Source organism: Mesocricetus auratus, unplaced genomic scaffold (assembly GCF_017639785.1).
Source record: "Mesocricetus auratus isolate SY011 unplaced genomic scaffold, BCM_Maur_2.0 Super-Scaffold_100011, whole genome shotgun sequence".
Lineage (NCBI taxonomy): Eukaryota > Metazoa > Chordata > Mammalia > Rodentia > Cricetidae > Mesocricetus > Mesocricetus auratus.
This window is the reverse complement of record NW_024429195.1, coordinates 42,196,907-42,341,085: the sequence shown is the minus strand read 5'-3', so window position 1 is coordinate 42,341,085 and position 144,179 is coordinate 42,196,907. Positions and strand designations below refer to the sequence as shown.

Genomic DNA, 144,179 nt, shown 5'->3' with positions numbered 1-144,179 from the left:
AAGGAACTCTACAAACCCAACAAGTAAAAAAGAAAGCATAAGACAAACATAATGAGAAGTTATTTCCATCAGAAGTTGAATCTACCCTAGAGGTAACAAAAGGGTTAACAAATAAATTGAACCTCTCTAAATTAATTTGTTATATTACCTTTTACTGAACTTTTCTTGTTTTCCATAGTTTTTATTTAACTTTTTATACATGTCACTTTCAGTTCCCTCTCTCGCCCCTCCTCCCCCAACTCCCAATCCTCCCAACTCCTCACCCCCACTCCATTCCTCCTCCACTCCCCAGGGAGGGCAAGAGCCTCCATGAGGGATTTCCAGAGTTCATCACATCATCCCGGGAATGGCCCAGGTTCTTCACCATGTGTCTAGCCTAAGAGAGCATCCCTCCACATGGCATGGACTCCCAGGGTCCCTATATATGCCAGGAATAAAAACCGCTCCACTCTCCAAGGTCCCACAGATTGCCCAAGGCCTCCTCTCTGTCACCCAGGTTCGCTGGGAGGATGTCTGGATCAGTCCCATGCTGGCCCCCAATATTCAGTCTGGGGTCCATGTGATGCCCCTTGTTTAGGTCAAATTCCCCTGTGGGCCTCGCCAGCCAGATCCCAATTCTATTGGTCATCACTATTCTTTGCAAGTGGGTTCCAGGAGTTCAATTCAGTTCAGAGCTGTGGGTGTCTGCCTCCGTCTCCATCAGCCACTGGATGAGAGTTCTAGGATGGCATATAAGGCAGTCATCATTCTCACCATCATGGGAGGGCATTTAAGGTAGACTTAATGCCAGTTGGTGTCATCCCTGTAGATCTGTGAAGATCTGACTAGTGCCGGATCTCTTCTCCCACTTATAATGGCTCCCTCTTTTCTGGTATCTCCCATCCTTTTCTCCTCTATTCTTACTGTGGCACAACCTTCCTGCTCTCCCGTGTTGTCTTCTCTCCTGTTCTCTCCCTCTCTTTCTCCCATCTCCTTCTGTCCACCCCTTCTCCCCCCTCCCAAATCTAATTAGGAGATCACATCCCATAACCCTTCTCTGGGATATCATGTATATCTCTCTTAGGGTCCTCCCTGCACTCCAGACTCTCTGGCGGTGGGACTGTGGGCTGGCAATGCCCTCCTCCATGTCTAAATTCCATATATGAGTGAGTACATACCATGTTTCTATTTTGTAACTGCCTTACCTCACTCAGGATGGTTTCTTCTAGTGCCATCCATTTGCCTGAAAATGTCAAGATTCCATTGTTATTTTCTGATGAAAATAACTTCTTGAGTTCTTTGTAAATTTTGGAGATTAGCCCTCTGTAAGATGAGGGGTTAGTGAATATATTTTCCCATTCTGTGGACTGCCTTTTTGTCTTGTTGACTGTGTCCTTTGCCTTACAGAAGCTTTTTAGTTTCAGGAGGTCCCATTTGTTAATTGTCAATCTCAGTGTCTGTGCCACTGATGTTATGTTCAGGAAGTGATCTCCTGTACCAACTCCTTGAAGAGTATCTCTCACTTTCTCTTCTAAAAGTTTCAGTGTGGCTGGATTTATGTTGAGGTCTTTGATCCATTTGGACTTAAATATGGATCTATCTTCAGTCTTCTGCATATCAGTACCCAGTTATGCCAGCACCATTTGTTGAAGATGCTTTCTTTTTTCCATTGTACAGTTTTAGCTTCTTTGTAAAAAAAATCAAGTGTTCATAGGTGTGTGTATTAAAATCATGGTTTTCAATTTGGTTCCATTGGTCTACCTGCCTATTTTTGTGCCAATACCAAGCTGTTTTCAGGACTATAGCTCTATAATAGAGCTTGAAGTCAGGTATGGTGATGCCTCCTGAAGTTCCTTAATTGTATAGTGTTGTTTGGGCTGTCCTGGGCCTTTTGTTTTTCCATATAAAGTTGATTAATGTTCTTTCCAGGTCCTTGAAAAATTGTGATGGAATTTTGATAGGGATTGCATTGAATCTGTAGATTGCTTTTGGCAAGATTGCCATTTTTATTATGTTGATCCTACAAATCCAAGATCATGGGAGATCATTCCATTTTCTGGTATCCTGTTTGATTTCTTTCTTTAAAGTCTCAAAGTTCTTGATATACAAGTCTTTCACTTCCTTGGTTAACATTATCCCCAGATATTTGATGCTGTTTATGGCTATTGTAAAGGGTGATGTTTCTCTGATTTCTTTCTCAGTCACTTCATTATCTGTATATAATAGGGCCACTGATTTTTTAAGTTTACCTTGTATCCTGCCACTTTGCTGAAGGTGTTTATCAGCTCTAGGAGTTCCCTTGCAGAGTTTTTTGGGTCACTTATATAAACTATTGTATCATCTGCAAACAGTGAAGGCTTGACTTCTTCTTTTCCTATTTGTATCCCCTTGATCTCCTTTTGTTGTCTTATTGCTGTAGGTAGAACTTCAAGTACAATATTGAAGAGATATGGAGAGAGTGGACAGCCTTGTCTTGTTCCTGATTTTAGAGGAATTGCATTGAGTTTCTCTCCCTTAAGTTTGATGTTAGCTCTTGGTTTACTGTACATTGCTTTTATCATATTCAGGTATGTTCCTGTTATCGCTGATCTGTCTAGGACCTTTATCATGAAGGGGTGCTGGATTTTGTCAAAGGATTTTTCAGCATCTAGTGAGATGATCATGTGGTTTTTCTTTCGCAGTTTGTTTATATAGTGGATTACATTGATAGATTTCCTAATGTTGAACCATCCCTGCATTCCTGGGATGAAGCCTATTTGATCATGGTGGATGATTTTTCTGATGTGTTCTTGAATCTGGTTTGCTAGTATTTTTTTGAGTATTTTTGCATCGATGTTCATGAGGGAAATTGGTCTATAGTTCTCTTTCTTAGTTGTGCCATTGTGTGGCTTGGGTATCAAGGTAATTGTAGCCTCGTAGAAAGAGTTTGGCAGTGAGCCTCCTGCTTCTATTGTGTGGAATACTTTGAGGAGTATTGGAATTAGCTCTTCTTTGAATTTCTGGTAGAATTCTGCACTGAAGCCATCTGGGCCTGGACTTTTTTTGTTTGGGAGACTTTTGATGACTACTTTTATTTCATTAAGGGTTATAGGTCTGTTTAGATTGTTTATCTGCCCTTGATTTAGTTTTGTCAAGTGATATCTATCCAGGAAATTGTCCATTTCCTTTAAATTTTCAAATTTTGTGGAGTACAGATTTTCAAAGTATGCCCTGATGATTCTGTGGATTTCCTCAGAGTCCGTTGTTATGTCCCCTTTTTCATTTCTGATTTTGTTAATTATCATGCTCTCTCTCTGTCTTTTGGTTAGTTTGGACAGAGGTTTGTCTATTTTGTTGATTTTCTCAAAGAACCAACTCTTTGTTTCATTGATTCTTCTCAATGTTTTCCTGGTTTCCACTTAATTGATTTCAGCCTTCAATTTGATCATTTCCTGATGTCTGCTCCTCCTGGGTAAGTTTGCTTCTTTTTGTTCTAGAACATTCAGCTGTGCTATTAATTCTGTATGACTGTTCTCCAGTTTCTTCATTTGGTCACTTAGTGCTATGAACTTTACTCTCAGCACTGCTTTCAAAGTGTCCCATAAGTTTGCGCATGTTGTGTCTTCATTCTCATTGAATTCCAGGATGTCTTTAATTTCCTTTTTTATTTCTTCCTTTGCCCAGGGATGGTGCAATTGCGCATTGTTCAATTTCCATGAGTTTGTAGGGTTTCTGCAATTTGTGTTATTGTTGAATTCTAATTTTAATGCATGGTGGTCTGATAAGATACAGGGGGTTATTCCAATTTTTTTGTATCTGTGGACGTTTGCTATGTTTCCTATTATGTGGTCAATTTTAGAGAAGATTCCATGTGGCGCTGAGAAGAAGGTATATCCCTTTTTGTTTGGGTGGAATGTTCTATAGATGTGTGTTAAACCCAGTTGGGTCTTAACTTCTATTAGTTGTTTTGTTTCTTTGTTAAGTTTCTGTCTGGAGGTCCTGTCTAGTGGTGATAGAGGAGTGTTGAAGTCTCCTACTATTAGTGTGTGAGATTTTATATGCAATTTGAGCTTTAGTAATGTTTCTTTCACAAATGTAGGGCATAGATGTTTAAAATTGAGACTTCATCGTGATGGACTTTTCCTTTAATGAATATGAAATGTCCTTCTTCATCTCTTTTGATTGATTTTAATTTGAAGTCTAGTTTATTAAATATTAGGTTTGTTACACCTGCTTGTTTCTTGGGTCCGTTTGATTAGAAAATCTTTTCTCAACCCTTTCCTCTGAGATACTGGTGTCTTTGATGTTGAGATGTGTTTCTTTTATGCAGCAGAAGGATGGGTTCTGTCTTTGTATCCATTCTGCTAGTCTGTGTCTTTTTATAGGAAAGTTGAGGCTGTTGACATTGAGGGATATCAATGACCATTGATTGATGATTCGTGTTTGTGCTTGATTTATTGGTAGTGAAGTTATTTTGTGTAGTTTCTCTTCCCTTTTTCTTTTGGTGTTTTGTAAAGTCTATTATATATTGCCTGTGTCTTTGTGAGTGCAGTTATCTTCCTTGGATCTAGGTTTTCCTTCTAGCACTTTCTCTAGAGCTGGGTTCATGGATACGTATTGTTTAAATCTGGCTTTGTCATGGAATATTTTATTTCTCCATCTTGGTAATTTAAAGCTTTGCTGGATATAGTTGTCTGGGCTGGCATCCTTGTTCCCTTAGCGTTTGTAGGACATCTGTCCAGGATCTTCTGGCTTTCATCGTTTCCATTGAGAAGGTAGGTGTAATTCAGATAGGTCTGCCTTTATATGTTACTTGGCCTTTTTCTTTAGCTGCTCTTAATATTTTCTCTTTATTCTGTAGGTTTGATGTTTTGATCATTATATGGCAAGGTGACTTCTTTTTCTGGTTCAGCTGATTTGGTGTTCTGTAAGATTCTTGTGTTTTCATAGGCATATCCTTCTTTAGTTTAGGGAAGTTTTCTTCTATGATTTTGTTGAGTATGTCTTCTGTACCTTTGAGCTGTATTTCTTTGCCTTCTTTATTCCTATTATTCTCAGGTTTGGCTTCTTCATGGTGTCCCATATTTCCTGGATATTTTGTGTTAGGGATTTGTATGTTTTGAGATTTTCTTTGATTGATGACTGTATATCCTCTAATGAGTCTTAAACACCTGAGATTCTCTCTTCTATCTCTTGTATTCTATTGGTGATACTTTCATCTGCAGTTCCTCATCGTTTACCCAGCTTTTCCATTTCCAGCATCCTCTCGTTCTGTGTTTTCTTTATTGTTTCTACTTCATCTTTCAATCCTTCAAATGGTTGAGTTGTTTCCTTCATTTGTTTGGTTGTTTTTTCTTGGTATTCTTTAGATTCTTTGAGAGATTTTTTTATTTCTACAATTTTCCCCCATTTCATGAATTTTTATGTTTGTTTTTTCCTCTTTTTCTTTAAGGGTTTCCTCATCAGCCTTTCTGGCCCCAAACTCCAGCGATCCCAGCTTCAGACCCCAAACTCCGGTGATCCCAGCATCAGCCCTTCCAGGCCCCAACCTTCTGCGACCCCAGCTTCAGCTTAAGCTGCAGTGTCAGCATCCTCAGCTTCAGCTTCAGGAAGGAAGAAGACCAGTGGAGACAGAAAGACCGTACCAGCACCCACTGGAAGAAGAGATGGGAAGAAGACAGAATAAGAGCTCACTCAGCAATCAAAAGACCAACATGACTCCACCAGAATCTAGGGAACCAATGCCAGCAAGACCTGAAAAGCACTACATAGATGAAGCAGAGGATACAGACCTTAAAAATCATTTTATGAAGATAATAGAGACCCTCAACGAAAATATTCTTCTAAGTACTGCTCCAAAGGCTTGTTTAACCTGCTTATTCTTCAGAGTATAAATAAATGGGTTCAACAAAGGAGCAACTGAAGTGTTGAGTACAGCTATTCCTTTGCTCAAAGCAACTCTTTCATTTGCTGATGGCTTTATGTAGATAAATATACAATCATATGAGAAGAACAAGTGGAAAAGGCATTTTCTTTTGCTGAGCTGAAGGGAATTTCACAATAGTCTTGATAATGTGAGCATAAGAAAGGACTACTACTACTAATGTGACAATGAGTGTCATGAGAGCAAGGATGAAGGCAGTTAGTTCTAGCATATGAGTGTCTGAGCAAGAAAGTTGTAGGACAGGAGAAACATCACAAAGGAAATGGTCAATGACATTTGAAGCAGAGAACCCAAGTCAAGGCCAATAATCAGTGGTGGGAAAATAACCAAGAATCCAGTTACCCAAGAACCCAGGCCAAGCTGATGACAAATTTTGCTGCTCATGATGGATGTGTAGTGCAATATAGCAGTCATAGGACATGGTAGCCAAGAGGAAACACTCTGTGGCTCCCAAGAATATGTAAAAGAACAATTGACATAAACAACAATTACAAGAAACTGTCTTTTCCTTGGTTAAAATGGTGATTAATAATCTGGGAATGTACATAGTCATGAATAAAGATTCCAATAAAGAGAAATTACAGAGGAAAAAATACATTGGTGTCTTGAGGTAGAGATCTAGCAGAGTGAGGGCAATGATAGTTAAGTTTCCTAGCATACTCAGCAAGTAATTTAGTAAAAGAGACAAAAAATTACAGTCTGTAACTAAGCATTATTTCTCAGTCCAAGAAGGATAAACTCTATTTGTCTTGTGGGATTCATTTCTCTCTATTTAGAAATAAAAATATAATATAAAATATAATATAATATGAAAATTTAAATTCACGTGAGTAGGTTTATATCCAATATACAATAAATTATAGATTCATATTCCTAATCATATCCCTTTCAAATTAAATAATTATTGATATCAGAGATATGATGTTTACTATATAACAACAATTCACCAGTAAGAGTTTATAGGTAATAGAGAATTCAACTCAGTATTGGAAATTAATCTGAGCAACTTGCAAGACATTAGTTTTTCTACTCTTTTAATTTAAACTTTGAGTTAATTTTTGCTAAATATGGATGATCTGTTAAATTAGTAAACAGTTTTGCATTGGGAATCAAAAGTAATTCACTAAATATCAGATTACATATTTTACTTAAGGGTAATGGTGCTAGTGTAATATCTAAATCTATAGTTTAATTAGTAAGTTTTAAATTTCTTGCTAAAGTGTAAGTCTTGTTAACTCTCATAGCTTTTATGTAAATTACAGACAACACTGTGGAGAAATATAACCAAGATATTTAAGTTTAAATGACAAAGTAAATGATAGTTCAATATAAAAAATGAAATTGCTGATTCAATAATCACAACCAAATTCAACCAAATGTACATACTGCTTTAGTCTCTGTGAGTTCATATGTGTATTAATCTTGCTGATTTTGAGAGCCTTTTTTTCTTGGTGTTAGCCTCCCCCTCTGATCTTCAGGGTTCCCCAAGGCCCAGGGAAAGGAATTTGATGGAGACATCCCATTTAGACCTGAGTGTTCTAACTGCTGTTATTCTCTAAATAATATCTGGCTCTGCTTGATGTTATTTCTTCCCATCTGCTGCAGGAGAAAGCATCTCTGGTAAGGGTTGAGCAAGACATTGATCTATGAGATTAACAGAATGTTATCGGGAATAATTTTATTCTTACATTCTTTTAGTATAAAAACAATATTTGACTGTACAAAATCCCTGGGCTATCTTGTCTCAGATATTTGGTCAAACAAAGTAGTGTTGCAAAGCCGACTTTAGGTAAAACCAGATGTTGGTTGGTGACACCACAGGGTTGTGCCACCACTGCAGTAGCATATTTTATGGACAGGTCGGTCACCATTGCAGATAAACTATTGTGGCTGAGTTGTTATGTTTTTCCTTTAGTAGCATTCAAAATAAACTTTCCTGTTCCAAAAATGCTAGCATGTAAGGATAAAGGCTTTATATAGTCAGCAGCTCAACTTCTCCATGTTCAATGAGTTATGTAGGTGTTGTCTTCAGCTGTGGAGTCTTGCCAGCGGTTTGTGGAGAGCAACCTTTAGTTTTTTCTACAGCCTGGGTTGCTGGGGGTTTCCCATGGGATCCAGTCCTGGTACTGGAAGCTCCCTTTGGTGACAAGAAATAGCGAACTGGGGCTTTGTCTCCCTCATTATTTGGTGATACTGTTTAGTTTGCCTTCATATATGAATATATTTTAGGAAACTTCTACTGTTTTAAATTTTCATGCTACCCTCAAAGGCCCTTAGCTTTAGCTCTGTCTCCTCTTATTCCCTCCCTTTCCCTCCTTTCCTCCCCACTCCACTTGGTACTTCTGTTTAACCCCTCCCAATCCATCTATAACTACCTATTTTATTTCCCTTTTCTAGTGAGAGCTATCTGTGTACCCCCTCACTCATTACTGAACCTCTGTGTTTCTATGGATTTTAGTCTGGTTATCTTTGACTGTATAGCTAATATCAACATACAAGCAAATGTGTACCATATTTGTCTTTCTCGGTTACCTGACACGGGATGATCTTTTTCTATTTCTATCCAATTTCCTGCAAATTCAGTTTTTAAAAAGTGGATTAATATTTCACTGTGTAAACATACCATATTTTCTTTATTCATTCTTCTGTGAGGGGAGTCTAGATTTGTTTCAACTTCTAACTACTATTTATAAAGCAAAAATGACCATGGTAGAGCAAGTTTCTCTGTAGAAGGGTAATGTATTCTTTGTCAATTTACCAAATCTTGATGCAGATCTAGTCACTTCCTAAGGATATGCCACAATGATTTTCATAGTGGCTGTTTACACTCCCACCAGCAATGGATGAGTGTTCCCTTTACCTCATACCCTTGCCAGCATGAACTGCCATTTATTTTATTGACCTTAAACATTCTGAAGAGTGTAAGATGTTTTGTTTTGCATTTCCTGATGGCTAAGGATATTGAACATTTCTTTTGGAACCCAGGCATTTGAGTCCTTGTTTTTGACAATTCTCTGGGTAGATCTGTACCCCATTTTTAAATTGGGTTGTTTTCATGATATGTAGTTTCTGTGGTCTTTATATGTTGTACATATCCTTCTATCATATATATATATATATATATATATATATATAGTGTGTAAATTCTTATTTCATTCTGTAGGTTGACATACAAATAAGCATGTCCTTACATGTACAGACACCTTTCAGTTTCATGAGATCCCATATATTAATTGTTGATTTTAGTGCCTGCTCTAGGGGTTTTCTGTGCAGAAAATCTTTTCCTGTGCCAATGAGTTCAAGGGTATTCCCCATTTTCTCTTCTGTTACATTCAGTGTATCTGGTTTTATTTTGAGGTCAATGAGTTATGTAGGTGTTGTCTTCAGCTGTGGAGTCTTGCCAGCAGTTTGTGGAGAGCAACCTTTAGTTTGTCTACAGCCTGGGTTGCTTGGGGTTTCCCATGGGATCCCATTGGACATTTCAATTAGATGTAATCCAGTCCTGGTACTGGAAGCTCCCTTTGGTGACAAGAAATAGCGAACTGGGGCTCTGTCTCCCTCATCATTTGGTGATACTGTTTAGTTTGCCTTCATATATGTATATATTTTAGGAAACTTCTACTGTTTTAAATTTTCATGCTACCCTCAAAAGGCCCTTAGCTTTAGCTCAGTCTCCTCTTATTCCCTCCCTTTCCCTCCTTTCCTCCCCACTCCACTTGGTACTTCTGTTTAACCCCTCCCAATCCATCTATAACTACCTATTTTATTTCCCTTTTCTAGTGAGAGCTATCTGTGTACCCCCTCACTCATTACTAAACCTCTGTGGTTCTACGGATTTAAGTCTGGTTATCTTTAACTTAAGAGCTCATGTACATACACAAGCAAATGTATACCATATTTGTCTTTCTGGGTTATCTGATTCAGAATGATTTTTTTTTACTTCTATCCATTTTCCTGCAAATTCAGTTTTTTTAACAGTTGATTAATATTCCACTGTGTAAAAACACTACATTTTCTTTATTCATTCTTCTGTGAGGGACATCTAAATTGATTTCAATTTATTGGTACTATTAGTAAACCAAGAATGACCATGGTAGAGCAACTTTCTCTGTAGGAGGGTAAAGTGTTCTTTGTGTATTTACCAAAGACTGGTATAGCTGAATCTTGAGGCAGATCTAATCTCAGCTTCCTGAGGAAATGCCACACTGATTTTCATAGTGACTGTACAAGATTGTACTCCAACCAGTAATGGATGAGTGTTCCCTTTACTCCATATCCTTGCCAGCATGAACTGCCATTTAGTTTATTTACCTCGAACATTCTGAAAAGTGTAAGATGTTTTTGTTTTGCACTTTCCTCATGGCTAAGAATGTTGAATGTTTCTTTTGGAACCTAGGCATTTGAGTCCTTGTTTTTGACAATTCTCTGGCTAGATCTGTGCCCCATTTTAAAAGTTGGGTTATTTGGTTTCATGATATATATTTTGGATATATCCTTCTATCAGATGTATAGTTTGTAAACTTTTTCCCATGCTTATCCTTATATGTACAGAAGCCTTTCAGTTTCGTGAGATCACACATATTATTTGCTGATTTTAGTGCCTCATCTAGAAAAGTTCTGTTCAGAATGTCTTTCCTGTGCCAACGAGATCAAACTATCCCCCATTTTCTCTTCTGTTACATTCAGTGTATCTGGTTCTATTTTGAAGTCTTTATTACATTTGGAGCTGAGCTTTGTGCAGGATGGTATCATAGAATTATTTGTATTTTTCTTCATGCAGACATCTAGTTTGTCCAACACAATTTGTTGAAGATGCTTTAATTTTTCCAGTGTGTATTTCTGGCTTCTTTATAAAAAGAAAACAGCTGTCTATGGGTATGTGGATTTATGCCTGCATCTTAATCATCATTTCATTGATGTATGTGTTTGTTTCTGTGCCAATACCAGCCTGCTTTTATTTATTTCTCTAGTTCTGTAGTACAACTTTAAATAGGGATGCTGATACCTACACAAGTTCTTTTATTATTCAGGATTGTTTTATCTATGCTGTTTTTTATGTTTCTATGACACACACACACACACACACACACACACACACACACACATATATATACACACACATATGTATTAAAACTTATGTTGCCTATTTGAATTAAAAAAGTACTGGGTCCAGTGTGATTGTTTGGGTAAGAGTATGAGATGCTGGCCCGACAATCTGCTGACTATGAGTGTGAGCAAGGGAACTAAAGGGAGACGCAGAAAACTGACTCTGATCATGTACATGGGTCACAGCATTTGTGCTCCTATACTTACACTCACTCATGTCAGGCACACACAGTAATAATAATAATAACAACAATTTTTTTGAATAACTAAAGGAGCAAACTACAAGATTACTAAGAAAGTAAATACAATTAAAACTAAGAGTTGTTTAAAATATATTTTCTAACTTCAATAAATTGGAAGCAAAGAACTTATTAATCATAATATAAAGTGTTCTCTAAGATTAAATAACTTTCCTTTTAAAACTACTTATCTTGCTGGGCGGTGGTGGCGCAAGCTTTGAATCCCAGCACTTGGGAGACTGAGGCAGGCGGATCTCTGCGAGTTCGAGGCTGGGCTGGACCGACAGCCTCCAAAACAATACAGAGAAACCTTGTCTCAGAAAACCAAAAAAATAAATAAATAAATAAATAAAATAAAACTACTTATCTCAGGTAATTAACTGATAGACAAAATCTATTACTTTTTGCAAATTTGGGTTGGCCTCTAGAATGTGCTGTTATGTATAAGAGGAAACAATTATAACAGTATAGCTCAGACGTCTGAACAAATATCTTAATAGAAATTTTTTTCTGGATTAATAGTGTAAAATTATTAGTTTCAGAAAATAACAAACACTTGAATGTTACATACAGGTTAAATGTATTGATCTTAAGTACAAGATAAAATACAATCACAATATTTAATGCTAAGCAATTCTTTAAATAATATTAAAAATAATTTTATTATTTAGATAATATAGTTTATTATAAGAACATCAATACATACATAATTAGTGAAAAATATCCAATAGTATTTCAGGTGAAGAATTCCAAAGGACTTTGTATAAATTGTATTTTTCCTAAATGTATGAAAATTTCATGTGCCTATGATATCCACAAATGTCTACAAAAATGATAACACTGAAAAATGAAATTCCTCACAGTGGAATTGAATCTATACTTTGATTATGTTACTAGTAGAAGTCCAGTCAACCTTAGAAATATTACATCTAAGAAAAAGATCAAATAAATCTTGTTTTATTGTCCTCATATTTGCATACTAAAAAGAAACTACTGTGGGTTTACTGACTATTTATCTAGTCATCAAGCTAAGAATAAGGTCTATATCATTTTTCTATACCAATTAAGACTTTGAATTGTATAATTACAAAATTATTTCCAAGTAAAATTGAACATAATATAGATAAGGGAAATTAAAATATAGTACTTTGACTTTTTGAAATTAAAATATTTAGTTATATTACTGACCATTAACATGTATTAAAGGAAACCAATTTTGCTACTTCACTTACCATTCAAGTAATATGATCAACAATACTTAAAGGCAAATATACTCATTAAAAGTAACATTTAATATATGGATAGGAAAATTAACATAAAAATTGTTATGGTTAATTAAAAGAAATTTTAAATCAAAGTGATATTTATCTGCAATCACATCTTTGAGATCATAGCTCATGCCTTATATAACAAAGATTTCTTTTAAAAGATTTTAAAAATACCAGAGAAATCACGAGATAATATATATATGTCCAACTAATTCAAACTCTCACAACTTCGTAAAAATTATAATAGCTGAATTATCTACTAGAAACTAATACCAGTCTCCAGTTATTTAAATAGTAGAAAGACCTCTCTAAAGGAAATCTTATGGGATGGTGTCCCCAGGGAAAAGAAAGAACAATTTTAGAATGAGCAAAGCAACTTAAAATAACTAATACTTTTGGTTGTGAACCTAGCCTTTAAAGGCAGAGCTATCCTTCCAGCCCTGAAAGACAGCTGACTGGATAAGGGGGAGCTCTTGAGTCCCAGACTGATGCCTGAGAGGCAAACAAGGGACTGATCCAGACTCCATGAATGTAGTGTCAGTGAGGAGGCTGCAGAAAGCACTGGGGCCTTGGGTAGTAAATCAGTGTTTACCATGGTTTATGAATGATCTTTGGGAGCCCATTCCAAATAAAGGGATGCTCTCTCAGCCTGGACACATGGGGAAGGGCCAAGTCCTGCCCTGGATGAAATGACAGACTTTAGAGATCCCCCCATGGAGGGACTCACCCTCCCGGGGTAATGATGTGGGGATTGAGTGGAGGACTGCAGGGCTGGTGTAGAGACAAGAGAGGAGGGGTGGGAGAGGGAGCTGGGATTGACATGTGAAGCATTCATGTTTCTAATTTAAATAAAAACATTGCCAAAAAATCATTAATACACTTCTCACATTTATCACTGAATTAAGCCAAGTTTTTAGAAGGAGGTTGTGACCTACTTGGGAGCTGAGTTGGACAGATGACAACGTCAATTCAGATTGTTTACATAGTGGAACCTTATCTTAAAAGTAAAAGCTCTAGAGGCAGGTGGATCTCTATGAGTTCGAGGCCAGGCTGGTCCAACAACCTCCAAAACAATACAGAGAAACCCTGTCTCGTAATTCCAAAAAAAAAAAGTAAAAGTTCTACCTCAGGTGCTGAGGCAGGAGGATTTCAAGACTAATAGGCAGACCTAGATTATATAGTGACTACTAGACAATCAAGGACTATCATAGCATTATTTTCCTTCAAAAGTTACATTTTTTACAAATGTCATGATACAAAGTATGATAATGTTGATTACATTAAAATAATCACCTTGAGTACTGGGTTTGGCACGGTGAGTAAAGTGCTTGTCATGTAAGCATCACAATGTGACTTTGGATCCCAAAACCCACACAAAGTCTGGGTACAATGAGTGTGTAACCTAGGGATGCTGTTAAAGGAAAAGGACAAAAATATCATCCAGAGCAATAGTGAGTTTTCTAGAAATATAAGCTACATCCATGATGAATCAATGGCTACCTAAGCACTGTTTGTATTTAGTATTATTCACAAATACTTTCAGGATAACTTAAAGAATATCTTATACCAAGCAAAGAGAATTAGGTTTCAGAATACAAACTATATATTGCACTTCATTTTTGTTGCACAATAAATAAATATAACCAACACAGTTCCTCTTAAAATTGTAAATTTAAGTGCAACTTCAAGTATAAAACAATAGGTGATTATTTTCCTTGGAATGTATTAAAATTTCTGAATCCTTTTGTCTATGCGCTGAACATCAAAAAGGAAGGATAAAACCTGGTGTATGAATCTCTTAATTTCTTTATGTAAAACTACACACTGAAGAGTAAAGTACAAACTCATATCGCTTTACTTTGTTGCTAATTGGTCACAAATGTGCAATAGTGTAATAACTTTTGCACCATATATTTCATAATTTGAAATGAAACCACTTTTTAAAATTGTTAACTGGAATTCAAAACTGAATTGGTTGCTTATTTTTTGATGGTTTTAAGGGATTCAACTCAGGCTTTCTGCATGCTGTGAAGGCATTCTAGTACCAAGTCATATTCCAACTCATAACCTGAATTCTAAAAGATTAAAGAGACATTGAAAATATATATAAAACTTCTACATATCTAACTAGTTTAAAAGATCTTTGTTGGAAAAAATAAAATAAATTAGCTAAAGATTTTCATTGAAAATATAGCATCAAATGATGCAAGGTAAATTGAAGAACAAAAAGCAAAATAAAATAATTCTCAAAATGTTGTAAATATGACCTGAATCTCTTCTTTGCTTCCTTCATATAATGAAACAGAATAGTCACTTCTTTGACAAAGATGCAATCCTGTGTATTGTATTGATGAATGCTCTTTTCACTTGCTGATTCCTCAAGGTGTAGATAAAAGGATTCAGAAGTGGAGCTGCTGAGGTATTGAGCACAGAAATTCCCTTGGAAATAGATACTCTCTGCTTAACTGATGGTTTAACATACATGAAGATGCAGCTGCCATATGAGAGGGATATCACAATCATGTGAGAGGAGCACGTAGAGAAAGCCTTCTTCCTCTGACTGGTTGATGGGATTTTTATAATCGTCAGGGCAATGTAGATATAGGATATTATCACCATTACCAATGTGAGTAAGAGTGTCACCAAAGCTGAGACAAAGCCCATCATCTCCAGGAGCTGTGTGTCTGTGCAGGAAAGTTGCAGGAGTGGAGTGGTGTCACAGTAGAAATGATCAATGATGTTGGAAGCACAGAAGTCAAGATTCAAGCCTAACACAAGTGGTGGGAAAATGACAAAAAAACCAGCAAGCCAACAACTGAGGACTAACTGCACACAGACTTTATTGTTCATGATGGTCATGTAGTGTAGGGGTTTGCAGATGGCCACATATCTGTCATAAGACATGGCTGCCAGCAGGTAAAATTCTGATGCTCCAAATAGGAAAGCAAAGAACACTTGAGTCAAACAATTGTCATAAGAAATGGTTTTGTCGTCAGTTGCCATAGTAACAAGCAATTTGGGGATGCAGGTAGTAGTGTAGGAAATCTCTAAGAAGGAGAAGTTCTGAAGGAAAAAATACATAGGGGTCTTCAGGTGAGCATCCACCAATGTGAGTGTGATGATGATCAGATTGCCAGTGATGCTGAGCAGATAGGTGAGAAGCAGGAAGATGAACATCACAACTTTCCACTGTGGGTCATCAGTCAAACCTGATAGGATGAAAACTGTCACCTTTGTATGGTTCTTCATTGTGATCCTCTGGCTGTTAGCTGGTCTAAGTGGATGAGAGGCATGGATGGAGGGAGGTAATCAGTACAGATTATACTAGTAATAAGTGGTGCTGAAGGACCATTGACATTGCAAAGGCGAGGTTTCAGACAGCAACACAGAATTCATCCATGATCTAAAGAGAGCTGTACCAGGGAAATAGTAGCTTATGGCTTCATGGTATCTGGACAAAAAACAAGGATATTAATTTATAATTCTACTTTTTAATAAATTATATAGTGGTGCTATTTGTTAATCTCTTATATGAATGCATAAGGGGAAATTAGAGAAACTGAAAATGCTTTCTTTCTTTTTTGCTTATATCTTAAAACTACAATGGTATTTCCTTTGTCTACTCAGTTAAAGAGGATTGCTCTAATAAAACCTCAAAAGTTTGCACACAAATCCAAAGTTACCTGAAGCATAGCAGTGTGCATTTTCATCTCCCCCTCCCTCTCTGTCCCCACTCCCATACACATATAAGCTTGGGAACAAGCACACAGGCACACACATGACATCTTCAGTATCTCAGTATAAAAGACTATCATCAATTACCTCGACTAATCAAGTTGAAGGATTTCAATCTCATCACTGCTTCCATGACTGTTTAAGTGAAGCCTAAGAATTGCTTTCAGTACAGTTTTGTTAATATTCCAATTGCTTTAATTTTGATGTTACCCTATATTCTGTGAACTTTCTATCCCAACACCAAGTCAGTGGGAACACTCTGGTAAAGCCAATGTTAATAACAAATTACAGTGGTTGTCTTCTGTGGTGGCATTATTGACAGTGCAACAAGGAAATAAATTAATAACGGTATAGAAAAACACCAAAAATGCAAACATAGAAATATGGTTTCAGAGTTGGTGGTATAAAGATATAATTTCTTGTAAATCTAGTGAGATAATGATATTTAGAGATGGATCATGAGTTTGAAAAAGAAAAAAAGTTATTGAATCTAAATTATTAAGTGAGAGGAACTTATTATTAGTTATTTTAAAAAAACAGACATTTATTTATTTTACATACCACCACAATTTCCCTTTCTTTCTCTCCTCCCAGTCTCTCTTCTCATGCCCTCTGCCTGCCACATTCACTCCTCTCCATTTCTGTTCAGGAAGGCAGATTTACCATGGATATCACAAAAGCATGGCATATCAGGTTGCAGTATTATGGTTTGGGCAAGACAAACCAGTGTGAGGAGTAGGGTCCCAAAGGCCAGTAAAAGAGTCAGAGATAGTCACTGTTCCCACTGTTATGAGTCCCCTAAGAGAATCAAGCCACACAACTGTAACGTATATGCAGAGGGCCAAGGTCAGTCCAATGAAGGCTCCCTGTTGGTCCATTCAGTCTCTGTGATCCCCTATGAGCTCAGGATAGTTGATTCTCTGAGTTTTTAAGATGTTCTTGACCCCTCTGGCTCTGACTATACTTTCTTCCCCTCTTCAGCATGGTTCCCCTAATAATGTCTAATGTCTATCTGTGAGTCTGTATCTGTTTCCATCAGTTGCTGGGTGGCACCTCTCTGATGACAATTGAGCGTGGCACAGTAGATGGCCAGTTCAGGCTACATATCTGCTATTATTAGAAGTCTTAGCTGGGCTCATTCTTGTTGTTTCTTGGGAGATTCCTTTACTGCAGGCTTTTACATGACCCCCAAATGCACCTTCCTTTCCATTAGTCTCTTTCAGTACTTCTCCCCTCAGTCCTCACCAGCTTGATAACTCAAGTTCCCAATCACACCCACCCTCAGTCCATTCACAAAATCTCTTCTCATTACCTTTCCAGGGAAATCCAAGTGTCTCCCCATGAGCCCTCCTTGTTACCTAGTCTTTATGGGTCTGTGAATTGTAGCATAGTTATCCTTTATTTTATAGCTAATATCTACTTAAGAGTGAGTACATACTATGTTTTCCTCCAAAGATTGAAAGCATCAATGACTGGAGATCTATTGGTCTGAAAAGCAAGATGTGAGTTTCAAAAGCACAATATCACATGAGTCCTTTAACACAAGCTTTAGGGAGCATGCTATTCCTTAAAATATATAAAATCCCCGGCTATCCTTCAGGTAAAAAGATGTAGAAAAGAGGACATGCTCAGTGTTACAGTCATTTGGAGCATGCATAAGCCTTTGAGTTTTTTTTAATCACAGGGAGAGAGTATGTACATACCTTCAGAAAGGTTGTTGATGGTATTACTATGCATATTTTGACAGAGTATTAAGTAACAAAATTGTAACTCAGGCCAGGGGAAGCAGATCAATGCCTTGCTCAGTCATCATCAGGTAAGTTTCTTTATGCAACAGATGGGAGTAAAGACAGAAATTCACAGAAAGAAATTATGCAGTGAGATATCTTGGAACACTCAGCCCTAAATGAGACATTTCATCAAATCCCTCCTGGCAGAGCTCACAGAACCTCAAGGAAGAGGAGACAGAGTGTAAGAGCCAGAGGCCATGGAGGACACCAGGAGAACAGGATCCTCTAAGCCAATATGAGCTAACTAACTTAAGCAGCTAGAAAAGGGCCTGCACGGATCTGCATATATATTAGGGCTTCCACTTTAGTGTTTTGACAGAATTCCTGAGTATTTGAACAAGTAGGTCTCTGTTTCTTGTGCCTTCTTTTCTTTCTGTTTGTCTTGCCCAATTCCAGCATGTTATGTTTTTTATATTTTATTTTATTATAAAAAATAAAAATTTACTCCTTCCCAAAAGAAACAAAATTGCTTGGTTTTCACCCAGCTAGCATGCTGAAGATAATAATTAAAAGTAATGATATATCAAAAGAAAATTCCTGGGGAACTTCATCATCAAATACATAAACAAATTAAATTTTCATGATTGTCATGGCAGTATCTGATGATATTTTCTTAAGGTACCAAAATGATCATTTACCATATCCAAAACATGCATTAATACTAATAATTTATTTTAATACTAATATACATACTAAAATACATATTCAAGGACAAACTAACCTATTTTCCAATAATATCAAGAGTTGTTTCAAACAAAATAAATCTAGATTTTATGATACATGTAAGGTTAGGAAAGAACACTCTAAGAAGGTGCAGCAGCCTTAACAGAAGCAACGTGAGGGTCTCACTCACAGCATCCTTTGCAATAAGGAGCAGAATCTGCTGTTGTTGCATACTATGGTGTTCACAAAAACAGGTGAAAGAAAATGTTATTTTGTAGGACATTCCTTTCACCTTCAGATAACTGCAAAGATATTGCTTACAAAGTTCCCATATTTACACAAAAACCTTGTTACAGCAATGATAAAAATGCATACAGCTAAGACACAAACATTAGAAATTATACTTTCAGATTCTACTTTTGTCAAGCGTCAACAATTACATACACCAAGAATTCCTCAACACAGTACAACAAAAGAAAGTTTACACTAGAAATTGGATCTACGAATGCAACTTCATTTAATTAAATTAGCAATCATAAGTGTCAAAATAATCTAAAAGTAAAAAGGTCTTCAGTTTTAAATTATCAGGTTATTACATGGTCTGTTTTCATCTTCTTTTCCTTTTGAGTAGAAATTTACAAAGCTGCCTAAAATTAGCTTAATGCTTAAAATATCAAATTACAATAGGCATAGCATTGTTATATTCAAATTTAGCCAATATCAATTAATTTCATCTATTTGAATCCAAAATCAGTTTGTCAAAATCTTGAAAATACCGACATTTACTTGAAACATAAGAACAGTACCTTGAAAGAATTTAGACACAGTTGCACTTGGACAAAGTGATCTAAGTGTTCATATTTCACTGTCCTATCGTAATGTTGATCTGAACACAGGCACTGTTCTGCATGCATCTGACTTTAACCCAGAATCTACAGTTTGTTTCTCTCACTGTGAAGATTCTCTTGTAAAGGATTTCATTACCTAATTTATTTCAGATTCACTAGTGCCTAGGGGCTGCTTATCTCATTGTAGTTACTTACTAATATATTACATCATTTCCTACTTATTACCTACATTGCTACAAAATGAATTAATCATAATATTTTGGGGTTTTTCCTGATGTTGTTGCCTGAATGAAAATGTCAAGAGAGGATTAAAATTCTCATGAGATTTGAGATCCACATCAACATTTCCCAAGGAAATACCATTTTTATGTTATCCAAATGTTTTCCCCCGACCACCAAAACAAAAAATGTGTTTAAAAAGATGTACCTTCAAATAGTACTATAAATTATGTATGTCTCTAGAGATCACAAACATTACTCTAATAAACATTCAGGCATTTAAAAAACAAAACAAAACAACCAAACCGAAAAAAATTATGAAACTTCAGTAAAATTGAACTCCCTTAAGTAGTTTTACTCAAGATAGAGTAGTTTACATTATTTAATTTACTTATTTTATAACCAGGCCACAATTTCTCCTTCCTTCTCTCCTCCCAGTTTCTCCCCTCACCCCTTTTCTTCTCCCCCTCATCCCTCCTCCTCAATTTCTGTTCAGGAAAGGGCAGGTCGCCCATGAGTATCAACAAAGCATGACATATCAAGTTGCAAAAAGACTAAGCACCTCCCCATTATTAAGGCTGGGCAAGGCAACCAAGTATGAAGAGTATGGTCCCAAAAGTCAGGAAAAGTGTCAGAAAGGCACTGCTCCCATCGTTAGGAGTCCCCTAAAAAGACCTAACCACATAACTGTAACACATAACCAGAGGGCATATAGGTCGGTGCCAAATAGGCTCCCTGGTGATCTATTCAGTTTCTGTGAGCCCCACTGTGAGCTCAGGTTAGTTGATTCTCTGACTTTTCTTAGGTGTTCTTGACTCCTCTGGCTCCTACTATACTTTCTATTGCTCTTCTCCAGAACTGCCAGAGCTCCACCTAGTGTTTAACTGTGGGGGTCTGCATCTGTTTCCATCAGTTGCTGGATGAAGTCCCTCTGATGACAATGAGGCTAGGCACCAATCTATAGGAACAGATCTATACAGTGACGTTACCCTCTCCAATCCTGTTTGATTCCATCCTAGGTCTCTGGGGCATCCAGCCTATGTTCCTGATGCTATGGGCGGTGTGAGGAATTGGCTTACTTTCCTGGCTTGGGATTTAGGCTAAACTAGTCATTGGTTGGCCACTCCCTCTTAGGCCACCCTTACCCAAGCACATTACATAGGCAGGACAGAGTATAGGTTGGAGGTTATGTTACTGCATTGGTGCCCCCAAGTAATTTATAAAACAATGTTTTGGGGGCTCGAGAAATGGCTCAGCGGTTGAGAGCACTGACTGTTCTTCCAGAGGTCCTGAGTTCAATTCCCAGCTACCGCATGGTGGCTCACAATCATCTGTAATGAGATCTTGCACCCTCTTCAAGCCTGAAGGGATATATGCAGGCAGAACACTGTACAAATACATAAATCGTCACAAAATAAAAAATAATGTTTTTGTTTTAGTTGGTGTATCTGAAGTCTGGAAGCACCGACCTAACTTTAGTGGTTGCATAACAAGAGTCTCATTCTTCTTCAACTGGTAACAGAGAGCAGTAGTAAAGGAGCTGAGGTAGATTGTGGGGGAGGGAGGAGATGGGATAAGTAATCATTGCTGTGAAAAAAGGATTAATTCACTACATTGATCGAAATCCATTTCTAGGTTTCACCTCCCAACGCTTTGCATTTAGGAACTAAGGTTTTGGTATAGTCACGTCAGAGCACAAGCTCAAGCACTAACAAACAGATCCTTTTTGTTCAGGTTTCGACCTGAAGGGAATGTTGTCCAGACTAATCTCAGTTTTCACTTAGATCAAGGAATACATTATACTCTGGAGGGTCATGATAGATTCCTACATTTGTAAAGATTTCTGTTGACCTCCTCTTTGGTTTTTCTCTTGACTACTACCAAGGAAGATGAGTTGAGGAACATCTCACAGCTGCAGTCATTGGTCTCTCTTGTGGTTCATATCTCTGAAAGGTGAGCGAGTTGGAGGTGATTGTGTAATAAAATCTATCATCCCGCAAATATTATGGAGAGCTGAACACATTATTCAGACAAATTTCCAGGTCCAAAACTGTGTAAAATCATCCACCACAATACTTACAGTGACAGACCGATTTTTTGGTGTGTGTATTAATTTCACTTTTCTGAAACTTCATGGGGATGGAACCCTGAGGTCTATCTTATTTTAATCCTCCCGTTTTTTATTAAAATTGCTTTTAAAATTCATCTACGCTTTTGTATTCTTTTTTACTTTGTTAGCAAACAAACCAACTTAATCATTGATATTTTAAATCTTAAAATAACATCTGATTTATTACATGAACAAAACATGACCATTATAATTATAAGTTATCAGTACATGTAAGTAAGAGGAGCATAAGGAGATGGGTTCACAGTTTTATTCATCTATCATCTGTCTTTAACCACCACCTCAAGCACACAAAAGAAACATTTCTCCCATGTAAACATGCATGTATGATTCATTAATAGCCACATTTAAAATCACATTTAATCACAATGAAAGATTAAATACTCGATGAATGTTTTATATTATTTCTTGATTTAAGCTTTGATTTTGCCAACCAATGATCTATATGACCTAGTTCAAATTGTTTACCTTTTTATTTCTTAATTTTTTTGTTTGCAAAAGGAAACAGCTACAGGATTTCTACTAAGTACTGTTGAATAATATAATTCATCTAAAATATAGCACTTTACAATAGATTTCACCATGTAGAGCTCATAATTCAAGAATTTTATAAGAATCCTTTGTGTGTGTGTGCGTGTGTGTGTGTGTTTGTGCATGTGCATGTGTGTGTACATGCATATACTATATGAGTGCAATTGCAGACACTGTGAACATGTTGGATGAATGCCAGAGTTCAGCTCTATGTGTCTTCTGTCACTCTCCACCTTATTTTGCTGATGACCCTAGTATTTGGATGGTAACCATGATTACCATTTCACTTATTACAGAACATATTTATTGAGTACATATTTTGACACTTAATGAACCAAATGTCTTCTAATTTGTGTTCAGATGTTTATATATATGTACTTTCAAACATTTGGTAAATAATGAGAAGTTTGATGTCTATATCATACAGAAAAATTCCATTTACTTCTGTAAAAAAATGCTAAACTATGGTCTGCAGTGACTTATGTACCCAATTTTTCAATCTTGTCTTCAATGCCTAAGATTCTTTCTTCCATCAGTTAGTGAGACTTAACTCTGAACGTTTTATTTGACTTCTTAAATTTTTCATTTACACTTTTAACTCATTTTGGGTTTCCTTTAGTGATTCTATTTCTGCTTTCATGTCTTGAGCTGTTTTCCTAATTTCATTCCATTATTTGTCTTTGTTTTCACAGATTTCACTAAGGGATTTATTCATATTTTCTTTAAGGTTCTCGAGTATATACATAATAGCTATTTTGAAGTCCATGTCTTTTGCTTCAGTGATGTTGCATTTCTCAGTAACTAGCACAGGAGGGTTCTTGAATTCTTTGGACATGTATCATCTTAGTAGTTAATGATTGTGTTTTTACATTGGTATAGGCATCTGGGTTTGTGATGATTGATATCTGGTCTCGTCTTTGTCGTATGGGTGTCTCCTTGGTTTTGTTGCCCTCTCTGGATCCTAGCAGAACATGGTGGCTGTAAATTGCCTGGTAGGGAAAACTTCTGATCCTGATAGGTGTGGCTACTGAGGGTCCTAGCTTGATTGTATATCTAGATATTAGGGTCTGACAAGAAGGAATGGGGATGGCTAGAAGGTGGGGTGTGAAATGTTCTACAGGAAGGAAGAAACCTGGGTCTGCCAGGAGGTTTGTAAGAGTCTCCAGGGTGTGGTACCAGAGAGGGAGAACAGGTCCATCTGGTAGTCTACTACATGGATGAGGATGAGATTACAGAATTTGCAAAGGAAGACAGAAAGGAGAATGAAGTTGATCTACCTGATTTTCATGTCAGTGTGGCTAATGAGTTTCCAGATAGAGGGTGCTTCTGGGTATTGGCTGAGTCCGCTGAGAAGTTCTGGCAAGTTCCCAGGTAATAGAGGAGGAAAAGGGATGGCAGGCACATATAAGTGACCTGATATAGGTTATGAGTGGGAATGGGAAATTTGAAATGGAGTAAAGGAAAGATCATGACAATTGCCTGCCTACCTAATTCTCAGGCCAGTGTGGCCATCAGGTTACCAGGCAAAGAGAGCCTTCATGTATTGTATCTAACACAGCATGATGAGGGGTAGGAGATTCTGTGGAGTCCCCAGGGAATGGAGGCAGTGAGGGCCTCTCCACAGCTATATTACTTTAACCTGCCCCACCTGGTCTAATTCCCAGTTTTTCTTGAGTATGTTTCGTAGTCCAGCAGAGAGATTCGTTTTGGGAGACCCACCATGAATATTGATGCATCTGAAGGTTCGTTAACTTGTTTGCAATTTGACTAGATGGTATAGACACAGAACATCAAGATGTCCCAGTATCAGTTTAATATAGTGAGGGTGAATTACTAGGTGGCCAAATCTGGCTCTGCCATAAGGTTCATGGAATCTTTCTGATATAAAGGTGTTATCAGAATTCACTGGGGTATGAGCCCAGACAAAATGGAGTTTCAAGGTTATCAGAGATGAAAACTAACTAACAATCTCTATAGACTAAGAGGTGCTAAGTATGACATGCAGTGTATCAGTAGATAACAAGTATACCTTGTGAGATAAGTTTTGAAATCTACACTTAGAAACTTATTTGGATATATTGTCAAAAGTAATGCTATTATGTTGGAGCCCACTTATTGTTCTTCATTTTAATGTACATGTTATTAGATAAGAGGATATCATATAAAGGTTCTGTAGTCCCTGAAATGAGGTAGCAGCATTTTTGTTTGTTTGTTTGTTTGTTGTTTGTTTTTAATAGACAATCTCCCTAGAGATCTAGACTGGGTGTCACCTTTTAAAGATTTTTGGAATTTTTAGATCTATTTTACTGAATGATAAAGGTCTTTCTTTCTGTGGAAGATGACAAAAAGCCTGTGTGGATCTTAAATCTAGATCTGTTCTAGTTTTAGAAAATTAAGTGCCATCAATGGCAATAGTTCTCCTAATTTAATATACTTTTTCTTACATCTCCCCAAAAGAACTCCAATGAACTATGGCCTAGTAAATCCACTTTCTAATAAGGTTATCTGAGATCTCTGAAATAACAAGATGGATATCAGATAGTTAAGCATCTAATTTATCAAAAACTGTCCTCTTGGCTCATCACTCCTCCCTCTCTGTCACTGGGTTCCACGAGTTCAGTTCAGTGTTTAGCTGTAGGTATCTGCCTCTGCTTCCAACAGTTACTGGATGAAGGTTCTAGGATGGCATATAAGGTAGTCATCAATCTCATTATCAGGGAGGGGCAATTAAGATAGTGTCTCCATAATTGCTTAGTTTGCCAGTTGGTGTCTTCCTTGTAGATCTCTGGAAATCCCACTAGTGTTAGCTCTCTCCTGAAAACTATAATGACTCCCCCAAGACCATGCTGGTGAAACCCACAGAGACAGCAGACCTGGCAAGGGGAAGCTCTTGGACCCCAGACTGATGGCTGAGAGCCCAACATGGGACTGATCCAGACCCCCCTGATTGTGATGTCAGTGAGGAGGCCTCAGCAATCTCTGGAGCTTTGGGTAGTAGATCAGTGTTTACCATGGCTTACGAATGAACTTTGGGGCCCATTCCATATGGAGGGAACCTCTCTCAGCCTGGACACATTGTGGGGGAGGCTAGGCCCTGCCCCAGATGAAGTGACAGACTCTGGAGATCCCCCATGGAGGGCCTCACCATCCCTGGGGAATGGTGTAGAGATTGTGTAGGGGTTGGGGAGCTGGTAGAGGGGCAAAGGAGGAGGTGTGGGAGAGGGAGCTGGGATCGACATGTGAAGCCAGCATGTTTTTAATTTAAATAAAAAATATGTTGAGAAGAAAAAACTGTCCTCAACCCTAATTAGTTCTGAGTAGAGCAAGTGATAGAATAGACAAAGAGAATTATTCACTGTGGTGGTCTCCAGCTATACATGAGTGTGCACATGTATATAAAGCATTACGATACAATGATTTTGCCTCAGTGTTTTATGATATACATAATTAGTTCATGATCATTTACTTAATAAGAATTAAGAGAAAAAGTGTTTGGGCAGGAGGGTAATGGGAAACTTTTGGATGTAAAAACAAAATGATAAATAAAAATAAACAAAAAAGAAAAATAATTGATTAAGACATTTGAATTTATGATTTTTATTTGATATCTAGAGATTTATCCAGACCAATATACCAATGCATAATAAATAAAATTTATGTCTTGTCTGACCACTACCTTCAACATTTATAATTATAAACCAATATAATAATTATCATGGAATTCACAGTTTAATTGTTTTAGGCAAATATCATCTAATTTATCTAAGAAGAGACCATATTGTCAATTGACATACTTGTACAGGTGAATTTTTTCATCAGAGTATCAATTATTCAGCATATTTTATGTGCTCACTATAGCACATTTTTTTCAGGCTTCACCATAAGTGAAGTTTCTTCTTGGATTGCTACATTCATCATTCAAATTACCAAACTCTCTCCATGCTCTGACAATCCCAATTTATGTTACATTTTATTATGTTCTAGCTGTATCTCTTATGATGTCCAAAATGAAAAATAACTTAACTTGTTCAGTCTAGCAAATTTCCATTGAATGAATAAACATTTAGGACATAAAGAGTTATGATGAGATAATTTATAGGTATACACAGAATGTAGGATTCTGGCCTAAAGAAGGCATTATCACCCCTCAGTTAGGTAGATGTGCTGAAATGAAAGACCAAGTAAGCGTCTAGAGAGAAAAATAAATGTAACATTACTTAAATGTTCAATAAGTGAAATGCCTCAGATCACAACCAATGCAATAAAGGGTTGGTGCCTACTTTAGCATTGATGTATCAACAGAAAGTTTTTTTAATGTCTAAACCTTGTCTCGTTGTTTTGTACTAATTCTATGAACTACATGTTTGAAAGCATCCTTCACCTGCTGGTTCCTTAGGGTATAAATGAAAGGGTTTAGCAAAGGGGCCACAGAAGTGTTGAGCACAGCTACACCTTTAGTTAAAGTCACCCTTTCCTCAGCTGATGTTTTAACATACATGAAGATACAACTCCCATAAGTGATGGAGACAACAACCATGTGTGAGGAGCAGGTGGAAAAGGCCTTTTTCCGTTGTTGAACTGAAGGGAACTTTAGGATGGTTTTGATGATGAGTGTGTAGGAGAGGATCACCAAGATCAAGGTGATGATGAGTGTCATCACAGCTAAGACAAAAATCATCAATTCTATCAAATGTGTGTCTGTGCAAGACAGCTGGAGAATAGGAGAAGCGTCACACAGGAAGTGATCCATTGTTCTAGAAGCACAGAAATCCAGTTTGAGTCCCAAGAGCATAGGGGGGGTAACAATTAAGAATGCAGTCACCCAGCAGCTGATGACCAGTAGGCGACACACTTTGCTGTTCATGATGATGGGGTAATGCAGTGGTCTGCAGATGGCTACATAGCGATCATAGGACATGGCAGCCAGGAGGTAGAACTCTGTGACTCCTAGTAGGAATACAAAGAATAATTGAGCTGCACAAGCATTGTAGGTAGTTGTTCTGTCTCCTGAGAGAATGCTGTTAAGGAACCTGGGGATGCACACTGTGGTGAATGACATTTCTAAGAAGGAGAAATTCCTGAGGAAGAAATACATTGGGGTCTTGAGGCGGGGATCCAGTAGAGTGAGGAGGATGATCACTAAGTTCCCCATCAGGCTCAAGATGTAATTGAAAAACAGAAACAGGAAAATCAGAATCTGTAGCTGAGGGTCATCTGTCAGTCCAAGCAAAATGTATTCTAACTCCACTGACTGATTCTTCATTTCTCATTTGTTCTTGAAATCTATAGAAAACATAAAGCTAATATCACATCTAGTAAAACATATTTCTTTCTTTTATGCCTTAAAATTTATTCTTCATTTATAGGTTTAGTCAGTGCACAAATATTTAACACATCATTATACAGTTCCTCATGTGTCTACCACAGCAGTATGCAAGAACTCAGATTCTTCTAATGTACAGAATTGAGCCAGCTCTACTTTTTTATTTAATGTTGGCATACAATTTTGTTTGAAACACAGTTCCTCAATTTCATCATCTGGGGTTGTCTTTCAGATACATTTTTTTCAAGGACACAGTCAGTATTTAACATTGCCTAGTCCTACCACACCTTGATACACCATGCTTTGTTGACACCCATGGGAGGCCCACGCCTTTATGAACAGAAACAGAGAAGGAGTGGATTGACTGTGGGGTAGGGGAATAATTGGGGCTAGGGAATTGGAAGGGAGGAGTAAGGGGAAACTACAGTCATGATTTAAAATAAATGAATAAATGTAATTAATAAAAAGGAAAGAAACATTGCTTAATTTCATTAGTATCTCATTATGTGGCACTTGAGAAAGAAAATGATTATATGAGATAATTATATTCATAGTAGCCCTAATAACTACCAATCCTTTCTTATAGGATATCATTCTATTTGTAATAAAATAAGACATTTCACAGACATAATAACTATAAGGGGGAAAATTTCAAAGAAGGTCATCAGGTTGGGGTAGTACACCAAAAACAATTGAAAAAGGTTCTTTTAAACTTAATTATAAGGCGACAAGCCTGTAAGTATTATCACAATTTCTTATCTTTATCTGCATAATTGGCAAACCCATAAAACCAGGTAATGAACATTATTCTGTGTGTTAGAGTTAAAATAAATAGGCAGCTCAAATAGGCTTGATGGGTGAAAAGGGCAAAAATACAAAAGTCGCAAAGTTGGATGTGTAGGGAAGAAGCTGATCTGGGAGGAATGGGGTGAATATAGTCAAATCTCAAAGAACTAATTAAAAATATCTCAAGTAAAATAAAGATAAATTATTTTTCTGATTAATTTTAGTGTAAAATAACCTCCAACCACCATTTGAGTTTTATATCTTACATATATGAGAGAAAATTAACTATCTGGATGAGTTTGCCTATATTATTCAAGGAGTAATGGATTGAAACACCTGTTTTCTATTTCTTGGTTGTAAGGATAGAAGCCAGGACTTTGCACTTGCTTAACAATTCCTGGCAGTGGAGCCTCAGTGCCAGCACATAATTTCTTCTGTGGTTGATGACCCCATGTCTCAGATACCTCTGAGGGAATCATTTATATTTCATGGCCTTTGAAGATGTCTAACCCCTCTCTTTGACGGCACTTCCCTGAAGTGCATTCTTATTATGGATCGCTTTAGTGTCTAGAAATAACTGATCTTGTAATGATCTAAAATACTTGTAGGGCCTAGTGACATGGTACAAAAATAGGAGCGGGAGTAAAGACACATATAGTGCCTTTAGGATGTGTTATGGGAAGGCAAAATTAAAATTAAAGGGAAATAAGCATCAAGAAAGTCCAACAGTAAATGTTTTTTTCCAAATGAGGAGAATTGATAGTAGAAATAATTAAAAGATCAAAACTATGGCTGTAAATAAAACAAAATAAAAATAATATGGTAAAACATAGAACATGCTTTCATTATGAATGCATATGTCTTTTCTCATTTCTTAAACTACATTGATATATTTTAAGTCAGCATGATCTAGAGCAGTGGTTCTCAACCTTAATACTACGACCCTTTAATACAGTTCCTCTTGTTTTGGTGACCTCCAAGCATAAAGCTATTTTTGTTGTTACTTCATAACTGTAATTGTGCTACAACTATGAACTGTAATGAAAATATTTGAGATTTCCACTAATCCCATGTGATCTAGAAGAAAAGATTATGCCATGACTTTCAAACTCATAATAGGTGGTGGGACTGCTGCTGAGGCAAAATTTGAATATACATACACCTTTAACAAAATAATGGTAGTGAATATCGGGTTACCATGAAATTAAATAAATAGAAGTGATTGTTGTTACTGGGAGCTATTATGCAAAAACTACTCTTATCCATATTCTGCATACAGTGCATGGAGCAGATAACTTTAAGTATAAAAAATATATGTCTAGGTTGTGTTTGAAAAAGATGGTAAAGTGAAAAGAGAATGTTTTCAGAAGACATGACTCTGAAATTTCGATTGCATCAAGGTTTTGTACAAGCTTTAAAAAAGAATTCTTACTAAAATCCAAGTTACACACCATTTCTTCTTCTAAGATTAAGTAAAACATCCAAGGAAAAAGTTTTCCTGGGTTACTTTTTTAAAGTAGTTAAATCAAAATTTAAATGGATTCTATGTAAGACTGGGCCTTCTACATTGGGACTATTAGCAGAAATATTTCAACTATTTCAATTTCTAATGCAAATAGTATTTTTAGAAGAAGGACACATGAAAATACAGAGAAGCAAAACAACCAGAGAAGTCTTTCCCAATGTTAGTGACAGGAATTTTTAGATCATAACAGAAGCATATGAAAGTAATTGAGGAGCAGGTGTATCTCTGACTCTTTCACATGCTTTTGAGAATTTTTTCCTTCTATTTGGTTGTCCTGTTCAGCCTTGATATGAGGGCTTCTGACTTTTCTTATTGTATCCTGCTTTGTCATATTTGGTTATTGTTTCTTGGAGTCCTGACCTTTTCTGAATAGAAATTGGGAGGAGCAGGTCTGGGGGAGAAGGTTATGAAGGGAAGCTGGAAGGAACAGAGGGAGGAAGGAGGGGAAAGTGTAGTCAGGATGAGAGAAGACTCTAGTTTCAATTTAAAAATTGCTGCAATATACCATAAAAAGGGAATAAAATTTAGATTATATTCTAGATGGATAAATCTGAGCAATCAAAAGACAATGATAGTTCAAATGTGTTTTCTTCAAAAACAATGTATTTATTTTCCTCATTTGTCCTTTCTAATAAGTCATAAAACTATTGGATGAAGAATACCCAGTTTAGAGGTACATGTAAATGGCTGAGACATTACAAAACATCCCCATTAATACAAGTCATCCCAAAGACAACACTCGTATAAATACACCACCAGTTGAGAATTTCATTACACCAAACCACTGATTTGTCCTGTCTCAAAAAAAATCACATTTACCATGAATCCTTTATGGTTAAAAAAGTTCCTACAGAACAAAATAACATGAGCTAATAAATGCAGTTGTGTTCTATTTGTTAGATGAAATATTAGAGAGTATTGAAATTTCAAAGTTTTTTTTCCATTTTACACCAGCATTATATTGACTACTAATGTTGCACAATTATCCACAAGTCAAATATAAATGGTAAAAACACTAACCCTGTTACTGTTCAGCAGCTTTCTTTATAACCTCTATGCACAAATATGAGCAGCCTTTCTGTACTTCAAAACAGGTCACCGTCCGTGTGAATACAAAGCACAGAGGATCCCTCCTCCACATGTGCCTCATTCTGCCCTAAATACAGGCTTGGATAAATGTTCTCTTAGAAATACTAATTTTTACTAATGTATCTCACATTTATATGGAAGTCTACCACATCGCTCTCTAATCTACAAGTCAATGCAGTTCAAGTGTTGCAAATGTTGCTGAATGTGATATAAAGTGTGATGTGAAAATTACTCATCTCATGAGACCATGGAGGATTTTTTTCCCTAATGTCAGCAGGAAAACCTCTAAAGATAAGAATTCTCAGGGTAACTGGGATTCATAAGCATATTTCCTAAGAGACTGTCGAATTGTATGATACAAAAGTACTTTTTACAAGAATAAGTCTCTAATCAAGCACGCATATGCACACATACACAGACGCATACAAACGGCTGTTAACTTTTTAAAGCGTTGCTTCCTGAGTATTGATAATAGATTGCTATAATATTTTAATATTATAACATATTTACATTTTAAATCATATACATAAAATTATGAAAATTGTGGTAATGGAAATAGATTTTATAATTAATGATATTGAGAAAATCAATCAGTTATTTGGAAATAAATATATTTTCTGTAGAAAACAAATTCTCATGATCATTCCAGAGATTCATCAAAAATGGAGAAAATTCACATCATTTATAACAGATAGAAAGTAAATCTACTGGCATAAGAGAAAATATTAAAATATGTGAGCAAATATACAAAAGGCTTATGATCAAACAAGAACAAGACATAATTGTAAACCTGAGGATGCCTGATAGGAACTTTCCTATATGTGAAATGATGATCAATCCATGCACAATTGATAAAAGACAAGTAACAATTTTCAAAGATGACAGAAATAGTTGTTTTTAAAACCATAAATGGTAAACCTTTGCTCTGTGTGTAAAATCTGTATATGAGTGACTACATGCCATGTTTGTCTTTTTGTGACTGGGTTACCTCACTCAGGATGGTTTCTTCTAGTTTCACCCATTTACCTGTAAATTTCAAGATTTCATATTTTTCTGCTGAGTAGTAATTCATTGTGTAATTGTACCATGTTTTCTCTATCCAATCTTCAGTTGAGGGGCATCTAGGTTGTTTCCAGGTTCTGGCTATTACAAATTATGCTGCGATGAACATAATTGAACATGTGTTCTTGTTGTATGAATGTGCATCCTTTGGGTATATTCCAAAGAGTGGAATTGCTGAATCTTTTGGTAGACTTATTCCCATTACCATGATTTTCATAATTCTATGTATAAAATCCTATTTGTTTTAGAATCTACTTTCATAATTTTTAATTGTGTCACAGTTGGTTTGGCTGTTAATGCACCTCTTACCAGTGTGTCTGTTGAAGGAATATGGCCTTTTGACATAATTACAACACCTCCTTTTACTTCTTTTACTTATTACTTTTCAAATAATACTTATCTAAAGTGTTTCCAAATGTGATGCAATCTCAAATAGGCACATTTCAGAAAGAAGCATACTTGCAGTCAAGCTTGCTTACCAAAAAGTTTGCATGTTTTTATTGAGTTTGAATGAAAGTTTTATTTACTGAGAATCTTTCATTAAGGAGATATACTGAAATTCAATAAATAACCTGCTTTTCTTCTATCAATTAATAAAAGCATATATCAAAGAGAAAATTGTATATCCAATTACTCATAAATCAAATACTAAGAAATTATATTAGAAAACACATGAAAGAAATGGATAGATTCTTTTAATTACATTTTGAGGTTGGAGGAATCAACAGCACTTACCTATGTCCAACCCAGAAGTCTTTAGAGGACTTCAAGACTGAGACATACAACCTCAGAATCCTGAGCAACATGTCTGTGTCCATGGAGATGTCTGTTAGTGACAGAATCATTTAATTTGTGGTAACTTGGCATTTTCATTAATTCTAGCAAAACTAGTTAGTGTTATTCTTTCCCTTCTGGTGCCTTTCAAACAGCTGAACATCTATTTCGCTGTCAGCATCTCTTTGAGTTGAACATCATCATGTGGATATTTGTCATAAATATGCTTTCATTAAAAAAGAGAACAGAATTTTATGAATCTAATATTTTTATCATAATCTTGTTACATACATGTGGGACGCTATGTGGAAGTGCCTGACTGCAAGGAAGAAGTGTTAGTGCTCCTTAAAACTACATATTAGGAATGTGAATTTCTGGGAAAAGGCATGTTGAGGTATATTCTACAAAAGGCTGATGAATGAGTTTCACATTATTGGTAATATGAATGTCTTCTGCTAGAGACATGAGTGATAAATCTATGTTATTATTTTTATTTTGATCTCTAGTAGGTTTCAATAGCATTTCTCACAGCATACATTATTTAAGATGCTCATACTTCATGTAATATCAGGAAAACACAGCATTAGTGGAACCAAATAAAGTAAATAAAATGTTATAATGATGGTATCCCTAAAAGAAAATTCTTTCCAATGAATAGTCATCATCAAGCATACAGTTACATGTTCAAGATTGACATTGCACTATGTGAAAGTTCCTCATGTCTTACGGATATTAGAATAAATAATTATAGCCTCCAGGATGTAAAATATTAAGAAGGTAAGCAAATAACTAAAAAACAGATTTGCAAGGACAAGAGATGTTTCTAGGGGAAACATATTATATGATAGATATTAGGCTCTAGGAAAGATATGACAAAATCTTTTTTGGAGAGGACTTTTCCCAAATAGAAGCAAAGTGAGGGGTCTCACTCAGAACTTCCTGAGGAACAGGAGCAGCGTTTGCTGTCAATACTGTGCAGGCTGAAGATGTCTGAAAACATGAGTGAAAGTAATTAACTGGTTGCTATTCCTGGTGGACATTCCTTACTCTACCAGATAGTCAAACAATGGCAGGAATTTGCTAAAAACAAACATAAATTTAACCCTTAAAATCACTCCTTATTCCAACTTCAGTGATTACATACATGAAATATCCTTCATAATATTAAAAATGTAAAGTTCACTTTATAAATTGAGTCTATGAATGAAATTTTAACTAGGTATATTAGCAATTGTGGGCTTTGGATTAATACTAAAAAAATATTTTCAGATCTAAGTTAACAAACCATGGTTTTCCGTCATCATTTTTCTCTGACTTAAAATTCAAAGTGTTGAATTAAAATGTAATGCCTGAAAAAGAATAGAACACAATGAGTTGCAACAGATCTTGTTATATTCAACCCTTTTCAATACTAATTGTTTTCATTTAACTGCCAGTGTGCCCAAAATTTGTTTTTTAACATAAACTTTTATCTGAAACACAAATATACTTGTGGATACATGAGCATAGAGGTATTACAAACGCTGATCAGAATTTCCACATCTAACTCTTCCACTGTGGCACTGATCTAGCCCAAGCAACTCCCTACCATCTGACTGACCCTGATTCTGGAGCACAATCTAATACATTCTGATATTTCCTGACTTATAAAGGCAACCATGTAAAAAATTAACAAAGGAAACTTTTGCTGGTTATTGGATTATAGTAGTTTATTTAGTTACGTATGTATTGAGTCATTTCCTGCTTATTACCTGCCACGCCTCCTGCGCAGCCTGTATCCAAGAATGTGGCGAGGTGGTCGAGGTTGATGACACAGAGACCAGTCGGTTGCCTTAAGAAAACTTTTATGCTCCCCAAATCGGCTTAGGAGAACTTCCCGAGAAAAACGCTTCCCTCAGGAAAAAGCTTCTGCCATCCATACACGCACAAATCTCCTACAGACCTCTCACACACCTCTCACACAGACCTCTCCTTCCTCCTGCCTGACCTCTCCTTCCTCCTGCCTGGTGGTTAAATCTCTGACACTGGAATCGGGAACAGCAGGGAGTAGCTAGCCATCGGGATAGATCAAAGTCAGGGTGATTCAGTGAGCAAGCCCTTATCAGGAGCTTATGGCATTGGATTGTTTTCAGTAAACATGTTTTCAGTAAACACTGTCTCACAGCTGCCTGCTCCCAGGCTGATGGAGGGGTGGGTTTCCGGCCAGGGTCTGTGATTCCCACAATTCCTCCTTTTTATTTATTTTTTAATGAGGCACTCCTGTCTTAGGTCAAATGGGGTGCCCCCCATCAAGTCTTTGAGGTACCCGGCTACCCCTGCCTTAGGTGGGGGGGGGGGACACTCTACCCCATAAGTTGTCCGTTGTTAGAGAAACCTCATTTTAGAATCATCTGTAATCAGGCTTTATGGCTATCAGGATTGCCATGGGCTAAGGCAAGTTTGAACTTAGTATGAAGCCAGAATGTCTACTGTCACTGTCACCATCAGCAAATCCTACCGGCGTGTGCCACCACAATTACCCACACTGTCACATAAGATGAATGACTCCTGATCTTTAGGAGTTTTCCTCATCTTGTAGCCTGAATGAAAATATCAAGAGATGATGAAAATTCTCAAGAGAATTTGAGATTCACAGCCACATTTCCCAAGGAAATACTACTTCTCGTGGTATCCAAATATTTTTCCTCACAAAATCCATACTTTTTATAGCAGCATTTTTAGATGTGTATCCCATGTTTAATTGTTTTTTCTTGATATCTAGGGTTTTCTTTTGCAGTTCTTTATATATGTGGAATATTAGCCACATCTTTTTCCTTTCTGTAGGACTCACTTTGTCCAAAGGACAGAATGTCTTTTATCTGGCAGAAGCTTTTTAATTTCATGTGCTTCCATTTATTAATTGTTGACATTAGTGCCTCTGCTGAGGCACTGTTCTGTTCAGAAAGTCTCTTCCTGTGCCAACGAGTTCAAGACTATTTCCATCTTTCATTGTTATCAGATTTAGTGTATCTGGTTTCATGTTGAGGAGTTTGATCCGTTTGGAGCAGAGTTTTGTGCAGCATGATAAATATGGATCTATTTGTATGCTTCTACACTCAGGCATTCAGTTTAGCCAGCACCATTTGTTGAAAATGCTATTGTTTTTTCCATTGTGCATTTCTGGCTTCTTTCTCAACAAGCAGCTGTCCATAGGTGTGGATTGATATCTAGGTCTTTAATGTGATTCTGTTGACCAACTGTCTGTTTTCCTCTCAATATTATCCTGTTTAAATATTATATTTCTTTATTATAATTTGAGTTCAGGGGTGATGATATTTCAAGAAGTTATTTTATTATTCAGGACTGTTTCATGTATCCTAGGTGTTTGTGTTTTCATATGATTAAATTGTCCTTTAATAATCCATGAAGAATTATGTTGGAATTTTGATGGGGATTGCATTGAATTTGTAGATCAGTTTTCGTAGGATGACCATTTTTATTATATTAGTCTTACTGATCCATGAACATGGAAGATTGTCTCTTTTTTAAAACTGCTTTCATTGTGCTCCATGAGTTTATTCTAGGAAGCTTTCATTTTCATTCTTACTTGCTTTCTATTTCCATCTGTTTTCCACATAGTTCTCCTAGCTGACAACACTGGGGCTGGGCCACCCACACCTCTGCTGACAGGCTTGGCTCTGCTAACAGTTTGTGCTATCCTGGGAGCCCCAGGGCCTGCTCTCCCAAGTGTTGCAGCTGGTGGTGGTCAGGAATGGCTCTTATGACCTCAGGGCTAGTTCTCCCACCTGCTTCGGGAATTGATGGATGGGGAAGATGACTTTCCAGTATTTCTTTAAGGGATTTATTCATTTCTTCTTTAAAAACTCTTATCATATTCAGTAAGGCTGTTTTAAGGTCTTTTTCTTGACTTTTAGCTATATTGGAATATTCACGGCCTGCTGTGGAAAGGAGACATATTGCTCTAGCTATTATTATGATGGTTTTTCACTGGCATCTTGGCATTTGGGTTTGGGATGATTATAGACCTAGGTGCTGATTTCTGCTTTGACTTTGTTAGGTGGTTGATTTGTTCCTTGGTCTCTGTTTCCTTTCTGGATTTTTGAGAAGCATGATTGCTGCATGTTGTTCAGTTGGTGTGTTCACAGGGAATGCCTGCTGGTAGTGGAGGCTGGGATGGTGGGATGAGTTCAGGAAGGAAGTTTGGCTATGACAAGTGAACAGTGGCCACACTGTAGCTACAGAGGATCAGAACAGATTCAAGGAGAAGCATGGGAAACTGAAGGATGTAAACTGGAGAAGACAAAGGGCAGGCATACACTGTCAAGTATACTGTTCTTTTCCTAAGAGAGTCCAGAAAGCTGACAATAATGTAGAATTACCAAGGTCCCCGGATGGGTATGGGGAAGGCACATTGTGACTAGAATGAGCAGAGGGAAGCAATTCATTGTGGTGCCCTCTAGGTGCTCATGGGTGCACACTAGTTCAGTACACAGGTTTAAAATTATTTTACAGCAGTGTATTAAAATACATAATTAAAATTGTGAAAATTGACATAATCTGAATCGACAAAGACATTTTATCTCCTGAGTTTAGTTTAATACATAGTAATGTGACTTCAAACCAAGGTATGGATGAAGAATAAATAGAATATCTTTCCTGGGTTATCATCACCTTCAACATCTACAAATCATAAATTTGTGTAACAATTAGTACAGAACACAGAGTTTAATTACTTTAATCAAAATGTCATCAAATTAAGTTAACAAAATATCACATTCTCAGCACATGTTTTCAGGGGAATTTTTACAACAGATTTCCAATTCTTTGACACATTTTATTTCACTCATCAAATGACTCTTAAATGTTTTCTTCATTCATTTTATGTGGTTCAATCTAAGTGATGTTTCCTCCTTATTTATCTTTCAAATTACTAAATTTTCTATCTGTGTCTCTTACAATATAATCCATATAAAATAGATTAAGTTGTTCAATCTTGCAATTTCAGCTGAATAAACATTAAGTTTATGAAAGTTTATGAGAATTCTTTTGTAAATATATAATTTAATATTGTGATATTGAGAAAGCACTTTCATTCCTCCCAGTTAGGAAGATGTACTAAAAGAAAAATGCTGAAAAACTCAGATGTGCTTAGGAAACAAGTGACTACAACACTCAATAAGTGAATTGACTTAGATAACAACTAATACATTTGAGAGTAGTTTATGTTTCAACAAGATATTATTTATGTCTAAATCTTGTCTCATGGTTTTTAAAATAACAAAATTGAAGAAACACCTGTTTGAAAGCATCCTTCACCTGCTGGTTCCTTAGGGTATAAATGAAAGGGTTTAGCAAAGGGGTCACAGAAGTGTTGAGCACAGCTACACCTTTATTTAAAGACACCCTCTCCTTGGCTGATGTTTTCATGTACATGAAGATACAACTCCCATAAGTGATGGAGACAACAACCATGTGTGAGGAGCAGGTGGAAAAGGCCTTTCTCCTTTGCTGAGCTGAAGGGAACTTTAGGATGGTTTTGATGATGAGTGCGTAGGAGAGAATCACCAAGATCAAGGTGATGACAAGTGTCATTACAGCTAAGGCGAAAGCCATAAATTCTATTAAATGTGTGTCTGTGCAAGACAGCTGCAGGACAGAAGTGTCACATAGGAAGTGATCTACAGTTTTGGAAGCACAGAAATCCAGTTTGAGTCCCAAGAGCAAAGGGGGGAAAATGACTAAGAACCCAGTCATCCAGGAGCAGATGACCAGTAGGTGGCACACTTTACTGCTCATGATGATGGGGTAATGCAATGGTCTGCAGATGGCTACATAGCGATCATAGGACATGGCAGCCAGGAGGTAGAACTCTGTGGCCCCTAGTAGAAAAAAGAAGAATAATTGAGCTGCACAAGCATTGTAGGTAGTTGTTCTGTCTCCTGAGAGAATGCTGGTCAGGAACCTGGGGATACACACTGTGGTGAATGCAATTTCTAAGAAGGAGAAATTCCTGAGGAAGAAATACATTGGAGTCTTGAGGCAGGGATCCAGCAGGGTGAGGAGGATAATCACTAAGTTCCCCATCAGGCTCAAGATGTAATTGAAAGACAGAAACAGGAAAATCAGAATCTGTAGCTGAGTGTCATCTGTCAGTCCCAGCAAAATGAACACTATCTCCACAGATTGGTTCTTCATTTCCCTTGTTTCCTATCAAATCTACAGAAAATACAAAACTAATATCACACCTAGGAAAAATATTTCTTCCTTTCCATGCATAAATTTTTATTGATAAGTTTAATTAATCCACAAATATTTTTCAGAAATCAATATTCAAGTCACTCTTTGAACATATCCTTGACACGTTACCATGATAATGTATGGTCTTAGAAATTTGTACTGAGCTTTGTGTACTGCCTTTTTACAGATCATCTCAAATGCTTGTATGCTACATTTGTATTCATCGGTGGCCCTCTCTTCAAATGTTCATTCTAAATCCACATGCAAAATTCAGTTTTGTTTACATTCTCAAGTTAATTGCCAACTTAATACTAATTGATTTAATATCCTAGGAAAATTATTTTATTCATATTGGCCACAGTAACTACCATTTTGGAAATACATACACTAGGATAGGAAATTATAAGAGTGCAGTATTATACAAGAGATATTTCTTAATTTATATAAAATAAGCATCTTCTATGCTGTGTTATGGTGGTTAGACTGATGTAGTCAATAGCACGTGTCTCAAGGCTGTGTCCTTAGCAAAACCCACAATAAGCACTGTTCGGTTTCTCTGAAAGGCTTCATTATGTTTTCTGGCTAAATCAAGTCTGAATGGGAAAAAGAGGTCTATCAGGAAGACTAACAGTGATAATCAGTGTGTGTGTTATAATTAAAGAAGTGATGTTTCAGATATGTATTCCAACTACCTCTTGTTTTTCAGTTGCATATGTTTGAACAACACATGATTTGTATCTTTGGATGAATATAGCTTTATTTTAAGCATTCTAAGATTTTCATCCCATAAGCATAATTCTAGTTAATTTATTTGACTAATTTTAAAAAAAACATAAAACTTGGAATTTTAAATAATATGAAATAGAGTCTAATTGCCAAGTAGGAGCAACCTAAATTTGGCATTTAAAAACACATATACAAAAACACACCTATCCTAAGTCAATACTCAGATGCTCAATATACTAATTAACTGCTTTCTAGTTCTGGTTCTAAACCCATGATCTTGCACATACTAAGAAATTCTAACCAATTATTGTGCTACAGTGCCCTTGTCCCAACTAACAATTTCTTTTGTGGTTTATTATATAGTGCTTCAGATATTTAGTAGAAACACACAGAGAGTAATGCTAATATTGTATCCTTACAAATATTTCTAACCCTTCTCTTAGTAGTATGTCCCTGAGGTGCCACTTCCTTCACAGTACATTTCACTATTAGTTATTTTAATAATGTTACAGGCAGAAAAGATAGTTGATCTCCTTATTATTAATAAAACTTGAAAACATACAGGATGTAACAAAGAGTCATAATAAATACAGTGGAAGCAAAGAAATATAAAACTGTCTTTGTGTTATGATAAGGGAAATGTGATGAAAAAGAAAAACGCATGTAAGCCAAGCTGTAAATGATATATGAGATGATATTATGAAAAATTAAAAGACCAAAACAATATCTGTAATTTTGTAGATAATAATAAAATGGAGAAACATTACCTAATATATATGTTAAATGTTTATATTACTAATGCCTACCTCTTTGCTTATTTCTTAAATTACAAGAACATGATTATACTTTTAAGTCAGAAAAAAATTGTAGGGAAAAAGAAGAGACTATGCCATAAATTCCAGGCTAACAGTTGGCAGTGGGAATGCTGCTGAGATTAATTTTGGATATACAGATATCCTTATCAAAATAGTTACTTTGAAATATCAGGTCAACTGGAAATTATATAAATAAAATTCTTGGCTCCACTAGTAATTATGCATATAAAAATCAATGTTTTAAATTTTTTTACATGGAGCAAGTGAATTTAACTATAAAAATACATTCGCGTTTGTGCTTGTACCAAAAGGTCAAATAAAGAATGACTATTTTCAGAAGTCAACTTTGAGAATTCAGTTACATAAAAGTTTTTTGAATGAACTTATAAGTCTTCTTACTGAAAGCAAAGTTACAACTGTTTCTTCAAATAAGATCTAGTACTAGTAAGATCTAGGGTTGATCCTTGCTTTAGGTACTCTTTCCTATACATCTGAAAACCTTTCTGCAGTGTAGTTACTTTCAAGCAAGGTTGTTAAGTTTTCATTAAATTTGTGCAAAATAAGAGATTTAGTGAAATATTCAAGAAAAACCACTTTTTTGTTGCTTTTGATGTTACAATAAAATGTTTGAAATGGAACTCTAAGGTCATATCTTTTATTTTGAAGATATTAATTAAATATTGCAACCTTTAATTCATAAGTTAATTTTCAAATGCTAAAAACACATAAAAATACAAAGAACTAAATCAAATCATAAAATGAGATGACTTCCCATTGGTAGTGGCAGGGGTCTTTAGATAATATGCTAGACAGTCAAATTTGAGTAAATCAAAGAACGGTAGTAGTTCAAACATGTTTCCTTAGAAAATCATATATTTATGTCCCCTCATGTGTCATATCTTTTAAGTCATAAAACTACTGGATGAAGAATAAAATTTTCCTGCTTACGTATGTCATCTCAACGACAACATTGAATCAAAGGCACAATCATGTAATGGAATTCCATCCCACCAAACTACTGATTAGCCCTCCCTCAACAATCACATTATATTGTATTCTTACAGTGAAAAAACAACTTTCAGCATAAAATTACCCAAGTTAACAAATGCAATTATGTTCATTAGATGAAATGCTACAGAATATTTTTAAAAAGCAAAGACGTTCATTTAAATGTTTGTACTGATTACTAATATCTCACCACTATCTGTAAGTCAAGAGTGAATTGTAAAAGCACTAACCCTTTGACTGCTCTGCAGTTTTGTCAGCAAGTTGCATGCAGAGATTCAAGCAAACTTTCTGCACATAACCCAGCCCATCACCCTTGTGCGCAGAGAGCACTGCTGATCCCCTTCCTCCTGTAGCACCTCATTCTACCTCAGAATACAGGATTGAACAAAGGTTATTTTATATTTATTATTTTTAATCAGTTTATCCAATTTTGACATGAAAATAAACCACATCACCCTCTGTTACACAGTCGACTCAGTTCACCTGTGAGATGACATAAACCTAACTGAATGTGACAAACCGTACTATATAAAAAATTTACTGACTTATGATACCAAGGAGGATTTATTTTCTAGTGTCCTACAGGAAAATCTCACAATAATGAAGAGTCCTCAGGGTGACTGAGATCCAAGAGCATCACTTCCTGCGGGACTGCCAAATTGTAGACACAGAAATCTTTTAATAGAAACATCTTTGTATGTGTGTGCTCCTGTATGCATTTGTCACATTTCTTTTACTACTCTTAATATTGCTTCCAGAGTACTGTTAATATATTGCTACAATACTTTAATGTTTACCATGAACCCGTGTTTTGAAATCACTGTTACACAATTCTGAGTTTATTTCAATATGATATGAAAGATGAAAATATGAAAAAGCCTGTTTTAGACACATTGACCTCAAGAGAAATGTGTTACCCTACAAATATGTGGTGCCCTCTAGGTTTATTTTCATAACACTATATCCTTTCAGACATACCACAATAGTTTAAGGAGATATTTCAGATATAGTTACAGGTGTACCATGTAGTCCTCCTCTGCGTGCATGTATCATATTTCATTTAATCTCTTCTATAAGACAACTAAAGCTTTTTCTTAATTTAATGATTATGTCAATAAATAAAATTATGGGAACTTGTTTTTATAAATGTAATTTTCATAATGTTGAATGTTATAGTTTTAGACCTTTAGAATTAGTTCCTTAAGATGAGATTGTTCACTCAAAATAAACATTAGATTTATTTGTTCATTATCTCAAATTTATTTTCTACATGGATTTGGTCACTTCCTAAGAACAATGCATTCTTCATATTTCTCAACATCCCAATAAACAGACTGGGCTTTTATCATTTAAATTATATACCTATTGCAATTATAATGTAGAATAATTTTACTTTTAAAAGTTTCACTCATATTTGAGATTATAATATAATTACATAATTTCCTGCTTCCCTTTCCTCTGTGTAAATCCTTCCATGTACCTATTCTTAATTTTTTCAAATTCATGGCCTCTTTTTTCTTTCATTGTTGTTACATGCATCTATTATAGACATATACATATAAGTTTGTAAATAGAACCTGCTGATTCTGAATAATGTTATTTATATGTGTGTTTTCAAGTCTGACCATTTAGTAGTGTATAATTAATTATTGTACTCTTCCTTGAGGAAGAATATTCATCCTGATTTCAGCATTCCTTAGTGGCCCATGGTTCTTTATCTAGGGTTGAGACATCTTGGGTATTCCCCCATTTCACAATAGCATGTCTATTAGTGTTGTCCTTCCTTAGCTCATGTTTAAGCAGTCATGTTAGTGAGACATGAGTGTAGCTTTTGACATTACTAGGAGACAGTCTTACAGGAAACTCCCAGATCCTCTGTATCTTCAAATATTTCTGCCCCTATCTCCAACAATGTCCCCTAAGCCTTGGATGAGGGTGTACTTCTGTAGATGTATCCATTGGGCCTGGGCTCTACAACTCTGTGTTTTGATTGGTAGTATTTTCTGTAATGTTATTAGTTTGTTGAATATAAACATAAATTTCTTTAAAGAAGGATGATATCTACACTTAGTCCTATGAAGCTATAATGCCTATGAACCAGTGTAGTAAATAGCACAGCACAAAGGCCCGAGGAATGCAACAGGGCTTTGGCAGTATTGAAAAATTCTCAAATTGGACTTTGGACATGCTTAACAGGAAAGCAACCATGTTAGGTACTGGAATACTGGCCAACTTCTCATGGCTAGTGAAGTCATAGATACTAGAGGAGAGCCTGTGACGACCATTGCATTCTAAATATTTGTTATTTTATATTTCACTTCCACAATTTTGTGTGGGTTGAACATATTTATATAGAAAAGGCCTTATCTAGTGTCTATATGTTCATAATTACTTCTTTTTTTCTTTTTTATATGATCATTTTACAGGATGCAAAAAAGACCTTGATAAAATCCAACATTACTTCATGATAAAATTCCTGGGAAGACTAAGAACACAGAGCACATAACATAATAAAGGTTATTTTCAACAAGACCACAGCTAATGCTAATCTAAATTGAGAGAAATTAAAAGCATTTTCAGTAAAATCAGGAATAAGATAAGGATGTCTGCTCTTTCCTTATCTACTCAATATAGTACTTGATGTCTTAATCAACTTCTTATGTTCTTAAATAAAGAACAGATTAAAAGTATTCCCTTCAGACATGTAGAGTAGATACTATCAATATTTGGATATGGAAGATTATAACTGGAAAATTGATAATTCCAATATTATTTTATGTATATTATTTTTAAATATAAATTTATATTAGAAAAATGTTGCTTCACATATCAATTCCAGGTCCCTCTCGCTTTCCCTTCCCTCCTCCCGTGCCCTGCTACCAACTCCCCCCAATATCCCCTCATTTCCCCAGGGAGGGTTAGGCCCTCCATGGGGATGTCCATAGTCTGTCATTTCATCTAGGGCAGGGCCTAGACCCTCCCCCAAGAGGTCAGGGTGAGAGTGCATCTCTCATTGTTGGATGGGAGTCCAAAGTCCATTTGTATACCCGGGATAAATACTGATCTACTACCTAGAGTACCTAGGCCTCCTCACTGACACCCACTTTCAGGGAGGTCTTGATCAGTCCCATGCTGGATTCCCAGGCATCAGTCTGGGATTCAAGAGTTAACCCTTGTCAGGTCAGCTGTTTCTGGGGGTTAAACAAGCCTAGTCTTAATCACCTTAGTCATCAGTCCTCCCTCTCTGTCACTGGCTTTCTTGAGATCAGCTCAGTGCTCATGGGAGTCTGCCTCAGCTTCCATCAGCCACTGAATGAAGGTTCTGTCTCCCAGAATCTCTGGCAATGGGATTGTAGGCTGGCACTCCCCAGATCTATGTCTAAATTCCATATATGACAGAATACATGCCATGTTTCTCTTTTTGTGACTGGGTTACCTCGCTCAGGATGGTTTCTTCTAGTGCCATCCATTTGCCTGCAAATTTCAGGATTCCATTGTTTTCTTCTGCTGAATAGTACTCCATTGTGTAAATGTACCATATTTTCTCTATCCACTCTTCGGTCGAGGGGCATCTAGGCTGCTTCCAAGTTCTGGCTATTACAAATAATGCTGCTATGAACATAATGGAACAGACATCCCTGTTGTATGAATGGGCATCTTTTGGATGTATGCCTAAAAGTGGAGTTGCTGGGCCATGTGGTAGGTTTATTCCTATTTTTCTGAGGAATCTCCATACTGATTTCCAAAGTGGCTGAACCAGTTGGCACTTCCACCAGCAATGGAGGAGTGTCCCCCTTTCACCACATCCTCTCCAGCATAAATTGTCATTGGTGTTTTTGATTTTAGCCATTTTGACAGGAGTGAGATGGTATCTCAGAGTTGTTTTGATTTGCATTTCCCAGATGGCTAAGGATGTTAAGCACTTTCTCAAGTGCCTCTCAGCCATTTTAGACTCCTCTATTGGAAATTCTCTATTTAGTTCTGAGGTGCCCTTTTTAATTGGATCCTTTGGTATTTTGGAGACTTGCTTCTTGAGTTCTTTGTACATTTTAGAGATCAGCCCTCTGACAGATGTGGAGTTAGTGAATATTTTTTTCCATTCTGTGGGCTGCCATTTTGTCTTGCTGACTGTGTCCTTTGCCTTACAGAAGCTTCTCAGTTTAAGGAGGTCCCATTTATTAATTGTTGATCTCACTGTCTGTGCTAATGGTGTTCTGTAAAGGAAGCTGTCTCCTGTACCAATTCATTCAAGGGTATTTCTAAGAGGTTCAGGGTGGCTGGATGTATGTTGAGGTCTTTGATCCATTTGGACTTAAGTTTTGTGAATGGCGATAGACATGGATCAATCCCCATTCTTCTACATGCCAGCATCCAGTTATGCCAGCAACATTTGTTGAAGATGCTTTCTTTTTTAAATTGTATATTTTTGGCTTCTTTGTCATACGTGTTTAGGTTAATATCAGGATTTTCATTTGGATTCCATTGGTCTACCTGTCTATTTTTGTGCCAGTAACAAGCTGTTACTGGCACAATAGCTCTATAATAGAGCTTGAAGTCAGGGATGGTGATGCCTATGGACGGTGCCTTGTTGAACAGGGTTGTTTTGGCTATCCTGGGTCTTTTGTTTTAACATACAAAATTGATTATTGTTCTTTCAAGGTCGGTGAAGACTTATGCTGGTATTTTAATGGGATTGCATTGAATCTGTAGATTACTTTTGGCAGGATTGCCATTTTTAGTACATTGATCCTACCTATCCAAGAGCATGGGAGATCTTTCTATTTTCTGAGGACTTCTTTAATTTCTTTCTTTAAAGACTCAAAATACTTGTGATACAGGTCTTTCACTTGTTTCGTTAGTGTTACTGCAAGGTACTTTTTGTTGTTTGTGGCAATTGTGAAGGGTGACGTTTCTATGATTTCTTTCTCAGCCCTTTTACCGTCTGTATATAGTAGGGCTACTGATTTTCTTGAGATGATTTTGTAGCCTGCCATTTTTCTGAGGGTGTTAATCAGCTGTAAGTGTTCCCTGGTAGAGTTCTTTGGGTCATTTATGTAAACTATCATATCATTTGCAAATATTGAAAGTTTGACCTCTTCCTTCCAAATTTGTATCCCCTTGATCTCCTTTTGTTGTTATATGGCTCTGACTAGAACTTACAACATTGAAAAGGTATGGAGAGAGTGGACAGCCTTGTCTTATTCCTGATTTTAGCAGAACTGCGTTGAGTTTCTGTCCATTTAGTTTTATGTTGGCTGTTGGTTTGCTTTATATAGCTTTTATTATGTTTAGTTATGTTACTGTTATCCCTGATCTCTCCAAGACCTTTATCATGAAGAGGTGTTGGATTTTGTTAAAGGCTTTTTCAGCATCTAGTGAGATGATCATGTGATTTTTGTTTTTCAGCTTGTTTATATGGTGGATTACATTGATGGATTTTCATATGTTGAACCATCCCTGCATCCCTGGGATGAAAACTACTTGATTATGGTGAATGATTGTTATGATGTGTTCTTGGATCCGATTTGCCAGTATGTTATTGAGTATTTTTCCATTGGTGTTCATGAGAGATATTGGTCTGAAGTTCTCTTTCTTAGTTGTGTCTTTGTGTGGCTTGGGGATCAAGGTTATTGAAGCATTGTAGAAAGAGTTGGCAAAGACCCTTCTGCTTCTATTGCATGGAGTACTTTGAGAGGAATTGGTATAATCTGTTCTTTGAATTTCTGGTAGAATTCTGCACCGAGGCCATCTGGACCTTGGCTTTTTGTGGTTGGGAGACTTTTGATGACTGCTTCTATTTCCATAGGGGTTATAGGTCTATTTAAATTGCTTACCTGTTCTTGATTTACTTTGGGAAGTGATAGCTATCCAGGAAATCGTCCATTTCCTTTAAATTTTCAAATTTTGTGGAGTACAGGTTTCCAAAGTATGACCTGATGATTCTCTGAATGTCTTCAGTGTCCATTGTTATGTCCCCCTTTTCATTTTCTCAAAGAACCAACTCTTCGTTGCATTGATTCTTTGTATTGTTTGCCTAGTTTCTTCTTTATTGATTCAGCCCTCAATTTGATTACTTCCTGGCATCTAATCCTCCTGGGGGGTTTGCTTCTTCATGTTCTAGAGCTTTCAGCTGTTCTGTTAATTCTCTAATATAACTATTCTCAAGTTTCTTCACGTGGGCACTTAGTTCTATGAACTTCTCCTGTAGCACTGCTTTCAAGGTGTCCCATAGGTTTGGGTATGTTATGTCTTCATTCTCATTGAATTCTATGAAGTCTTTTATTTCTTTTTCGATCCAGGAATGGTGCAGTTGTGCATTATTCAATTTCATGAGTTTGCAAGGTTTCTGCAATTCGTGTTGTTGTTGAATTCTAATTTTAACAAGTGGTGGTCTGATAAGATGCATGGAGTTATTCCAATTTATTGTAGCTGCTGAGTTTTGATATGTTGCCAAGTATGTGGACGATTTTTGAGAAGGTTCTATGTGGTGGTGAGATGAAGGTATATTCTTTTTAATGTAGATGAAATGTTCTATCGATTTCTGTTAATCCCAGTTGGGTCATTAATTCTATTAGGCCCTTTTCTTCTTTGTTGAGCTTCTGTCTAGTATTCCTGTCTAGTGGTGAGAGTGGGGTGTTGAAATCCCCCACTACAAGTGTGTGGGAGTTTATATGTGATTTAAGTTTTAGTAATGTTTCTTTTATGAATGTGGATTCCTTTGTATTTGGGGAATAGATGTTCAGAATAGAAACATCATCTTGGTGGATTTTGCCTGTGATCTCCTTTGACTTATTTTATTTTAAAGTCTAATTTGTTAGATGTTAGGGTTGCTACCCCTGCTTGTTTCTTGGGTCCATTTGATTGTAAAATCTTTTCCCAACCTTTATCTCTCAGGTAATGTCTGTCTTTGAGGGTGAAGTGTGCTTCTTGTATGCAGCAGAAGGATGGTTTCTGTCTATGAATCTATTCTGTTAGCCTGTGTCTTTTTATGGGTAAGTTAAGGCCATTAATATTGAGGGATATTAATTACTATTAATTGCTCATTCTTCTTTGATTTGGAATGGTTGGTGGTGGTGGAATTATGTGTGGAATTCCACCCCTTCGTTCTTTTGGCTATTGGTAAAGTGGGTTTATCTAATGCCTATGTTTTTCTGGTTATAGTTAACTCACTTCGGGTTGAGTTTTCCTTCCAGAACTTCTGTGGGGCTGGGTTAGTGGATACGTATTGCATGAATCTAGTTTTGTCATGGAATTCTTGTTTTCTCCATCTATAGTGATTGAGAGCTTTGCCATTTATAGTAGTCTGGGCTGGCATCCATGGTCTCTTAGTGTTGGTAGAATATCTACCCAGGACCTTCTGGCTTTCAGAGTTTCCATGGAGAAATCAGGTTTAATTCTGATAGGTTTGCCTTTATATGTTACTTGGCCTTTTTCCTTATTTTCTCTTAATATTCTTTATTTATTCTGTATATTTGGGATCTTGATTATTATGTGGCATGGGGACTTTTTTGTGATCCACTCTATTTGGTTTTCTGTAAGCTTTTTGTACCTCATTGGCATGTCTTTCTTTAGGTTGGGAAAGTTTTCTTCTATGATTTTGTTGACTATGTTTTGTGCCCATTTGAGTAGGTTTTCTTCAGCTTCTTCTATACCTATTATTCTTAGCTTTGGTCTTTTCATGGTGTCCCATATTTCCTGGATGTTTTGTGTTAGGGCTTTGTTGGACTTAAGATTTTCTTTGGTTGATGAATCCATTTCTCCTAGTGTATCTTCTACACCTGAGATTCTCTCTTCCATCTCTATTATTCTGTTGGTAATGCTTGTATCAGTAGTTCCTGACCCTTTCCTCAGCTTTTCTATTTCCAGCCTATCTTCAAATTGTGTTCATTTTATTTTCTATTTCAGTTTTCAACACTTGCACTGTTTGAATTGTTTTTTGCAATTTTCAGTTTATCTTTTCCTCCATTTGTTGCATTTTATGATTTGTTTGGTTTGTTCTTTCTTCAATTTCTTGCATTTTTTGGTTTGCTTTTTCTTCCATTTTTTGCATTTTTTGGTTTGCTTTTTCTTCCATTTCTTGCATTTTTTGGTTTGTTTTTTCTTCCATTTCTTGCATTTTTTGGTTTGTTTTTTCATCCATTTCTTTAAGGGATTTGCCTATATCCTCTTTTAGAGCCTCTATCATTTTCATGAAGTTGTTTTTAAGGTCATTCTCTTCTGTTTCATTTGCATTGGAATGGTGGAGTCTTGGTGGTGTGGAGTCTCTAGAATCTGGTGGTGTCATATTTGTTTTTCTGTTGCTGATTGTGTTTTTGTATTTTCCCTTTCCCATCTCTTCCTTTAGGGGGTGCAGAAAGAGCCCCTTACTGGTCTGGTGGTTGGGAATCAGAGTTCCCTTTTGGTGGGTCCTCACAAATCCAATACTCTGGTAATTCTTCTATTCCTTGTCCTCATTCTGGTCCCATGGGTGGAGAAGAAGACCAAGGAATCTGGGGTGCTTAGCCTCCCCCTGGTCCCCTGGTCCCTTTGGTGGAAGAGAAGACTTGGGATTGGGGTGCTTGGCTTCTGCCGGGATGGGAAACTCTGTGGCTTTCCCCAGTCACTGGAAGGCATGCCAGGATGTGGGGCCATAATTACTTCTTGTTTATGTTTCTTATCAGTCTTTTGCTCACGCATTTTACACTTCCTTATATATCAGCAGTGTTAACTTTGCATCTGTAGTTTATTCTATATTTCCCACTTTTGACAGTGACTTATGATGTTATCATTAATGATTCTTCGTGTATGATATAAAAAATATACATTTTATGTAGTCAAAAGTGTCTTTGTCTTCCTACTTGCAATATGAGTAGTTAGAAGTACTATTTTACTTATACACATTTTCCTTATAGTTAACTAATGAAGAAATTCACTTGTAATTTCTTTTTTAAGATAGATAGATAGACAGGTAGAAAGACAGACAGACAGATAGTGTTTTGTCTGCATGTATGTCTACACACCAGAGAAAGGGCATCGGATCCCACGTGACTATAATAAAAGAGGCTTGTGAGCCACCATGAGGGTGCTGCGAATTGAACTTAAGACTTCTGGAAGAGTAGCCAGTGCTACTGAGTCATCATCTTTCCATTGCCACATTTTCTTTTAATAATGTTTAGTTCCCTCCACACACACTTTAGTTTCTCAACTTAGAGTCAATTATAAAACAAGTAAAATTAGTACAATTTATCTTTTTAAAAATTGTTTACTCCCTCTCTTAATAGCTTTAGTTTAAAATCTACTTCCATTACTACAATTTACAAAATGTAGAATTCCATTTGTTCTAGATCCTACTTACAGAATTTTAGTTTTCTTTCCATTGGTTTGACTATTCCTGTTCCTTGAGCCTGCTGTGTTCACTGTGGACACGATATAATCTCCAACAATTATAGGTCTCCCTTTCAGCCTTTCCTATAATACTTTAAAAATATCTTTCCAAATGTGCTGAAATCTCAAAAAGGTCATTTTCAGGAAAGAAGCATGCTTACAACCAAGCTTGTAGAGGAGAAAATTGCTTTTTGTATTGCAAATGGTTATTTTTCTCTTTATCATTTAGTGTGTATAAAATACTTATTCAAACATTTAAAGTTGCTTGACACGAAATTATAATGAACAAAATCAATGCAATTTATCTCAAAGAAGAGGAAGTTAAGATTAAAAAATCAGAAGTCAAAGAAAATTAATTTCAGGGTCCATATAACCAAAAGTTCACAAGGAAATCACATAACATCTTAACATTTGAAGGGAAAAATATTTAACACACACAGAAGCCACCATGAGGGGATAATTACTCATAATTGCTCTATTTTAATTTTAATTTAATAAAATTCTTTATAAATTTCATATATGTATACAATGTATCATGATCATATACATCCCTTATTCCTCCACAACTTCTCCAAATCCTCCATCACATCTCTCAACCAATTCCATGTCCTTCTTTTTCATTTATTTTTTCAATATTTGTGTGTGTTTCATTTGTTTCTTTTGTTGAAAGCAGTTTTTTCTCAGATAATATCCTAATTATGGTTTCCCTCCCTCTGTTCCTCCCAGTTCTTTCCAAACTGCCCTCCCACCCCCATTGACCCTTCCTCCTTTCTGTCTCTCATCAGAAAACAGTCTTCCAAAGAATAATAAAATAAAATACAAATAAGATAAAATTAATACATAGGAAGAAAATAAATCTAATAGAAGGAAAAGATCCCAATTTAAAGCACAAGAAACAGATGTGATGTAGAGACTCATTAGTTACCACACTCAGGAACAGCATATAAACACTAATTCAGGACCCACAATATATACACAAAGGACCTGTTGGATTAAAAATGAGAAGAAAGACAAATATAAATGAAAAATAAATTTAAATTTTAAAAAATGTAAATACCCTGACAGGCCTTGTAAGACAAGGAACCTCTTAAGATGCCCTATAGTTCTTTTCCTGTTGGGCATGTACTGCCTAGCATGCAGCCTATAGTTTCAGAGTAGTTTGCTTCCCAGTGATACCTTTAGAGAAAACCAAGTAGTCATTTCCAAGTGGTTGTCACCTGGAGATTGCTTCTGGGTTCACCACTTTTCTTTTGCTCTAGGACTCCACTGGTATAGATCCCTGCATGTGCTGCCTCAGTCTCTAAGTTCATATGTGCATCAGTCATGCTGACTGAGAAGTCATTGTTTTCTTGGTGTCCTTTACACTCTTTCTGCCTACTCTTCTGCGTGTTTCCCTGAGCCCTGAGTGAGGATATTTGATGGAGACGTCCTGTTTAGATCTGTGAAAAAACAAACAGTGGAATTAAATTATGAGAACAGTTCAGACATGAAAGTAGAAATAGAATCAATAGAGAAAACAGGAACTGAGGGAATTGTGGAAATAAAAATTTAGAAACTCCAATAGGAGCCTCAGAGGCAAGCTTAACCAACAGGATAAAAGAAATAGAAAATAGAATCTCAGCCATTGAAGACACAGTGGCTCACTTGGTAAATGAAACCCTTAAATCTAAAGAAAAAAATATAGTCACAAAACATCCAGAAAACTTGGGACACCATGAAAGGACCAATTCTATGAATAATAGGAATAAAGGAAGGGAGAAAAAATTCAGGCCAAAGGCATAGAAAATATTTTCAACAAAATCATAAAACATTTCCACAACCAAAAGGAGTTGCTTATCGAGGCATAAGAAAGACATATAAAATAAATAGATTGTACCAGAATTATTTTCCATTGACACATACCCAAAATACTGAATGTACAGAACAAAAAAGAATATCAAGAATTTCCAGGGGAAAAGACCAAGTAACATTTAAGCAGATTTAATGGAATAACACCTGACTTCGCAATGGAGACTCTAAAAGCCAGAAAGGCCTAGAGAGATGCTCTACAGACTCTGAGAGACAACAGATACATGGCTAGACTACTCCACCCAGCAAAACATTCATTCACAATAGATGCAGAAAAACAATTCACAATAAAGCCTAATTTAAGCAATATTTATATACAAATGCAGCAATACAGACAGCATTGGAAAGAAATAAGAAATATTCAATCTTAAGAGGATTACCACTCCCAATAAACCACAGCAATAAGTAATGTCAGGTCAGCAAATCAAAAATGAGAGAAATAAAAGACACACACCACAATAAAATAACAGGAATCAACAAATGCTGCTCATCAATGATATCAGTTTCCCACTGAATAGAAACAGAGTAAGAGACTGGATTGTCAAAAACAAGATCTATCCTTCTCCTGCATCCAAGAAACACACCTTAACATCAAGAATAGACATCAGCTAATGGTGAAAGGATAGAAAAAGTTATTCTGAGCAAATGGACCCAAGAAGTAAGTTGGTATAGCCATTTCAATATGTGACAAAAGAGATTTCAAATAAAAACTAATCCCTAATGTTAGAGAAGGATACTAACTACAGATCCTGAACCAGCCATCTTCTGTAACCAGGTAAGACTTCTGCTGGATGAATTAGGATCCCCCAATCCAGTCACATAATCTCTAACATATAATTTGCTCTGCCTACAAGACATTCTGGGACAAAGGTAGCACAGGAATTGTGGGAGTTACCAACCAATGACTGGTCCTATTTGACACCCATACTATTAGAGGTTCAGGACAGTACCTAGATGGCTAGGACACAGAAGCTGGGTAGCCCAGAGACCTAAAGTAAAACCAAACATGACTGGCAAGAAAGGAAAAAAAATCAGTGAAGCTATTTCTAATGATGTTCTGCTGTACTCATAGATAACTGCCAAACCCAACCACTAAAAAAATGAAACCATGGAATATGCAGGTAAAATGGTGGAACTAGAGAAAAATAAACATCTCAAGTGTGATAACCCAGACCCAGAAAGACAAATATGGTATGGATTCATTCATATGTAGACGTTAACTGTTAAGTTTTCAATAAGCAAGTCACAATCTATGTAAACACTGAGATTTGTAGGAGACTAAAAGAGACGGGTTGTGTCACACCTGCTGTGCGGCCTGCATCCAAGAATGTAGCGAGGTGGTCGGGATAGATGACACAGAGACCGGTCGGTTGCTTTAAGAAAACTTTATGTTTCCCAAGTCAGCTTAGGAGGAGACCCCAGTCCACTTAGGAGAGCTCTCAGGAGAAGTCTCTGGTGAAATCTCTGGAGAAGTCTCTCCAAGAAAAAAGAGCTTCCCTTTTTAAGGACTTTTGCCATCCATTTACATACCATTCTTTCCACTTCTCACCCTCCTGGCTGGTGGTTTAATCTCCGGCCCCAGAATCGGGGAGACACCACAGGGGGCAGGGACAGGAAGAGGCATCTAGCCATAGGAGGTGTGAAAGGGATGGTATTTCAGTGAGCCAGCCCTTATCTGAGCCCTATCAAGCTTTAAAGCACTGAATTGTTTTCAGTAAACATTACATAGATGCCTGCTCCCAGGCCGAAGGGGAAGTGGGTTTCTGCTCAAGGTCTGGTGTCCCCACAGGGTTGCTCTCTCTAGTAAGGGGAAATAGAATAGATTGCTGCGGCTGAAATTGAAGGGTGTAGAACAGGAGAATCAAATCAGAAGGGGAGTGCAGGAGGATAGAAAAAGGAAATAAGATGAAGGATACATAATTTGAAGTGCCATTTGAGGGGATATATAGAAACCTAATACAGTAGAAGTTTCCTGAAAGATAGGAAAGCAATATAAATAATGGGGACAATGGAACCCAAGCTATACATCTTTTGTCATCAAAGGAACCTTTCAGTTCTGGGAATGGATTACGTTTAACCAAATTGTTAGCCAAAGGGACTCCATGGAAACCCCTGAAAAACCCTTGCTACTGCTGTGTTGAAACACCAGGACCACAGGGTTTATTTGGGTTCCACTTCAGCATTGCTGTTTATCACTGAATGAAGTAAGAACAGGAAGTCAAAACAGAGCAGGATCCCAGAAGCAGAAGCTGATGCAGAAGCCATGGAAGGGAGCTGTAAGCTGACTTTCTTGCCATGGCTTGCTTCTCCCATCTTCTTGTAGAACCCAGGCCCAGCAGTTCAGGGATGGAACTATACACCATGGGCTGGGCCCTCTCTCATTGATGACTAAATGAGAAAATGCCTTAGAGATGGAACTCAAGGAGGTTTTTCCTCAGCAGAGGCTCCTTCTGCTGATGACTCTAGCTTGTGTTAACTTGACATACAAAAACACTCAGTGTTGTAGTTTAAGAAAAGCCACATGAGTGAAAGATGCCATGTGGCAGGGTTCAAGCAGAGGGTTTTTTAGTTAGGGAAAGGGATCATAAAATGGAGAAAGAGTTGGGGTGTGGGAAATTGGTCTCAAGAGACAGGAACAGCAGAAAAGAAGAGAAAGGAAAGAAGTGGAGAAAGAGGAAAGAGGGGGAGAGAGAGAGGAAGACAGAAAAAGAGAAAGGGGGAAACAGACAGAGAGAGGGACAGAAAGGAAGAGAGGAGGATGGAAGGTAGGAAGGACCGTTTTGAAAGGGACCATAGTGAATATGCACATGTGGTGCTCTTAGTAGCTGCAGTATCCTGTCAGAACCCCAAGGGCAGTCCAGTACAGATGTCTGAATACTAACACTCAGTATAAAGGCTATTGAATGTTCTCCACAACTGATGGTAAGTTATTATTGCTGAAGAAAACATATGCACAAATCACTGAACATGGAGTGGAGTTGGTGCTCACTAGAGTCTTTATCCCTGTTGATTAGTGTTCATGGTACTGGGAGGAGTTCTGCACAAAATTAAAGCAGAATCTTTGTTTTGTCCTATTCCAATTTGTTTGTTGTGGCTTCATTTCATTTAATTATTTTTCATATGACTGCTTGTTTTCTAAAGAGAAACAAAGCATGTGACTTCAGATGGGAGGGGAGGGAGGAAGAATCTGAGAGCAGTTGAAGGATGAAAAATTATAATCAAGTATATTGCATGGGAAAGTTTATTTTCTCTAAAGAAAAATTGAGACAAAAAATAAACAAACATTGAAATGTGAATAGAACAACATAGAAAAATTAACATAGATTTAGGAAACATTTTATGAAATAAAGCACATAGCTGAAAAAGTATTAGTATCTATGATCCTAACTTTTTGAAATTCTGATAACAAAACAAAAATTAACTTTGGAGTTCCCAGTGGGTTTTGATCCAAAGCCAAACATCATTCCCATTAAGAGAAAGACTTGATTATTAAGCTATTTTTGTTTCACTAGGTAAAGGCAGGCAGGCACACACACACACACACACACACACACACACACACACACACACCTCTTTGCTCATCTGTTATTTTGCACTGCACAATTATGTCTGAAATGAAGAGATAAGCAAGTATTAAAATAATAAATACCTCGGTAACATTCACAAATCTTCTCTCATCGGTTCAAACAACATAAACTAATCACAAATTGTTTCTCATTAGCTCAAACACTACAAGCTAATCAAAGATTTTAAAGTATAAGTTATCTATTGTGTTAAGTAATTTTCAAAATTATTTGTAGGAACATTGTCAAAGGAATTACACATGGTGAGAAATACCTTAGGAAACTGTCAGAGAGGCTCAAGGAAGATAAGGCAGAAGGCCTTTACCTCAGATGAATTTAGTTCCCTGGTTTGTTCTTGGGTGTGATTTCACATCTCCTGTGACAAATATTTATATTGAATTTGCAAGACATGTTTATTCTTATTGGATGTCAGATAATAGCTATAGACTCCAGTCTGGTCAGTATACACTGATTATGGGTTTCTGCCTTGCTTCCATTCTTTCCCAGATATGTGTTTCAATTGCTTTGTCCTGAGTAAGTTCTGATAAGTGGTTGCTCTGTTCATATATAGTAAGTGCTTAGTGGTGTATATTTACATGGTTTTCTGATCAATTCTTTTAACTATTTTTTTAGTCAGAACAACCTTCCCTGGTTGCATTCTTTGTTTCATCCATGTATAAAAACACACTAAAACTGAAGTAACATTGTCTATAGCATTAGACTGTAGTATGTCCCATTCCTTCAGACCCTCAGATCCCAGGTCTAACAGGCAAGATCTACACAGGTTATCTGAAAAGTCAACAATTAACTAGATAGTCTAACACATTTTCTTCTAGATATGGCTAGAGCAATTTGTAAATTATAACTGTAACCTTAGTCTTAAAAATAAATATTTTCCACAAAATGTTTACCACTATGATTATGTATGTATACTAGTCAACGATGAAGATATACATTCACAGATGAAAAAGCACAGTAAACTCTACTATAATTTCCGTTAATTAAAAATACTACATTTTAAATAATTTATTTTGTCTATGTGTATATGGAAGATAACAGCAACATTTCTGATGGAGATCTAAGGAAAACTTGTGGGAGTTGTTTTCTTCTTCTATTTTGTGGGTCCAGGGACCAAACCCACATAGTCAGGATTGACTACGAGGGCCTTTTTCTGCTAAGTTACCCTGGTGGCTTTAAGTTTATTAAAATAAAGTAGGCATTAAATTTAAAGGAAATTTCGATTTATATTATGTAATAAGTTGTGTTATAATATTCTAATACAACCCTCCCTTCAAATAATGCATCAAATGTAATATAATGTGAACCAATATTTCACAGTCTTGAAAAACTTGAATTTAAAAATTCACTTTGGTTTTTTCGTAGCTTGTAGAATTGGGGATCAAAACCAGGCACCTTTGTGCTGAGAATCCCTCTACTATTGAGTTAATCTCTATCATAACGAATTTCTAAAAGACAGAAGAGACACTGAAAAAATAGGTTCAATATCCCTCAGTTACCACTGAGGGAAAAATTCATGAGTTTTAGGGAAAAAAACTTTGGGTTTCAAATAATATTAGCTTATATAAGCTGGAATTTTAAGACAATAGTAATGTGCTGCCCTAGCAAGTCTGCAGTCATGTTTGATAAAGCCTTGCTCCACACACTGATAAAAATGACTACTAAAGTGCAAGAATTTTCTTTGAAGTGTGAAAATGAATAGGAAAACACTGACAGGAAATTGAAGCAGACTAATCTTAAGGACTATTGATGTTATTTAAATCTTTTTTTTTCATTTACTTCGTATAATGAAACAGAATAGTCACTTCTTTGACAAAGAAGCAATCCTGTGTATTGTATTGATGAATGCTTTTTTCACTTGCTCATTCCTCAAGGTGTAGATAAAAGGATTCAGAAGTGGAGCCACCGAGATATTGAGCACAGAAATTCCCTTGGAAATAGATACTCTCTGCTTGATTGATGGTTTCAGATACATGAAGATGCAGCTGCCATATGAGAGGGATATCACAATCATGTGAGAGGAGCAGGTAGAGAAAGCCTTCTTCCTCTGGCTGTTTGAAGGGATTTTTATAATTGTCATGGCAATGTAGGTATAGGATATTATCACCATTACCAAAGTGAGTAAGAGTGTCACCAAAGCTGAGACAAACCCCATCGTCTCCAGGAGCTTTGTGTCTGTGCAGGAAAGTTGCATGAGTGGAGTGGTGTCACAGTAGAAATGATCAACAATGTTGGAAGCACAGAATTCAAGATTCAATCCTAACACAAGTGGTGGGAAAATGACAAAAAACCCAGCAAACCAACAACTGAGGACTAACTGCACACAGACTTTATTGTTCATGATGGTCATGTAGTGTAGGGGTTTGCAGATGGCCACATATCTGTCATAGGACATGGCTGTCAGCAGGTAAAATTCTGATGCTCCAAATAGGAAAGCAAAGAACACTTGAGCCAAACAATTATCATAAGAAATGGTTTTGTCGCCAGTTGCCATAGTGGCAAGCAATTTGGGGATGCATGTAGTAGTGTAGGAAAACTCTAAGAAGGAAAAGTTCCGAAGGAAAAAATACATAGGGGTCTTCAGGTGAGTATCCACCAGAGTGAGTGTGATGATGATCAGATTGCCAGTGACGCTTAGCATATAAGTAAGAAGCAAGAAGATGAACAACACAACTTTCCACTGTGGGTCATCAGTCAAACCTGCTAGGATGAAAAATGTCACCTTTGTATGGTTCTTCATTGTGATTCTCTGGCTGTCAGTTTCTCTAAATAAACGGGGGCTTCCCACTTTATCACTATAGAAGTATATTGGTGATATTTCATGCTGAATTACTATTCAAATGGCAGGGTCCAAATTTCAGACAGCAACATCATACTCATCCATGATCTAAAGAAGACCATACCTCGAAATCAGTAGTTCATAGCTACATCATATCTGGAGAGAAATTTGATTATTAACTTTTAATTTCACTAGAACAATCTATATGATGGTGTTTTCTGTTCATTTCTGTTCATTTCTTGTAAGATAATAAACTAATAGGAAATTAAAGACACTGTAAGACAAAAACCTGTTTTCTTTCTTGAGTTTACAACAGTTAAGATGGCAAGTCATATTTCCTGTTCCCTTAAAGAAGTTTAATTTATTACAATACTAAATATTTTCAAAGAAATGCAGTCTCAGTAGTTACTTAAAACATAAAAATCTATGTTGAGAAAGAGATGAGGGGAGAGAGGGAGAGATAGAAGTGTGTGTGTGTGTGTGAGAGAGAGAGAGAGAGAGAGAGAGAGAGAGAGAGAGAGAGACAGAGAGAGAGAGAGAGAGAGAGAGAGAGAGAGAGAGAATTAGGGCTAATATTCCAGCTTATACAGGTAATCTACCTGAAATGTCTGATTTCCTTTTCACACAGTTTCAAAATTAAAGATAAATAATTTTCTTTACACTTCCGATTACTATGTCCATTGCATTCATTTCTGTATTGTCTGTTGACCTTACTTACCAAATTATTGGGATTTGAAGTAAGACATTGTAATTATTAATTATTTTTAAACTTTGTTTGAGACAAAATCTCACTATGTAGCTCTGGGTATCCTGGGACTCACTATGTAGATCAGGCTGACCTAAAATGCACACTTGTCTGTCTGTCTCTGTGTCTTGGTGCAGGGATTAAATATTTTGCACATCACACCTGGCCTCCATTGTGTTTTTTATGCTTTAAGTACCAAGAAAAATGTATCTTGACATGAAAACACAGTTTTTGAATGTTGTATGAGGTGGGAGTACTAAAGCTGTTTAAAATATGAGGTATAAGATTCATAGAGATGGAAAATTATCTTGAAGAGAAATATTTTTTCAAGGTTACACAAATATAAATTAGTAGCTAAAGCAAGTGCTAATTTAAAAACATTAATTTTTCTCTATCCAGTATTTACATTTTTCAGAATCATCTTTTGAAAAAGTTGGCCACATGAATACATGACCTACAAAAGTAGGCATTAGTTGGTAAATGAATGAGCACAGTGTATTATCAAATAACATGACTCAAATTATAGTTGGCAACAAGGTCATTTAATAGTCATCACAGAAAAATCTATCAAGATGATGTCTCAATTCTGAACATCTATGTACCAAATACAAAGTCACCCACATTTATAAAAGAAACATTACTAAAAGTGTATTCACGCATGAAACCTCACACACTTAGAGTGGGAAACTTCAAAACGCCACTCTTGCCACTAGACAGGACAAACAGACAGAAACTTAACCAAGAAGCAAAGGAACTAACAGAAGTTATGACTCAATTGGGTTTAACATATATCTATAGAATATTTCATCCAAATACAAAAGAATATATCTTCTTCTCAGTGCCACATGGAATTTTTTCTAAAATCAACCACAAACTCGGCAACATAGCAAACCTCAATAGATACAAAAAATTGGAAAAACTCTGTGGATCTTATCAGACCACCAAGTTTTAAAGTTAGAATTCAACAACAACACAAATTGCAGAAAACATACAAACTCATGGAAATTGAAAAATGTGCAATTGCACCATTCTTGAGTCAAAGAAAAAATAAACAAGAAATTAAAGACTTCCTAGAACCCAATGAAAATGAAGACACAACATACCCAAACTTATGGGACACACTGAAAGGAGTGCTAAGAGGAAAGTTCATAGCACTATGTGCCCATGTGAAGAAACTGAGAATAGTTCCACTAGAGAACTAACAGCACAACTGAAAGCTCTAGATCAAAAATAAGCAAATTCACCCCAGAGATTGGAAACCAGGAAATAATCAAATTCAAGACTGAAATCAATAAAGTAGAAACAAGGAAAACAATACAAAAAAATCAATGTAACAAAGAATTGGTTCTTTGAGAAAAGCAACAAGATAGACAAAACTTTATCCAAACTGACCAAAAGGCAGAGAGAGAACATTCAAATTAACAAAATCAGAAATGAATAGGGGGACATCACAACTATCACTGAGGAAATCCAGAGAATCATCAGATCATATTTTGAAAACCTGTACTCCACAAAATTAGAAAACCTAAAAGGTAATGGACAATTTTCTGGGTAGATATCAATTACTAAAATTCAATCAAGAACAGAAAAGCAATTTAAATAGACCTATAACACTTAATGAAATAGAAGCAGTCATCAAAACTCTCCCAACCAAAAAAAAAAAAGCCTAGGGCCAGATTATTTCAGTGTAGAATTCTACCAAAATTCAAAGAAGAGTTCTTCAAACTGTTCCATACAATAGAAACAGAAGGGACAGGAGGGTCATTGTCAAATGCTTTGTATGAAACTACAATTACCTTTGTATTCAAACCACACAAAGATACAACTAAGAAAGAGAAATACAGATCAATATCTCTCATGAACATTGATACAAAAATACTCAATATAATACTGGAAGTCAAATCCAAGTACACATCAGAAAAATCATCCACCATGCTCAAGTAGGCTTCATCCCATGGATGGAAATATGGTTCAACATACAAAATTTCATCATATAAACAAACTGAAAAAGAAAAACCACATGATCATCTCACTAGATGCTGAAAAGTCTTGGACAAAATCCAAAACCTTCATGATAAAAGTCTTGGAGAGATCAGGAATAACAGGAACACACCTAAACATAATAAAAGCAATTTACAGCAAACCAACAGCCAAAATCAAACTAAATGGAGAGAAACTTGACATGATTTCTCTAAAATCAGGAACAAGACAACACTGTTTACTCTCTCCATATATCTTCAATATTGTACTCAAAAGTTATAGCTAGAGCATTAAGACAACAAAAAGAGATCAAGAGGATACAAATTGGAAAGGGAGAAGTAAATTTTTCAATTTCGAAGATGATATGATATTTTACATAAGTGACTTGAAAAACTCTATCAGGGAATTCCTACAACTGATAAACACCTTCAGTAAAGTGGCAGGATACAGGATTAACTCAAAAAATCAGTAGCCCTACTATATACAGACAATAAATGGGCTGAGAAAGAAATCAGAGAAAATTCACCCTTTACAATTGCTACAAACAGCATAAAGTAACTTGGGGTAATGCTATCCAAACAAGTGAAAGACCTGTATAGTAAGAGTCTTTAAAGAAAGAAATTAAAGAGGACAGGAGAAAATGGAAGAATCTCCCATGCTCTTTGATAGGTAGGATCAACATAGTAAAAATGGCAATCTTGTCTAAAGCAATCTATAGATTCATGCAATCCCCATAAGATACCAGAACAATTCTTCACAGACCTGGAAAGAACAATCCTCAACTTTATATGAAAACAAATCCAGGTTATCCAAACAACCCTGTATAATAATGGAACTTCCAGAAGTATCACCATCCCTGATTTCAAGCTCCATTAAATAGCTATACTCCTGAAAACAGCTTAGTACTGGCACAAAAATACACAGGTAGACCAATGGAATCAAATTGAAAACCCTGATATTAACCCACACACCTATAAACACCTAATCTTTGACAAAGAAGCTGAAACTATACAATGGAAAAAAGAAAGCATCTACAACAAATGGTGCTGGCACAACTGGCTGCTGACATGCAGGAGACAGCAGATAGATCCATGTCTATCACCATGCACAAAACTTAAGTCCAAATGGATCAAAGACCTTAACATAAATCCAGCCACACTGAACCTCTTAGAAGAGAAAGTGGGGGATACACTTGATTGAATTGATACAGGAGGCCACTTCCTGAACACTAAGAATGACAATTAATATATGGGACCTCCTGAAACTGAACAACTTCTGTAAGGCAAAGGACAGAGTCAACAAGACAAAACAGCAGCCCACAGAATGGGAAAATATATTCACTAACCCTACACCTGACAGAGGGCTGATTTCCAAGGTCTACAAAGAATTCAAGAAGCTAGTAATCAAAACACCAAATAATCCAATTAAAAAGTGGGGTGCAAACTATATAGAGAGTTCTCAATATAGGAATCTAATCTGACCAAAAGACACTTAAGAAAGTGCTCACATCCTTAACCATCAGGGAAATGCAAAACAAAACAATTCTGAAATACCATATTGCACCTGTCAGAATGTCTAAATTCAAAAACACCAACAACAGTTTATGCTGGAGAGTAACACTTCTCAACTGTTGGTGGAAGTGCAAACTTGTGCAGCCACTTTTTAAATCAGTATGGTACTTCCTCAGGAAAGTATGAATCAAGATCCAGCAATTCCACTCTTAGGCATATACTAAAGGATGCACATACATACAACAAGGACATCTGTTCAACTATGTTCATAGCAGCTTTATTTGTAATACCAGAACCTGGAAGCAACCTAGTTGCCCCTCAACTGAAGAATGGATAACGAAAATGTGATACATTTACACAATGGAGTACTACTTAGCCAAAAAACAAAAACAAAAAACAAACAAACAAAACAATGGAATCTTGAAATTCGTAGTGAAATGGATGAAACAAGAAGAAACCATTCTGAGTGAGGTAGCCCAGTCACAAAATGACAAACATGGTATGTACTCATTCATATATGGATATTAGACATAGAGTAAAGGATTACCAGCTACAATCCACACCTCCAGAGAAGCTAGTATTCAAGATTGACCCTAAGAGAGACATGTATGTTCCCCTGGAGGAGGGGAAAGGGACAAGATCTCCTGCACAAATTAGGAGCATGGGAGAAGGGGAGAGGGAATTAGGAGATAGAGAAGGGGAGAAGCGGAGAGGGTGCAGGACATGAGGGAGCATGAAGGTTAAGTCAGGGGAAGAATAGAGGAGAGCAAGAAAAGAGATACCTTAATAGAGGGAGCCATTATAGGTTTAAAGAGAAATCTGGCCCTGGGGAAATGTGCAGAGATCTACAAGGATGACCCCAACTAACAATCTAAGCAATAGTGGAGAGGCTACCTTAAATGCCCTTCTCTGATAATGAGATTGATAACTACCTTATATGCCATTGTAGAGCCTTCATCCAGTAGCTGATGGAAGCAGAAGCAGACACCCACAGCTAACCACTCAGCCGAATTCCTGGAATCCAGTTGCAGAGGGAGGAATGATGAGCAAAGGGGTCAAGACTAGGCTGGAGAAGCCCACAGAAACAGCTGATCTGAACAAGAGGGAGCTCATGGACCCCAGACTGATAGCTGGGATACCAGCACAGGACTGATCCAAATGCCCTGAGTGTGGGTGTTGGGGAGGAAGCCTCGGCAATCTATGGGGCATCTTTTAGTAGATCAGTATCTATTCCTAGTGTATGAATGGACTTTGGGAGCCCACTCCCCATAGAGGTGTACTCTCTTAGCCTAGACACAGAGGAGTGAGGTCCTAGACCCTGTCTCAAAAGATGTGACAGACTTTGATGATCCCCCACAGAAGGCCTCACCCTCCTTGGGGAGCAGAAGGGATGGGATAGGGGGTCGGTGGGGAAAATGTGAGGATGGACCAGAGAAGGAAATTGGATTGATATGTAAAATACAATTGTTTCTAATTTAAATTTAAAAATTAATAAAAAAGGAAAAATCATCTTTAGCATGCTTTCCTCTCACAAAAAAATATTAAAATCTCTAGCTAACATTCCTTTAATTAAAAATTAAGGAACTAGGTTTGTAGATCTGTGCCAGTGTGCTTGACTATTATAATGAGACCCTGGAGTTGATGGGAGAGAGAGGGCTCTGTAGAAATCAGAGGAAATATAAAGAAAGAATCGTGGCTGCATATATTGAAATGGCACTATTAATTGAGCAAAAAATGGTTAGATTTATGTAGATAGTAAGGTGAGCATCTAATATAAAAAGAATGATATCTGCCTCTTGGGAAAACTTCTTGTCTGGAATCTTCATCATCATTTACTAGTAGCTTACAGTTTCATGAAGTGCAAGACAACGTATAACAGTTTGTTTCTTGCTTTAAGGTCATTACAGTAACTATTAACAACTTCTAACATATATTTCATTCCTAAGAGAGGTCACAAGTAATTAAAATAAGACATTCAAATAAAAAGTAAAGTTGTTTAAGATAATATTAAGATAATATCAAGAAATGTTTACAGGAAATATTGGATTCTATAATAGGTCTTAAAATGATAAACAGAACTGGGACAAAATACTCCCAGAATAATGGGAAGAACTGAGGCAAAGTGCAGGGTAAATGCATAACCTACTTGGAAGCAATGAAGAGAGTTCTGCTGTGATAACTGTGTATACCCACACAGTTGACACACGTGAACAGAGAGGACCATCATTGTTGGACAGTCCCCCACATCCAGAGTCAGGAAGGCATCTCTTACAAGTTTCCTTTGTGTACACAGATTCCTTTAATGACAAAATTATATGAATTCATTAATCTAAACCACAGAGATCATAGTATTATTACTTAAGATCATTCATTTATTCTACTTCAATCATACATACCAATGATTCCACAAAATACTCTGAAAATGTAGAATTCACATTCAAGTGAAATATATGATGGAATTTTCAAAGAGTTGTATCACCCATCATGCATATCAGGTTAATTTCAAATGACAAAAATAAATTAGTTCTAAATTTTAAATACAGTAAAAAGTATTACCCATTTTAAACTAAAATTTAAAGATGACTAAATATATTAATATTTAGTGGAAGAATTATCAAAATATGTTAAACATGCCTAGCAGAAAGCAATTTTAACTTTTGTAAATGTTGCTTTTGTCATTTAGAATACAAACTAAGCATGTAAAAAAATCCAAAAAATACAAACGTTTATCTGAAACACACACATTCAAATACCATAAAGAGGCAAAGATACATGCACAGTTGTACTTGGACCAGACTGCATATTTAACATATTAACCAAGTTTCTGATATTAACAATGACACTACACTCCTCTATGAATGTACTTTAAACCATTCTCACCTAGTAAGCCAGTCTTGTAGGTAATTTCATTAGCAGATGTTTTGCAGATATATATATATATATATATGTATATATATATATATTTGTGTTCAAGTCCTCTCTTTACTGTACTGATGTGGTCCATGCATTGAATCATTCCCTATGTATTTCTCACTGCCAAATGAAATGAATCAACCCTAATCCTAGGGAATTTTGATGCACTCACTTCTTGAATCAAAACTTAAAGAGATAATGAAAACTCTCCTGAGAGTTTTGAGATTCATAGCACATTTCCCAAGGAAATAATACTTTTCATGTCATCCAAAAGTACTCCCCAGACAATCTGTATTTTTAAAAATAAAATGTAATTTAGAAACTAATCCATCTCCAGAGATTTGAATATAGATTGCTCTAAGAAGTGTCTGCTGTATTATTTAAGAAAACAGTTATTAATGAGGCTTATAAATTAATATAATTATGCATGTTCCTTATTAGGTTTATGTAGTTTCTCATAGTTCTTACACTTATTGATACATCTCAAGACTCCCAATTCAGTTATATACCTTACAAAGTTGACAATACAATTAATCTAATCAATTTATTTAGATCATAAGTTATGTGCCATATGCAGTCTTGTTCTGTGAATAGAATAGGCTGTTGAAAATATTGGGAGGTCTTTTGTTTGAAAAATGCACAGAGGAATGTGTAACTGGGAAGGAACTGGAGTGGTCCATACTGTCCCTGTAATCCTGACAAAATCTTCTGGTGAAGGATATCATATTCATCAGTCAGATGAAGATAACTCTGGAAGCCGTTTAGATGTTCACGACAAGCATATATCTTGTCTTAGGATTATTATTGTTGTCATCAAGCACCATGACCAAAAGCATCTTGGGGAAGAAAGGGTTTATTTGACTTTCATATCCTGGATTATAGTCCATTGAGAGAAGCCAAGGCAGGAACTCAACCTGAAAGTAACCTGGAGGCTATAGTTGATGAAGAGGCCATGGAGGAGTGCTTCTTACTGGCTTGTTCATCATGGTTTGTTCAGTCTGCTTTCTGACAGAATCCAGGACCACCAGTCCAGTGCTGGTACCACACACAATGGGCTGGGCCCTCTTGCATTTGTCACCAATTAAGAAAACGCTCAATAGGTCTGCTTACAGCTCTTTCTTATGGAGCCATTTTCTTAACTGAGGTTCTATCCTCTCAAATGAATGTAGCTTGTGGTAAGTTGACATGTATTAGGCAGCATCTTCTCCAAGTCTGCAGAGCATCCTTAAAGACAAAAACATATAAATTCCTTTCCATGCCTTTAAGGCAAAGATGTTCTCTATCTGAAGTTTTACCTACCGATCAGGAGAGTCTCTGAAGCTACAGCTTCAACCCTCTTCCTCATCACACTCTCTCCACACAAGACTCTCACCTGAAATGTCCAGGTAAATGAGGGACAAATTTAATTTTATAGAATGTAGTTGAAATAGAATTCTTTTAACTCCCTTTCTTTGCTTATTTTCTGTTTCTTTACCAGAATCTGTTGTTCATAGACAAGTTAAGAAATACCTTTTAACACACAGTTGTTTCCATTGGCAAGAACCTGGGTACATAAGTCAGGAAGAAATGAGTGAGAAGTATGTTAATACTTCCTGGCTGAACAGATTGTAGCTAAAACTTGTCAAACTGAAGACAGTCCAGAGAATGAATGCATAACTCAGAGTAATTTCAAAGGTCACAATTGCTAAAACCCTCTACCAAATACTTACAAACACTGATTTGTAAATTTCCTCTGTATGAAATTATGTCTTCTAAAATTTCATTTAAATGAAACCACTTCCCTTAGTATACTTCTGCTTAATCCTTCCTGTTTTTATTCAGTCACTATGTATTTAAATTTATCTATACCTTGTATTCCTGGCATTTATTTAATAGTTAATGATCCCCCTATATTATTATATTGTCTATGTTTTGTCTTTTACCTCTTAAAGATGGTAACTAATCATGTCCATTATGAATAAAGCTTCTTGTCAATACTATAGAGATGGTTTTAGGAACATGCATTCTTGGAATATTGTTAACTAACAAGGACATGGTTTTTGTTTGTACAGAGAGGCTCCATTTGCATCAATAAGAAAGTAATAAGTTGTTATCAGGAGTGACTATGTCATTTGGCATTACAAAGGAGTTATGGTTTGAAACACTTTCTATATAGCCATGTGCTCAAACCTTGGTACCCAGCTTGTGCTTCTATATGTGGCAGTTCTGGAAACATAAGAAGATAAGAACCATCCATCCGTTAGGACAGGTCCTTGAAGGTGTCTATGTCTGGTAAATCTCTGTGTATTTCTCTACTTCCTGTCCATCATGAAACTCTTCTACCTTACAATCCTGCCCCCATGACATTATGATCAAATGCATGAAACAGGTGATCATGGACTGAAATAAATGATAATAACTTTAAGTCATTTCTGTTTTGATGTTTATTCACAGCAATAAAAAGCAGAGTTTCTGATTGGCACCAAAGATTTAGGGTTGTTGCTGTTTGATTCTTAGGACTAAGAAGGAATAGAAAGATAGGAAAAAATCTTGAGGACAAGAGAAGGGAGAAATAAACCTCTTACTCTGAAAACTTACTGAAGCTTTGGACAGTATGAGACCTGGAATTCTAGCACAATTAGTAAGTGTTTCAGGATTATGTCCCTTCTTAGTCCTGTGCCTGCAGTTTGCTATGAATTTTACCTAATTATAAGGAAAGGACCTGTGATAAATCCCATGTGCCACCGTAGTGCCTTCTGGTTTTACTTTATCATTTTATGAAGCATGGAAGGTATCTCCAGCGGTAATTCACACATCATTCTTATCAGCCTTTTGAGATGGAACTTAAATTTCATCAATCATATGGCTAATGGTAAGATTTGCTTGCTCTCTAATACCTACTTGAGTATCTTCTATTAGCACAAATTTTATACTATCTTCTGGCAGCTTCTTACTCCTCATGCTTAAGCCTACATTTAAATACCTGTAATAACATTTCCACCTCTGCTTTATGATACTAACTAGTTGTAAAAGCTTTTTCACCATGAAGCCACAAATCTAGATTAGATCTTAAAAGTTCCCTTAACATCTAAGGAAAATGTTCCAGCTAAAGAAGATGGCTACATAAAACTGTGTCCCTAGTGCCTTGCTCAACCTTGATTCAGCAGGGAGAGTTTTGAGCATGCCTCAACTGAATGCACTGGGTTTTTCTGAATCACCATGGGAGGACTTAATCTTTGTGAAGAATGGTTGGAGGACAGGTTGGGTGTAGGTTGGGGAGAATCCTGTGGTTTGTTTGTTAAATGAATTAAAAAAAATAAAAATAAAAAGAACTGTCTCCAATCTATTGACAGTTTTGGGTTATAGGTAGAATTTGGAAGACTTTGGAGACAAGATATAAAATAAAGCCTAAAATTCTATGAGCATAAATCAAAGAGTGATTCTGGTGGTATCTTAAGTTAGTATAATGTTGAGATGATTAGAATACCAAAGAGTACCCTAGAAAGCAAATATGGTGTGGAATTGGGGTATATGTAGATATTAGCTGTTAAATCAATGATAACCAAGCTTGAATCCATAAAACTGCAGAGATTTGTTATAGTGTGAGGGATTGGGAGTGGGACCCAATAGATATCACTAGGAAAGGGAAATTAAAGAGGTAGTTATAGATGGATACAGTAGGAGAACTGCAATGGGAGGATCATCTGCATAGGAAGAGATGAAAAAGTGAAGGAATATGGAGAGTGACGACTGAAATTAAAGGCTATTTGGTGGGTAGATTCATAACATATATACATATGACAGTGATATAAGTGAAATTGCCAACTAATGAGGGAGACAGAACCCCAAGTGGACATCTCTTGTTACCAAATGAAGCTTCCAGTTCTTGGTTTAGGTTTAGGTTATTCTAATTGATTTCTTGGTCAAGGCATCACTTGGGAGCCCTCAAACAAGCCAGGATTGTTTGTTGCCAAGACTGTAGGTTGCTCTTTACAACTGAAAGCAAGGCTCTATTGATGAAGACAATGCCTACACAACTCATTGAACATGGAAAAGCTGATATGGTGCCTATATACAGATTTTACACCTAAGTGCTTGTGTCTTTGTGATACAGTTAGGTACTCTGCACACTACCAAAGGAGAAACATACACACCAACCCACCAAACCCTTTAATCTACAATGGTGTTCTGCCTGCACTCTTTTTTTATTATTTATTTGGGTACTTAGTGAGATGATGAGACTATAGAAATGTGTAAGTTTAAAGTTAACTGCAAATATTCAGTTAATTCCTGATAAGTATAAAACCCATTGCTGATTATAAATACTTCAAAAGGTTGAGGGTAGAGGAGCTTGACCAGACTCTATTAAGAGGATCTGTACTGAGAAAACTGAAGATTGGCACTTTCAAAACTAGCCAATATGATCTGGATAAAGAGAACTGTGTTCTATATTCATGAAGAGCTTGGTTGATTTATGTTAGAATTATTTCCAGTACGTTGTGATGGACAAGTTGAAGATCAAAGGCAGAAAGACTGTTTATGAGTGCACTGATAAATTTGACTACTGTTTGTCTCAACACTTATTTGGCATCTATTACCAGGAAACAGATGTTATGTTCTTCCCTCCCTTTGAGTTCAAAAAAAGAAGGACTAACAGATATGGGAAATGTTGATGGCTATAGGGAGTTTGATACTTTGTGAAGTCTCACACAACTTGAGAACCGTTAAATTTAAAGACTAAAACCTTCAGTGTTTACAAGTGAATTATTCACAAACTCGAGATTTTTTTCAAGTAAGTAGAAAATTACTTCTACCAATCATTTCCCATTATGGCTTAGTATTGGAGTTTATTTTTAAATAACTCAAGTAGCCTAGAAAGTGAAGAGAAAATATATGTCTTGTAAGCAGTTGAACAGAGTGACTATCTATGACTTTGACTAAGTTATTGAAAATTGCTTTTGATATAAGGGAAAATAAGGTATCACAGATTACTGTAAGAGGTTGAGAGTTAATATAAAGATCAGTTTAACAGAAAATTTTATATTTAGAAACATTAATAATTTTACATAGTTAAATTTGACAACTTATGACATTAGTAAACATGTTCACGTACTAATCTGAACTATTCTGGTGTAATTTTCACTTGATTCCAAGAGTTTTGTATGAGTGTTTTTAGGGAAGTTATAACCTCTAAATTAGAAATCTTCATGCATGAAAAGTTCAGTTGTAATTCAAAGCAAGCACAATAGGAAAATTTAGACAGTACTTATTTGACATGTCATTATTCATGGCCAAACAAAATCTTCATAAAATACTGCAGTTTGATAGAGGCATCATGCACAAAAATAGCACAAAACCTAATTTGAATATGCCCAGTGCCCTAGGAATATTTCTATAGATGCATAGATTTAACCTTATCACTTTAGTTTGTACAATTTATATCCATCTTTTTGGACATGGAAAATTATACTTATTTTGAGATATATTAGAACAAACTTCCATGAAATACTTTTATATCAAAATTCTACTAGTACAAAAATTTATATAAGGTCTCCAGCTAATCTTTCTGTAAATCTAATCTTAGTCACAGGTAAACATTTATAGAGCAAATATTTATTATAGCAAATATCCATTGTTGTATTTTTGAGATTATAATGTAATTACATCATTTTCAATTTTTCCTTCCCTCCAAGCCCTGCCATACACCCCCTTGACTCCTTTTCAAATTCATAGTCTCTTTTCATTAATTATTATTAAATGCCTATGTGTATAAGCACATACATATGTATACCTAAAAACAACCTACTTAGTCTGTATCATGTTATTTATATATATGTTTTTATGACTCACTATTTAGCATTTGGTAACCTATCTATGTGGTCTTTCTGGGAAAAATCATTTCTCCTACTCTCAATATTTCTGTAGATCTTTGTGCAGGATTTAGGCCTCCTGGGATTTCTTCCATCTGCTTTATGATATCTTTCACTATGAGATTGTGTCTCTTCATAATGTCAGATATTATACCCATTAAATCTTGCCAATATGAGCACATTAACTTTTTAGGGAAAGTTTTGTTTTCCCTTTGGGCCACACTGAAACATGTCACATGTCATACATTCTGCTTTTCACATGGTCAATCATAAGAATGATTTAAAAAACATATTTGACCACTTAAATTCAGAAGAATGAATTCTAGTAGACCCTACAATGCTCAAAACTTATTTGTAATAATCTTATATCTTTGGAATGTTGTCAAAGACTGCACACTTTTTTATGTAGTAAGTATCCCAGGCCCAGAGAGGAACTGCTATAAACTTTTTTAACAGTGTGCAAGAGGTTCATAAGAATTAAAATGACGCCGGGCATTGGTGGCGCACGCCTTTAATCCCAGCACTCGGGAGGCAGAGGCAGGCGGATCTCTGTGAGTTCAAGACCAGCCTGGACTACCAAGTGAGTTCCAGGACAGCCTCCAAAGCCACAGAGAAACCCTGTCTCGAAAAACCAAAAAAAAAAAAAAGAATTAAAATGACAATTAATAAGTTATTTATTTTCCACTTTTGTCATAATCAGATTATCCACAATCTTTGTGTTTTTATTCAGAAATGAATATAACACCTATTTACAAAGATGTGAGGATAAAATTCAGATATTTCAAGAAGCCTAGCAAATCATGAGTGTTGTGACAAATTCAAACACTGCTTAAGAAAACTGGAATTTACATTCTTTAACATGCCATGATCTCATATAATATATAAGCATCTGTACAAAATATACAAAAAACTGAGCACCTGGAACAACACAGAAGAACTGGAATTTCTGAAGTCACTTTGTTTCTAAGAGAATTCTGAAAGACATAAAAATAAAAAGGCATGTAAATATATTTTTATAATTTAAAGAGTACTTTATTTTTTCTGTAATCAAAACCACATAAACCACATGAAACCTTACATGTTTAATATAGTGTGTCACCCATGTACAATTGGAAAAATAAATTTAATATTTTGAGAGCAACATGACTATTAATTTCTGTACAATGCCAACTCAACATGGTAAAACTGGGATACTACATTCCAAACATGGTAAGAGTTAGAATTTGGGCATAACTGGGGACACATAAGCTCTTTAATTAAGTAAAGCATTGTATGACTTTAAATACACATGGAAGAGCTTGGCGATGCACTCCACTCCTCGTGTTGACATTATAAATCAACGTGAAACACAGTTAAGCTGACAATTCACTGAAAAAGCCTACATCTTTTTGTCATAGTCTTAACAGCATCTTTTACTTGTTTGTTTCTAAGTGTATAAATGAAGGGATTCAGCATGGGTGCAAGTGAAGTGCTGAGCAGAGCTATCCCTTTATTTAAAGCAACTCTTTCCTTTGCAGATGGCTTCACATACATGAAGATGCAGCTGCCGTAAGAAATGGACACCACAACCATGTGTGAAGAACATGTAGAAAAGGCTTTCTTTCTCTGTTGAGAAGACGGGATTCTCAGAATAGTTCTGATGATGTGTGTGTAGGAAAGGCTCACTAACACCAGTGTAACCAGGAGTGTCAAAATGGCAGAAAGAAGCGCCATCAATTCTATTACATGCGTGTCTGTGCAAGACAGCTGAAGTATGGGGAAAACATCACAGAAAAAATGATCTACAGTGTTTGTTGCACAGAAATCAAGCTGGAGCCCCAAGATGACAGGAGGAAAAATTATCAGGAAACCTGACAACCAGGAAGCAAAGACCAGCAAGTTGCAAACTTTGCTGCTCATGATGGTCATGTAGTGCAGGGGTTTGCAGATGGCCACGTAGCGGTCATAGGACATGGCTGCCAGAAGAAAAAACTCCGTTGCCCCCAAGAGAATAGTGAAAAATAGTTGTGCTGCACAGTCATTATATGAAATAGTTTTATCCCCCGTGGCCATACTAACAAGGAATTTGGGGATACAGACACTTGTGAATGAAATTTCTAACAATGAGAAATTCCGTAAAAAGAAATACATGGGTGTCTTGAGATGAGAATCCAGTAGCGTGAGTGTGATGATGGTTAGGTTCCCAGTAACACTGAGCATGTATGTGAGAAAGAGAAGCACAAAAGTGATCACTTGCAGTTGTAGATCATCTGTTAATCCAAGAAGAATGAATACTGTCACCGATGTGTGGTTCTTCATAGCTAATTTCCAATTGGCCAAAAAGGGAAAGAAAATTAAGAATGAAGAGAAAATATCTGAACAACATTAGTGAAAATCTTTAAAGAATACAAGTATTCACACTTAAACAACCCTCAACAGGCGCTATTCTCCAGTAGTAGCCTATATAATTTTTCACATATATTTTTTTACTTGATATCTCACTAAATAAGTTCCAGGTTTTTGTTGTTGTTGTTATTCAGTTTACTAAAAGTTCATAAAGTTAAATATTACAGATGAATAATATAGACAAAGTTATTTACGTATAAAATCAAATACACACAAAATTATCATAATATTTAAACTTGTATTTCTGTATTATACTTGGGTCCTTTTCAACATATTGATCTTATATTACATTGTTGGTGGCAATGTGGTGACCCATTCCTCATCGTTCAACAAAAAAGGCTGCATTAATGACAGTTTTTCTATAGACTGTCAATTTTTGTGTAAGATTTAATCATCGAAATATAAAGGAAACACATGGTGAACTTTACATTTTTAGCTGAGATCAAGTTGAATTTTAATAACCTCATGAAGCTTCTGAAAGCCCTGTGCTCTGTATCTTCATGATGATTTTTTCTTCTGCCTTCTGGCTTGTCCTGAACTTGAGCTCACTTGAATTTTTTCTGCGACATCCTCATATTTTTATAATATGAATGCTATGTTTTACAGTTTTCCTATTAGTATTGATTTTGATGACAAACCAAAATTGTAAGTAACTCATTTACCTTGATTGATCTCTTTTTTTCTGATATCATATCCTGATAAGTAGAGAGCATATTTTCATTTTCAGTGTTTGTATTTATTACATAGCATGATTTTCTGAATATTCACAGTGACAAAGAAAGGCTGTACAACACAAGATAAAATGTTGGTTATCTCCAGTAGCTTTGTTAGTGTCATTCATAGTTTTGCCTGCCGATCCTACTCATAGTGTGTCTCTTCCCTTCTCTGTTAGTCTCAATCCTCCTCAATTTTCCTCTTTATTTAGAATAACAACATTGGAAATCATGATAACTTTCTGAGTTATTTTCTTTTACTTCTTCTTTCCAGAAATGCTTGGTTATTCATGTTTATCATCTGAAAAAAAACAACTACAAATGCTTCTAAAATTTTTAGATAATATGACAAATTGAATTATAACATTTTTATATTTTGGAAATACCAACAGCTCTAGTGTGAAAATTATAGATCTAGGAATTTTAAAAGATTACTAGATATTCTCACTTTACTACTTCATAACTTTGTGCCCTTTTGTTTCTTCATTTTGTCATATTCTAAAAGTATATGAATATCCATATCCTAAACATATGAATATAATGCTTATTATATTTGTACACATGAGTGAGTCATTCTGAACTTCAAAGTCACGATGTATCTTAAAGGTCAAAGACATAAAAAAAAACTTCATTCTGTGAAAAGTGTGGTGGTAAAGTTCAGAAATAGTCTACACTCCAGTGGAAAACCACACAACCAGTACAAATTGACCTTCATATAGAAAAGACACAAAAAAATGAGTGAGAAAGGAAGAGGGGTGGATCTGGGAAGAGCTTGGGAAGTGAAAGTGAATATGACCAAATCTTATTATATGAAGTCCTCAAAGAACCATGAAAAACACATCAAAAGAGCATTTAACTTCTTTTTAGTCCCAATCAGTACACCCATCTGTTGATATGCGTGTGAGAATGAAGAATAGACAAAAGTCTGAAAACAGCAAGATTTGGCAAGGTTGCAAAGTAACCCCGCCCCTCCCTGCCCCTTCTCTCTTTGTCTCTCTCTTTCAATCTCACTGAATATGGCCACTTTGGGAAAACTCTTCATGTCTATCACAGACCAAGAGTAATGCATACTTTGACTTAGCAGTTGCACTCCTGTCATGCTGTCAATGGCGATGAATACTTATGTCTACCAACAGCTATGGGCAAGACAATTGTTTAAGCCAATGTAACATTTTAGCAATAAAATAATTATGTTTAGGTCTTAACTTGAATTATAACATAAAAGCAAGAATGTACAATTTACTGCTATCAACAGCTATATCACACATATAACAGTCAGCCTTTCATTCTATTCTGTGTCCAAAGCCACATACAAATGTAGTCAATAGCAGGTAGATGTTTATGGCAACCCGAGAGAATTCAGGCAGAAGGAAGATAAGAAGTCATCAATGACATACCAGACAAAAGTGATAATAGTTAATATACAATGTTAAAGTGTGTGCTGCTTTTCTTGCATGATCTTTTCACTTTTATTTTCTTAAAGAAAAATGAGATGGTTTTCTTTGTGTCTGGAGTTTAGCTTAAATGTGAATTTAAATAATAAAGAGCTATTATAAACTATTTAGCAACGTTAGTGTGCTTCTTAATCCCATAACAAAGTATTTGCTAGTTGACAGTAAAATAGTAATAACTATCACCGTGTCCTCTGTGTATTGTTGGCTGGTTAGGAAATTCATCAGTAAGATAAGAGATCCTTTCAGAATATGAAAGTGTGTACAATTTTAAACTTACATAATTAGTAAATTGCTTGAAAAAAAAGCTTCTCAAATTCACAATGAACCTTTTCCCTGCCATATGTTAACATTTACAACCATCATGTATAATAGAAGCATATGAATTACAATTATCAGGCAAAAAGCACTCATTTGATAACAATTATATTTACACTTTGAAGAGTATCTATCAGAAACATGATTGGTTAAAAATGTATCAGGTCTCATAGTGCAATTGCTGTCTATAGTATAACTTTAAAAAGTATACATGTACAGTATAAAATTAATTCCAGTTGTACATTATGCTATTTCAATGATCATAACTAATTTTTTGTTTGGTTTGTAACTACTTAACAAGACTAAAACAAAGACATATTTTCCAAACCTTAGCTCTGTGGTAAATTCATCTTCAATCATCCCAGAATAGAGACATTTTCTGGGTACTTCATATCCAGTGTATTGTAGATTGTTTTAGCACATCTTCTTGTCTTGACTTCTTATCCAAAATTGCCACAATATCAGACATACACACATTCAGGATGTTCAATCCAAAAGTTTCAGCATGACAGAAAGTCTCTATAGTGGAATTTTGCCTTGCTAGTGAACTTGTATTCGTGGCCATACCCTAGTCTCATCAACTCTCACCTTGCATGATTTCTTATTGAAGAAGAATTCCTTTTAAAACTGGGACATAAACTACTTGATTATTCATAAAGTATATTTTGTTTAATGGAAAAGAAGGTAACAGAAAGTTTATACTTCCTTTTGTCTAGCCAATATGAATGGGTATTAGCTTGTTTGGTAGATTTTTAAGATCGCAGGAACTGTAATATTTTTGTACACTGAATCATTTGTCTCAAGAGGCTTCAAAGGCTTAAAAATAAACATGAGAAGAAAGCAATTCCATGGAGACTATTGTGTTAGCATGTTAAATATATTAAAAGTTTTATTGAGGGAAGGAGGCTTATAATCCATAATCATGTTTGAGTAGCTTTATGTTATAAACATAACTTTAGCCCAGCTCCTCTCACACTTCCCCACAAAAATATATTTCAAACAAGAAAAATGAAACATAATAATGAATAGTATGGAAATATGAAAAGGAATTACTTAAACTTTGAGTTACAACGCATTGAGTAAACAGCTCATATTTTGCCTCCATAGTTAAGCCTTTGAGGTGACCACAATTGACTTAGGGAATCAGATGCAATATCTAGAAAACCAAGGCATGTCAGCACTGACAATGAAAAAGGAGAGTGAATACCCTATTTTTTATCAGAGGGCCTTTATCCAGTAACTGGTGGAAGCAGATGCAGTGAGCTGGGCCAAGCTCTGGGAGTCCTCCTGAAGAAAGGGAAGAGGGATTGTAGGAGCCAGGAGCAGCTAGGTCCTGATGAAGGAACCCACAGAGACAGTTGACCTGAGCTCAAGGGAGCCCATGGATTCTGTACCAACAGTTAGAGAGCCTGCTTGCGACTGATCTAGGTCCTCTGCATGTGTGTGACAGTTGTGTAGCTTTGTCTTTTTGTAAGGCTCCCAGCAGTGATATCAGGACCTGTCCCTGGCACTTAGCTGGCTTCCGGGAACTTGTTCCAATGCTGGATTACCTTGACCAGCCTCAACTTGATGTGCCATGTTTTCTTCAAGTCCATGGGAGGCCTGTCCCTTTCTGAATGGAGACAGACGATAGCGGATGGGGAGGGTAAGTAGATGGGAAGCAGGGAAGGAGTGGAGGGGATTAGAGGGAGAGGGAGTAGAAATTGCAGTAGGGGAAACTGTATTCTCTATGTAAAATAAATGACAGAAATGTTATTCAAATAAAATCAAACAAACAAATGCGTAAAAAACAGTGGATAAAGATGACACTGTCCATTGAGCAGCAATTCCAGAATGTCAGTAATGTGTGAAATAAATCACAACTCTTCTTTAACTTCACGTAAATTACCAATACTTAAATGGATTAGGACTGTAGTTCAGTTGTAGATTTCTTGCATATTAGAGCAGGCTGGATTTGATACCCAGTACTAAAAAAATATTTTAGAAAAGAACAAAAATTAGTAAAATAAATGTATCTAACTCTGGAAGCATTTGACAAAGCAATGAAATGAAGTATATTTTATTAATTATATTTGTTCTTGATAATTTCATATATGCATATGATATACATTGATTATTCTCATCTCTATCCTGTCATATATCCCTCCCATCCATGTCTATCCTTCTTCCCCAATATAAATGTGTTTCATATATTCATGTTTGAATTGTTTTGTTGTCTATATGACTATAAGCTTAGAATCTGGTGTGCTTAAAAATGAGTATATAACTAAAGACAATGGCACTCCTCTGTCATAGTTTATCCATAGATACTAGTTCAGATGAGTAGGAATTCATGATATTCTTCCCCATATGTGACCAAAAGTTTAAATTAAATATCTGACCTTAATTACAATACTCCAAATTTCATATCAGAGCACAGCTCTCATTTCACAACTAAATAAAATATTCTTCAATTTACATTTGGTACATGTCCCTAACTTACAAATAGTGAATATGTACCACGCAGTAGATTACTCATAACTCTAGTAATTATGCATGTGAAAAATGATTAAATACAAATTTTCAAAATATTATTTATATAGATGTACTGTTACATTTAAGCGTACATTTTCCAGTTTAAGAAGTCAAAGTTTCCTGAATTACCAATGAAAATGAGCAGCCCTTTGCTCCAGCCCTTATCAAAAATAAATCCTGCCACTAAAGAATTCACCATTAAAAGAAATCTTAAAAAAAGAATAGAAGGAGAAGAAAACCACCTCAAAGGGGCAGAAAACATATTCAACAAAATCATAGAAGAAAACTTTCCCAACCTTAAGAAAGACATGCCAATGAAGGTACAAGAAGCTTACAGAACACCAAATAGAGTGGATAACAAAAAAGTCGCCTTGCCACATAATAATCAAGACCCAAAATATACAGAATAAAGAAAGAATATTAAGAGCAGCTAAGGAAAAAGGCCAAGTAACATATAAAGGTAGACCTATCAGAATCACACCTGACTTCTCCATGGTCAGGTCCATGGTCTGAAAGCCAGAAGGTCCTGGATAGATATTCTACCAACACTAAGAGACTATGGATGCCAGCCCAGACTATACCCGGCAAAGCTCTCAATCACTATAGATGGAAAAAACAAGACATTCCATGACAAAACTAGATACAAGCAATACGTATCCACTAACCCAGCCCTACAGAAAGTTTTGGGAAAACTCCAACCCAAGGAAGTTAACTACAACCAGAAAAACATAGGCATTAGAGACTCCCTCTCTACCAACAGCCAAAAGAACAAAGGGGTGAAATTTCACACATATTTCCAACAACAACAACCATTGCAAATCGAAGAAGAATGAGCAATCAATGGATATTAATATCCCTCAACATTAATGGCCTTAACTCACCCATAAAAAGACACAGGCTAGCAGAATGGATTTGATGACAGAACCCATCCTTCTACTACATACAAGAAACACAACTCACCCTCAAAGACAGATATTACCTGAGAGTTAAAGGTTGGGAAAAAATTTTCCAATCAAATGGACCCAAGAAACAAGCAGGGGTAGCAATCCTAATATCTAACAAACTAGACTTTAAAATAAAATCAATCAAAAGAGATGAAGGAGGTCATTACATACTCATCACAGGTGAAATCCACCAAGATGAAGTGTCTATCCTGAACATCGATGCCCCAAATACAAAGTCATCCACATTCGTAAAAGAAACATTACTAAAACTTAAATCACATAAGAAGCCCCACACACTTATAGGGGAGATTTCAACACACCACTCTCACCAATAGAGAGGAATACCAGACAGAAACTCAACAAAGAAGCAAAGGGTCTAATAGAAGCAATGACCCAACTGGGATTAACAGACATCTATAGAACATTTCATCCACATAAAAAAGAATATACCTTCTTCTCACCACCACATGGAACATTCTCAGAAATCGACCACATACTTGGCAACATATCCAACCTCAGCAGCATCAAAAAAAAACCTGGAATAACTCCATGCATCTTATCAGACCACCATGCTTTAAAATTAGAATTGAACAACACAAATTGCAGAAAACCTACAAACTCGTGGAAATTGAATAAGGCACAACTGCACCATTCCTGAGTCAAAGAAGAATAAAAAAAGAAATTAAAGACTTCCTAGAACTCGAGAAAGAAAACACAACATACTCAAACCTATGGGACACTTTGAAAGCAGTGCTACGGGGGAAGGTCATAGCACTAAGTGCCCACATAAAGCAACTAGAGAATAGTTATACTAGAGAATTAACAGCACAGCTGAAAGCTCTAGAACATGAAGAAGCAAACTCCCGCAAGAGGAGTAGATGACAGGAAATAATCAAATTGAGGGCTGAAATCAATGAAGTGGAAACTAGGAAAACAATACAAAGAATCAATGGAACAAAGAGTTGGTTCTTTGAGAAAATCAACAAGATAGACAAACCTTTGTACAAACTTACCAAACAACAGAGAGTGAACATGCAAATTAACAAAATCAGAAATGAAAAGTAGGACATAACAACGGACTCTAAGGAAATTCAGAGAATCATCAGGTCATACTTTGAAAACCTGTACTCCACAAAATTTGAAAATGTAAAGGAAATGGACAACTTCCTGGATAGCTATCACTTGCCAAAATTAAATCAAGAACAGATAAGCAATTTAAATAGACCTATAACCCTTATAGAAATAGAAGCAGTCATCAAAAGTCTCCCAACCAAAAAAACCCCAGGTCTAGATGGCCTCAGTGCAGAATTCTACCAGAAATTCAAAGAACAGCTTGTACCAGTTCTTCTCAAAGTATTCCACGAAAATAGAAGCAGAAGGGTCTTTGCCAAACTCTTTCTATGAGGCTTCAATAATCTTGATCCCCAAGCCACACAAAGACACAACTAAGAAAGAGAACATCAGACCAATATCCCTCATGAACACTGATGCAAAAATACACAATAAAATACTGGCAAATTGGATCCAAGAACACATCAAAACAATCATTCACCACGATCAAGTACGTTTTATCCCAGGGATGCAGGGATGGTTCAACATACGAAAATCCATCAACGTAATCTACCATATAAACAACCTGAAAAACAAAAATCACATGATCATCTCACTAGATGCTGAAAAAGTCTTTGACAAAATCCAACACCCCTTCATGATAAAGGTCTTGGAGAGATCTCAGATAACAGGAACATACTTAAACATAATAAAAACTATATACAGTAAACCAACAGTTAACATCAAAATAAATGGACAGAAACCCATCTCAATTCCTCTAAAATCAGGAATAAAGCAAGGCTGTCCACTCTCTCCATACCTTTTCAACATTTTACTTGAAGTTCTAGCCATTGCCATACGAAAACAAAAGGGGATCAAGGGGAAACAAATTGGGAAGGAAGAGGTCAAACTTTCACTGTTTGCAGATGATATGATAGTTTACATAAATTACCCAAAGAACTCTACCAGGGAAATCTTACAGCTGATTAACACCTTCAGCAAAGTGGCAGGCTACAAGATCAACTCAAGAAAATCAGTAGCCCTACTATACACAGATGATAAAAGGGCTGAGAAAGAAATCAGAGAAACATCAGCTTTTACAATTGCCACAAACAACATTAAATACCTTGGGGTAACGCTAACCAAACAAGTGAAAGACCTGTATCGCAAGAACTTTGAATCTTTAAAGAAACAAACTAAAGAAGCCCTCAGAAAATGGAAAGATCTCCCATGGTCTTGGATAGGTAGGATCAATGTAGCAAAAATGGCAATCCTGCCAAAAGCAATCTACAGATTCAATGCAATCCCCATTAAAATCCTAGCACAATTCTTCACAGACCTTGAAAGAACAATAATCAATTTTGTATGGAAAAACAAAAGGCCCAGGATAGCCAAAACAACCCTGTTCAACAAGGCAACGACTGGAGGCATCACCATCCCTGATTTCAAGCTCTATTATAGAGCTATAGTCCTGAAAACAGCTTGGTATTGGCACAAAAACAGACAGGTCGACAAATGGAATTGAATTGAAAACCCTGATATTAACCCACACACATGTGAACATCTGATCTTTGACAAAGAAGCTAAAAATATACAATGGAATAAAGAAAGCATCTTCAACAAATGATTCTGGCATAACTGGAGTCTGGCATGTAGAAGAATGCGGATCGATCCATGTTTATCGCCATGCACAAAACTTAAATCCAAATGGATCAAAGACCTCAACATAAATCCAGCCACACTGAACCTCTTAGAAGAGAAAGTGGGTGTTACCCTTGAATGAATTGGTACAGGAGACAGCTTCCAGAATGTAACACCAGTAGCATAGACAGTGAGACCAACCATTTATAAATGGGACCTCCTGAAACTGAGAAGCTTCTGTACAACAAAGGACACAGTCAATAAGACAAAAAAGCAGCCTACAGAATGGGAGAAAATATTCACTAACCCCACATCTGACAGAGGGTTGTTCTCCAAAATTTACAAAGAACTCAAGAAGCAAGTCTCCAAAACACCAAAGAATCCAATTAAAAATGGGCTGCAGAAATAAATAGAGAATTTTCAATGGAGGAGTCTAAAATTGCTGAGAGGCACTTGAGAAAGTGTTCAACATCCTTAGCCATCTGGGAAATGCAAATCAAAACAACTCTGAGATACCATCTCACTCCTGTCAGAAGGGCTAAAATAAAAAACACCAATGACAATTTATGCTGGAGATGATGTGGTGAAAGGGGAACACTCCTCCATTGCTGGTGGGAGTGCCAACTGGTTTAGCCACTTTGGAAATCTGTATGGAGATTCCTCAGAAAAATGGGAATAAACCTACCACAAGACCCAGCAACTCCACTCTTAGGCATATATCTAAAAGTTGCCCATTCATACAACAAGGATGTATGTTCCACTATGTTCATAGCAACATTATTTGTAATAGCCAGAACTTGGAAGCAACCTAGATGCCCCTCAACCGAAGAGTGGATAGAGAAAATGTTTTACATTTACACAATGGAGTACGATTCCCCAGAAAAAAAAAACAATGGAATCCTGATATTTGCAGGCAAATGGATGACACTAGAAGAAACAATCCTGAGCGAGGTAACCAGTCACAAAAAGAGAAACATGGCATGTATTCTCTCATATATGGATTTTAGACATAGATCTGGGGAGTGCCAGCCTACAATCCCATAGCCAGAGAGTCTGGGAAACAGAAACTTCATTTAGTGGCTGATGGAAGAAGAGGCAGACTCCCACGGCTAAGTACTGAGCTGTACTCAAGACAGCCAGTAACAGAAAGGGAGGACTGATGACCAAAGGAGTTAAGACTGGGCTGGTTTAACCTAACAAGGGTTAAGTCTTGAATCCCAGACTGATGCCTGGGAATCCAACATCAAGACCCCCTGAATGGGGGTGTCAGTGAGGAGGCCGAGGTAATCTATTGAACCTTGGGCAGTAGATCAGTATTCATCCCGAGTATACACATGGACTTTGGACCCCCATCCAACAATGTGAGATGAACTCTCACCCTGAACTCTTGGGGGGAGGGTCTAGGCCCTGCTCTGGATGAAATGACAATCTGTGGACACCCCCATGGAGGGCCTCACCCTCCCTGGGGAAATGAGGGGATAATGGGGGAGTTGGGGGGATGGCACGGGAGGAGGGGAGGGAAAGGGAGAGGGACCTGGAACTGACTTGTGAACCAACCATGTTTCTAATCTAAATTTAAACTTAAAAATAAAAAAAATTTAATAATAAAAAAAGAATTTACCATTAGTAGATTTCACTCCTTTATGCCCATTACAATTTCTTATTTGATATATTAGCTTACATATCAGTTCTTGGCTTAGAATATGTGAGATGAGAAATTGATATTATTATCGTTTTGGCCACCTATAGAATATGTTCTTCCCTGTTCAAATATATTGCTTTGTTGTTGATACTTACCTACTTATGAATTTATCTTTAATAATAGTTCTTGAGATTTCATCAATGTATGTGATCACATTCACCCACAAAATCCTCTTAGATCCAGTCCACTTTCTACTGCCTTCCCCAAAACTCATGTCCTCTTTTTTTAAATAATTTTTCTTTTTTTTCCCTCTCCCTCTCCTCTTCCCGCACTCCCCTTCCCCCCTTCCCTCCTACCCTATTGCCAAATCCTTCCACATAGGGGATATCTAGAGTCTGTCATTTTACTCTTGGTAGGGTCAAGGCACTCCCCTATGAGTCCAGGCTGAGAGAGCATCTCTCTTTGTGCTATAGGCACATGAAGACAGTTTGTATACCAGGGATAGACACTGATCCACAGCTCAAGGCCCCATAGGTTGCCCAGGCCTTCTCACTGACACTCACATTTGGGGGGTCCAGATCAGTCCCATGCTGGCCTCCCCACTGTCGGTCTGGGGTCCAAGAGCACTCCCCTGTTCAGATCAGCTGTCTCTGCTGGTTTTGCCAGCCCATTCTTTGCCAATTTGCTCATCACTCCTCTCTCTCTGTCACTGGGTTCCTTGGGTTCAGTTCAGTGATTAGTTGTGTGTTTGCCTCTGCTTCCATCAGTCACAGGATGAAGGCTCCCGGATGGTTATAGACATCAAGTTCATTATCAGGAATGGGCATTCGAGGTGGTCCCTCCACTATTGCTTAGCTTGCCAATTGATGTTATACCTTTAGATCACTCGAGGTCACTCTGGTGTCTGATCTGTCTTCGATCCTATGATTCCCTCTTCCCCCTATTCTACCCCCACCCCCTCAACTTCCTGTTCCCCCATGACCAACTCCCTTCCTCTTTACCCCCTCTATTCTTCCCAGGTCCCACTCCCCCCCCCACCCCTCGCCGTGTTTCAAGTCTATTTTGTTTTGTCCATATTCTCTGGGTTGTGGGGTCAACCACTGTACTATGGTGTACCTACCAAAGCCATCCTTAATCAGGGTGGTATGAGGGGCTCATGAGTTCGTCTCTGCTACCCAGCAGGATGTTAACTGACTTGATCTTTAAGTGTGTAAGAAAACAGTGTGAGTCTTACAATTTTTCCCATTTATAATTTTGTGGGCTATTCTAGGTATTCTGTCTTTCCACATAAATGTTATAATCAGCTTACCAATGTCCTGAAAATACCATGAGAAGATTAGAGATCATTTTGAAATTATGTATTAACTCTGGCAGAACTGACATCATAAAAATACTAAAATTTTCTATATAGGAATAAGGACTAGGTTGTTATTATTTTGCTTTTTAAATAGATGATCTATGCTTTTATAATAGTTGTACTAATTTAGTGACTTTTTCTCAACTACTGAATCACCTTCATTATTTCCAACATTGCTTTTAAGGAATTCTTTACTGAACCTCAAATATACAGTAACATTTAGATATGTGATGGTCCTGGCCTTCATGCTCAAAAAGTTCTCCAAATTCCAAGTGAAAGCTCGTCAAATTGTCTTAAACATTACACAAGATTTGAAGTTTAAGTCTGATGTAAGCACCTAAGGTAGTCAAATTCTACTTCTACATCTCAAGCATATAGCTGGAGATCTATAGTCTGGAATTTATCTTTAGACAGATACAAAAACAATAAAATGATTCTATTTGATGCATTTTCATTGTAATTCAGTGTATCTTCAGCATTCTATTTTCTGTGCTTGAGGACACAGAAATTATGCAAGTACATTACCTCAGAGAAAAGGGCTGGGAAAATATTTTCCAATCAAATGTACCCAAGAAAAAAGCTGGTGTAGCAATCCTAATATCTAACAAATTACACTTCAAAGTAAAATCAATCAGAAGAGATGAAGTAGGACATTTCATATTCATCAAAGGAAAAGTCCATCAAGTCTCGCCCCCCTCCCAAAAAAAAAAAAAAAACAGGCGTTGGTGGCACACGCCTTTAATCCCAGCACTTGGGAGGCAGAGGCAGATGAATCTCTATGAGTTTGAGATGAGCCTGATCTACAGAGTGAGTTCCAGGACAGCCTCTAAAACAATACAGAGAAATCCTGTCTCGAGAAAAAAAAGATGAAGTCTCAATTCTAAACATCTATGCCCCAAATAAATAGGCACCCACATTCGTGAAAGAAACATTAGTAAACATTAATAAAGCTCAAATGGCACAAAAAAATCTCACACACTAGTAGTAGGAGACGTCAACACTCTCACCACTGGAGAGGACCTCCAGACAGAAACTTAACAAAGAAATAAAAGAACAAACAGAAGTTATAACCCAACTGGGTTTAACAGACATCTATAGAACATTCCATTTAAACACATGGAACCTTCTTTAAAATCTACCACATAATCAGAAACATAGCAAACCTCCACAGTTACAAAAATAAATGGAATAACCCCCTGTATCTTATCAGAACACCATGCATTAAAATTAGAATTCAACAATAACAGAAACTCTACAAACTCATGGAAATTGAACAATGCACAATTGTACCATCCCTGGGTAAAGGAAGAAATTAAAGACTTCCTGGTATTCAATGAGAATGAAGACACAACATACCCAAACTTATGGGACACTCTGAAAGCAGTGCTTAGAGTAAAGTTCATAGCATTAAGTGCCCACAAGAAGAAACTAAAGAACAGTCATGCTACATAATTAATAGCACAACTGAATGCTCTAGAACAATAAGAAGCAAACTCACCCAGGAGGAGTAGATGCCAGGAAATAATCAAATTAAGGGTTGAAATCAATCAAGTAGAAACTAGGAAAACATTGCAAAGAATCAATGAAACAAAGAGTTTGTTCTTTGAGAAAATCAACAAGATAGACAAAACTTTGATCAAACTAACCAGAGGCAGAGAGAAAGCACAGTAGTTAACAATATCAGGAATGAAAAGGGGGACATAACAAAGGACACTGAGGAAATCCAGAGAATCATTAGGGCATACTTTGAAAACCTGTATTCCACAAAATTCAAAAATTTAAAGGAAATGGACAATTAAATTTTCTGGATAGATATCACTTGCCAAAACTAAATCAATAATGGATAAACAATCTAAACAGACCTACAACCCTTAATGAAATAGAGGCAGTCATCAAAAGTCTCCCAACCAAAGAAAGCCCAGGACCAGATGGCTTCAGGGCAGAATTCTACCAAAAATTCAAAGAAGAGCTAATTCCAATACTCTTCAAACTGTTCCACAAAATAGCAGCGGGAGGTTCACTGCCAAAGTCTTTTTATGAGGCTACAATTACCCAAGCCACACAAAGACGCAACTAAGAAAGAGAACCACAGACCAATTTCCCTCATGAACATCGATTCAAAAATACTCAATAAAACACTTGCAAATCTAACCCAAGGACACATCAGAAAAATCATCCACCATGATCAAGTAGGCTTGATCCCAGGAATGCAGGGATGGTTCAACATATGAGAATCTATCAATGTAATCCACCATATTAAAAAATTGCAAAGGAAAACCACATGATCATCTCACTAGATGCTGAAAAGTCTTGGACAAAATCCAATACCCCTTCATGATAAAGGTCCTAGAGATATTAGGGATAAAAGGAACATACCTGAACATAATAAAAGCAATATACAGTAAACCAACAGCTAACATCAAACTAAATGGAGAGAAACTCAACGCAATTCCTCTAAAATCATGAACAACACAAGGCTGTCCACTCTATCCATATCTCTTCAATATTTTACTTGAATTTCTAGCTACAGCAATAAGACAACAAAAGGAGGTCAAGAGGATACAAATTAGAAAAGAAGTCAAACTTTCATTATTTGCAGATGATGTGATAGTTTACATAAGTGCCCTAAAGAACTCCACAAGGGAACACCTACAGCTGATAAACACCTTCAGCAAAGTGGCAGGATACAAGGGTAACTCAAAAAAAATCAGTAGCCCTATTATATACAGATGATGAAGTGACTGAGAAAGAAATCAGAGAAACATCACCATTTACAATAGCTACAAACAGCATCAAATATCTGGGGATAATGTTAACCAAACAAGTGAAAGACCTGTATATCAAGAACTTTGAATCTCTAAAGAAAGAAATCAAAGAAGACACCAGAAAATGGAAAGATTTCCTATGCTCTTTAATTGGTAGGATCAACATAATAAAAATAGCAATGTTGCCAAATGCAATCTACAGATTCAATGCAGTCCCTATCAAATTACAGGCACAATTATTCACAGAACTTGAAAGAGCAATAATCAACTTTATATGGAAAAACAAAAGACCCAGGACAGCCAAAACATCCCTGTATAATAAAGGGACCTCAGGAGGCATCACCATCCCTGACTTCAAGCTCTATTATAGAGCTATAGTCCTGAAAACAGCTTGGTATTGGCACAAAAACAGACAGGTAGACCAATGGAGCCGAATTGAAAACCCTGATTTTAATGCACACATTTATGAACACTTGATTTTTTACAAAGAAGCTAAAATTATACAATGGAAAAATGAAAGCATCTTCAACAAATGGTGCTGGCATAACTGGATATTGGCACGCAGAAGACTGCAGATAGATCCATGTTTATCTTCATGCACAAAACTTAATTCCAAATGGATCAAAGACCTCAAGATAAATCCAGCCACACTGAAAATCTTAGAGAAGAAAGTGGGAGGTACCCTTCAATGAATTGGTACAGGAGACTGTTTCCTGAACATAACACTAGTAACACAGACACTGTGATCGATTAGTAAGTGAAACCTCCTGAAACTGAAAAGCTTTTGTTAAGGCAAAGGACATAGTCAGCAAGACAAAGGGCACCCCACAGATTGGGAAAAGATATTCACTAACCCCACATCTGACAGAGGGCTGATCTCCAAAATTTACAAAGGTCTCAAGAAGCAAGTCTCCAAAACACAAAGGATCCAATTAAAAAGTGGGCTACAGAACTAAATAGAGAATTCTCAATAGAGGAGACTAAAATGGCTGAGAGACACTTGAGAAAGTGCTCAACATTCTTAACCATCCGGGAAATGCAAATCAAAACAACTTTGAGATACCATCTTACTCCTGTCAGAATGGCTAAAATGAAAAACACCAATGACAATTATGCTGGAGAGGATGTGGAGAGAGGGAAACACTCCTCCAATGCTGGTGGGAGTGTCAACTCATACAGCCACTTTGGAAATCAGCATGGAGATTCCTCAGGAAAGTGGGAATCAGTCTACCGTAAGACTCAGCAATTCTACTCTTAGGCATATACCCAAAAGATGCACATTCATTCAACAAGGACATCTTTTTCACTATGTTCATAGCAGCATTATTTGTAATAGCCAGAACCTGGAAGCAACCTAGATGCCCTCAACTGAAGAGTGGATAGAGAAAATGTGGTACATTTACTCAATGGAGTACTACTCAGTGGAAAAAAACAATGGAATCTTGAAATTTGCAGGCAAATGGATGGCACTAGAAGAAACCCAGTCATAAAAGGACAAACATAGTATGTACTCACTCATATATGGTTTTTAGATATGGATCAGGGGAGTACCAGTCTGCAATTCCACTGACAGAGAGTCTGGGAAGCAGGAAAGGACTTAAGATAGATATGCATGTTACCCCAGAGAAGAGGAATGAGGCAAGATCTCCTGAACAGGTTGGGAGCATGGCTTGGGGTAGGAGGGAGTGAGAACTGAGAAGAAGAGAGGGGGAGAAGAGGAGGAGAGAGTAGGTCATGGGGGAGCAATAAGGTTGAGTTGGGGGAAGAATAGGGAGAGAAAAGGATGAGAGATACTATAATAGAGGGAGTGATATAGATTTGAGGAGAGATCTGGCACCAGTGAGACCTCTAGAAATCTACAAGGATGACACCAACTGGCAAACTAAGCAACAGTGAAGAGACTACCTTAAATGCCCATTTCTGATAATGAACTTGATGTCTATCTTATATGCCATCCTAGAACCTTCATCCAGTGACTGATGGAAGCAGAGGCAAACAGCAACAGCTAAACATTGAACTGAACCCCTGGAACCCAGTGACAGAGAGAGAGCAGTGATGAGCAAATGGGCAAAGAATGGGCTAGCGAAATCAGCAGAGACAGCTGATCTGAACAAGGGACCCCAGACCAACAGCTGGGAGGCCAGCATGGGACTGATCCAGACCCCTTTAATGTGAGAGTCAATGAAGAGGCCTGGGCAACCTATCGGGCCCTGGGCAGTAGATTAGTATTTATCACTGGCATACAAATGGACTTCGTGTATCCATAACACAAAGAGGGATGCTCTCTCAGCCTGGACTCTTGGGGAAAGGCCTGGACCCTGCCCTGAATGAAGTGACAGACTCTGGAGATCCCCTATGTGGAAAGAAGTGGTCATAAGGTTGGAGGCTGGGCAGTGGGATGGCGAGGGGTTGCGGGAGGAGGAGAAGAAGAGGGAGCTGGGATTGACACGTGAAGCAAGCTCTTTTCTAAAAAAAATATTTAAAAATATATGACTCCAGCACCAGTCTGTCATTTCTATTTGATGAGAGGAGAGAGTATTGCTGTGTATATATATTCCTGCTATATGATAAGGGTGAGTTGGGTCAGATAACACACAGTTCATTTGGAGCATCTAAATTCACCTAGTAAGGCAGTCAAACATACATTACCACTCAGACCCAATAACAACCTCAAACCAATTTTCAAAACAGGGTAGCTTTGCTCAAAATCCTAATGCATGTCCTATTATTCCTAAAGGAAAGTCTGTAAGCAGCATGTCTATGTGTTAGGAGTATTACCTCCCTAAAATAGCCAGTGTATATACAAAATTGATATTCAATGTTTATAGGCTTCAATAAAAGTTATTTTTAACATTTCTAGAGCTTATGTTTCTTGTGTGTGTATTTAAAGGATTGGTGTAGAAATATTTGTGAATTATTAAAACATCTAGCATCCCTGCTGTAAACCTGTCCTGCTATTTTATGAAATATCCATATAGGGAAAAGATGTTCAAAAATGACAGCTTTTGCTTGTGATAAAACATCATGATTTAAAACATCATGAGTCATTTCATTTCATAGTTTCTTGGGTAATCATGAAATCAATGGCCAGAAACAACAACTAAAAATGTTGCTGGAAGTCATACTCCTAACTTCTTTGTTATAATTCCTCCATCTTTTTCATGAATTTTCTCAAGGGGTATAATCTGTGTACAAATCATCATTTAGAATTTTATAGCCGTATTAACACATCACAAGATTTTCTCTTCTCTAGAACATCCTTAGTGCAACAACCAATCATAATTAAGTACTATTAACTGGTTTTGTGCAGGACTGTATTTAAATCTGATTTTGAATATAGAAAATAAAACCAGCAGCATGTTATTTAGGCTATTGTTAACAACCTATATTTATTAGTACATGAATTTAATCATTACAAGTATAGATACATTCATAATCATGTAGCAAGGAACAAGATTTATTAAAATAACAAGCCATGTCTCATTCATAACCTTACTTCAAGTATTTCCTTTTAAAGTGAACTCTTGGGATGGAAAGATGATTCAGTGTTTAAGAGAACTGACTGTTCTTTCAGAAGACTGGGGTACAATTCCAGCACCCACATGACAGCTCACAAACCATCTCTTATTCCAGTTCCAGGGATGCTGATGTCTTCTTCTCGCCTCAGTGTGCACCAAGTATGCACATGTTGTGCAGAAATACATGTGGGGATCTCTGTGACCACTAATGTCAGCAGAATAGCAATCCACACCAGACAAAGAGGCAGTTGGTTCAATACAACTCAGTAGCCACTGCTGGTTCAGTCTTTGAGAGTCTGACCTCCAGTAGTTTATTTTAGTCATATTTAAGCAAAGTGCAAGTTGTAAAAAAATTTCCTTGTGATTATTAACTCAATCCCTTGTGCACACACAAAAAATCCTAAGACATGACTAATTTAAACTCTTCGTAAAGTACAAGTGGCATCTTTCACATGATTCTATAGATTAACTGAGAAAACAGGCTCAAGATAAACAAGCTCATGATAAGAAACTGTGGGAGTATAGGATTATAGACAAAAACAAAAAATAAAAACAAAACAAAACATGCTCAAGATAAGGGTCTGAGAAAGCCAGCATGGTCTGGCCCCACAGAGTGCTTAAAGGTCACCAAGCTGTTAACCACATCTATACCCAGCCTTCTGGGCAGAAAACAGACTATATATCTCTCCTTTGAAGAGACAAGCATGTGTGCTTAACATTCTCAGTTTTTCTAGTGCTTATGTGTGAGCACAAGGACCTACATGCCTCCTACACATATGTACAGAAAAGCACCCATGTACATGAAAAATAATAATTAAAAATTTTAAATGAAATATAAATAAAACAATAGCAATGAAGAGTTAGAGGATACATAGGAACACACATTGATAGAAGAAAAATGACTTAATTTAATAAATAAGTGAAGTAGGTGATATATTTTATATGTACAGTCATATGTCCTAAACCTTTATTATCTTAGTTCTAAGCCTCAAACAGTTTCACTTTTTTGAGAAATTTATCATCTTGCTTAACATATCTTTGAAGGCTATTTTCACTTGCTTGTTTCTGAGAGTGTAGATAAATGGGTTTAACAGAGGAGCAACAGAAGTATTTAAAACAGCCACTCTCTTATTAAAATTTGCTGCATCTTTAACAGGATTTATATACATGAAAATACAGCTTCCGTAAGAAAGTGAGACCACTATCATGTGAGAGGAACATGTAGAAAAAGCTTTCTTTCTCTGATGAGCAGATGGGATCCTCAAAACGGTCCTGATGATGTGTATGTAGGAGAGAATCACCAGCAGCAACGTGAAGATGAGGGTCACAGCAGCCAGGAGGAACTGGATCACTTCTATGAAGTATGTGTCTGAGCAGGATAAATGTAGCAATATAGTGTAGTCACAGCAATAGTGGTTGATGGTGTTGGACGCACAGAAAGGCAACTGGAGAGTCATTGTGTGTGGCACAACAACAGTTATAAAACCAGAGAACCAGGAACTTAAGACTAGCTGAAAACAAAGTCTCCTGCTCATGACAGTTGTGTAATGCAGGGGTCTGCAAATGGCAGCATAGCGGTCATAGGACATAGCTGCTAAGAGGTAAAATTCGGTTGCTCCAAGAAGGATTGCGAAAAAATACTGTGTGAAGCAACCAGCAAAGGAAATAGTCTTGTCTCCAGTTCCAATATTGACTAGCATTTTGGGAACAAAGACAGAGGTAAAAGATATCTCCAAAAATGCAAAATTTCGCAGGAAAAAATACATAGGCATCTGAAGGCGGTAATCCAGCAGGGTCAAGAGAATGATGGTTGAGTTTCCCACGATACTTAAGATGTAAGTTAGGAGCAGAAAGAGGAAAAGCACATCTTGAAGATTGACATCATTTGTTAATCCAAGAAGAATGAACTCTGTCACAGATGTGTGGTTTGCCATCATTAACTTTAGGCAAGTCAAAATAGAAAATAACAATGATAAATATTGAAATGAAGTTGAATTTGGTTTCAATATAAAATCAGATCCACAGACAAAAACAAATGTTTTAAACTCTGAATATTTTCTATATTTTGTTTTGAAAGTTAACTGCACTAGAACAATACGAGACCCTTGATGTACTGACCTGTCTTAATTTAGAACATTGAAAGCCCCCATACTTAGGAACTGGCTGTTATTTTTTCTAAATGATATCAACACATGTTTTCTGATGTTCCTCTCTGGAGTGATTAGCAGCTGTCACATTTTCATCGATTTCTAAAGAAATATGCATGTATGTGTGTGACATAAAAGTAGTAGGGGATTAGTTGGGAAAAAGAAAGTGACTCAGAAGGTGAAAGGGTGTAAATATATACTTTGTCTGAATTAAATCCTGCTGTGAAAGCCATAATTTTATGTAATGAATGAATGCTGATGAATTTTTAGAAAAATAATTTTGATTTTTTTTAAAATTAGCCTTTTAATGAATGTGTTAGTCACAGATAGCTATTATCCAGAAAATGAACTATCATATTAAAACTGAACTTGTTATATTTAGGAATAAATACATATGTACTTCTACACAAATACATATATGAATGCAATAATAACTGGTAAAAAAAAGATGCCATGAATTTGAAATAGGAAGGGAAGAGAAATAGGAAGGGAGGGTTTGGTGCAGAAAAGGAAATGGGAAAATATTTTATTGCATCATAATCTCAAAAATAAAATAACAAAACATGAGTTTAGCTGTTATCATCTCTTGATTAATTTGCACTTTAAAATTATTTTTTACTTTCTTATTTTAAATAACACTGTGTGCATGCTGAAACGCAAATATTTTGAGCTTACTCTATTAAAACAGATTCTACTACATTTTTACTTATTTATTTTGTGTGCATTTGAGTGGAGAATGTGTTGTTATGCAAGTGTGTACATCAAAGAACAACTTGTGAGTGTTGGTTCTCTCCTTCAAGGGATTAAAATGGTTGTCAGATTTGTTGGTATGCCTGGTTCAGTTTGATCCCACTTCTTAGAAGTGTTCAGAATTCATATTAACCACTCCTCCTATGTTATGATAAGGCTGTGTTGTGGCAGCTACTATGAGTTCCTGGATTGTGATGGCTGTGTTTTAATAGCAATTCTTCAGTCTACTGAATGAAAGATTAAACTGAGAGAAATTCAGTTTTTGTTGATCTTTTAAGATGCCCTTGCTATGTAACTTTGGCTATCTTTCAACTTGTGGCAATTCTCCTGCCTCTGCCTCCTGAGTGAGAAGATTACAGATATTCACCACCAGGCAAATATTTTTGTATTGATAAGTGATAAAATCTATTAGGTTAAGCAATATCTCACTTTTCTACAAGAAAATATATTTCAAATATTTACCAGCATAAAATCTTTTACAATGACTAGTGATATGTATATTGCAGTATATAGTTATACAACGGTATTTGCTTGCACATGGTTGTATATAATTATATATATGTAACCAAATAATAAAGCATGAGCAAATAAATTTGTTTGGCAAGAAATAATTGTTTTCCAGAAAGCCATAAAATAATGTTTTATATGTCATTAAAAGGTCCTGAAAAAAGTTTTCTAAAGTTTTCCAAAAGTGTATAGCCATGAATTTACTTATGACAAGAAAACTTATCTCCATAACAAATTATAACACTCACACATTTGCTTCTGTTTCTTCACATGGTGGAAACACAAAGGCAATTACCTGCTAGAATATGAAAAGAAATGGTTCCAGGTTACATAAGAAAGAAACTAATGAAATGGACTTCATGGGAAGAATGACATAACATAAAACATAATTTGACTTAATTTCGTCATTTTTAGCTCTAATTGTGTGTCCTTTAAATTTTTCTACATATGCCATTGCAAGCCATATTTTGTCAACTTGTTTAACTCAAAGGTGTATGAAACAAATGTGTCTGAAGCTATGTTGTTAGAGACAAACAGTAACTGGTACAATAAAAAGGCATCAAATTACCAGCTATGTTCAGCCATTACCAACACCACCCCCCACCTCAGGCAGAGCTGCTTCTGTCTTTGGTCCAATTTAGGTTCTTTTGTAGCTGAATTGAAGAATATAAAGGCTGAGAACCTTTGGGAAATGATCCCTGGGCCTTCATAAAAAAATAACAAGGAGGCTAGTTATGTGAAGGTGAATTAAAAATCACATAAATTTATTCAATCCACTTCCTGTATAAACCACCACCCACAAAATTATATAATCTTCTTGTTTATCCAGAACTTTAAAGTTTTATTAACTTCCATGTTTATCAATGCATACATGAGCATTGCCAAAGTATAAATTCTTCTCAGTCATTAATGTGGCAAGACAAAGAATTGTCCAAAATTTGGAGGAAGCATTTTAAAAGAATTTGAGAAAAAGTAGCCAGCTTATAATGGGCTATTTGCTTAGACCCAGGAATTGAATACTTAGGCACATGTTCTTTCCATCAATGTTTCAAATCAGTTAACTCTTCTTACTGTTATCTCCTGTGTTGTTTCATGTTTGTTTACAGAGTTAGGGAGGAAAATACTCTGGGTCATCTTTTAGTACCAGAAATAAAGAATGGAAGTGATTTGAAAGACAGAGTTGTTCAAAATACTGACAACAATGACACACAGGCCATTTTAGCATCAAAGTTCATAATGATAATATCAAATTTGAAACAATATAATTAAAGTATCATCCTTGCACTGACTCTTATTGATTGTATAAAATGTAATGGAACAAAGGTAAGTTTACAGTGAAATTTCAGTTAATGAATTGGAAAGAAGAAAATTGTTACAGATGGGATATAAAGTGTATGTATAGAAATTTGAGAGGGGACAGAAATCTCACTACCATAAATCATCTCTCCCAAGTATTTGGCAATTGTGAAAGGAAATGACAACTTTACAGTGTGGAGGGAGTGGCAAGAATCAGCTTAACTCAAGGAATAGAATTTAAGCCCCTGGTAATAAGTCATACTAATGCCCTGAACACTTTGGTACAATGTGCCTAGAACACATCTCTTTTGCAGTTATGTCAAATGCACTTTGTCATTTCATTCATATAAAACCACAAGCTCAATCAATGCTGAAGTACTGAGTAACCAGTAAATATTCTTCAAAAACGTTAGTATGCCTCCTGAAGGAGTTGGGGAGGAGTGTGAGATACATATGATCAAAATATAACTTATGTGCATATGAAATATTATGTTTAAATGTCAGCATCATAAAATGGAACTGAAGAGTTTGAGTCAAAAAGAGTAAGGAAGAAGAAAAACAGCTGAGATAAAATGAAACCTGGTGCAGGAAACTGACTTTCAGTCAAGAACTAGTAAAATCCATTTGAATACTTACTTTAGTTAAGCATTTCAGTAGAGTTTTTTAGTAGAGTTTTTAATGCCATATTATTATAGTTTTATCAAAAGCTAGATACATGTAACTAGGAAAGGAGAATGGAGAGTATATGGAAACTTGTTTCAGCAGCTCAAACACAGTTTGTGTTAGTTGCCTTTAATAAGCTCAGAAAATAGAAATAAAAGAATGTAAAAGTCAGACTTCATCAATTACAAATATGTAGAACTCCTCCCTGGGCCTGGGAGCATGTGGTGTACATGTCTCTTTTAGTGCCGGGCACTGCTAAACAGTTACTTGCAGCATTTTGCCCACTTATGTGTCTGCTTTAGACTATCAGAGCCAGAGGGAAGAGTGCACTCCTGTGAAGTACTGTCTCTGGAAATGACATGGGCATTACAATCACACAGATGCAACAGTTGTCACTACCTGTGCAAGACCTACACACATGCACTTACACACATACATACATTGGAAGGAACTAGTTACAAAGAACAATATCAGCAGGATTGAAGAGAGCACAGGAAGTAATGGGCATAAATATGAGATAAACCATTGTAAACGTGTGAAATTATCCAAAATAAAAACGAGTAAAATTTCCAGGGATGTCTGGCTTTCTAACCCAACATGTGCACATTAAAGAAGTAAGATTAAGAAAGACCATCCAGCCAGACAGTGGTAGCACGCACCTTTAATCCCAGTACTTGGGAGGCAGAGGCCAGTGGATCTCTGTGAGCTCCAGGCCAGCCAGGTCTATAAAGTGAGTTCCAGGATAGCCAGGGCTACATAGAGAAACCCTGTCCTACCCCGCCCAACCAAAAACCAAACAAAAGCAAAAAGCTAAAAAAAAGGCAGTCCATTGTTACAGCATATGATCAAGTGTAGCTTTTGTAGACATAAGCTGTTCCTTACATGTTAGAATTTTCTGCTGCTACTATGCTTAACTTTATTTTACATCCTACTATTTCTTGGTCACACAAGCTCATTTTCAACTCAAAGTCACTCCATCTGCTGTTGAGTTGTTCTGTACATAGTGAACTACACCCTAACTTATTGCTTAAAGTGGCTGCAACCTAATGAAAGAGCACACTCTACTAATGTGTAGTCAGAGTCTTAGTTACACATAGCAAATTAATTCTTAGACAATCTTGGGTGTGAAGCTGCAAAACGTGCAAACAGGGCAACCTCTGGACTCAGGAAACAGTCATTTTCTGTGAGTCTTAACTATGTACTGTTGTGCTCAAATTCTGAACCCCAAAAATCACCAAGAGGCCCATTTCAATGCAAAAGCAACGAGTGTTTTATTGTAGATGTTTAATGAGCTAACTCCATTATCTCGGGCCCTTTATCCGCCACCAAGGTGAATGGCCAAGCAACTTCGAGGCAGGGATCTTAAAGGACAGTGTAAGGAGAGTGTCTAGGGGTATGAAACAGTCTCAGGATTGGTGCGTATCCAGGTTTGGGTGACCCGCCCTGTGTTGATTGGTCAACTGGTTGTTATGGCCCATAAGCCCTCCCAGGGCGGTTGCTATGCTCTGCAGGTCACTGTTGTACACTGTCCTTAAAGCACACCCAGAGATGTAAAGCACAGCCCTGCCAGCTAACTTCTGATTGGTTCCTTGCCATGAGGAGGGCATCTGACCTTAGTGACCAGGACAGGAGTGGCAAGGTCATGCAAGCACATGTTAGCCTGTAATGGCTGCTAAAACGGTGAGGCTGGTCACTACAGTACTTGGCTGTAATATCACTTACTTCTGCTGTGGGTAGGACATTCCACATTACTTTAGTGCTTTGAGCTATTTAATTCACTTTCCTTTTGCTGTTCTGAATTAAAATATGCTAAATTTAACTTTGTCTTAGGTTTAGCTTTTGATGCCATTCCATCTTTTCTCAGATGCGATATGTCCTCATGCCACTCATACCTCAAATATTCATTCCTAGGGAAAGGCTTCCTTGGCCATGCCACTCAAGATAGCCACTGTTCTTTGTTGCACAACACATGGACTTACTTGATATTGCATATGGAGGAACAGCAGTTTTTGTTCACATGACTTCTAATTTACACACATACACACGGACACACACACTTAAGTTTTGTCTATCTTCTTAACTCAACTAGGTAAAGAACAGTATTTAATACTATATCTCTAAGTTTTAAAAACTTTAAAAATAATATATATTAACATATATCTCGATTCTCAATATAAATTAATTGAATCTTGTGTTTTGTATTAATCTTATTGTATATTAGCTTTATCCTCACTCCAGAATGTTATGTTGTCATAATTTTTAAAGACTCAAAAATCCCTGAAATATTTTAGTTTTCTAAAAGCCTCAAAATATGTGTAAGGTATAAACAAACTCTAATTAGATGTTGATTTCTGTAACATTTTTTATGCTACATTGACTTAGTAAGTTTTCAGTTACAGAAATAGTTTTCTGATTGCTAACAAGTGTTTGCTGTATAAACATGAGGATCTGAGGTCTGATCCTCAGGGTCTGTATAAAGAAAAGCTAAGCGCTGTTTTCAGTTCCATGAATAATTTCATTGTCTTAGTTTCTGCAAAATTGAATTCAGATTAAATTATTTTCATAGTTAAGATTTGACTGTGACTGGAGAGATGGCGTTAAGAATACTTCTTACTCTTGCCCAGGACCTTAGTAAAGTTCCCAGCACCCACATGGTGGCTCAAAACTGTATGCAACTTCAGTCTCAGGGAGCCAGCTAAAGCCCTCTTCCTGCCTTTTTATTTTTCTCTTCATGCATTGTTTTTGTGTGTGTGTTTATTTAGAAGAGTGTCCTTTTGTCTTCTTATTCCAATCATTACTGAGAATGTACGCTAGCTTCCTTTTAGAGTGTTCTCTTGGTGCTTATCTTTAGCAGCATCTCAAATAACTGTTTGTTTATTCTGCCTAAGTGAAACACCACATTCTTGCCAAAACTTGCTATTTTAGGTTTACTTTTGCCAGCAGCTGTGTTATCTAGCTTCCTGTTGCTACGACTTACATCAGACAGATAAAACTTAAAAGAGGAAGGATTTATTTCAGGGTTTTCAATCCATGGTCCCAGTATTTGCAGTTTGAAATAAATGACACAGGGTGATTATGGTGGCAATGTAACAGAGTGAAGTCACCCACCTCATGGGGGCCAGAAAGGAAGATGATGAAGGAGGAGCAGGGAACAAAATGTATATTTGTTAAGCATACTCTAGATAGCATACATCCTCTTCCTAAGCTCTCCTACTTTCCATTTCCAATAATACAACTGCATCATGATTCTTCAAGGGATTAATCTACTGAAACGACTAGCCATTAGGAACTAGATCTTCAACAGCATATCATCTGACAACCAAGAAAGACCCCAAAACACAAGCCTTCAGGAAATCTTATAATATTTCATATGTTGAATATGTTATGTCTCCTTAAGGATTTGGATTGTGAAAACTATCACTGACTACTATTATTTTATTAATGAAATACTGGGATATTTTTTAAACAAAAATAAATTTGATCTTTTATTTTTTCTTTAGGTTTTCTTTATTTCACTGACTTCTTATATTCATTATAAACACTCTTTTATCTTAATTTAGAGCTAATTTTCTCTTTTGCTTCTCACAATGAAAATGAAATACATTTGTAGTAATAGTATAAAAAGTTGAAGTTCTAATAGTCCTTTAAATAAGCTAAATATTCTTTGATGCATAAGGAAATTTAATTGGAGAGTAGAAAGCAGAGAGATATATTACCTAAGTAACTACTATAACCTTATATAATATGGTGTTTAAAGTAAACACCTGATATTGGTCTGAAGTTAGTATATTTCACTTGTACATAATGTTGGATATTAATTCCAGAACTATCTTATGCATAGGATCAGCCAGTTTAGTATAAACAGAAATTAGAAGCCAGGATTCACACCATACTAGTCAAGAAAGAAATGAACCTGGTTAGAGCAAGTTAGTATAGAACTGAAAATAGACTGTTCACATGAGTTCATAGATTTCAGAAAAGCAGTTATAAAAATAGATAAGTATAAAGATTATATTATTTACAATATTGTGTCCAAATTCCAAACCTCAAAATCACCAAGAGGCCCATTTCGATGCAAAAGCAAAGAGTCTTTTATTGAAGTTATTTAATGAGCTAAACCCCTTAGGTTGGGCCCTTCATCCATCCACCATGGCAGATGGCTGGAGAAAGACAACCTCTAGGCAGGGATCTTAAAGGGCAGCATAAGGTGAGTGTCTAGGGGTATGCAACAGTCTCAGGATTGGTGTGCTTCTAAGTTTGGATGACCTGCCCTGTGTTGATTGGTCAACTGGTTGTTATGGCCCATAGGCCCTCCCATGGTGGTTGCTATGCTCTGCATGTCACTGTTGTGTACTATCCTGTCCATGAAGCACACTCAGAGTCATAAAGCACAGCCCTCCCAGCTAACTTCTGATTGGCTCCTTGCCATGAGGAGGGCATCTGACCTTCTAATGACCAGGACAGGGACAGGAGTGGCAAGGTCATGCAAGCACATCGTAGCCTGTCATGGCTGCTAAAATGGGGAGGCTGGTCACTACAACAATTTATTAAAACTTGACTGAGGATTTAGAAAAGCAAAGTCAGCCACATGCTATAAAGATCAGTCAGTGGTGGTACACACCTTTAATCCCAGCAGCCAGAAACTAAGAGGTGGTGGTGCATACCTTTAATCCTAGGACTCAGGATTAAGTGATAGACAGATCTGTCTGAGTTCAAGGCCATCCAGATCTACACAGGAGTGAATCAGTCTAAAGCTCACACCTTTAATCCTAACTTTAGGTAATTAGATAAGACCAAAGCAAGGTCTGAGTAGGAGGGATTCATTCATTCTCCAGCCACACTGAAGATACAAGCCTTCCTTCTCCAGCCATGCAGAGACGAGGTTGCAGTCTGAGGCTTGGTGAAGAGTTAGTTCAGCCTGAGCTTGAGGTGAGAGCTAGTGGCCAGCTGCTTTGCATCTTTGATATTCATTCAGCTTGAAGTTTGATCCCCAATAACAGTCTCTGGATTGTTTATTTATTCGTGTTGCAGATAAATGTGTCAATGGCTGTATTTCCTAACTCTGTTCATTAAAAAGAAAAAAGAAAAACTAGAAATGGTGGCACTCTGATTTTAATGGGGACTTCTAAAGTTCCTTTAATGACAAACTTCAATTCTCCAATAAATGAAGCAAAAAATATTAAATTATCTTTTAAAGACATATGCTGTATTTATTTAAAAGTATTTTGATGGTATTTTGTTCCTCTCACAGCCAGAATATCAACCAAACAAGCCAGGTTATTTTCTGTAATAGGACAAAAAGTTGAAACATTAAGGATACAGCAGTAGCTCTGTTGTAAACACAAATTTGTAAAGATAAGTAACAACAAACTTAGAGACGTTTATCACTTACATTATTCACAAAATAGCTGCTGGCATTCTTTATGACAAGAAGTCCTGAGGGATACAGAACACCGAGGATTCATCCATGCTAGAGCATACAGAAATCTTAATACTGGACACAACAGGTCTCCAGACTTTCTCTCCCTCCCAAAAACCATTATTTAAAAACTGGCTTCTGGCATTAACTTAGCAAATGGTGTTTTGCTACAGTTAGTGTCTTAATTTAAAACACAAACAAACAAAAAACCTCAGTGTGATATGCTTAAAATCATCTATGTTTTAATTTCAATGTACTTGTATTTACATTTTTGTTGTATTTATTTTGTGGTGTGGTTGACATAGGATAATGTGAGTTAGTTCTCTCCTTCCAGCATGTGGATATCCATAATCAAGTTTGAGCCATGAGGTCTGTCAGTACAAGCCTTTGCCCACTGAGGTATCTCAATGGCCCATCAATGTACTTGTTTTTAGGATATGTGTAACATCAGTACATCTTTTTAAAAAGCTGGAAAGAGAGCAGGGAACAGTATGGTAAAATATACTGTGTGGGTTTTGGCAAAGGATGTTGAAAAGCACTTGTCCTACTTTTTGTTTGTAATTGGATTTAATATATGTAGAATTATATAAAATACAGACAGAAAATTTAAATAAAATGTATTGGTAGTCAGTAAATCAAGTATATATAGTTCAAGATACTTTTTTAAAATTTTAAGTATTGTCATTCTATTCTCAGTATAAAGAAAGGGGAATCAGTCTATACATCCATCAGGGGCGATAACTTAGGTTCAGAGAGACAAACACCACAATTTTTTCTCATAACAAATCCTAACTTCTAATTTTTCTTTCTGTGTTATTTATACGGGAGTAAGTTTCTAGAGATTCTAAAAACTAGAAAGAATCCTAAGGTGGGGATGGGCTCGGGGAGAGTGGTAGAAGAAATAGAATAACTAAGTGGAAGGGAAATTACTCGGGTTGGGAGGGTTTAAACAGGCATGGGGCCATTTAGAGCGGGGAAGGACATGAAGGTTAGCAAATCAATGTATGGAAATGTTTTCTAAGTTCATTAAATAAATTAACTTTAAAATACTTTCAAAATTAGAAAAAATAAGTAAAGATTTAAGCCCCTCCTAGTGAGATCCTTTCTAGGGCAGAATTCAGTTTTCATGGTGCTTACCAATGGGACTAAATTGTTCTAAACATAAAATAAAATCTGAGGGGAGATGAAAGAGGGTGGTTCTGGGGATGTGGGGGTGAGGGAGACTGTGGGGGAAAGAAACTGTCATTGGGATGTAATGTATGAGAGAAGAACTGAAAAAGAAGATAAAAATAGTGTAATAAAAGATAATGCTTTGGAATTAAAGCAATAATAGTGTGAGGCAGTTATTCTTACACACCTTAGCTTGGGTCACTGATGATACTTGTAAACAGAGAAGAGAACAGGAAAAACAAGCAAACAAACAAAAAGTCCCTTTATGGTATGTTTTGGCCCATCTTTACTTCCTGTACAGTAGTGGCTGTCAACCTTCCTAATGCTGCTATCCTTTAATACAGTTCCCTCATTTGTGGTGAGCCCCAACCCTAAAATTATTTTGTTGCTACTTCCTAACTGTAATTTTGGTACAGGTATGAATTATAATGTAAATATCTGATGTGCAGGGTATCTGATATGTGACCCTCACAGGGGCAACAACCCACTGGTTGATAATTACTGTTCTAGACAAATGAGGTTTCAGTTCAGATGAAATATATTAGGTAAAATCAATGTAAAATTCTAGGAATTATGGACCTCAAAATATATATTTTCCTTCTAATCTCTAAATATGCAGTAGGTACATGACTAGTCAACATTTTTGTTTGCATTCAGCAGAAAAATTGATTTTATTCTTCAGTCAGTATATAACATATACATACATAAAACATACTATTTTGATATGGAGTGTATACTATAAATTTCTGATATTACACTCAGATATTGTTTGCTATATGTTAGGCACATTCTCATTTCACACACTATCTACATTTTACCATGTTAGACATAAATACAGATTTTGAAATACTCACATACCTCTAATTTATCTTACAATCCAAATTCTGTTCATAAATTGCATATAGATAGAAATCATTGTGACAGAATTTTGCCTAACCTTAATAAAATTCCTTTGAATCCTCTTTGTATTTTAAAAGTTAAATGATAAAGATTTTAAGAACATACATTTCCAGTCTCAACTTCTCTATCAAAGTAAATACTTCATTAAGTCAAAACCTAAAATATTCATCACAACTAACAATTTTGTGGTAATTTATACAGTTTATGGGAAATTGACAAAGCATGATAGATGGTTAAAATAAGTAAGATGAACATTAAGTGATAATTACAGAGGGGAAAATATTGTCATATGCCACTCTTGTATTAAAACCAATATGTGTTTATACTCAGTTTCCAAATTAAATTTGGCTCATATCATTATTTTGTCCTTATTAGTTTTTAATTTTAATTTTTTATAGTTAGCATACATGGTAACAAGTTTCATGATGTAGTTTTCATATACAATTTGCTTTGGTTAGTCTTCCCCCAGCTGTGTCTCCCCCATCTTCCACTCCCATCCATGCTCATACCTTCCTTCCTCAGTACCCCACTTCCCAGTTTCCTTTCACATTCATTCCATTATCTCCTGTCCCTAAAAATTTAATTGCCCTTCCAGGTCCCATTTCTAGTTTCATGGTCTAGAACCACATTCATTTTTCACATAAATACATATATATGTATATATAAAATCTAAGATCCACATATGAGCAAAGACACATGCTATACATCTTTCTGAGTCTGAGTTAACCCACTAAGTATAAATAATTTCCAGATTCAACCATACTTTTTATGTGTGAAAATATCCATCAACAAATGAATGGATCATGAAGAGGTGTGGTATGTGTACACAGTGGACTTTTATACAACTTTAATGAAAATGTATATTATTTTCAATGTCAAGCTAATCTAGGTGGTAGCTTTGTCATAATAAAAGGTAACTGGAGCAATTTATGACATTAATATAATGGATTTAAAATTCAAGAAGAATAGAATTAAACCAAGAAGTGGTCACCTCTCAGTAACTCTGCTTTGTCAAGATGGTTTTACTGTTCAATACTTATTTTCTTTCATGATAAACAAAGATTCAGAAGAATTTAATCACTCGATTTGTCTCAGGAGTATTACCATAGCAAGTCATATGTGTAATATTGCTACTATTCTAATTTAAACAATATATTTTGATAGTGTTTTTCCCCTCCCCATATCCTCCCAGATCCTCCCTACCTACTGAACTTTATGCTTTCTCTCCATTTCAAAAAGGACACAAAAATAAAACTCAAACACAACACCAGTTAAACCAAAACAATGCCAAAAATAAACAAAATGTTCATAACAAAACAAAACAAATACGCCAAACATGAAGTTTCTTTTTTGTTGGCCAACTACTCCAAACCATTGAGCCTGTCCTGGAGTATGACTGATATACTCCACGATACTTCATTACAAAAAAAACTGATTTTTCGCTTTGCTTGCCTGTTATCAGTCACAAACAGATTCCTGGTTAGTTGTGGGAGCACAAATCTTCCTCCAGCTCTCAGTCTTGGGAGGCCACCTGGTTTGAACCTGTACAGATCTGTGGATGCTGCCATAGTCTCTGTGAGTTCATATGTGCATCAGTGAGGTGTTTAAAAGACACTGTTTTCTTGGAATCATCCATCCTCTTTGGCTCTTATGGTCTTTCCACTTCCTCTTGCCATAGAGCTCTAAGCCTTGAGAGAAGAAGGAGTTTGATGAAGACTTCCTATTTAGGACTGAATGCCCCAAAGTCTCTCACTCTCTACACATTGTCCAGTTGTGGGTCTCTGTGTTAATTCCCAATTCTGCAAGAAGAAGCTTCTCTTATGAGTAAGGTATAGCAATGTGTCGTTAGGAATCATTTTATCCTTATGTTCATTTAGCAGAATAATAGCAGCAGCTTTTCCCTTAGGTCTGCGACTTACTATTCCTATTAGTCACTTTAGCACTGGCTGTTATAAGGTCCATCTCATAAGTAAATCTTAAATCCAATCAAAAAGTGGTTGATTGCTCCCATAACATTTGTGCCAACTAAATCAGCATGTGTTGCAGCAAATCTCTATTTGGCTTTGTGTGTCATGGTGTCATGTGAATGTTTTTGTTTAAACAGTAAAGATGGGTGATTATCAAATAACTGATGCCTAATTTAGCCTTTGAGCAAAACATCCATAACATCATATAATCATATAATCAAACTTTAATTCTAAGATAATTTTATTTTAAAGGCTCATTTAAGTATGAAACTCACACTACGAGTTTACATGCTGAATTTCTTGAATCTGTAAATCTCATTTTTTAAGAAAATCTACATCAATAAAAATCACTTAAGCCTCCATATATTCTTCTATCTTATTAACCATAGATCACATCGTGGTTTGTGGTGGGTTTTTATATTCATTTTAAATCAAATTTCTTACCCTTTTCCATCTAGCTCCTTCCCCTGAAAGTCTGGGTCTTCATATACCAAGTCAAAGAGAGTTTCACTCTCTGCTTCAGATTTGCTTTGGGGCAAAACAGAAGCCAATCATATATTTTAAAAGATAAAAACTGAGTAAGACTGGGATCACTGCTTTCTCTCTCTCTCTCTCTCTCTCTCTCTCTCTCTCTCTCTCTCCTCTGTATGTGTGTGTGTAGAGCTCCTGTAAATTTTTCATACCTCAGGTCCTGAGGCACATCTGCATATGAGCAGTTAATAAAAGCACCACTTCAGGCCAAGGGTGTCCAGTTTCCATCATATGACCCATATGACCTTATGGCAATCACATAAACTTCCACTCAGTTTTTAACAGCCTTTCCATAATCTTTTCCTCACCTACTTCAACTTGAGAGTTCTATTTCTTTCTTGTGCGGACCATGTTTGGTGGCCTGGGATGAGTCCCATGCTAAAGTGATTCTGATGGAACAAGAAAAACTGTCTACTCCTTTCCCTGAAATATGGGTGAATACTGTATCACCAGATTATAAACACTCTGCATGAAGGATCTTATAATGTATCTAACTTTTTCAAGACCTTTCTAGTGAAAGTTCTCCTGACTGCTCCTTTCACTTCATTGTTCCTTAGGCTGTAAATGATGGGGTTTAACATAGGTGTGATGACAGTGTAAGACAAAGACACAAGTTTCTTGCTCTCAGGAGACTGGGTAGATTTGGGTCTTAGGTAAGTCAAGCTGGCTGTTCCATAGAAGAGGGATACCACAATAAGATGTGATGAACAAGTAGAAAATGCTTTCTGGCGACCAGTAGCAGATGGCATCCTCAAAATGGTCCCAATAATGCGAGTATATGAGACCAAAATGAGAGAAAATGGAAACATGATAAAGAGAAGTGTAGATGCAAGTGCTTGCATTTCATATGTAGTTGTATCTTCAGTAACTAACTTTAAAACAGGAGGACCATCACAAAAGAAATGGTCTACAGCATTGGGCCCACAGAAAGGAAGGGCCATCATCCAAGCTGTCTGTAGCATGGACACAGGGACACCAGACATCCAAGAACCTATGGCCATACACAAGCACAGAGACCTATTCATTATGACAGAATAACGGAGAGGGTTACAGATGGCCACAAAGCGGTCATAAGCCATCATAGAGAGGAGAAAACATTCAGAGCTGCCAAAGAAGAAGAAGAAGTACATCTGGGTACCACAGCCCACGAAAGAGATGACTTTCCTTGCTGACACTAGGTCTACCAGCATCTTTGGTACCATGACCAGAGTGAAACAAACCTCAAGCAGTGATAGGTTTCGCAGAAAGAAATACATGGGTGTTTGAAGAGCAGGGTCCACACTGGTAACTGTGACAATGAGAAAATTCCCCAGCAAGGTAACTGCATAGATTGCCAGAAACAAAACGAAGAGGGAAACCTGCATGTCAGGGTTGTTTGTGAATCCCAGAAGAACAAATTCAGTGATTCTGGTATGATTTTCACAAGTCATATTTTAGACAATTTCTAATAAAAAAAATCAAGATATAACATATCAAAAGCATTCTATTGATATAGATGCTATCTTAAATAAATAAGTAACAAAATAACAATGAAAATTCATAAAATAACATTCTTGTTTTCAACATATTATAGGGTTCTGATTTAATTCGTTATATCTTAGTAACACTGAAACATTTATTCATGAGCTACTAAGCAATCAATTGACCTTTTAACACAAGAAATAAACTTTTATTTCTCATTCTAGTGGATTTTGAAAAAAACCTATATTTTCATAAAAATAATTTGACTCAATGTGGTTATGAGATGAGTACCTAAGAAAAGTTTTGAGTACCTACAATATGAAGCTGATGGTCTTAGAATTTCCTTAAAAATAGCAGTACTTCCTCTAACAAGTCTACATGCATATGAACAAATATTTTGGTGTATGACTTGCACAGGTTTGTGTGATTAAAGTCCAAAATTCATCATCTATACATCACTATTGCCTTATCAGTGCTCTGGCAGTTTTTAGCATTCCATGACTTTCCAGGTAATATAAGACTTCCATCATCATTTATTTTATTTTAATGCCAGAGAAGTTATTCCATTTTCTCTAATTTAATGGTCCCATTATTTTTCTTAGAATGTTTTTGCAATACATGCATGCAAACATAGAAAAATATGTTTAAAACTTGAAGTTGAGGGGAAAGGGAAATCTCTGGATATATCTTACCAACTAATGGCTGACATTTCTCCTTTAGTTAGAAGTCCAACCAATTTTTCAAAGAGTAATAATGATGGAACTTGAAATTTTCAATAGCTCAATCTTCAATGAAGCAAAAGACTTAGATAGACTAACCTACTTTGTTTGGTACTAAGTGGTGGATATTTTTTAGTAATAATATTTAAAAGTAGAACTAACCTTGGGGAAATGATCCCTGGGATATTGTACAAGACTACTGCTAATTGAACAACATTTTACCCCAAAGGGAGAAAATGAATTGTTTTTTCAGAATTGTCTATGCTTTCTGTAAATTATGACTACATTTCAACATACACTTCAGAATAATGCTTCTTTTGTTATAGGACTCTTGGGTATTAAAAAATATTGCTGTATTAAGACTATGTGAAGAATATATATTATAATTTTTCCTGCAATATTTTCACATTGTGAGAAAAATCATATTTAGTATTTATATAAATTTATGACACACACTTAGAACATGACTTTTAAATTTTATTTTAAATACCAAATAAACTCATTCAAAAATGGTATACAAAATAACATTTAAACATGGAATATATATATATATATATAAATTTTTACACATGAGCATTTAAAACTTGGAATATTTATTTTAATTATATAACTGCATTTTATGAACCCAAAAGTTACATTTTTAAAGTCAAATAATGTATAGGAATATAAAAGGAAGCTAAAATGTTTCTTTTAATGTAGGATTAAAAAACTACATACTCATTTTAGGTATTTTCATATAGACTGAAAAATTCATAGAATCGGTTTAAAATAAGAACTACTCATTAGAAAATCCTACGGGTAAAAATAGTCAAAAACATGCTCAGCCAAACATTTATCATAATGCTCCAGCATACCGCTAACAATAAGCATCAGGTATATTTTCCTTGATAATTCAGTTCCAATGCACTAATAGAGAATTTTGTATTTCCAAAACAGATGGGTATCCTATCTAAGTACCAGCTCTTTGAGGCTTTTAATAATAAGACTATTATAAATTCTTGATTATACAAGTGAGATTTATATATTAAAGTAATATTCCATCACTTTAAATGTTTATTTATTTAATCCATTTTTTTCAATGCTAGAAAATGAAACAGCATTTTGCACGTGTTAGGCAAACACTCATATACTGAGCTACAACACCAGAACTGTTTAATGAACTAAAAAATACTTATGTTGCCACTTAATAAAGATACAGAGATTTAGTCAGAGCCTGGATGAAGTGAGGAAACTCCTGAGACAAACAACTGGAAGGAGAAAGTATTTATTTTGGCTCATGACTTCAGTCCAGGGCCACTTAGCTCTGTTGTTTCTGGGTATGTAGTGAGGCAGAACACCATAGCTGGGATCGCATGGCTACACAGCACTGTTCATTGCATGACAAGCCAGAAAGCAAAGAGAATTCTAACTCAAACCTGTTTTATAGGGAACTCCCAAAATTATCAAGTCCTGATTCCTCTTTGTTTAAGTTATTGGCTCAACTCTCCTCCCTGCCTCCCTCCTTGCCTCCCTCCTTGCCTCCCTCCCTCCCTCCCTCCCTCCCTCCCTCCCTCCCTCCCTCCCTCCCTCCCTCTCTCTCTCTCTCTCTCTCTCTCTCTCTCTCTCTCTCTGTGTGTGTGTCTGTCTCTGTCTCTGCCTTTTGTGTGTGTCTCTGTCTCCCTCTGTCTGTCTGTCTGTCTGTCTGTCTGTCTCTCTCTCTCTCACACACACACACACACACACACACACACACAGACGCAGGCATGCACGTACATGCACACACATAACTTTTAGTTTCATCACTTTGCTAAGAAATTTCCTCAGCTAGCTGCCCAAGTCCAACATTTACAAGTTCTGCTTCCAGACCATTTTAGTTTCCTTCTGGTCATTATGATAAAATACCAAAAGCCCTTGGGGAGAAAATAGTTTATTTGGCTTACACTACCAGGTCAAAATTTATCAAAAGTGTGCAAGAACTCAAGGCAACCTGAAGAAATGATGCTTTCTGGCTCACCCATAGGCTCATGCTTAACATTTTTATACAGAAGAGGACCACCTGCCCAGGAAATGTTGCCACCTCACAGTGGGCTTGGCTTCAGGGATGTATAAAATAAATGCATATAAAAAAAACTTACATAGCCAGACATAGTAGTGCACACCTTTTACCCCAGCAATTGGGAGGTATTATGAGAGCAAGGGCAGCCAAGTCAACAGAGGGAGTTCCAGGACAATCAGAGCTACATAGTAAAATTCTGTGTTTGAAAAAAAGTGAAATTTACAATTGCTAGTGCTCTGGGTTTGAACATTAGCATTTCAAAGAACAAATAATTAAAATAAAGAGGAAGGAATTTGGCAGTCCTTTACATCGTGCAAATACTAATGCAAAATGAAGGAAAATAATACTGCTTTACAGTTTTGAGGTTACTACTATCAATAGATAAAAATGATACAAGTAATAGATGAGGTAATATACAGATAAATTTTTTGTATCTGGGTCCACATAAGTGAAATTGGAATTTTAATTTTAATTTTTATTTTTTAACTCATGTAAGAGCACACTGTATTAACATAATTTCTACCTCTCCTGCTTCTGTCATCAATTACTCCCTTCTCTACTCCACAATTCTTTTTCAGATTTTTATGATATTTTTATTTAAATTAGCAACAAACTTGCTTCACCTGTCAACCCCAGCTCCCTCTCCCTCCCTGCCCCCCACGCGCCTCCCCCAACCCCCCACCCAATTCCCACTCCATTACCCAGGGAGGGTGAGGCCCTGCATGGGGATATCTAGAGTCCATCATTTCGTACAGGGCAGTGCCTAGGTGCGGCACCCGCACCACAAGCAAATCCAGGGTATCAGGAAAAGAAAGAAAAGATGTCCAGTTGTTTGTACTAAGAGAATGCATGTGCTGCCTTTATTGCCAGGAGAGACAGACAGAGAGAGAGAGAGAGAGAGAGAGAGAGAGAGAGAGAGAGAGAGAGAGAGAGAGAGAGAGAGAGAGAGAGAGAGTGTGTCTTTATTGCAAGTGCTAAGAAGTCTCTCTCTTGTAGGAAGGAGCAGTCTTACATATACAGGCTTACAGCACAGTGGAAAAGCCCCAGGTAGAAGAGAGCATGTTTTCCTCATGCTAGATGTTGATATCAGTGGGGCAAATCCAGGACTAGAAAACAGGATGCACCTGTGGCTATCAACTGACAAACGACTCAGAGACCCTGTGGGGGCTAGGCCCCAACATCTTCCCCTTTTTTATTTTTTGAAATTTTGTTTGAACTGTTTGCTGCTCTATAGAATCTTCCTTACAGATTTCTTTAGCTCTCAGGCCATGTTGTAGGCTTTTGCGATTTTTCCACTGACTGGCTCTGAGGACTCAAATCGTCAACCTTTCCTGTTAAGACATTGACTGGCCGGATGCTCCTTTTGACTACATCCAAAGCAATTTAGGTAGCTTTTTAGCTATCTCCAAAGCAACCTAAGTATCATTTTAATTATATTCAAGGCAATTTAAGCAGTTCACATTCATGCTTTCACAATCATATTTCATACATACTGGTGTAGACACATCATATATCCAGAAAATACATACATCTTTCAGTCATCCTTTATCCCTAGGTCATGATTAGTTTGTTGAAATGAAACTTCCTTAATTGAAATCTCTATGACAGAACACTCCAGTCAATCCTTGAATTAAAACAAAAGGTTGAAAAAGTCCTGTATGCCCCTCATCATCCCTCCATTTGAGAAGTTCTGAGCTACACTCGGGCTACAGCCATACCCACTCCTAGTAAAAAGATTTTAGAGATGACTCACAAAATTTACCTTAAATTTGTATCAATAACCAACCCTGTATAAATGCAAACAAACGTTTATAAACAATATTTGGGAATGTGAGCATCGTTCTTTCCAAACTACTTCTGCTGTTAAGAAGCGCTGAAATACCAGGTAGATCATAACAAGAAAAACAAAACAACAACAACAACAAAAAAACAGAAACCTGTTGAAGTCCTTGTTTTTGTGGTCTGCAAGGCTGCATCATCTCAGCTGTTTTAGATGTTGGGTGACCTGGGCCACTGCTGCAGGTGATCTTGCTTCATCAAACCATACTCATCTGGAAGGAACCCACAGCTTTTTATTTTCTGTGGAAACAAAAGCAGAAATTCTTTTCCCAAGTAACCTGTTCTTAAATTTAAATTTAGAAGTCAAAACATATAAGTTGGAATAATTCAGCAGCATTGATAATCAATTGTCTTTTAGCAGTTTTTTTCTTTCTTAGCAATTAAACAGTTTAAAGAAAACACAACAGCACATAGTATCCAGACTCTGTGTATTTTCCATTCCATATACTTTTACCTTTTCCTTTTCTTTCACTTAATACCAGTAACTCATTTAATAACTGTTACCAATTTTCAATTCACCCATTTTCAATCCATCCTCCAACCGAGGATGATCCCTCAAGCAAAAGCCTTAAAATTTACTCAATCCACCCTCCAACTGAGGGTGATCTCTCAGGTTCCCCTTCCTCTCCCAACCATGGTGACAGGCAAAGGCCTGGAGATTTAATTTGGTACCCATAACTTGGTACCCCTTTCCAGTACACCCTCATAGCTTTACTTGCTGGTCAGACTACGAGGGTGATCTCTCAGTTCCCCTTTACTTTCCTGACCTCATTGGTTCGGGAGAAGGCTGGACATTAATTCAATACAACCTTCAGCTGAGGGTGATCTCTCAGTTTCCTTTACTTTCCAGACCTCAGTGGATCAGGTGAAGGCTGGAGATTAACTCAATACACTTTCTCCTTAGAAGGTGATCTCTCAAGCAAAAGCCTGGAGATGTGACCATTTAGTTTTGCTGTTAGAAGCTGAGGTACCAGTTTTCAAATCTTTTCTTTCTCAAGTCTCTCCTCTCCCAAGTCTTCTTTTTGACCAATCTTTTCCCGGTCTTTCCAAGTCTCTCTGGATCTCTGTGGGTCCTCCAATTGTGGTGAGTGTGCCACAAGCAAGTCCAGGGTATCAGGAAAAGAAAAACCAGATGTCCAGCTGTTTTTACTAAGAGAATGCATGTGCTGCCTTTATTGCCAGGAGAGAGACAGACAGACAGACAGACAGACAGACAGACAGACAGAGAGAGAGAGAGAGAGAGAGAGTCTTTATTGCAAGTGCTAGGTCTCTCTTTTTTTATTTTCGTTATTTATTTATTTATTTTTAAGTTTAAATTTAGATTAGAAACAAGGTTGTTTCACAAGTCAGTTCCAGGTCCCTCTCTCTTTCCCTCCCCTCCTCCCATGCCCTCTCCCCAACCCCCTTCCATGGGGGTGTCCATAATCTGTCATTTCATCTAGGGCAGGGCCTAGACGCTCCCCCAAGAGTTCAGGGTGAGAGTGCATCTCACATTGTTGGATGGGAGCCCAAAGTCCATGTGTATACTCGGGATGAGTACTGATCTACTGCCCAAGGCTCAATAAATTACCTAGGCCTCCTCACTGACACCCACATTCAGGGGGTCTTGATCAGTCCCATGCTGGGTTCCCAGGCTGATGCCTGGGATTCAAAAGTTAACCTTTGTCAGGTCAGCTGTTTCTGGGGGTTAAACCAGCCCAGTCTTAATCCCTATGGTCATCAATCCTCCCTCTCTGTTACTGGCTTTCTTGAGTTCAGCTCAGTGCTTAGCCATGGGAGTGTGCCTCTTCTTCCATCAGCCAGTGAATGAAGTTTCTGTTTCCTAGACTCTCTGGCCATGTGATTGTAGGCTGACACTCCCCAGATCTATGTCTAAAATCCATATATGAGAGAGTACATGCTATGTTTCTCTTTTTGTGACTGTGTTACTTCACTCGGTATGGTTTGTTCTAGTGTCATCCATTTGCCTGCAAATCTCAGGATTCCATTGTTTTTTTTTTCTGCTGAATAGTACTCCATTGTGTAAATATACCACATTTTCTCTATCCACTCTTCGGTTGAGGGACATCTAGGTTGCTTCCAAGTTCTGGCTATTACAAATAATGCTGCCATGAACATAGTGGAACTTACATCCTTGTTGTATGAATGGGGACCTTTTGGATATATGCCTAAGAGTGGAGTTGCTGGGTCTTATAGTAGGTTTATTCCCATTTTTCTGAGGAATCTCCATAGTGATTTCCGAAGTGGCTGAACAAGTTGGCACTCCCACCAGCAATGGAGGAGTGTTCCCCTTTCACCCCATCCTCTCCAGCATAAATTGTCATTGGTGTTTTTGATTTTAGCCATTCTGACAGGAGTGAGATGGTATCTCAGAGTTGTTTTGATTTGCATTTCCCAGATGGCTAAGGATGTTGAACACTTTCTCAAGTGTGTCTCAGCCATTTTAGACTCCTCTATTGAAAATTCTCTTTTGAGTTCTTCAGCCCACTTTTTAATTGGATCCTTTGGTGTTTTGGAGACTTGCTTCTTGAGTTCTTTGTAAATTTTGAAGATCAACCCTCTGTCAGATATGGGATTAGTGGGCTGCCTTTTTTTCTTGCTGACTGTGTCCTTTGCCTTACAGAAGCTTCTCAGTTTCAGGAGGTCCCGTTTATTAATTGTTGATCTCACTGTCTGTGCTACTGGTGTTATGTTCAGGAAGCTGTCTCCTGTACCAATTCGTTCAAGGGTACTACCCACTTTCTCTTCTAAGAGGTTCAGTGTGGCTGGATTTATGTTGAGGTCTTTGATCCATTTGGACTTAAGTTTTGTGCATGGCGATAAACATGGATCGATCCGCATTCTTCTACATGCCAGCCTCCAGTTATGCCAGCACCATTCGTTGAAGATGCTTTCTTTATTCCATTGTATATTTTTAGCTTCTTTGTCAAAGATCAGATGTTCATATGTGTGGGGGTTAATATCCGGGTTTTCAATTCGATTCCATGGTCTACCTGTCTATTTTTGTGTCAATACCAAGCTGTTTTCAGGACTATAGCTCTATAATAGAGCTTGAGGTCAGGGATGGTTGCCTTGTTGAACAGGGTTGCTTTGGCTATCCTGGGTCTTTTGGTTTTCCATAAATTATTGATTATTGTTCTTTCAAGGTCTGTGAAGAATTGTGCTGGGATTTTAATGGGGATCGCATTGAATCTGTAGATTGCTTTTGGCAGGATTGCCATTTTTACTACATTGATCCTACCTATCCAAGACCATGGGAGATCTTTCCATTTTCTGAGGGCTTCTTTAATTTCTTTCTTTAAAAATTCAAAGTTCTTGCGATACAGGTCTTTCACTTGTTTGGTTAGCGTTACCCCAAGGTATTTTATGTTGTTTTGTGGCAATTGCAAAAGGTGCTGTTTCTCTGATTTCTTTCTCAGCCCTTTTATAATCTGTATATAGTAGGGCTACTGATTTTCTTGAGTTGATCTTGTAGCCTGCCACTTTGCTGAAGGTGTTAGTCAGCTGTGAGAGTTCCCTGGTAGTGTTCTTTGGGTCATTGATGTAAACTATCATATCGTCTGCAAACAGTGAAAGTTTGACCTCTTCCTTCCCAATTTGTATCCCCTTGATCCCCCTTTGTTGTCGTATGGCAATGGCTAGAACTTCAAGTACCATGTTGAAAAGGTATGGAGAGAGTGGACAGCCTTGTTTTGTTCCTGATTTTAGAGGAATTGCGTTGAGTTTCTATCCATTTAGTTTGATGTTGGCTGTTGGTTTACTGTATATAGATTTTATTATGTTTAAGTATGTCCCTGTTATCCCAGATCTCTCCAATACCTTTATCATGAAGAAGTGTTGGATTTTTGTCAAAGGCTTTTTCAGCATCTAGTGAGATGATCATGTGATTTTTGTTTTTCAGCTTGTTTATATGGTGGATTACATTGATGGATTTTCGTATGTTGAACTCTCCCTCCATCCCTGGGATGAAACCTACTTGATCATGGTGAATGACTGTTTTGATGTGTTCTTGGATCCGATTTGCTAGTATTTTATTGAGTATTTTTGCAGCAATGTTCATGAGGGATATTGGTCTGAAGTTCTCTTTCTTAGTTCTGTCTTTGTGTGGCTTGGGGTTCGAGGTTATTGAAGCCTCATAGAAAGAGTTTGGCAAAGACCCTTCTGCTTCTGTTGCATGGAATACTTTGAGAAGAATTGGTATAACCTGTTCTTTGAATTTCTGGTAAAATTCTGCACTGAGGCCATCTGGACCTGGGCTTTTTTTTTGGTTGGGAGACTTTTGATGACTGCTTCTATTTCCATAGGGGTTATAGGTCTATTTAAATTGCTTATCTGTTCTTGATTTAGTTTTGGCAAGCTATCCAGGAAGTAGTCCATTTCCTTTAAATTTTCAAATTTTGTGGAGTACAGGTTTTCAAAGTATGACCTGATGATTCTCTGGATTTCCTCAGAGTCCGTTGTTATGTCCCCCTTTTCATTTCTGATTTTGTTAATTTGCATGTTCACTCTCTGCTGTTTGGTAAGTTTGGACAAAGGTTTGTCTCTCTTGTTGATTTTTCTCAAAGAACCAACTCTTCGTTGCATTGATTCTTTGTATTGTTTTCCTAGTTTCTACTTTATTGATTTCAGCCCTCAATTTGATTATTTCCTGGCATCTACTCCTCCTGGGGGAGTTTGCTTCTTTGTGTTCTAGAGTTTTCAGCTGTGCTGTTAATTCTCTAGTATAACTATTCTCCAATTTCTTCATGTGGGCACTTAGTGCTATGAACTTCCCCCGGTAGCACTGCTTTCAAAGTGTCCCATAGTTTTGGGTATGTTGTGTCTTCATTCTCATTGAAGTCTAGGAAGTCTTTAATTTCTTTTTTTATTTCATCTTTGACCCAGGAATGGTGCAGTTGTGCATTATTCAATTTCCATGAGTTTGTAGGTTTTCTGAAATTTGTGTTGTTGTTGAATTCTAATTTTAACAAGTGGTGGTCTGATAAGATGCTTGGAGTTATTCCAATTTTTTTGTAGCTGCTGAGGTTTGATATGTTGCCAAGTATGTGGTCGATTTCTGAGAAGGTTCCATGTGGTGGTGAGAAGAAGGTATATTCTTTTTTATGTGGATGAAAAGTTATATAGATGTCTGTTAATCCCAGTTGGGTCATTACTTCTATTAGAGCCTTTGTTTCTTTTTTGAGTTTCTGTCTGGTATTCCTGTCTAGTGGTGAGAGTGGTGTGTTGAAATCTCCCACTATAAGTGTGTGGGGCTTTATATGTGATTCAAGTTTTTTTATTATCATTCTTTATTTTAATTTTAAATAGCTTGTTTTACATGTGAATCCCAGTTCCCTCTCCCTCCCCTCCTCCCACACTCCCCTTCCCCCCCACCCTCCCACCCTATTGCTAAATCCTTCCACATAGGGGATATCTAGAGTCTGTCACTTCACTCTGGGTAGGGTCCAGGCACTCCCCTAAGAGTCCAGGCTGAGAGAGCATCCCTCTTTGTGCTATAGGCACACGATGACTGTTTGTATTCCAGGGATAAACACTGATCCACAACTCAGGGCCCCATAGGTTGCCCAGGCCTTCTCGCTGACACTCACATTTGGGGGTCCAGATCAGTCCCATGCTGGCCTCCCCACTGTCGGGCTGGGGTCCAAGAGCTCTCCCCTGTTCAGATCAGCTGTCTCTGCTGGTTTTGCCAGCCCAATCTTTGCCAATTTGCTCAGCACTCCTCTCTCTCTGTCACTGGGTTCCTTGGGTTCAGTTCAGTGATTAGTTGTGTGTTTGCCTCTGCTTCCATCAGTCACAGGATGAAGGCTCCCGGATGGTTGTAGACATCAAGTTCATTATCAGGAATGGGCATTCGAGGTGGTCTCTCCACTATTGCTTAGCTTGCCAATTGGTGTTATTCCTTTAGATCACTCGAGGTCACTCTGGTGCCTGATCTGTCTTCTATCCTATGATTCCCTCTTCCCCCTATTCTACCCCCACCCACTCAACTTCCTGATCCCCCATGACCAACTCTCTTCCTCAAATGTGGATGCCCTTGTATTTGAGGCATAGATGTTCAGGATAGACACTTCATCTTGGGGGGTTTCAACTGTGATGAGTATGTAATGACCTCCTTCATCTCTTTTGATTGATTTCATTTTAAAGTCTAGTTTGTTAGATATTAGGATTGCTACCCCTGCTTGTTTCTTGGGTCCATTTGATTGGAAGATTTTTTTCTCAACCTTTAACTCTCAGGTAATGTCTGTCTTTGAGGGTGAGGTGTGTTTCTTGTATGCAGCAGAAAGAAGGGTTCTGTCTTTGAATCCATTCTGCTAGCCTGTGTCTTTTTATGGGTGAGTTAAGGCCATTAATGTTGAGGGATATTAATGACCATTGATTACTCATCCTTCTTCGATTTGCAATGGTTGGTGGTGGTGGAAGTATGTGTGTAATTTCACCCCTTTGTTCTTTTGGCTGTTGGTAGAGAGGGATTCTCTAATGCCTATTTTCTCTGGTTGTAGTTAGCTTCCTTGGGTTGGAGTTTTCCTTTCAAAACTTTCTGTAGAGCTGGGTTAGTGGATATGTATTGCTTGAATTTAGTTTTGTCATGGCATATCTTGTTTTCTCCATATATAGTGATTGAGAGCTTTGCCGGGTATAGTAGTCTGGGCTGGCATCCATGGTCTCTTATTGTTGGTAGAATATCTATCCAGGACCTTCTGGGTTTCAGAGTTAACATGGAGAAGTCAGGTGTAATTCTGATAGGTCTGCCTTTTTATGTTACTTGGCCTTTTTCCTTAGCTGCTCTTAATATTCTGTCTTTATTCTGTATATTTGGGGTCTTGATTATTATGTAGCAAGGGGACTTTTTTGTGGGCCACTCTATTTGGTGTCTGTAAGCTTCTTGTACCTTCATTGGCATGTCTTTCTTAAGGTTGGGAAAGCTTTCTTCTATGATTTTGTTGAATATGTTTTCTGACCCTTTGAGATGGTTTTCTTCTCCTTCTTCTATACCTATTATTCTTAGGTTTGGTCTTTTCATGGTGTCCCATATTTCCTGGATGTTTTGTGTTAAGGATTTGTTGGACTTAAAGTTTTCTTTGGTTGATGGATCTATTTCTCCTAGTGTATCTTTAATAGTTGAGATTCTCTCTTCCATCTCTTCTATTCTGTTGGTAATGCTTGTATCGGTAGTACCTGACCATTTGCCCAGCTTTTCTGTTTCCTGCCTTTCTTCAGATTGTGTCTTTTTTTGTCTCTATTTCAGTTTTCAACTCTTTCAGTGTTTGCATTGTTTCTTGCAGTTTTTGGTTTATCTTTTCGTCCATTTGTTCCCTTTTATGAATTTTTTGGTTTGTTCTTTCTTCCATTTCTTGCATTTTTTGGTTTGCTTTTTCTTCCTTTTTTTGCATTTTTTGCTTTGTTTCTTCTTCCATTTCTTTCATTTTTTTTGCTTTGTTTCTTCTTACATTTCCTGCCTTTTTTGCTTTGTTTCTTCTTCCATTTCCTGCCTTTTTTGGTTTGTTTTTTTTTTTCCATTTCTTTGAGGGATTTTCCTCTATCCTCTTTTAGGGCCTCTATCATGTTCATGAAAGTGGTTTTAAGGTCATTTTCTTCTGCTTCATTTGCATTGGAATGTTGGAGTCTTGCTGGTTTGGAGTCTCTAGAATCTGGTGGTGTCATATTTGTTTTTCTGTTGCTGAGCATGTTTTTGTATTGTCTCTTTCCCATCTCTTCTAGTGGGTGCAGAAAGAGCCCCTTACTGGTCTGTTGGTTAGGGGACCAGAGTTCCCTTTTGGTGGGTGTTAGCAAGTCCAATAATCTGGTAGTTCCTCTAATTCCTCGTTGTGGTCCCATGGGCGGAGAAGAAGAACAGGAATCTGGGGTGGTGAGCCTCCCACCTGGTCCCCTGGACCCTTTGCTGGATCCTGTTGTACCTGATTCTGAGGCCGGAACAGCTGCTTCCCTGGTCTCCCTGGCTCCTCTGGTTTCCTGGTCTAGTTGGTGGGAGAGAAGTCCTGGAGTCTGGGGTGTTTGGCTCCCGCCAGGATTGGAAGCACTGTGCAGTTCCCAGGTTATCCCCAGGCACTGGAACACAGACCCAGAAGCAGGGCCCATTGTACCTGATCCCGCCGCCAGAACAGCTGTTCCCCTGGTCTCCCTGGCTCTCTCTCTCTCTCTCTCTCTCTCTCTCTCTCTCTCTCTCTCTCTCTCTCTCTGTCTCTCTCTTGTAGGAGGGAGCAGTCTTATATATACAGGCTTACTGCACAGTGAAGAAACCCCAGATGGAAAAGAACATATTCTCCTCGTGTTAGATGTTGATGTCAGTGGGGTAATGCGGGGGCAGTAAGCCAGGACTAGAAAACAGGATGCACCTGTGGCTATCAGCTGACAACTCAGAGACCCTGTGGGGGCTAGGCCCAAACACCTACGCCCTTCCCCAAGAGTCCAGGCTGAGAGAGCATACTTCACTGTGGGAGGGCACACAAAGTCCATTTGTATGCCAAGGATAAATACTGATCTACTGCCCAAGTCCCTTAGATTGTCCAGGCCTCCTCACTGACAACCACATTTCAAGGGTCTGAATCAATCCCATGACGACCTCCCAGCCATCAGTCTGGGGCCCAAGATTAATAACAATATTTGAAACTTACTGAGTTCATTTAGTGCTGTTTGTTGTATACAAATGAATTTAATAAAGAACTGAATGGCCTGTAGCTAGACAAGAGAGAATAGGCAGGAATTCCTGGGACAGACTGAAACTGGAGACGAATCTAGGCACGAAGGGACTCCATCAAGACACTGAGGAAGTCTGACATACAGAATGGAAGAGAGGTAAAAAGCCTCATCCTAATATAAGGTTAATCATAAAGTACTATATAGTATTACTACTGATCAATACATGTAGTAATATAGTCTAAGCAGAAAGTCTGGATGTTAAATGCTTAATATTAGGGCATTGTCATGTAGTGTTTAACTTTAGGTGCCAGTTTGGCTAGTTAAAGATGCCTTGAAACCTAGCAACATGATACTATGATGTTAATATGTGATGATGTTTGCGAAGGAGTAATCTGTGTGAGTCTTGGGAAACTGAGAAGGTAAGACACATGTGTAACCTTTAGTCCCTTCCTCTACCTCTATCTCTGGGTCTGTGTTGTAGCTTGGTTATCATTTGTTTAACAGCTAATGCCCACTTATAATTTAGTACATACCACATTTATCTTTCTGAGTCTGGTTTATCTTACCAAGGAGGATCTCCTGGGAAGGTCAAATAGAATACATTTTATGGGGTAGAAGGATAGGAACAGGATGATTGGTGGGTAGGAGGAGGGCAGATGGAGTTCAGGGAAGAAATGTGGCAGGGACAACTAGAATTGAGGGGCATTTTAGGGATAGTATGGAAACCTAGTACAGTGTAAAATTCCTAAAATTCATGAAGGCAATTCTAATAATGAGGGAATCAGAGTTCCAACTGGCCATCTCTTGTCACCAAACAAAGATTCCTGTGCTAGAATTGAGTTGCATTCAACTGAATTGTTGCCTAAATGGGTCCCATGGAAATCTCCAAACATCCCAGGCTCTTGGCATGGCAATAGGTGTCTCTCCACACACTGATCCCAGTGCAGAAGGCAACACCCACAGAATTCATTGAATATGGAGAGGGTGAGCTGGTACCTTCATAGAACCTTCACCCCTAAATTCTAATGTCTTTGGTATGGGAAGGTACTCTCTATGTTACCATAACGGAAATGTAAACACAAACCCAGTCAGAAAACTTTCGATCTACAGTCTGTCCTGTTGTCACAATATGCTAAGGCAATGGAGACACAAACCTAATGAGAATAATCAACTAGTGTCTGAATTGACTTAGTCCCATTCTGCAAGATTGAACCCTTACCCAATATACATGGGTGACCAAGAACCAGAGACTAGATAGTTCAGAGGCATAGGGTAAGCCAATTATTATTGGTCTAAAAGAAGCAACAATATAATGATTCCTAATGATATTTTGCTATACTCATAGATAAGTACCTTATCAGCCAGTATCAGAGATGTTTCCACCTGCAACAGATGAGAACAAATACAGAGACTGACAGACAGACATTATGCAGAGAGAGAGAGAGAGAGAGAGAGAGAGAGAGAGAGAGAGAGAGAGAGAGAGAGAGAGAGAGAGAGAGACTTTGGAACACATCGTTCCAAATTCAATATGTCTGTCAAATCCCTCTTCTCAGAACCCATGGGAGGGGAGCCAAAGGGGATGGAGGACATGAGGAGAACAAGGCTTGTTAAACAACTGAGCAAAGCTCATATGAACTCACAGACTGAAGCAACAAACATGAGGCCAACACAGATTTACACAAGATCTTCTATGTATACATGATAGTTTTCAGTTTAGTGTTTTCATAGGATTCTGAGTGTGTGAACAAGTGGGTCTCTGATTTTCGTTCCTGCTCTTTTGATTCTTTTCCTTCTTCTATTTTGTCTTGTCCAATTTCAATGTGATATTTTTATCTTATGATATTTTATTTTGTTATATTCTGTTGCTAATGTCTTAAAAGCTTGGTCTTTTTTAATGAGATACAGAAAGGGAATGGATTCATATTGGTAGGGAGGTGAGGAGGAACTGCAAGGAGAAGAGGCAAGGGAAACTGTAATCAGAATGTATTGTTTGAGAAAGGGATCTAGTTTTGATAAAAGGAAAAAATAAATAAAAACTTTAAAAACAAAAAAGTAATAAAAAATAAATATGTTGCAATTGGAGGGAGAGAGTAAGAGCCACAGTTAATGTGGGCAATATGATCCAATTATAATTACCTTGGAAGTTGTGGAAAACCAAAAGAGATAAAAATCTGATAGGGAAATGCCAATCTGACTATATCTTTGAGTGTAGATACACTCTTCTTAATTTCTTTGATATGAAAACTCCAAGATCTCTGGTTTTAGTGATTTACAGTTATGTCCTCAGATTCTCAGACTTCCAGTCTCAGGCTGAGAAACTTATCTGGTCAATTTTTCTGCCCTGATTCCTTTGGGCTGGAACCAAGACATAATACCAGCATCCCAGTGTCTCCAGCAGGTAGATGGTTGTGGAACATCTCAACCTCCTTAAACGTGTGAGTCACATCTGTGGAAACCCCAGTACTATATGTTGAGTATATCTCAACTTGTGTATCTATGCACTCATGCACTTTTCTTTTCTTGAATCAGTCCCTCCATTGAGACTTCACTCTTCTAAGAACTCCAGTGCTTGATTGCAGTTGGACGTTGTAGACGTAGAAAGCAGATCTACATAAAAATTATCTTCCTACGTGGTTCCTTAATGCTGTCTTTTGCTTTTAGTTCTTATGATAACATCTGAGAATATTGATTGTCAGTGAAAATGTGTACTTTAACCAAAGGATAAAATTTTAATTTAAAAGTATTGTAATTGTATTATTTATTTATTTAGTGTGTGTGTATGTGTGTATATCTGTGTCTGTGTCTATGTGTGTGTGTGTGTGTGTGTGTGTGTGTGTGTACCATGTATACATGAACATGTGTGATGACTTCCTCACCATCTACCATATGGGTTAAAGGATTTAACTCTGGTCATCAGGTTATTACAGCAGATTTCTTTGTCCACTGGGCTGGTATGACAGACCTCAAGTTGTTCATTTCTCTTTTTTAAATTTTCATTTAAATAACACTTTTATTTATTTTCCGTACTCCCTTGTGGACAGAGGTTCTTTTCTGCCTGGTCCTGCTGCCCTTCAGTTCCAAATAAACCCACGAAGACTTATACTAATTATAAACTGTTTGGCTGATGGCTCAGGCTTCTTATTAGCTAGCTCTCTCTTAATTACTAACCCATTTCTATTTATCTAAGTATTTCCACATGGTCTCATTTTACTGGAGAATGCTCCTGCATGTTCGGTTACATGGTGTCCCTTGGTGGCTCCTCTCTGCCTTCCTCTCCCCAGAATTCTCCTCATCTTGTAGCCCTGCCTAAACTTCCTGTCTGGTTACTGGCCAATAGTGTTTTATTCATAGACCAACAAGAGAAACACATATGCAGAAGGATATCCCCCATGACTCCCTCCTCTTCCCCCAGTGCCTCCCTCTGCAATTTCCTATCTACCCACTCCCCTTCCACTCCTCCTCCGTCTCCATTCAGAAAGAGGCAGACCTCCCATGGACTTGAACAAAGCATGACACATCAATGCCAGGACCGAGCTTAAAAGAAACATAATTCAGGTCATGAATACCTTTTCTGCTACCCCAACTGAAAGACTGCTAGTGAAGGGACAAGAATATCTATGTAGGTTATTTGGACTCTCTTTGTGTTCTAAACAACACCTGATTGAATTATAAAGATCTGAATGGTAACTTTGTAATCAAGCTTCATAAAGATTGCTGTGGCACAGTTTCTAGAGTTTCAGGTGAATCATGGATATTGGTTAGAAACTTTTACTGTATCTTCAGTGAAATAACTGATAATAATAGATTATCCCAGGAAATACACTAAAAAAACACAAAAGCCAAATTGCACAAGAAACATGGCTTTGTTGTTTTTGAGCTTATCCTCCTGAGACTAACATAATTATACAATACAGGGATATAGTCCCTACGGTCTCTCGTAAAAATTAAAACATTTGCTTGTGCTTATGATTTATCCTGTCATTTGGTATAGTAGAGCACTTACAATACCAACAGCAAGAAGAATCTTTTCCTTCTAGGCAGTTCTCTCAGCCCCAATATCCTGAAAAAGTTTATTAATAATGAAAAGAAGATCCTATATGTTTTTCTATTTCTGTGTCTCTCACTTGTCTAATCATTAACATATTCTACTTAAGCCAAAATTAGATTGTTCTGTAGGTAAATGCTAAATAAGTGACTAGAACATACTTTCTTTCTGTTGGATAATTAAGTGGAGCCTTGAGATGATTTTAGAGATCAAGTAATAAGAACATGACACTTTCTTATTTAGTTTTCTACTGTTTTGTAATTGAAACACTTCCATATGTCAATTGTAAAAGAGCTTGTGTGAATTACTAGGAAAAAATTGGAATTCTCCTGATTTCTGTGAAAAACGAACAAGATGTATCCACTTGAATAGGTTGTTTGTCTCACAGGCATTCAGGCTTGTCTGTTCTTATGTTAGCACACTCATAGTGGGAGAGTTCCACTGCTGATGGTGATTGACACCTGTGGATGCTGATTGTATCCCTTGGAACTATCTGCTAGCTCTGTTGTCTCCATAAATGTCTGACTCTGAGCTCATGAAGAATGAAAGCCTGTCCCTCTGCACTGACTTCACATTGGTGGCCTTTTCTTCTCTAGGAGAGCTGCAGCCTGTCCTATTCTTTGTGTTCTTGGTTATCTATTTGTTTACTGTGGGAGGAAACCTCCTCATCATCTGTGTGATCTGGGCCACCCCTTCCCTGCACACTCCCATGTACTTCTTCCTGGTCAACCTCTCCTTTCTGGAAATGTGCTATATCAGCAGTGTGGTGCCTCAGATGCTGGTGCACCTACTAGTGCAGCCCAAGACCATAACCGTAAGACGCTGCGCAGCTCAGATGTATGTGTTCACCATCTTGGGGCTGACAGAATGCTGCCTGCTGGCAGCCATGGCTTATGATCGGTTTGTAGCTATTTCTTACCCGCTGCATTATACTCTGCGGATGGGCCCTTCTGTCTGCCTGAAGTTGGCTGGGGCATCTTGGGTGGCTGGAACAGTGGTGGAGTCGATCCAGACCACATGGATCTTCACTCTGCCTTTCTGTGGAGCAGGAAAAATTCAGCATTTCTTTTGTGACATCATGCCTGTGGTGAAACTGGCCTGTGTGGATACCTCCCAGAATGAAATCGTGCTATTTGTTGTTTCCCTAATCTTCATTATGAGTCCCTGTGTCTTCATTCTGGGCTCCTATGTGCGCATTATTCTGACCATCCTGAGAATGCCCTCAGCAGCAGGCCGACACAAAGCTTTCTCCACCTGTTCCTCTCACATTCTGGTTGTTTCTCTTTTCTATGGCACTGCCTTGTTCACTTATCTCCAGCCCAAGAGTTCACACACCCCGGACACCGACAAGGCTACTGCTCTCATGTACACTGTGGTCACCCCTGCTCTGAATCCTGTTATCTACACTTTGAGGAACAAGGAAGTGAAAGAAGCCTTCCGAAAGGTAATGCAGAGGAAGCTGCTTAGGCAAATGGACTAGTTTCGGCACAGAAGCTGAAACTTTTACCATTGTGTAGAGAGTTTATTCAATTCTATGACTCCTTTATCCTTCCATGTTGATACTGAAGCATTGATGCCCTAACAAATATGTTTGGTTTAAAGTTTTCAGTGTGAATAACTAAAGAGTAACATACTAGGGTTATTTATTTGTTTAATTATTCATTCATCCAACTTTTTATGGTATTTAGAATTGAACTCAATCTAAGACAGTGTACTGCTATCAGGATAAATGTACTTTTTTTTTTACTTTGAACTTTCAGACAAGCCTTGCACTCACTCTGTAGCCCACTTAGGACTGAGTCCATGGTTTTTCTACTTCAGTCTCTTGAAAATCTGGGATTACAAGGCAGCACTAAATCTGGTTTGTTCAAATTTTCAACTTTGAATCCATTTGTCATGGCTATCATCATTTTAAAACTGTTAGAAATAGTTAATCATGAAGCAGAAATATTGTAAAACAATCAAAATGCATTTCCCTGTAGATCTAGTAAGGTACTGAGTACATTTCTTATAGCAAAGCTTGTTCCTAGAAGATTGAGAAATCTCATGCCATTACTTGCTCACTGTAGGTTGGTGCAGATTTATAGAAATTCAGTAGGGAATTTATGTAAGTGTAAAGTATTTGGATTTGGACTCTGGAAATTGTAAATTAAATTGGAGGGATATAGAAGGTACATTGTCAGCAAAAAATAGAAACAAATTAAACTGACATAATTGGTACACCCGTATTTGTTATTCACAATATTAAAGAAGATAAAGGACATAGAGATATCATAAAGAATTGGCTTGTGTGATAATTATTTTTGGTTGTCAACTTGGCTACATCTGGAATTAAATAAAAACCCAAGCCATTGGGCACACCTGTGAGGAATTTTTGTGTGTGTGTGGGGGGGGTTAATTGGATCACTTGTGGTAGGAAGACCCAGCTTAAATCCAGATCACTTGAAGCTGGAAGACCCACCTTCAATTCCACCTCTTCTCATGGCAAACTGTGTAAAGGATATGGAGAAGGAAGCTTTTCCTTGACTCTCTCGGCAAGTTCATTCCTTCACTGGCCTTAGAGTCTACTTCTTTGTGATTCCAGTATAGACTGAAGACAAGATGAGACATCCAGACTTGCTGACTGAACAAATACTAGATTCGTGGACTTTCCATTAGATTTTAAGCCCTTTTTTCATTTTGTTTTCATTTGCTTTTACAAGTGACATTATATTGACATAACAGGTTATATTTAGGAGTATCTGTATATACATATATGTATATAATAACTATTATAGAAAAGAGGCCATAAATCTGAAAGAGAATGGGGAGGGTTATGGGACAGGGTTTGGAGGGAGGAAAGGGAAGGGAGAAATGTAATTATAAATAACATAACATAACATAAAATGATATATATATATCAGTGCTATATATGTTATCTTTATATTTATATACATAGATATCATGTATAACTAAGCACATATCTACTTGAACATCTATAACTTTTTCTATTTAATTTTTATTTAACATACTTTTCTCTCATACAATACATCCCAACCATAGTGTTCCCTTCCTTCACTCCTCCTAGTTCCCTGCAACACCTCTCCCTCAGGCCCACTCCCTTCCACTTCAGAAACGATCAGGTCTCCAACAGAGGACAAAGAAGACAAATGCAATAACATTAGGTAAAAGCCTTCATACTGAGGATGGACAAGTTAACCTGGTAAGAGGAAAAGAGTCTCAAAATCAGGCAAAAGAGTCAGACATACGCCCACTACTGCTGTTAGGAATCCCATAAAAACACCGAGCTAACAGCCATAAGCCATATGCAGAGGACCTGGTGTAGACCCCATGCTTGCTGCCTCAGTCTCTGGGAGCCCATGTGAGCCCTGCCCACAGTGGACCGTATTCTTGAGGTATCCTCCATACCCTCTGACAGTCTTTCCCTTCCCTCTTCCTATGGGTTCCCCCATCTTTCAGGAGAGGGACCTGGTGGAAACCTCCAATTTAGACTATCTCCTTATAATGTCTGGCTGTGGGTCTCTGCACCTCCTCCCATCTGCTGCTAGAGGAAGCCTCTCTGATGATGACCGGATACGGCACCAATCTGTGAGTGTAGCAAAATATTTTTCCCATTTTTAAAATTTTTACATTTCATTTTACATTCCAACCACAGTTCTCCCTCCCATACCTCCTCCTGTCCCCCACCTCCTCCCACCCCTTTTGTCTCCTACTCATGCACTCCTCCCAACAGATAAGGGCTTCCATGGGGGAGTCAACATAGTTTGGCACAATAGGTTGGGGCAGTACCAGGCTCCTCTCCCATGCATTAATGCTGAGCATGTCATCCCACCATAGGGAGCAGGCGCTAACAAGCTAGCTCATGTACCAGGTTTGTGTCATGGTCCTACTACCAGGGGATAGAAGAATATTATTAGGAATCATTTTATTTGATTTCTTTTTTTCTTGTTGTATTTGGTTCCACTCTAGAACTCTGGTCTATTCTGTCTCTGATTCCTGGCCATCCAGGAAGTGTAGAGAATAGACTCCCTCTGTGGCAGGGACTTCAAATTAAACCAAACATTGCTAGCCACCACAAGTTCTGCACCACCATTGCCCCAGAAAACCTTGCAGGCAGGGCAGATTGTAGGTGGAGGATTCTGTGGCTAGGTTAGTGTCTAGGTTTCTTTTTCCATAGCCTGCAAAGCGCATTTCCCCTCTAGAGGCTAAAACTTAAGTGTGAAGACTCTGAGCTGGCACCAGCCTAACCTCTTTAAAAATCATTGGCAAGATGATGCACTGTCAGTTTTCAGAGAGGGACTTTCTGTCCTAGTATCAGAATGGGTGGTGTAGTGATCTCTACTGGAAACCTTGCCTGGCTGTAAAAGATGGGCGATTCGATTCTGTATCTTTCATTACTAGGAGTTCTCACTAGGGTCATCCTCAAATGTTCTAGGAGGTTCCGCTGCAATAGGTTCCCACATTGCACCTCAAATGTCTCCCTAGTCCAGCTGTCTCTCCCCTCAGTCTCTCCCTCCATCCTCCCCACCATCTGATCCCTCCTGCTCCCAAAACCACCAACACCCAGTCCACCCCCAGAATCTATCCTACTTCTCCTTCCCAGGGAGATCTATCCTTCCCCCTCTATAAGCCTCCACTTTATCTAACATCTCTTAGTCTGTGCATTATTTACTTATAAGTGAATGCATACCATATTTGACTTTGTGGGTTTGGGTTACCTTACTCTCAGAATGACTTATTTATTTTTTATTTATTAGTTGCATTCATTTGCCTGAAAATTTCATGATGTCATTTTTTAACAGCCGAGTAATATTCAATTGTGTAAACGTACCACATTTTGTTATTCACTATTCAGTTGAAGGACACCTAGATTGTTTCCAGTTTCTGGCTATTAGGAATAACACCACAATGAACACAGTGGAGCGAGTGTCTTTGTGGTAGGATGGAGGTCATTTGGGGTATATGCCCAAGAGTGGTATTGCTTGAGGTAGACCAATTCCAAGTTTTCTGAGGAACTATCATATTTATTTCGATAATGGTTGTACAAGTTTGCACTCACACCAGCAATGGAGAAGTGTTCCTCTTGCTCCACAACCTCACCAACATGATCTGTCACTTGTGTTATTGATCTTGGCCATTCTGACAGGTATAAAGGGGATCTCAAAGTGGATTTAATTTGCATTTCCCTGTGTGTTGAACATTTCTTTAATCATTTCTCAGCCATCTGAGATTACTCGTGTTGAGAATTCTCTGTTTTTAAGAATACAGGTTGTCTGGGAAGTACATTTGGATAATATGAAAGTGCTGAGTCCTGGGGAAATGTTGCTATGAATCTCAAATTCTCATGAGAATTTTAATTCTTTTTAAATGTTGATTAAGGTAGTGAACACATGAAAACTCCCTAAGATTAGGATTGATTCATTTTATGTGGCAGTGTGGGCAATAAGTAGAAAATGATTCAATTCATGAACCACATAACTAAACACAAAAATCTTCCTGCAAAACAATTGCTAATAAAGTTTTCTACAAGATTGTTTCAAACCACAACCATATCTTGTGGTTTAATGTCAGATGCACTCAGAGAGGAGTGCAGTGTCTCTATTCATAACAGCATTGGTTAAAACAGTTTAGTATGAAGAATCTGGTCCAAGTACATCTATGATGTTGTCTCTACTTCCTTATGCAGTGTGTGTGTGTGTGTGTGTGTGTGTGTGTGTGTGTGTGTCTAGTGTTTTTCAAATGAATGCATGTACTTGCCTTGCTGGGATTCATAAAGAAAAACATTTGCAAAAGTTAAACAATATTTCTGCTAGGAATATTTAATTTATTTAAATTTTTTCTATTAAAAGATTGATATATATGATCATCTTTAAACTTTAATTGAGAAAATAAGGTAAGACCTTTGTAGTGATAATTGTGACTAAAAACTTTTTCCATTTTAAATTAATCTGATACTCAGAATGGGTGATGCAACTAAACGTAAATTCATAAATTTCTCTTAAATGTGAATTCTACTTTTTTCAGAGTTTTTTTGTGGAATCATAGGTGTGTGATTGAAGTTGGATAAATGAATGATCTGAAATACTAATACTGTGGTTTCTGTGATATAGATACATGAATTCTTAAATTTTGTCATTAAGATAACTTTTGTACATAAGGAAGCTTGTAAGAGATGCCTTCATGATTCTGGATATGAGAGAATGTTCAATAATTGATGGTCCTCTTTAGCCATGTTTGCCAACTGTGTCGGTACGCACAGTTTACATAGCAGAACGCTCCTTATTGTTTCTAAGTAGAATATGGGTTTACCCTGCACTTTGTATCACTTCTCCTCACCATTCTGTGAATATTTTGTACCATTTTTGTTTCTCATTCTAAGAACTGTCATAGAATCCAAATATTTCCTGCAAAGATTTCTTAATATTATCGGAAGCAAGTCTTCTTTGCACCTAACTGTCTTTTTTTATTTATCTGTGACCTCTTTTGGGAATAATATATACTTTAGAGGTTGTAAATAATTACCATAGTATCCTTAAGACAAAAAAAATTATTGTAGAATGTCATGCCCTTCATGAAAATGTAAGCATCTATCTGTGAAGATCCCAGATAAGTTTCCCCAAGAGATTATTATTTTTAATACTAGACATCCAACTTACTAGTTATGTAAATCAAAGTAATTTTGTTTATTAATAGTGCTATGTCAATATACACAGGAATCCATATCATTTGTTAATATCTTTCCTCACAGTTCCCACTCTTTCTTCTCTTCTCCTCTCCTTGTAACATTCTATCTTTTTGTAAACCCAAAGTCTTATGTATACTAGTCAAGCACTCTGGCATTGAGCTATACGTCCAGTTTCATAATTTTTCATTAGCTAAATGTTAACTAGAGATTCTAATTTTATATATAAGTACTTTTTAAGTTTACCAAATAATGCTCCTCTTTTGTTGGTCATGTATTCATCTTGTCAATCTCTTCATAAGATGAACTAAGAAAATATAAGCTTTAGAAGTACATAACAGAGAACCCCTGTCTTGAAAAACCAATAAAAAAGAAGTACATAAAGAGAAGTTTACAGATTGAAAATGTCACCTTTGCTTCACACACACACACATATATATATTCCTTTAATTTTTCCTCTTCAGCCTCATTTCCCATATCTAAATATTTATATCTCAGATATTACACACACACATATATATATATATGTATATATATATATATAACTCAAGATTTATTTTCTAGATCCTAGACTCTTAAGAAACCATAATTGATGGGTAATGTTCTTCTGAATATATCTTTCTCTTATTGGTTGATGAATAAAACACTGATTGTTCAGTAACCAGGCAGGAAGTATAGCAGGACTATGAGATGAAAAGAATTCTGGGGAGACAGCTCAGAGAGAGACTGCCAGACCAGACACCATGTAGCTGCTGAGGGCGCAAGATTCTCTGGTAAGATAAGACCCCATGGAAATATTTAGATTACTGGAAATGGGTTAATAATTAATAGGGAGCTAGCCAGTAAGAAGCCTGAGCCATCGGCCAAACAGTTTATATTAATATGTGTCTGTGTGTTTAACTGGAGCTAGATGGTTGTGGGACCAGGTGGGAAAGAAATCCTAGTTACACACAATAGTTTACTATAGACAGTGATAGTACCAAACTGTATTGGAAGAAAAACTCAACAAAATGTGGAGTGACAGCAGATGCCAAAGCAATAGCAACAGTAATAGAAACTGTAAAGAAAATTACCCACAAATTTTATTGAATTCAATAGAAAATATAAGCATTATTTCAATGATTTGTTTTCGATTTTGGAACTACATCACTTCCATGAAAAAAGTGAAATGGAAATTAGACAGTTCAGCAAGATGAGCTACAAAGGTATATTGACCCTAGTGATGGATGATCTCTCTCCCTCACCTTTTTTCTGTTCCCCCTCTTCCCTGCCCTCTCTCTCCTCTTTCTCTCTTCCACTCTTTTTCAATATAGACCACTGTGTTTCAAGTGGATAATGTACTGAATTTTTTGAAAACACTTAGTATTGCAGTAAATTAAACTTCTTTAAATGAAAAGGAAATATGACTTGCCATCCTAACTCTGTTTTATGCTTGAGAAACAAAATAACTTTTTGTTAGTGTCTTTAATTTCCTAAAAACTTGTTCTCTCAAAAGATATGAGCAGATAACATCATTATATACATTGTTCTAGAGTAAAATCAGAAATAAATATCTACTACTATTTCCCTGGTACAGCTCTCTTTAGATCATGTATGAATTCTGTGTTGCTGTCTGAAACCTTGCCTTTGCAATGTCAATGGTACTTCAGCACCACTTATCTCTAGTATAATTCTGTACTTATTACCTCCCTCCACCCATTTCTCTCATCCACTTAGACCAGCTAACAGCCAGAGGATCACAATGAAGAACCATACAAAGGTGACAGTTTTCATCCTAGCAGGTTTGACTGATGACCCACAGTGGAAAGTTGTGATGTTCATCTTCCTGCTTCTCACCTATCTGCTCAGCGTCACTGGCAATCTGATCATCATCACACTCACATTGGTGGATGCTCACCTGAAGACCCCTATGTATTTTTTCCTTCGGAACTTCTCCTTCTTAGAGATTTCCTACACTACTACCGGCATCCCCAAATTGCTTGTTACTATGGCAACTGGTGCCAAAACCATTTATTACAACAGTTGTGTCTCGCAAGTGTTCTTTGCTTTCCTACTTAGAGCATCAGAATTTTACTTGCTGACAGCCATGTCCTATGACGGATATGTGGCCATCTGCAAACCCCTACACTACATGATCATCATTAACAATAAAGTCTGTGTGCCCTGAGTCCTCAGTTGTTGGCTTGCTGGGTTTTTTGTCATTTTCCCACCACACATGTTAGGATTGAATCTTGACTTCTGTGCTTCCAACATCATTGATCATTTCTACTGTGACACCACTCCACTCCTGCAGCTTTCCTGCACAGACACACAGCTCCTGGAGATGATGGGCTTTGTCTCAGCTTTGGTGACACTCTTACTCACATTGGTAATGGTGATAATATCCTATACCTACATTGCCCTGACGATTCTAAAAATCCCATCAACCAGTCAGAGGAAGAAGGCTTTCTCTACGTGTTCCTCTCACATGATTGTGATATCCCTCTCATATGGCAGCTGCATCTTCATGTATGTTAAACCATCAGTCAAACAGAGAGTATCTATTTCCAAGGGAATTTCTGTGCTCAATACCTCAGCGGCTCCACTTCTGAATCCTTTTATCTACACCTTGAGGAATGAGCAAGTGAAAAAAGCATTCATCAATACAATACACAGGATTGCTTCTTTGTCAAAGAAGTGACTATTCTGTTTCATTATATGAAGGAAATGAAAAAAGATTTAAATAACACCAGTAGTACCTAAGATTAGTCTGGTTCAATTTCCTCTCCTTGTTTTGTTATTCATTTTCACATCTCAAAGAAAATTCTTGATCTTTAGAAGCAAATTCTAAGTGTGTGGTACAGGAAATTAATTAAATTTACAGCTTTACCCAAGATATAGCAATACACTACTACTGAGGTATGATCAGACTTGTATATAACCTGGAAGTCCAAAGACTGTTTTCTTATTAAAACTCATCTTTCTCTTTTCTCTAAGAAGAAACTAAGAGAAATTGAGCTTATTTTTCTACATCTCTTTTGTCCTTTAAATTGAATTTGATTTGATTGTAGAGGGACTGCCCAATGTAAATAAGCCTGGTTTTGATCCCCAACACTACATATTACATGGAAAACAAAATGAATTTTAAAATTCTAATTAGTCAAAACTATGAAATTCTGTTTTATGTTATATTAAATTTAACATGTGTTTCATGGGAACATTATTGGGCTACTCTGTATTTGTGATCATATATATGCAAAGCATAAAGATTACTTAATATTTTTATTTACACCTTTACAATTTTCAGTGTGTATTTTGTTAAAAGGAATTAAGAACTAGCAAGATGGGTTAACGGGTTAAAGCCCTAGCTGGGACCCTTACTATGTGAGTTTGGTCCCTGTCCTCACATGGTGGACAGAGATGACTTTCCACAAGACTTCCTCTGACCTCCTTTTAAAGTGGTGCTGCTTTCTATTATATATAGATTTACTGACAAAATTAATACGTAAAATGCAATACATTTATAATTAAAATAATTTTAGCAGAGTTTATCCACTGTTGTGGTTGCTTCTCTGAATATGCCCTTTCTCAGATATAATCTTTAGCATCTGCTAAGCAATTGTATTTAAACTGATCTGCCCTGAGAAAGTTCTGGGAATGGGCTGCTCTGTTAATATTAAATATGTGCTTTCTAGTGTTTGTTTACATATTTTTCTGGTCATGTTTTTGTGAACTCAAACAACCTTCCTTGGATAATTGTATCTTTGTTTCATTCATGCATGAAAGAACACTGAAACTGAAGTGAAAGACTGTATAATAGTATAACCCACCCCCTCTTTCAGACCCTTATATCCCAGCTCACACACACACAGATCTATATAGGTTAATGAAAACCAACACATAAACACTAGGTCTATTTCACATCCTATGAAAATATAGTGTTTATGCCATTTTAAAAAGTGTTTTAGAATTTCAAGATCTTCTGCATTAAAATTCCAGTTTAAAGGAGGGAGGGACTGACAAGACTCAACCCCTGGATGAGGAACTATTTGAAGTTGGTAGCCACTGTGTGAGTGAGAGTTGCATTCCTTGTGGATTGGCAACTGGTGGGTTGCCCATGCCCCAACAGATGATCACCAACCCATGTACATATTAGCTGTGCTAATTATAGTTATTTAGATTTTTTAAATAGACATGAGGTTGGAAGGGTTATGTGTTGGGGGGTGAGGATACTTGAAGGGGGAAGTAGAAATGGATATAATCAAAATACAATGACTATATATGTCTGAAATTTCCAAAACTGAGTAAAATATCATAACAGGAGGATTGTGCAAGTCTCAGCCACCATGGTCTACATGGCTGGTACCAGGATCACAAGCATATGACCTCTATGGGGGAAAGCTATAACACAATGTACAGCAAAATCAAAAACAAACAAGTAGATTTCCCATAGTGGTGGATAAGAAGAGTCAGCACTGTAGACATGTTCATTAGGATAATGAAAATTGTTTCTTATGCTAGTGCAACAAGCATGCTTACATCAGGCCATCACCCAGTCCTCAATATATTTTTGATATGAAATTTCTCACTGAACCAAGGACTTTTTGGGTTTGCTATACAGGATTTCAAACAAGCACCAAAAATCCTCCTGTCTCCATACACCATTCCCAAGCACACCAGACCTGGGATCAGAGCATAAAGCTGAAGTGCCCAGTTTTTCACATGGGTGCTGAGGATCCAAAATCAGGTCCACATGCTTACATGGCAAGTGCTTGACATACTGAGACGTCTTGCTAGCCCAGATTTCACACCTTTAAAACCTACATCTCCCTCAAGCAGAAAACTATCTCTAGCCAGTTTTTTTTTCAGTAAAGGACTCATAAAAATCAAAAGATCTCCTGAAAGTGCCTCTAAACACAGTTCGGATATGGGTTTCATCTCATGGAAGGAGCCTCCCATCAAATAAGATATTGGTTGATTACTCCCACAAGCTTTACATAGGCACCAGAGCAACTTCTCCATGTTCAATGAGTTATGGAGGTGTTTTCTTCAGCCATAGGGCCCTTCTGTTAGTTTGGAGAAAGCAACCTATAGTCTTGGTGATAGCTTGAGTTAGTTAGGAATTCCTCTGGGATCCTCTTGGCCAGAAACTTAATTAGATATAAACCAATCCTGACACTGGAAACTTTATTTGGTAACAAGAAATGTCCATTTGGGGGCCTGTCTCCCTCGTTATTTGATAATTTCTTTTATAGCATCTTAATATATGTATATATTTTCCTATTTAAGAAGCTTCTACTGTATTTGGTTTCCACACTACCACTCTAATGGTCCTTAATTTTGCTGTCTCTCCTCTTATACTCTCCCTCATCCTTCTCTTCCCTCCCCAATCCCAAATTTATTTTTAAATGTTTGTAATTTTAAAATAATGTGTAAATGAGATGAAACACATTATCCTCAGCTACTAAACATAGTTGCCACTGCTAAAATAGCTGTCAATAACTAGTGATTGAACTGACAACATTGCTTCATCTGTTAAAAAAGATCCAGAATACGACCTTACAAATTTTCACCAAATTGTAGCCTTCTTTGATTTCACACAGTCAAATTGTTGATTATTAAATAAATGCCTTCTAAGAAAGGAAATTTCTTTCTAAATTTCCTAAATTACACTGAGCAATAAAGAGTAGTTATTTTACTGTATAAAGGGTGAGTTGATTGGCATGCAGATGAAAAACTTAGCAGTGCCATCTGGTGGACAGAATTACTGTGACTATAGCTGGATGTTTGTCATACCTATGCATTTCATACTTTCAAAAACTCCAGTACGACCCATTGTGAAATTTATAATGCATTTTCTTTAAAATATGTCTATTTAAAGTTTATTTAAGTTGCTTCATTCTGTATTTTAGTCCTTCACTCTGTCTTATGTGTATACTAAATGCACAACTCATATTTGGCTCACCTCTTGCCACTTAACTTTCTTATTGTGAAGCATAATTCTGGCATGAATTTTCAATGATTTTAATTGGTTTCAGATTAGGGAAGCTTCTGTCTTATCCACTGATGATTTCCACAATACTGAACAAGAATGCTCATGTAATGCCTGCCATTACTCTTCAAAAGGAAGATCTACATAGTAGTAAACACAGATACTTTTTAACTATAATGATGTATTAGTAGTATGTTCACTTATCAGTGTCACTACATTTTGTAGTTCAAATGTTTAAGTGGAGTCAGTTTACAGTGGTGGTCAGAGTTGCTGTGTTTGGATATGTTTGGATAGCATAGACAATATTTAATCACAACTATTATCAAAGCTCAGTATTTTCTGAGAAACCTGAAGTCATTGTAATTTTTCACTTAAAGGGTGCACACAAGAATTAGACAGATTCTCAAAGATAGAAAATGTGAAACTTGAAAATGACAAGGGGACTCAATGAGAGCACCTTTTTGCTCAAAAAGAGGAAAATTTCACAAAGAACCAAAGAAATTGACTGAAAATAAATGAACTGCCTTAAAAAAATAAGAAATTCTCTAATATGATGTTATGATGTTGTCACTTCATTGATTATTGATTTAGAAAGTATTCTGGTAGAATTCACTTTGAATAATTTAATTGTTTAAAATATATCTATAGCACTCAGGAGGCAGAGACAGGGGGATATCTGAGTTTGAGGCCAGCCTGGTCTACAGAACAAGTCCAGGACAGTTAGGGATAGTACAAAGAAACACTATTTTAAAACACACACACACACACACACACACACACACACACACACACACATATATATATATATCATATACATATAATATTAAACTTTAAATGAGGGTACCTGAAATCTAACTCTCATTTTTGCTTTTATCTACAGTTTTTACTTTCTATTTGTAGGCAGATTATGATTTTGAGTCTTTGGGGATATTACATATATGAAGTAATCATACACTAGAGAGTAAATGTTTCCTTAGGAATGATTGTTGTCTGCCACATAGTTGTCTGATATTCTATTGTTAAAAGCAGTATTCTGGCCGGGTGGTGGTGTCGCAGGCCTTTAATCCCAGCACTTGGGAGGCAGAGGCAGGCGGATCTCTGTGAGTTCGAGGCCGGGCTGGACCCATAGCCTCCGAAACAATACAGAGAAACCCTGTCTCGTAAAAACCAGAAAAAAAAAAAGCAGTATTCTGAGGGGAAAAAATGACGCTGATGTTCATAGACTTTAGGGTTATCTTTAACCTTTAAAGCACTGACTGTCCCTTTTAAGTGGAGGCCTACCCTCTCCTTGATAGAGTGCTAGGAAACAAAAAAGGGTAGGTTTAAAATTTTTAACCACTTAACATATTGATTTACCTTCAGTCACAAAGTATAAAATGCTTTAATTTTGACTGACAAATAATGCATTGCCTTGCTTTCCTTTTCTAAAGATTATTTTATGTAGATTATAAAAATACAACATTCTTAGCATTCCATTATTCTTTTTGGTGCTTGAAAATTTGGTCATTACAATCATAGAGTCAATTCCACTAATTATTTTCCTGGTTATTCCAAGTTTGACAAGAATTTAAAAAATTATTGAGTATAAAGATGCATTTGAGAAGACTCAGCCAGCATAAATATACTCAATTATTATTATATTTTGTAATGTGACATTGATCTCTAATTGATGTGAAGTCAAAAGATCATTAACAATAGAAAAATCAATTCATAATTCTGCTGTGTATCTGCTGTTTAAAATAACTAGCACATTGTAGGATACAGTAACTAATGCAAATTGAAACAGAAAAACTTTTATCCACCAAAGAATATCTGTGAGATTACACATGTGAATAGTATTTCTACACCTGGTATGAGCTGAATGGAAGGCAAGCATACACTAGAGAGTAAATGTTTCCTTAGGAATGATTGTTGTCTGCCACATAGTTGTCTGATATTCTATTGTTAAAAGCAGTATTCTGGCCGGGTGGTGGTGTCGCAGGCCTTTAATCCCAGCACTTGGGAGGCAGAGGCAGGCGGATCTCTGTGAGTTCGAGGCCGGGCTGGACCCATAGCCTCCGAAACAATACAGAGAAACCCTGTCTCGTAAAAACCAGAAAAAAAAAGCAGTATTTCTACACCTGGTATGAGCTGAATGGAAGGCAAACAGTGAAAGACCAAGTGATGTAAACTGTAAACTTATATGCTACACTTATATGAGTAGTGGAGAGCTCTAACAACTGTCCCAATAAATGTTAGTAGCATATTAATAGAAATTCAAAATGCACTTTTTAAAAGGAAAATTTTTCAAAAATTTCCTTCTGAAGGAATTTGGCAAAATATAATTTTAGATTACTACTGATAGCAGTAGGAACTACAGTTTTTACTGAAAAGGGAAAGACTTTCTGAAAAAGAGCTTTGGGTTTTTCCATCTCTCCTAAGCCATGCTGTTTATTTAATATGTAATGTAACAGCATTTCCATTAAAGGAATAATAAGCAGACATTGGTCCTATATTAGCTTACAAAGATGAATATAAAATCATTTATAATGAAAACTATAAATTATTCTTTCAAATAGATTTAAAGAGAAAGGAGGAAGGATGACACAAGGTAGGTATAATTCTCCATAGAAGGTTGCAAATACATCAAAGTTACTTTTAACATATGAACTCTTTGAGAAATAGTCTAATACATTTTGCATCCGCTGAGTCTTTTGACTGTTTGTGGGGGGGAGGGACAACTCTGAAAATTAAAATTTTTCTCTGTGACTATAGTTCTTAACATCTAACATACCACTTGAAACTCTGTAATCATCTATCCAGGGATTTCTTAGGGTTACTCCTAATTTTGTTTCTTGCTAAATTCACTTTTTAATAAAGCCCTCTGAGACTGATTAAATTCTTGAGACATTTTTACACATGCTTTACTGAAGGTAATTCACAGCAGAATACAAAAGTTTCACTCCATCCTTTGAGAATCATCTAGTTGCCCTACTACAATTAATTACTAATTGTAGCAAAGCAGGTCTATTTTTTTTAAGTTTGAAGAATTATCTTCTATATACCTAAATTGTACCTTGAGACCAGGAAGGTCTCAGCTCACATTATCCTTCTCAAAGACACAAATTTATCTTTTGGGACTATCTACCTAATGTACCTAACTGTAAAAGTGGAGTATTAGGTTAATTGTCCATAGGGAATCACTCTATTTGTAAATCAGCAATGTAAAATTGGCTTTTATGTACTATATCAATAAAGAAGTTAACTTTAATTAGGAATATTTGTAAAAATAGGCTCAATTGATGAAAATAATTCGTGACAATTGTAGAAGAGTGTTATGCAACCTTTTGAATTTTCTCTAATGTTCACTGCATTAAAAGTGAAAATTTATATTGACTAAAAGACTTCAGAACCACCCATACTTTGGGTGAAAAAGGCACCTTAAAGGGATTAACAGAAGAAGAGCCTTTCCCAGAGCTAAGACAACATTATCTTAAAAAACAATCAGAAAATATTTCCATCAGTTTAATAAACTCTCAGGTTTAAAATGTGGGCAGGGTTATAGGAAGTTGTAGAACTTAGCAAGTGGAGAATTGTGTTGCAGTGGGAAATTTGAACCTGTGATGAGTGAATATACATTCATTACTTTGTATTTTGTGAAATCCTTATTTTAAAGTATGAAGAACTCTGTGCTTATGTCACAGACTGTTTTGTAGATTAAAGAGTCAATGAAAACAAAGCATTCTATTATTCCCGTCTTCAGACTGATACAACTCCAACTCAAATTCAGGTAGTTATCATACTGTAGAAAACAAAACAAAAAGCAAAATCAAAAACTTGCTATCACCTCTTATTCCCCTTACTCTTCCTATTGTAGCTCTGGTTCTTGTCAAACAAGGACATAGCATGTTGAATTTATGAATTTATGAATCTATTTGTATACATATTCATAATACCCTGAGAGCAGCAAGGTCCCATCTCACATTAGCATTCTCAAAGACACGTATTTATCTTCTGGGACTCTAACTAATGTGCCTAACTAGTGTAGTGTTAGGTTGAGTCTCCATAGAGAGGGAGAGAAGAGGGGGTGCTTTGAAGAGGCTGAAGAGAAGAAAAATAAAGGATAAATAATGTAATCATAATTTCAAAAATAAATATTAGAATGAAAAAGCAAGCTATCATTTTTTTACCCTGTATTTCCTCATACTTTTTTGTTTGACCACACAGGAAAGAAATACTCATAAAAATTTCACCATTAAGACCAATATGGAAAACTCAGCTGATTTACTTAAAATATATAAGGAGAAATTGAAATATTTTAACTTACAAGTAAATTTGACAACATGCAAGTGGGGAAACTTGGTGCAGATATAAAGGAAATAATTAACATCAATGAGTTTTTATTATTACAGAAGGAGAAAAATCTGTTAAGTTTGAAAACAAAAGCAAGCCAAAGTTTATAAAAGGGTCTTAAATTTAATAGCAAAAACCCCTGAAATTTTAAGTTATAAAACAATTTTGAGTAGTAGTATACATAAATTTGCCAATGCAAAAAGTACCATAGACATTAAGTATTTTATTTTGTTTTAAGAATGAGGCTGAAAGATGCTTCAATGGGTTAAGAGCAATTGTTGCTCTTGAAGAGGACCTCAGATTCCCAACATCCACACTTGACGCCTCACAAATGCTTGTAACTCTCATTCCAGGGGTTCTGAATCTTCTTATGGCCTCCATGAACACCTTCATGTACATGGTGCATTCACACACACATATAAACAAACAAAAAGGTGAATGAAGAT

General features: G+C 36.9%; 8 protein-coding genes and 2 pseudogenes across 8 annotated transcripts; 2 read left to right on the top strand and 8 right to left on the bottom strand.

Moving 5' to 3' along the window:
* The window catches only part of LOC101823404, a 6,671-nt pseudogene extending 7 nt beyond the window's left edge, over positions 1-6,664 (bottom strand).
* An 8,161-nt stretch (positions 6,665-14,825) lies between these two features.
* LOC101823133 (olfactory receptor 6C74-like) lies at positions 14,826-15,773 on the bottom strand. Its single transcript, XM_013120311.3, has one exon. The coding sequence runs from the start codon at positions 15,762-15,764 to the stop codon at positions 14,826-14,828; it is 939 nt and encodes a 312-aa protein (XP_012975765.2). The 5' UTR covers positions 15,765-15,773.
* Positions 15,774-26,747: 10,974 nt separating this feature from the next.
* On the bottom strand, positions 26,748-27,698 carry LOC101837451 (olfactory receptor 6C6-like). Its single transcript, XM_005079675.3, has one exon. The coding sequence runs from the start codon at positions 27,690-27,692 to the stop codon at positions 26,748-26,750; it is 945 nt and encodes a 314-aa protein (XP_005079732.1). The 5' UTR covers positions 27,693-27,698.
* Positions 27,699-38,226: 10,528 nt separating this feature from the next.
* On the bottom strand, positions 38,227-39,183 carry LOC121143073 (olfactory receptor 6C6-like). The gene has a single exon (XM_040754274.1). The coding sequence runs from the start codon at positions 39,181-39,183 to the stop codon at positions 38,227-38,229; it is 957 nt and encodes a 318-aa protein (XP_040610208.1).
* Positions 39,184-58,367: 19,184 nt separating this feature from the next.
* LOC101837178 (olfactory receptor 6C74-like) lies at positions 58,368-59,318 on the bottom strand. Its single transcript, XM_005079674.3, has one exon. The coding sequence runs from the start codon at positions 59,304-59,306 to the stop codon at positions 58,368-58,370; it is 939 nt and encodes a 312-aa protein (XP_005079731.3). The 5' UTR covers positions 59,307-59,318.
* Positions 59,319-73,708: 14,390 nt separating this feature from the next.
* On the bottom strand, positions 73,709-74,641 carry LOC101836913 (olfactory receptor 6C74). The gene has a single exon (XM_005079673.1). It carries the CDS (start codon positions 74,639-74,641, stop codon positions 73,709-73,711), a length of 933 nt encoding a protein of 310 aa, XP_005079730.1.
* Positions 74,642-93,639: 18,998 nt separating this feature from the next.
* LOC101836635 (olfactory receptor 2AP1-like) lies at positions 93,640-94,575 on the bottom strand. Its single transcript, XM_005079672.3, has one exon. The coding sequence runs from the start codon at positions 94,573-94,575 to the stop codon at positions 93,640-93,642; it is 936 nt and encodes a 311-aa protein (XP_005079729.2).
* A 13,895-nt stretch (positions 94,576-108,470) lies between these two features.
* On the bottom strand, positions 108,471-109,421 carry LOC101822868 (olfactory receptor 10A7). Its single transcript, XM_005079797.1, has one exon. It carries the CDS (start codon positions 109,419-109,421, stop codon positions 108,471-108,473), a length of 951 nt encoding a protein of 316 aa, XP_005079854.1.
* Positions 109,422-127,265: 17,844 nt separating this feature from the next.
* Positions 127,266-128,228, top strand: LOC101836383 (olfactory receptor 10A4-like). Its single transcript, XM_005079671.1, has one exon. The coding sequence runs from the start codon at positions 127,266-127,268 to the stop codon at positions 128,226-128,228; it is 963 nt and encodes a 320-aa protein (XP_005079728.1).
* A 6,929-nt stretch (positions 128,229-135,157) lies between these two features.
* LOC121143072 lies at positions 135,158-136,110 on the top strand (annotated as a pseudogene).
* Positions 136,111-144,179: the final 8,069 nt, after the last annotated feature.

Excerpts from the sequence above, each read along its gene's own strand:
- LOC101823133 (XM_013120311.3), bottom strand. The coding sequence starts at position 15,764 with ATGAAGAACCATACAAAGGTGACAGTTTTCATCCTATCAGGTTTGACT.
- LOC101837451 (XM_005079675.3), bottom strand. The coding sequence starts at position 27,692 with ATGAAGAATCAGTCAGTGGAGTTAGAATACATTTTGCTTGGACTGACA.
- LOC121143073 (XM_040754274.1), bottom strand. The coding sequence starts at position 39,183 with ATGAAGAACCAATCTGTGGAGATAGTGTTCATTTTGCTGGGACTGACA.
- LOC101837178 (XM_005079674.3), bottom strand. The coding sequence starts at position 59,306 with ATGAAGAACCATACAAAGGTGACATTTTTCATCCTAGCAGGTTTGACT.
- LOC101836913 (XM_005079673.1), bottom strand. The coding sequence starts at position 74,641 with ATGAAGAACCACACATCGGTGACAGTATTCATTCTTCTTGGATTAACA.
- LOC101836635 (XM_005079672.3), bottom strand. The coding sequence starts at position 94,575 with ATGGCAAACCACACATCTGTGACAGAGTTCATTCTTCTTGGATTAACA.
- LOC101822868 (XM_005079797.1), bottom strand. The coding sequence starts at position 109,421 with ATGACTTGTGAAAATCATACCAGAATCACTGAATTTGTTCTTCTGGGA.
- LOC101836383 (XM_005079671.1), top strand. The coding sequence starts at position 127,266 with ATGTCTGACTCTGAGCTCATGAAGAATGAAAGCCTGTCCCTCTGCACT.